General features: G+C 35.0%; 1 protein-coding gene across 1 annotated transcript; it reads right to left on the reverse strand.

Moving 5' to 3' along the window:
- Positions 1 to 39,127: 39,127 nt before the first annotated feature.
- On the reverse strand, positions 39,128 to 109,083 carry LOC131031601 (DNA topoisomerase 1 alpha). The gene is made up of 17 exons (XM_057962757.2): positions 108,679 to 109,083; positions 90,481 to 90,664; positions 89,815 to 89,947; positions 89,411 to 89,605; positions 43,774 to 43,854; positions 43,602 to 43,661; positions 43,354 to 43,448; positions 43,067 to 43,223; positions 42,817 to 42,942; positions 41,905 to 41,985; positions 41,656 to 41,746; positions 41,418 to 41,551; positions 40,701 to 40,766; positions 40,469 to 40,558; positions 39,946 to 40,049; positions 39,678 to 39,846; positions 39,128 to 39,562 (listed from the first exon to the last, which is right to left on the reverse strand). Exons 2-17 carry the CDS (start codon positions 90,558 to 90,560, stop codon positions 39,494 to 39,496), a joined length of 1,731 nt encoding a protein of 576 aa, XP_057818740.2. The 5' UTR covers positions 90,561 to 90,664; positions 108,679 to 109,083; the 3' UTR covers positions 39,128 to 39,493.
- Between the last annotated feature and the right edge of the window lie 35,096 nt (positions 109,084 to 144,179).

Here is a 144,179-nt window from a genome sequence, read left to right on the forward strand (position 1 = left end):
TTGGTTATATTTAAAAAAAAAAAAAAGAGAATTATGTGTGGGAATGTTTTAAAAAGGGGTTAATATTTAAAGTAAAATAAAACCCCCCCCATTCTCTTTAGAATATATATTCATGAGCATAGGTATATGAAATTATAGGTAAGTCTATATGTATGTATGTATATATATATATATATATATATATATATATATATATATATATATATATATATATATATATATATATATATATATATATATATATATATATATATATATATATTTATCAATATAATATATATATATATAAGAAATTTATCTTCTATGAATATTTGAAAAACAAATTAGATAGTGGTAGAACTAAGTTAAGCACGTTAAATTAGAAAATAAATGTAGAAGCATTGTAATGAGAAGATTTTAAATTCTTAGGTAGAATAGACTCTTATAAAAAGAAAAAAAATATAAACACAACGATATTTGTAGGGGCAAGTGGCCCATTTAAGTCTAAATTATAAAGTATTTTAATTTATGGGGATTTTATTTAATAGGGTTGTTAAACTTAATAACTAGGACAATTTATTGAGACCCTAGGCGAATAAAGATCTATAAGAGATGATTGGACAAATAATTTTGGAGATTATTTATTAAGTTTGAGGTTATTGGCTAAGAGGGTTTGATAAATCATTAGTGGGAGATTAGTGATAAATTTTTGGGGAAATATTAGCTCGCTTATAACTTGTATTAATTATCGCTTAATTAATTTAATTGTTTGATTCACTCAAAACTTAGTTAAGACCAAACTAGTTTGCATTATTTTAATAAGGTAGTCGTCCTAAGTTAAGTGTTTAAAAAAAAATTTGTTCCATTTGTGCCCAAAAGTTTGGGCATGACAAGGAGGTGCACCAAACTAAGAAGTTCTTTTTCACTTCTTATGTCATCTAGGTGTCTACCCAAGCAGGTAAGTTCCTAGGCTTACAGGTGGAGGGCGAACTAGGAGATGAGGAAGGCCATAAGAAAGTTTGGGAATATTATTCCCAACTTCCTCTGACTAATGCAAATCTGCATTTCAAAAAAATCAAAGATGTCTTCCTCTTCCCTATGATTATTAAACTAACAGGTGATATAGGGTATACAATAAGCCTTGAAGTTATGGCAATCATCTAGGAATGGGCGTGTTGGTTCATTCAAAACCAACACTCCACATACATAAGGGTTAGTGGGTTTACAGGGAACCCAATGTTGCTGCCAAGATATTGCAACGTCCGCATCATTTTGCTGGAATATATCAAACAACTGCTTGGCCTCGAATCCCTATTATCATCAAAACATGAGATAGGGATACACTTTTCAGTTTCAATTGTATATTTTTCTTTTTCAAAAATCTAGGTAGAAAAGATGGCGGATCAAGAGCTCCAAGATTTAAACTTGAAAGAATTTGATTATGCTAGGGAGTACTATGATCCTTACGGAAAACTCAAACAAGCTATGCCTAATCCATATGAGGGGCACAAGCCCAAACTAGAAGATTTTTGGGCAAACTTGCAGGACAATTTTGAGGTAAGGGAAAAGAATTATTACGGACTGTTGGTGCCTCAAATTAGAGATTTTGAAATAAAAACCAATCTCCCCAAAGACCTGAGGGATGATGTATAATTGTTGGATGCTATGTATAAAGAACAGGGAATTGATAAAAGGGCTCTTTCCCCTATAAGGGGGTCAACACATGAGGATGTAAAGATAGACCAAGTAACCCAAGCATCAATAAATAGAACTAGACACTGGATCAGCTTGAGAGTTAGGTTGAGCGCTTTGAAGGGGAAGAAGAAAGAGTCCACCTCAAGGGTGCCCCAATCAAGGGGTTATAAAGAATATGATTGCAAGACAAGATCGAGCTCAAGGAAAAATATGTCCACTGACCTGGATGAAGCAGTTGGGCTTGAAGAAATCACTAATGAATTAATGGAAAAGCTTCACATGCAAATGACAAAATCTGAATTGTTGAAGAAGGTTGTGAATCTTGGAGTGACAGATGGGTTAGGTGATCTACCACTAACAAAGGTTCTTCCTACAAGAACACCAATTGGGAAAACTCTAGGGGAAGGGGCTTAGGAAAAAGGAGAAAAAAGAGAAATAGATGAAGATGCACCCACTCAGCCTCCCTCAACAGTTGCAGCACAGGTACCGATTACTACTCCTCCCATGCCACCACCAGTTGATACAACTAGAGTGCCTCCCAGGACACAGGCATTTAGGCCTACCACTTTGACTATAATTATCTAAAATATTGACTCTGATCAGGAAGAGGAAAATCCTAGGGAACAACAGTCACTTTGAGGGGAGAAAGATCGAAGTGAGGCGGAAGATTTGTTGAATGAAAGATTATTTTTAATGCCTCAGGACCAAGAAGACCTCCTTAAAGATATAGTTGTTGGGCAAAGTAGGGGAGATACAGATAAGGAGGGAAGGACATTTGGAGAAGAGGTCAGTGATAAGTTGGGAGAGTTGCACAAGCAACAACAGCTGAATGTTAAAATTGCTCTCCAAACTAATCTAGCCCGCCAAGTTGCTTCTCCTCAAGGTCCTAAATATACAGAAGCAGAATAGAAGGATGAAGCAAAAGAACAGGTCAATGTCCATATTGTAATTGCCAACATAGTGTCACATGAAGGTGACAAGGATAAAGATGTACCATAGTAGTTAGAATTCACCTTTAAGAGGAAGAAAATGAAATTAGTGTTACCTAAGGTTACACTACAACAGACAATCACGGAGGAACCAAGGAAGGTTAAGAAACCTAAAATAGTGCATCATCGATCAAGAATAGGTTTCGATGTGCCGATGTGGCAGTTCCACTACAAACAAAAGTTCAAGCCTCCCCAAGTACCAGGTATCTCAGATAAAATTGGGTAAGCAAACAAAGTGAGGGGATTTGGATACTTTGGAACTAGCTACCAGCGTTGTCAGGGAACGAATAGAGAAAGAACATACCTCTCATTCTTAGGTCAAAGCACACCTGGAGCGGTACAAGCAGCTGCTAGTAGAAATGGGTAAGTCATTAGATACTTGCATAAATGATAATCTACCTCCAACCTCATCACTGAAATCGAAATAGATGCTAGAGAATTATGATGATTGCTTATGTGGAATCGAATTTGAATGAATGAGCTATTGAATTATTATTGTCAAATGTATGAGTGTTTGATGTGCAATGAAATCTATGTATTTAATTATGTATAATTGTGATTATTTGGAATTACTAATGTGTTAATTGAGATGCGCAGGAAAATTATCCATGTGACCATGGAATAAATATGGAGAACCAAACCTAGACCAATGTACGTTTGTTAAGCCAAGGGTTGTCTATTTGGAGAGACAACACCCCATTTGTAATATATTTTATTTGTGAAAGTAAATTATGCATGTGTGTTAATTTGATTTTATTTAATTGTGTAAACCTACAAGAGACAAATTCCATGTGTGATTTTTTATATTGTATTTTATTGTGTCACTTGACACATGTGCTGATTAGTGTCATTGATTTTGGACTTGTCTCTTGGAGGGAGTTTTGTTTCTACCAAAGCCATTCAAACAAAAGAGTGTGGTCCCAAAATTGCCTTGGGTAGGGAGTCTTGGGAGTGGTCAACTCAGGTTTGACCCGTAGGTTAACTTCAGTTGGGTTTCTAAGGGGTCAAAAGTACTCCTAGGGCCAGTTTTAGGGCTTTTCCAAAGGTCCAAAGGGTATACCTATGGGTTAGGGGTATTTTGAAACATGTGACTACTCCCATGTGACTATTTAGTCACCTCAAAAAGTGGTTTTTCCAAGGTGAGCGAAAATTCAACTTAGAAGGTTCCTCCTAGGATAGACAACCTTCCCTTTTGATGTCAAACTCTCTTCCCCATCCTCTCTCACCTTTTCCCTTTCCAGTTTTAGTAATATGTAAGAGGTTGGGAAGAGCAACCAATGGGAACTCTCACCTCACCCAAGGGGTTGGGAAGTGTGTGAGAGGCCTTCTTAGGAAAGGATTAGGGACTTAGTGAGTAATCACCCACTCTCCATTGTTGGAGATTAAGCAATTTTTGAAATTTAGTTGCAGAATAGAATTTTGGTGAAGGTGTTGGTGGAAAGTTTGTGTGGATTTGGGCAGCTCATCCCCAACTAAGTCTAACATACCTATTGGCAGATTAAGGTTGGTTTTACTTCCTTTTGTTATGTTGTTTATGTTGTTTTTGAAAGAAAGAAATGCTTGTATGAAGAGATGTGTATGTGTAAATTGTTTGTAGGAGAAAAATGTAAATTGTCATTTCCATGTTCTTTGTTTATGTGTTCTTGTTTTGGGAGTGTCCAAGGCCTCCTACTCTTGGGAGAGTAGGATGGTCTTGGGGTGGAAGAAGTATGACAACCTTGGGTGAGAGGCTCTCCTTATGGAGAGTGATCTCAAGGGTGTCTTTTGTGACCCTTGCTGCATAGCCTTGTGTATGCATTTGGGGGTCATAAGGGGAGAAAATATGGCTTTTATGCCTTTGGGGGGCATAAGGTGTGGAGGTGAATTCTTGTTGTATTTTGTATTGCCATGAGGTGGCTTGAGTTGTATTATGCTTGCAATCTCCCCAATGGTACTTGGTCCACTTCCACCCATGGAAAGATCATCACAAGTTGTGGTGAGAGTGTAGCTTGGGATGGGAATATGCATGTTGAGTGTTTGTTTTTGTTGTTGTGTTATTTGTTTGTTTGTGACCCGTCTAGTACTTGGTTCTCCAAGCTCAGGGGTGGCTTCTAGTAAGCCTAGGCTGGGAGGTGAGCTCTCCATGGTCAAGTTGCATTTTTATTGCAGGTTGCTTGGGATGGAAAAGAAAAGAGGAAGAGCTTTGTTGCTGTTTTGTGTTGTAGAAAAATTTAAAAGAAAATGTATTTAATATTGTAGCTTGTATAAAAAAAAGAGAGCTATTGCTGTATTTAATTTCCAAAAGAAAAGAGGTGTATTTATTTTATCCTTATTCCTATGGAAAGGAAATATTAGTTGGGTTTCAAACCTATTTGTATTCTTATTTACTTTGTATTTGAATTTACTAAAGAAATATATTTTTCCTACTTTGGTTAGTTTTGCAAAAAAAAAGAGATGGAATATATGAACTTGTATTTAAATCTTCATTTTAAAAAAAAAAGGGAAATGATGTTGTTGCATTTATGTTTATTCTGCAAATAAATTAATTTTGTTTCTATATGTTCATTTATGTATATTAATGTTGCTGCAAATAAAAGAAATTTGTCATTTATTTTTCCATTTAATGCAGAAAGTAAATCTTATTGTAGTAGCTTATTTAATAAAAAAAAAATAGCATTTAGTTTTAGTTTTATTTTGTTTACCAAAAAGGATTATGTTTTAAGATTGCTGTTTAGAATGCATTAATAGTACATAATGCTTTAAGCAAATAAACAAAATTAGTTCTCTTCTTTCCTCTAAACTAGGTCTAATATGCTAAAGAAATAAATAGTTGGAGTTTTGCATATAAGAGAGATAAGGGCAAATTTAAAGCCTAAGTATTAAAAAAAATCTCGAAAATGTATATGACATCTATTTTAGACTGCAAACCATTTATTAGTTTTCTGCATGTTATATAAAATATATATATATATATATATATATATACACATAAAATAAAAAAAATATTAATCTGGAAACTTAAATATCTTCTGAGCAAAATGATACAGATATATATATATATATATATATATATATATATATATATATATATATATATATATATATATATATATATATATATATTTATATATACATATATATTTTGATATATATATATATACATATATAAATATATATATATATACATATATAAATATATATATATATATATATAAATTGATAAACACTTTTTTTTAAAAAAAACTTAAAAAAAAAAAAAAACAATGTTTGGAGGGCAAAGGCCGTAGCCGTGGGCAGCACCGTCCACAACCTATGAGAGCCCGCAGCTGTGGGCGGCGATGTCCACAGTTTGCGAAAGCCGCAGCTGTGGGCGGCATCGTCCACAGTCTGCGGAAGCCGCAGCTGTAGGCGGCGACATCCACAGGTTGCGGAGCCCGCGGCCGTGGCGGCGCTGTCCGCAGCTTGCAGTAACCCCCCGCCGCCGTTCTCCAATTCTTCCGCCTTCCTCCCTCCCTTCGCGTCGTCCGCTCGGAATTCCTCCATCATTCTCCCTTCAGCTCTGTCGAGTAATGAAGCTCGGGCCGTTGTGTCTGCACCTGCACACACACACTCACAAAGAAAAAGAAACATACACACACACAACACACACACACAAAAAGAAAAGTATGAATGTTTTTTTAAGACACATGCCCTAACCCTAGTTTTGGGTTACGGCAAACACACATAGATTTTAAATTAAGATATGTGTGTGGAGGGTGTTAATAAAAAAAGAGGTTAAGGTTAGCATGTGGCTTTGTAGGTTTTTTTTTTTTTAAAAAGGGGCAAATTAATAAAGTAAAGGTAAACCCACCCCCACTTCTCTTAGAATATATATATATATATATATATATATATATAAAATTAAATTCTGTAATTATATGGAATCAAAATAGTTAGTTGTAAACTAAGTAATGCACTTTTAAATTATTAATTAACTATAGAAGCTTGTTAATAAGGAGACTTTAAACTCTTTGGAAGGATAAATCCTTGGGGAAAATAAAATGATATATGTAGGGTCAAGTTGGTCCCTTTTAAATTTTAAATTTTAAGGTATTTTAAATTATGAGAATTTTATTTAATAGATTTATTTAATCAAGGAGTTAGGGTAAATTAATTCTTAAACCCTAAGTAGTTAGAGAACTATAGGTGATCATTAATATCCCCTATCAATTAATTTTGAGTTTATATATTAAATTTGAGATTAATTGTTAAGCTTGAGATTTTAATTATTTATTAATGGAAGACAATATTTATTTTGTTAGAGATTTTTAATCCGCTTGTAACTTAGATGTTTTATTTTGCCAATTGGCTTAGTTGCTTGATTCACTTAAAACATAGTTAAGACCGAACTAGTTTGCATTATTTTAATTAAGTAGTCGTTCTAAGTTAAGTATTTTCAAAAAAAAATTATTTCGTTTGTGCCCAAAAGTTTGGGCATGACACATACTATGGTGTGGTCCCTGAATCGACAATACCAGCCAACCCCACTGAACATGAATAAGAGCATGAAACTCTGCAATGGCAACATGAGGCTACACACATGCACCCCTATTGGCCATTTAGTGGAATTGATTATGTGTTGCATTGATGTTTCATCATTGATGTCAACACTAGTTGTTTGGATGCTTTACCGACACCCTTCTAGTCCTGGTAGGTTGAGTGGTTTCTGGTTAACTTGGATCTGGCATGATCCGGTTGAGTTCGGTATAATATAGTGATGGAATTGGCTTGTTCATAATTCTTATACTCATATTTGGTCAGTTGGTTTTGGTCTGGTGATTGGATACTGTTATGCTTACTCAGAAGATTGGTTTCTGGTTCACACGAGGGTTTCACCGGTAGAGCTTTTTGTGGAGATCTTTCATGCATTGCATAATTGGTGTTGGTGCAGCTTCTGATGGAGTTTCAGGATGTTGTTGGTGATCATGTTTGACACTTGGTGTTTGAAGATCATTGTTGAATCGTGTGGACCTATACTTTGTCCCGATTGATCTAGGTTATGGAACCACATTAATATAACTTGTGGATAGGACCTATTGATGTATTTTTGGGATATCTTATGTGTTGATATTATTTGTTTTGGTCTAAGGCCGACATGATTTGTAATTATGTAATTGGTTTATTGTCTGGTGGCTGATCTGATTGTTTATGGTCGAGGGTTTGTATAAATAAGATGTAAGATCTCATTGAAGATCAACATGGTTATTGTAAGAGGTCATGGTCAAGGAATGTAATGTGTGAATAATGTAATATCATTCAAGGAGAGGACTTGATCGATCATTGAAGATCAAATTGAGTTTATGTAAAAGGATTTAGTCCTCTCGTATTGAGCTTAACCAAAACTGTACTCAGGCATAGGAGATGCTATCTTTTGCAGTTCAACACTTTTTTGGATTGTAGTCTGGATTTGTATGTAGTCAGTGAGACTCCTTTTGTGATGAGCAGTGTGCTCTAGGCTATTGGCCTTCCTACAAGTGTAGGGCCCTTAATTGTAAATTCACATACTTCCTACAGAAGTATTATCTGACTGTGGATAGGCTTCTCACCATGGTTTTTCCCTTTATCGGGTTTTCCATGTACAAATATTGGTGTTGTATGTGATGAGGAGGTATAGTAGGAAGGTTAGTCTTCTTTGAGGTTGGTGGGCTTTTGTTCTCAATGTACTTCCCAAATCAATCCCTAGGCACAAATGGGATTCTTCTAAATCTTTCTCCTACCTCCTCCTCTCTATTCAACACTGCTTGCACCCTATTGTATTGGAAATCACTCCTCCTTACCTTCCATGCTAAGGCATTCAAGTCTGAAATGAGGTCCTCTTGAGTGTCACCAAAAATGAACAAGTTTGGTTGTCCAACTGGCTGAATCTCCTCTCTTCCAAGAATGGGCAACTGTTGGAGAACCATGGTTTACCTAATCTTATTTGCTCCTTTAAGGATTTCAATCATATTAATCTATTGATTGAGCATCTGGATAGGTCTATAAGGTAAGATGATTGTCCTTCACTTCTCCAGTATGGAAATTTCTCAATTGGATGCCAAGAACGTAGGGTTACTCAAAGCAACTTTCTAGGTGCAAAAGGTCAATTTGATCAAATGACTCAATACAAGGCTTTGGATATTGTAGTAGGGTGTCTTAGGTCTCTACTCATCAATTTTGATGACTTTAAACAAACAATTGCTTCCCCTTCCTTACCGATTTCATGAATTGGTCAAATTTGCTCCAAAAAGGCTACTAGAATTAGCCCTAGTTTTTAATGAAAATTGTTCACCCTACTCAACCTGCTAAACTTCATGACAAACCCTTGGAGATGTGGTCATTTTATGTTGAAAGCTCAAGGATTTTTTCTATGGTAAGTACTGTACGGACTGTTTTAGTGCTATCCCACAAAATAGGCACTTTTCAAGGGTATTTGAAAGTTTTAGTGAGGGTTTGCAATTTACAAGTTTTCTTCATGATACTAGGCCAACTTAAATGATTCAATCCTTGCTTTAACATATGCCAAATACCTCCAAAGATTCAAAACTTATCTACTAATATTGTCATTATATCAAACAAGTGCCACACTGCTGCCCTTACACAGAAAAACAGTCAAGATGACTGGGACAGCAACGTTTTTAAGATTTTGCATACACTTTGATCATTGATAAACCAAATACAATGAAATTATGTCAATTAGGGATGCAACAATGGTTTGAAATCAGTTGGAACACCATGCACAGCAAATAAGAAAGGATTTTATAACTGCTGTTCATACACAGTCAACACTGCATTTTTGACAGCAATAAGGTGCATTTTTTACAGCAACTTCCTTTCTTTGTTTTGTTTTCTTCTTTACTCTATCCCTAGCCTGCAAGAAGGTGTTAAAGGCATGATATAATAATGCACATAACCCTCTCCAAAGGTTTGTAAGTTTGAACATTCAAAAGGGTGCCACAAGGTATGACAACATTATATGACTGTGACAAAGAGCACATTGTTTTAGGATCTTTATTTAGGTCCTTTACAATCAACTTGTGTAACTTGTCATCTCAATATTGAAACCACTTGAAAATACCTTTTCATGATGCAAGAAAAAGGAATACATCATTCCATACTATCTATTTAGAGAGGTTGGCAATGAGGATCTAACAATGAAACAGTGACTCACTGTTTTGCAGTCCGTTTCTCACCTTTTCCTCTTGCATCCAACCAAGTCATGAGAGAGACAAGGATGGTAAAGTATAATGCTGACTCTTGCCAACTTGATTCTCCTTCAACATTTCAAAGGTACAGTGCTATGAACAGCAAAGTACCATTCAAACAAATTTGAGAATACCCAAGCCAAGTTGCTCACTTCACACACTTGCCATGGGCTTACAAACACTTGTGCATTGCTAGAAAAGAAAAATGGATGTATGGTACAGTATGTACAGATCCAAAAAATTCCCTCAAAGCCATGGAAGAAGAAACTTTGAAGAAATTAGTTGGACCATGAATGATCTTCCATTGGAACCACAAAACAATGCCTTTCTCAAGAGCACTTCAAACAAAACTTGTTCCAAACCCCAAGAAACGATCAAAGATCACTACTCAAACATCAAGAGAGATAAAACCAACCAAAAACAGGAGTATTATGGACTCATGGAGCCATGGTACGGACTGTACTCTCAAAAGTGCAGAAAACTAGTTAAAAACTCACAAAAATGAGAGCAAAATAAGTATTTTTCTTAATTTTCCAAAATGAACAACCCATACAATGATTGGAACATGGTTTATATACATGTGCCAACTTTTTGAAGCCCTTGTACGGATAGGTACAGGCTGGAACTAACCAAAACCACCAAAAACCACTTTTTTGACACTTTTTACAACTTTTTGACAACTTTTGTTGCTCAAAAATTGCATTTTGACTTCCGGTGACTTGGCACTCAAACCAATGACTCAACATCATTTAGAAACACTAAATAAACATGCTCCAATTCCTTTCAAGGCTTTACAACATAAAAAATTCAAAAATGCTCATTTGGACCCAAAATTGACAATTTTTGGCCCACTGAGCAAAAACCAAAAATCTTGGAGACTCTTAAACAAAATGAGTTCCAAACCTCATTACACCACAAAAAAAACCTATTAAACCTACTAGAAGCATAAAATAAACACACATGCTTAATTTTCAACAAAATGCTATACCTGCTGTGATTTGAGCATTCAGGTGCTCAGGTGCTCCTGCACCAGTATGGACGGTTTTTATTCTGTTATTATTGTTTATGCTAAATTAGATTAACTGCTATTCTGGTATTATTATTTTGTGTTTTGGTATTGTTGTTTTAAATTGCTAATACTTCTGGTAATATGTGACAACTGATTCACCCCCCCCCCCCTCGCAGTTGTCTTCTGGTTAGCTAAACTTTCTAACAGCCCCAATCACCGATCTCACAAGTAGTACAAGCAAAACAGCCTATAACATTTGGAACACCCTATATCTCCCCAAACTATCAGAGTACATGGCCAGGAAGATGCATATTGGTAACTCTGTGAGCACCAACATCTTTCCCAATAAGGTATCTCTATTGTCGACAAAAAGGAAGGTGTTGGGTATCATTAGCCCAACCATGGCAAGTAAGATAAGGTCTCCATGAGAAGTACTGTAAACTATCAATATGATGACGCCAGTACAAAGTGTTACCTGAAGCCTTGTGTCTCACTCCAATAGTATATCTATAGGCATATGGCTGCTCTGGTTGTAAATCTACATGTATAATAGGATGAAATATAGCTATGTGCTCCCAAGCCCATATCTGGAGCAAATTAACACCACATCCAATGGATTTCTGCTAAAAATATAAAATCTCATGCATCTGAGATATAAAGTGGCAAAAAGACAGGGACCCCAAGAAAACACTCATCTATCAATAACCATATCATGAATCACTCATCCCCTTCCAACATGGAAACCATGGGTATGTCTATCAGGGATCAATAATCCAACAACTATGCAACAAAGAACAACGGTGAGATCATCATAATCTAAATCACCCCAATGAATCTCATAACGACCCTGCATATGAAGATCATCCTCAGAACACTTAAACAAAGCACATAAGGTAGATACTTCATCACTACGATCAAATGTAACTCGTGCATCATATATAGGAATGTGTAGAATACACCACACATCGACAAGTCTGATGGATGTCTCACCCGTCAGAAGATGCAATGAGCAAGTCTCTGAATGCCACCGCTCAATCAATGCAGGAATCATGGCCCTATTGGTCATAACCTCAGGCAAGTGCACTATATGATATAAGCCAACCTGTCAAAGCAAAGTTGTATCCTCAAGATCTAACTCATGGTGTCAATCAAGACCATCTGGCCTCGGCTGTCTTGCTACGAAGACTAGATAATTCACTTGCATTTAAGACATGAAAAAAAAAGAATAAACTGAATTAGATACATCATTCGCATCAAGAGAAATCACAAAAATATCAAATGCGAACCATTTGTGTCAAATGCGAACCATTTGTGTCAAATGCAAACCATTTGTGTCAAATGCGAATTATTAATTTCAATTGAGAATTAAAATTCTCAATAGCACACTATTGTCGTGCTTTGTGAAGTGTACATGTTCCTGCAACCACAATGCACTCAATAAATCATTACAAGCAATGATTAGTAAATTGAAACAATGAAAAAAAAAACCATAGCTAATCGACTTATTGCCTCCTAGTAAATGTGAGTATGAAAAATGCTCTCAGATTTGATTATGCAAATTCCAGTGACTTGACTACACTTAAATGGAGGATTTAAATGATGAAAATGCATGATCTAGCAATAATAGCATGATTAAGCTATATGAATTCATGATTGATCTAGAAAATAAACTAAGATTAAGATGCAATTAAACTAAAATTGAGCATGATAACTTTGCTAAGAATAATAAACTAGAAGCTAGATGCCTATAGTAACAATGCATGAATGAGAATGAGATGGGATCCAATGATATGCAAAAATGATATGAAATTGGGACCCTTTGAGCTCCAAAATGAGTTATATTTATAGGATTTCCAAAGGCTAGGGGTGATGTGGCAAGAATCAACAATCAAGATTGATCGGAAGATATCAATGGTTAAAATGGAGGAGGTTGGCAAAGGGGTTGGATTAAAGGGAACATCTGTTATCTCTATGGTGACAAGTGTCAAAAGGCTTCTAGAAGAAGTTAGATGAAAGGGAACACTTAATGACAAGTGTCACAAAGGTTCTAGAAGATGTTGGATGAAAGGGGACATGGTGGTAGGTAGAATGGGTTAGGTTTAGGAGTGGTAGAAGTTAGGAGAATTTAAATTTAGAAATTCAAATAATATGGAAAAGGCTAATTAATCTCAACAACTCATGGATTGATTTGTTTTAATTAATTAAGAGATTAGAAGAATGATTTTGGATGGAGGGAATCAATTAATTTGTATTAATTAATCAAAGGGATTATTGAAATGAACCTATTTAATAAATCCTTAGATTTATTAATAAGTAGATGAAAGTGGAGGATTTAATCAAATTGCTTAGTGAATTCAATTAAATTGGGGAGGAGGATTAATTAAATAATTGCTTATTCAATTAATTATCTTCAGACCATTTTTAGGTGTATACATTTTGCCCCTCTTTGAAGCGAGGTGTGATGACGCATTGATTCAAAGATTAATCTCATTTTGATGTTGATATTGATTTGATAGGAAAGAATAATCTCATTTTGATGATGATATTGATTTGATAGGATGCCCCAACTCTTGATTGCTAAATTCTTGTATGATGATACCCCCTTGGGAGATCAATTGAGATAATTGATCTTTGGAGTTTTTTTGAGATTGATATCACGATAGATTTGATTTGATTTTTGTAACTGTAGATGAAAATGCGAGTTCTTTCATTAGCTTGATTGCTTAGATTGATAAATATTGATAGATTAGATTGATAAGATCAAGATTCAGTCTGGTTTCAGGAAGGATTCATCATGTATAAGACAACAATGATCAAAGCATCTGGTTTCAGGAAGGATTCATCCTGTATAAGACATGATCAGAATGTCTGGTTTCAGGAAGGATACATCATGTATAAGACATGATTCAGAATTGATTAGGTTTGATTTATTGATTTGATAAGGTTGATAGATAAAGAACTGATAGTCTGTTGATATCAAGTTGCTTAAATATTTGGATATGTTGATTGTTGATTCTGTTGAGAAATATAGCATAAGATTTGGGCTAGGTCAATAATATCATGAGAGAGATGAGTTCATCATTTTTATTGTGTATACACTTGTGATGATACTTTGATGATTCCTGCAATAGATTTAACCTTGGATAAAAGGAGCTTGTAGGATCCCATGCAAGAATGAAATGCAAGCTAAAATGCAATGAAATGCAAAGCTATGATCAGACCAGTCACTGGATTATTGTGTTTTTGTCATCATTGAGCTTTTGAAATGTGGGAAGTGAGTGCAAACATTGATGGTATAATTAAACCATGATGACCTGAGCATTACTTTCTTGGATTTTGATATAGCAAGTTAACACAAGCATCAAGGTATAATTGAACTGAGATGACCTGAGTGTTGCTTGTGTAAAACAGGCAATATTGATCATTTAAATATGCAAATTGGAAATGTCTTCAATGATATTGTGATGATCATGTCCTGAGACAAATTTGCACATATTAATGATTAATTTTCAGATAGCAAACAAGAAAAATATCATGTTTCTTCCTTGTTCCTCTAGTCAATGACATCCTGGAGTCACTCAGAAATCATGATAGCGAAAAGAAATATAGAAAAGTTGAACAATCATGTTACAATCATTATCCAAAAGATATTATCCACTGTAAAGTGTGTGATGTGCTTAGATTGACTTCATGATAGCTTGATAGTTGATAGTTTGACCTTGTGTTCAATGTTCGATGTGTCTTAGTTTTCGCTTGATAAGAGTTGTCTGATTGTTTGCTCTACCTATTTGGTTAAGCTCAAAATTGATAAAGAAGTTTTGCCCCTAGCTAGGTGTAGGATTTTGCCCCAAGCCTAGAAACAAAGTCGTTATGATATATCCAATGATCCAAACCATGGCAAGAAGCCACCTGGGATGTCTGCGTATGTACAAAGGTTTCGTGATGGATATGGATAGCGTTGATGGAAAATGCATGGATGCAAGCGGAAAAATGCATGAACTAATAGACAGAAGAGCTAGCAGACAGATAGCACCTGTTTGCCAGGTTTTCACCATCTGTTTTTATTGCACTTTTTCTGATATTTTATTTTATTTTATTTTATTTTATTTTATTTTTTTTTGGATTTTCTACTTTTTCACTATTTTTTATTTTTCCTGATTTTTCAGACATTAAACTTTTTCAGATGCATGTTATTGATGGGTTCTTCAAGTTGATCTTTGTCCTGTGTTGATAGTTGATATACTCCTGACCCAAAGACTGTTGTGATCACAAATGGACCTAACCAGTTTGGTTCAAACTTTCCTTTCTTTTCTCGATCTGCTTGGTTGTGTGGATTTTCTTTTAGCACTGGTTCTCCCACTTAAAAGATTTGTGGTTTAACCTTGTGATTATAGCTCCTGCACATTCTTTGTTGATATAACTTTAGAAGATCAAAGGCATTTTGTCTTCATTCATGGATTAGTTCTAACTCTTGTAGTTTAGATACTCTTTGTTCTTCATCTAGGATGAGACCTTTTAGTGATACACGTAGAGAAAGTATCTCTACTTTGATTGACAATATGGCTTCTAATCCATATACAAGAGAGAAAAGTGTGGCACCCGTCGGTGTGTGGATACTGGTGCGCTAGGCCCATAGAGCAGGGTTTAGTTGGATATGCTAATCTCTCCCAGCATCGTTCACTATCTTTTTGAGGATTTTCAGAATAGTTTTGTTAGATGCTCCTGCCTGCCCATTTCCCTGTGGATAATATGGTGTGGAGAATCTATGCTGGATTTTGAACTTCTCACAGAGCTCTTGTACATCTTGGTTCTTGAATGGTTGCCCATTATCAATGATAACGGTCATTGGTATTCCATAGCGATAGATAATATATTTCAAGATAAATGTAGCAATTTTTTTTCCTGTGATATTGATGAGAGGTACTGCCTCAATCCATTTTGTAAAATATTTTATAGCTACCAGGATGAATTTGTGACCATTGGATGAGGAAGGATTTATCTTTCCTACTAGATCAAGACCCCATTGACAAAAAGGCCAAGATGTTGCTAAAGCATGAAGTTCTTGTGTTGGTGCATGAATCAAATTCCCATGGATTTGACATTGTTTGCATGTTCTTGCTATTTTAAAACAATCTTGTTCCATAGTCAGCCAATAGTAGCCCAAGCGTATGAGTTTTTTTGAAAGGGTAAGACCACTTGAATGAGTGCCACAAATGTCATTATGGACTTCATGTAAGGCCTTCTCAGATTACTCTTGTTCGAGACATCATAAGAGAGTACCGTCTAGACCTCGTTTATATAGGGTATCTGTGATAAGAGTAAAATGAGAGGATTGGCGAATAAAGTTTCTATTTTGGTTCTTTGATAAGTCAGGAAGTAGGATGTTATCTTTTAGGTATGTGTAAGTTTGGCCATAGTGGGAGGAATCATGCCCAATAAGTTGACAAATGGTTTGGGAATCTGAACAATTAAAGGCGGGATGAAACAACTCTTTAACCAGAAATTCATAATATTGTTGATTTTCCTGTGTCTGTAGTAGAGAAGCAAGTGTAGCCATGGCATCTGCTACTTTATTGTCATTTCTTGGAATCTGTTCAAAAGTTATTTCTACAAAGTACTTCTTGAAATCATCCACTATCTTTTTATAAGGCATCATTTTTTCGTCCTTTGTTTGATAGTCATCATTGATTTGATTGATGGCGTGTTGAGAGTCTCCAAAGACCTGAAGTTGTTTTATATTCCGTTCTACAACCATTTTGATACCTGTAACCAAAGCTTCATACTCTGCTATATTGTTTTTACACGGAAAGCTTAATTTGTATGCTTTCAGGTTTGTATGCCCTTGTGGTGTGATGAATAGAATTCCTGCTCCTGATCCATGTTGTGTTCCTTTATTGATGCTTGCTCCCGGACTGATATTTGGGTGATGTATTGTAAGATATGGATCAAACCCTGGAATGTCTGTATATGTCCAGGTAAAATTGATTTACCTCCTTTTGAAGGGTTCCAAGTATTTTTGTCTTGCTAGTTCTTATAGAGAAGTTGTTGGATGTACATCAGTTGTGCCAATGATAGTTGCCTTTGCTGGTGCTATTATGATAGATAACTTCTCTTGATAACATTCAGGTAAAGTGTCAAATCTCCCATCTTCCGGTGCCTCAAGGAGGTTTTCACCATTAGATGCATCCTTTATTTTTACTTTTTCCTGATCTAATGTTGCCAATAAATGGTTTTCAGCATTAGACTTGATATTGTTTTCTTGATTTTCACTATTGTGACTAGGAGATTTAACACCCACTTGACTTGAAGATACATTACCGGAATCCCTAGTGAAAGTTGTTGCAAGTTTGATTTCATTAAGATATAAGGATATGGAATGGTCATTAGGTAAGGTATCAATGTCAGTATGTCCTTCATTTTCATAGTCCATAGGTTCAGGATAACTTAAGGATAAAGGATCTTCAGGTTGAATAGTTTCAAAGATATTGGGGGTCATGATAGAGATGTCAGAGCTTTCAGTATGTATTTCCATGTCTAGAATGGTATTCTCATCAGAATGACCTTGTATAAGAAAATCCTGATCGTCCTCAGTTAAGTCCATGTCAGTCAAATGTGATTTTGATTCAAGTAGGCTAGTTCCTGACATTTGTCCTACATACGTGTGAACTATATCGACTTCAACATCTTCTTCTTCCCTTTCAATTTGAAGTTGCTCTTGTTTGTTTTTCCATGATAGCAAATATTCTTCGGTCCCTTGATCTCTTTGCTGCTTTTGTTTTTCCATGTTTGACATAATTGATTCAAATGGTTGTTCCTTGGATTGTGTTCTTGAAGGTGCTACCTCTCTATTATGTGAAACAATGACCTCTTGAGCTGATTTCATATTATTACAACACTGCAATGGATTTGAGTCTATTGATATTGTGATTTCCTATCCATTGTATGGAAATTTTAAGCATTGATGACCTGTTGATGGTATAGCTTGTATGTCTTGAATCCATGGTCTCCCTAAGAGTATGTTGTATGGTAATTCCATGTCTAGAACTTGGCATGGCGTATCTTTATGCAAAGGTCCCACGTTGATGGGTAATATCACCATTCCTTTAGATGAATGCTCTTCTTCATTATGTGGTTTGATTTTTATCCTTTTCCGGGAATCAACTGCATCTTCTACATAACCTAGAGCACGGACAAGACTCAAAGAGCATATGTTCAAGCCTGCTCCCCCATCTATCAGGACACATTTAACAAGCGTTCTATGAATGAGGACTTCAATTTGCAAGGAAGTGTTATGAGGATTTTGCAATGAATTAATGCTTGGATATGAAGGAGATGAGCTTTGAATAGGATCCTCTGAAATAGGTTTGATGGCAATCCTGGATATCGCTCGGGGAACTTTATCTTTGGATGTATTCTTTGGTGATGATGCTATGGAAGATTTTTTCAAGATTTCAAGAGGTGTAGGAATAGATGCCTTTGGAGAGTCAATTTGCTTATGGATGGATGGATCATTGTTAGATATGGGTGCATGATTTTGATCTTCTTTAGCCAAATCCTTTAGGGATCTCTTTAAGAGGTGCATAAAAGAGCCACCCTTCTTTTGAGATGTATTTAAATCCTTGTGAGGTTTTAACATAGTTAGATTTTGATTTTGAACTTGTTTGATTGCTCCGATATGTTGGCTTGTTACTTGTATTTTGCTTTGGTATGTCATGTTGATATGATCTTCAGCTATTTCAAATGTTTTTGTTTCTGTTTCATGGGTTTGATTGTCTAAATGTTGTTTTGATAAGTGATCACCTGTCAAGGTAGATACGCTAGAATGATAGGTCATGCAAAGATAATTCAAGAGTTTAAAAGTTTGCAGGTTTTTCGATCTTCGGTTTAGGAGTGCAATGATGATGATTTGATAAGAACCAAGTCCAGTAGGAATGATATATCCTATGATGTGGGACAAAGTTATCCTAACCAAACGTTCCAGTTTCATGATAAAGGATGATTGATCTTGATGAGAAACTATGTTTGAGTGATCAATTTATCAAAGAGGGTGATAATGCACTTTGAGATGTTTAGATTTTGAACTTGTTGGGGGTGAGCACTTTGAAAATATTAAGGTGTTTATCTTCTAGAGTCTGATTTTGACGGATGATAACTTGACCAAGCAAACCAAGCAGACAATTTAAGCACAAGTGACTAATTAATAGGTGTTTATGTTTATTGTGAATTGATCAGGAAGAAATGATAAATCTGAAATAGGTAGGTAAGACATAGTTCTAGACTGATAAATGCAGAGTTTCGTATGATAGAATATGCAGTTTAGAACGACACAAGATATGAGTGTGTATGACAAAGTAGAAGTTTTCAAGTAAAAAACAAAGGCTCGTACAACACACTTTTATGAACCATACGACAAAACAACTGACTTGTACGACACAGAATGTTGTGTAGCATGACACAAGATTTTATGCAAACAAATTCGTACAATAGAGATCCTAACTCGTACGACAGATAACCAGACAAAGATAAAAAAATGTTTGTTTGTTTGAATTTTTTATCACTGAAGTTTAATGTTTTGCTTGTCTTCCAATTTTTGGATGTCTGATTTGTCGATTTAGGGATGAATAGATAGCAAACACATAATGTGATAAATGACTCCAAGCATGTTAAACCCTAAGGAAGTTGGCTGAGAATGAAAACCTTTTCTTTTTGACCTAGGTACACACCCAATAGCTAATCAGAATACGACCGTTGAGTCTCACGGAATTGATTCTCAACGTCGTATTATCCGACTCCAAACGCTAATGGGGGCATGATATGGCAAGTGTCTTGGGAGAGTTACTATCTCTCTTGCACAAAGATTATCACCCTTTCGGAGGTGAATCAGGTAGCTTCTATTTTAACCGACACTAGTAAGGGATTTGTTCGATGCGTCGGGGTATAAACTCAATTAAGAGGTCTCCCAGCCTTGAAAACCAAGGTTTGATATACCCGAAGGTACAGAGGAGAGCTATTCCCGAGTACTACCATTGCTTTGATTTTCATCAAAAGCACATTTATTTTATAGTGAGTTGGATTACTTGGCGTTATCCATTCCCACTTAGGTTGTTCCCCTCTCACCGGCCTTAAGGGCTAAGAGTTATTACTCCTCGGGAGGGCAGGCTTGCTAAAGAAATGCACTATTGAAAGCAGAAGATGAGTCTAGCTTTCTGATCACGTAAGAAAGGTGATAGCATACTCGCCTATCATCAAAGACATGAAATACATGATTGTTCATTTCCGTTAGCAAAATTTAAGTGTGCCTAGAAAAACTTTTTTGAATACACAAAGTTTAGTCTGATTCATAGGAAACCTACAAAATAGACTCATTAGTAGTCATGATTGTGTTTTTGAATTATATCTTTGACAAGCGTATCTTCATCAATCATCCTATAGGAAAGAGTTAGGCTACCTAAATATCACAAACCAGTCAGGGTTAGTATTAGTGAAGTTCGGATTAAAATCAGAAAACCCTAACATGCAGTTTATCAAAAAATCACAGATGCAGAAACTCGTATGATATAAATTTCTAGTTATTATGACACAAATTTAGATTTCACGCAGGAATAAAAACAGACTCGTATGACAGAATTTAACAGACATAAATTTGTATGAAATGAATTCAGCTATCGTACGATACAAGATTTACTAACAAATGAGCTCATACGACATGCCTTTATACCTCATATGACAGAAGAAATGGGTGCGTACGACATAGGAGGAGGTTTTGCACAAGACTAAAAGGTAGTTTGTATGAGTTGGAAAATCAACTCGTACAAAATTTTGATTCTGATCCGACAGAGATGAATGTTTGTTGAAGCTTGAGAGGCCGAAAATGATGATTTCTGCAACACGGTGGGTGCCAAAATGTCGTGCTCTATGAAGTGTACTTGTTCCTGCAACCACAATGCACTCAATAAATCATTACAAGCAATGATTAGTAAATTGAAACAATGAAAAACAAAACCATAGATAATCGACTTATTGCCTCCTAGTAAATGCGATTATGAAAAATGCTCTCAGATCTGATTATGCAAATTCCTGTGACTTGACTACACCTAAATGGAGGATTTAAATGATGAAAATGCATGATCTAGAAAGAATAGCATGATTAAGCTCTATGAATTCATGATTGATCTAGAAAATGAACTAAGATTAAGATGTTATTAAGCTAAAATTGAGCATGATAACTTTGCTAAGAATGATAAACTAGAACCTAGATGCCTATAGTAACAATGCATGGATGAGAATGAGATGGGATCAAATGATATGCAAAAATGATATGAAATTGGGATCCTTTGAGCTCCAAAATGAGGTATATTTATAGGATTTCCCAAGGCTAGGGGTGATGTGGCAAGAATCAATGGTCAAAATTGATCTGAAGATATCAAAGGTTAAATTGGAGGAGGTTGGCAAAGGGGTTGGCTTAAAGGGAACATCTGTCATCTCTATGGTGACAAGTGCCCAAAGGATTCTAGAAGAAGTTAGATGAAAGGGAACACTTAGTGACAAGTGTCACAAAGGTTCTAGAAGATGTTGGATGAAAGGGGACATGGTGGTAGGTAGAATGGGTTAGGTTTAGGAGTGATAGAAGTTAGGAGAATTTGAATTTAGAAATTCAAATAATATGGAAAAGGCTAATTAATCTCAACAACTCATTGATTTGATTTGTTTTAATTAATTAAGGGATTAGAAGAATGATTTTGGATGGAGGGAATTAATTAATCAAAGGGATTGTTGAAATGAACCTATTTAATAAATCCTTAGATTTATTAATAAGTAGATGAAAGTGGAGGATTTAATCAAATTGCTTAGTGAATTCAATTAAATTGGGGAGGAGGATTAATTAAATAATTGCTTATTCAATTAATTATCTTCAGACCATTTTTAGGTGTATACAACTACCTATATCAATTGCAAATTAAACATTTCAAATGCGATACAAATATTCAATTGTCAACAAGTAAAGTCAATTGCACATTTTTATTGTCAATTGCGAACAAATCGATTGGAAATTGCAAATTAGAATATTTTTGCACTTACAGACATCAAAGAAAAAATTGGAAAAGACAAACAAAAATGTGCATAATTTTTTAAAGACTCACCATGCCACCAGAATCGGGAGGTCTCTGATATGATTGCACTGGCTCAAACAAGTACAGTCTTGCTTTGTGACCTACCATCTCTAATATGATTTTTAATTTATAATTAATATAGTTAATTTTTGCTCAAACAAAAACATACAATTCATTATGTGAGCAATATGTCCAAAGTTCTCTATGAAATAAATCTAAATGACAACAAACAAGCTTTTATACTTGTAATAAAACAACCTTCGACAAATAATCATTAAAATTTGTCTCTACCTAAAATTGTAGTTGCAAGCTAGATATTGCCAAAACAGTGGCTTGCTAATCTTTTATTGCAGCTAAACAAATGCATTTTGTTGAATTCTACCCCACATAAAAGACTCAAAAAATTGCCATCAAGAAATATAAAGCATTGCAACTGTCGAATATGATTTGATAAGCTTTCTCAAATATTGAACTACCACTAGAAAACTCCTTGCCTCAATCACAATGAAAGTCTTCAATCACTTCAAAATGACTTTCACTTTTACTAAATTCCTAACAATGGTTGGATCCCTGTCTGATAAATTTTGATCTCAGTGTAGACACCTAAAAATGTCTCATTGATCCTACACTAATTATTCATTTATTTAATCAAGTAATTCTTTAATTATTTGATTAAATTAATTATTTCTTCTAATCATCACCTTCATCACTTCTGATTATTCTATTTCTATTCTCAAATCATTTAATCAGTTAACCCTCTTCTAAATATTAATTAAATATTATTTATTTAATTAATTATGACTTATTCCTTAGTTAAATAATCTTTATCATTTAAATAAACTCATTTCTAATGTTTAAATAATTTCATCTAAATTATTTAAACATCTAAATTAACCCTCTTCTAAATATTAATTAAATATTATTTATTTAATTAATTATGACTTATTCCTTAGTTAAATAATCTTTATCATTTAAAAAATCTCAGTTCTAATGTTTAAATAATTTAAAATGGTAATATCTCCTTGGTTTTGTTGAAACTCTCAAAAGGCTTCAAAAGATAGGTCCATGTTGTTGCATGAAAAATTAAAATGGTAAGGTTGTGTTTTGTACGTGGCATGTAGCATCAACATTATTCTTGAGAGAGCTTGAGTTCTTTTTGTTTTCTTTCTACAAGCTTTCTTGCTGTAACAGATTCATCTTGGTAGCCAACATTATTCCAAGTCTTCATCGAGGATTCTGATGGAGAAAATCTTGCAATTATTTCATTGCTTCACCAGTACTTCACATATTGTTCATCTGAGATAATATGCACTTTCAGTGATTCTTTAGTTTTCAAGAGTTGGGAAGCCATTCAGGGTTTCTCACATGAAGAAGTCTCAATCAAAGCCACGCATTAGTCTATGCCTTGCATGCGTGCAGTTTGGAAAATAGAGAAGGGGGGTGTTGATGAGTTTGGAGTTGTTCTCTCATGGGTAAAAGAAGAAAAACTTTTATTCCAATTTTGTATTTTTCAAAGTTTGTTTTGTTTTGAAATAGAATTCTTTCTTAAAATAATACAAAGCACCCACAAAAGACTTTCATGAAGAGAGTAGAAGTCATAGTCACATCATATAACAGTCTTATTAGGCATACCGCATATGTAAAACATAAGAAAGATCCATCACTAAGAGCTATGAATGTGGTTCTGTAGCGAAACCTAAGAGTAGTCATCAGCAAGGATACAACAAATACCAGTATGGACGGTTAAGGAGTTAAAGATACTAAGGCAGTCTGTAAAAGAAAAATCTATCAATGGGTATAATGAAGAGATAGGTTCCATATTCATGAATGATGATTAGGAGCTTGTCTTAGCCATTAGACAAGGGTTTTAATAGTGAGAAGATTGTGGGGCTGAGTTCGTAACAGTCATATGTTTTAGCAGTCAAAAGCCTCATGACATGGATTAAGATCAAAATGTTGTGGGCAGCGAATGCAAAGTTATGGCGACGAGATCAAAGACATGGATCTCAATGCAAGGAATGGTATTAGAATTGTGTGTTCAATTCATTTATAGTCATAATGAAGAAAATACATTGAGCAAAAGAGAGAGAACAGAGGCAACAAGGTGTGCCATTGAATCACAGCCACAACATGAATTGCCATTAGCACTCCAAGGAGTAGCATAGAGAGACATTAATGTAGCTATAGTGAGCAACATTCCTAAAGGAAAGACAATGCTACAAGCTTAAATGCAGTCTCAGCCCTATAACAGTCACCATGCAAGTCTGATTCGGATCGAATGTTGGTTGAAGCTTGAGAGGTTGAAAATGATGATTTCTGCCCCACGATGGGCACCAAAATGTCATGCTCTGTGAAGTATACTTGTTCTTGCAACCACAATGCACTCAATAAATCATTACAAGCAATGATTAGTAAATTGAAACAATAAAAAACAAAACCATAGATAATCGACTTATTGCCTCCTAGTAAATACGATTATGAAAAATGCTCTCAGATCTGATTATGCAAATTCTAGTGACTTGACTACACTTAAATGGAGGATTTAAATGATGAAAATGCATGATCTAGCAAGATTAGCATGATTAAGCTATATGAATTCATGATTGATCTAGAAAATGAACTAAGATTAAGATGTTATTAAGCTAAAATTGAGCATGATAACTTTGCTAAGAATGATAAACTAGAACCTAGATGCCTATAGTAACAATGCATGGATGAGAATGAGATGGGATCAAATGATATGCAAAAATGATATGAAATTGGGACCCTTTCAGCTCCAAAATGAGGTATATTTATAGGATTTCCCAAGGCTAGGGGTGATGTGGCAAGAATCAATGGTCAAAATTGATCTGAAGATATCAAAGGTTAAATTGGAGGAGGTTGGCAAAGGGGTTGGATTAAAGGGAACATCTGTCATCTCTATGGTGACAAGTACCACAAGGCTTCTAGAAGAAGTTAGATGAAAGGGAACATTTAGTGACAAGTGTCACAAAGGTTCTAAAAGATGTTGGATGAAAGGGGACATGGTGGTAGGTAGAATGGGTTAGGTTTAGGAGTGGTAGAAGTTAGGAGAATTTGAATTTAGAAATTCAAATAATATGGAAAAGGCTAATTAATCTCAACAACTCATTGATTTGATTTGTTTTAATTAATTAAGGGATTAGAAGAATGATTTTGGACAGAGGGAATTAATTAATCAAAATGATTATTGAAATGAACCTATTTAATAAATCCTTAGATTTATTAATAAGTAGATGAAAGTGGAGGATTTAATCAAATTGCTTAGTGAATTCAATTAAATTGGGGAGGAGGATTAATTAAATAATTGCTTATTTAATTAATTATCTTCACACCATTTTTAGGTGTATACAACTACTTATATCAATTGCAAATTAAACATTTCAAATGCAATACGAATATTCAATTGCGAACAAGTAAAGTCAATTGCACATTTTTATTGTCAATTGCGAACAAATCGATTGGCAATTGCAAATTAGAAATTTTTTGCACTTAGAGACATCAAAGAAAAAATTGGAAAAAACAAACAAAAATGTGGATAATTTTTTAAAGACTCACCATGCCACTAGAATCGGGAGGTCTCTGATATAATTGCACTCGCTAAAACAAGTACAGCCTTGCTTTGTGACCTGCCATCTCTAATATGATTTTTTATTTAAAATAAATATAGTTAATTTTTGCTCAAACAAAAACAAACAATTCATTATGTGAACAATATGTCCAAAGTTCTCTATGAAATAAATCTGAATGACAACAAAAAAGTTTTTATACTTGTAATAAAACAGCCTTCAACACATAATCATTAAAATTTGTCTCTACCTAAAATAGTAGTTGCAAGCTAGATATTGTCAAAACCAGTGGCTTGCTAATCTTTTATTGCAGCTAAACAAATGCATTTTGTTGAATTCTACCCCACATAAAAGACTCAAAAAATTGCCATCAAGAAATATAAAGCATTGCAACTGTCGAATATGATTTGATAAGCTTTCTCAAATATTGAACTACCCCTAGAAAACTTCTTGCCTCAATCACAATGAAAGTCTTCAATCACTTCAAAATGACTTTCACTTTTACTAAATTCCTAACAATGGTTGGATCCCTGTCTGATAAATTTTGATCTCAGTGTAGACACCTAAAAATGTCTCATTGATCCTACACTAATTATTCGTCTATTTAATCAAGTAATTCTTTAATTATTTGATTAAATTAATTATTTCTTCTAATCATCACCCTTCATCACTTCCGATTATTCTATTTCTATTCTCAAATCATTTAATCAGTTAACCCTCTTCTAAATATTAATTAAATATTATTTATTTAATTAATTATGACTTATTTCTTAGTTAAATAATCTTTATCATTTAAATAAACTCATTTCTAATGTTTAAATAATTTCATCTAAATTATTTAAACATCTAAATTAACCCTCTTCTAAATATTAATTAAATATTATTTATTTAATTAATTATGACTTATTCCTTAGTTAAATAATCTTTACCATTTAAATAAACTCATTTCTAATGTTTAAATAATTTCATCTAAATTATTTTAATTAATTAATTAATCCTCCAATTCCCCAAATTCTAATTCCAATTAATTTCATCTAATTTCATTTCATCTTTTTCCCAAATTCAAATGTCACCTAATTCCAATTAATTTCATTTCTTCCAAATTAACATTTCACCAAATGTGAATTTCAATTAATTTCATGTGCATTTCAGCACTCAAAAGTCCAAATTCAAATCCAAATTGAAAATGAAAATCAAATTTAACTTCAAAATCGTACAACACATGTTAAAAATCAAACTCATTGGTCAAATTAGTTAACTAATCAATCCTTTTTTAACTCTCAATCAACTTTTTTTGACTAATCAAGCAATTAAGTCTTCTAATCCATCTAATCAGTCATCTCTCAATCAATTTAGTCAACTGATTAATCTATTCAATCCACTATCCAATCAATCTAGTTAACTCCCAAATCAAATGAGTTAACAAATCAACCAATTATGTTACCAGATCAATCTATTGAATTCACCGATCAATCAATTTTAGTTATCTATCAATCAACACTTGAGTTCAAATCCTCACCCCTTCTGTGTTGAAAATTTATAAATTTAACATCATTTCTCATTTCAAGCTAGAATCACAGTCTTCAAAATAGTTGTCTAATCTATGCAGAAAATCAATGCAAGACCTAAGAGCCAATTCAACAACTAAGGAGAAGAGCACTAGAAGCCCTTTTGAATCAATTGAGGGAGTCTTAAATTAGATTTCAATTCATTTCATAATTCAATTGATGTTAGCATTATTTCATTGTAATTTAGGAGTAATTTGATTAGATTAAAGTTGGTGATTCGCTCTGATAATCTAATTATATTATTTACGCTTAATTTACCCATGAATACACTCAGCTATTTCACAGACTTAACTAATCTTTGATCTCAAACTTAGACAACTATTTGGTGTATTTGGTAACTGCCCTTCTAAAAAGTTAACTGAATACTTGCCTATGGAAACAACAAGATGAATATAAACAACAAAAATCTATTTTCTACAATTTATGGGTTAGACTCTATTTTTATTTATACTCTATATCCCTATGCTATGGAAGTGCTCTTAAATTTTTTTTAAAAATAGTTTGTGATTTTTTTACAATTTTCTTCGAATTTCTTAAAATCTAATTTTTTACCCATTTTTGGAATGGAATATGATTTGATAAGTTTTTCTAAAATATTGAATTAATGCTACAAAACTCCTTCAATCAATCACAATGAAATTCACGGATCACTTTAAAATGGCAAACACATAATGTGATAAATGACTCCAAGCATGTTAAACCCTAAGGAAGTTGGCTGAGAATGAAAACCATTTCTTTTTAACTTAGGTACACACCCAATAGCTAATCAGAATACGACCGTTGAGTCTCACGCAATGGATTCTCAACGTCATATTATCCGACTCCAAATGCTAATGGGAGCACGATATGGAAAGTGTCTTGGGAGAGTTACTATCTCTCTTGCAAAAAGATTATCACCCTTTCCAAGGTGAATCAGGTAGCTTCTATTTTAACTGACACTAGTAAGGGATCTGTTCGATGCATCGGGGTATAAACTCAATTAAGAGGTCTCCCAGCCTTGAAAACCAAGGTTTGATATACCCAAAGGTACAGAGGAGAGCTATTCCCGAGTACTACCATTGCTTTGATTTTCATCAAAAGCACACATATTTTATAGTGAGTTGGATTACTTGGCGTTATTCGTTCCCACTTAGGTTGTTCCCCTCTCACCGGCCTTAAGGGCTAAGAGTTATTACTCCTCGGGAGGGCAGGCTTGCTAAAGAAATGCACTATTGAAAGCAAAAGATGAGTCTAGCTTTCTGATCACCTAAGAAAGGTGATAGCATACTCGCCTATCATCAAAGACATGAAATACATGATTGTTCATTTCCGTTAGCAAAATTTAAGTGTGCCTAGAAAAACTTTTTTGAATACACAAAGTTTAGTCGGATTCATAGGAAACCTGCAAAATAGACTCATTAGTAGTCATGATTATGTTTTTGAATTATATCTTTGACAAGTGTATCTTCATCAATCATCCTACACGAAAGAGTTAGGTTGCGTAAATCTCACAAACCAGTCAGGGTTAGCATTAGTGAAGTTCGGATTAAAATCAAAAAACCCTAACATGCAGTTTATCAAAAAATCACAGATGCAGAAACTCGTATGATATAAATTTCTAGTTAGTACGACACAAATTTAGATTTCGCATAGGAATAAAAAAAGACTCGTACGACAAAATTTAACAGACATAAATTTGTACGAAATGAATTCAGCTATCGTACGACAATGAAAATTAACTCGTACGATACAAGATTTACTAACAAATGAGCTCATACAACATGCCTTTATACCTCATACGACAGAAGAAATGGGTGCGTATGACATAGGATGAGGTTTTGCACAAGACTAAAAGGTAGTTTGTATGAGTTGGAAAATCAACTCGTACAAAATTCTGATTCTAATCCGACAGAGATGAATGTTTGTTGAAGCTTGAGAGGCCGAAAATGATGATTTCTACACCACGGTGGGCGCCAAAACGTCGTGCTCTGTGAAGTGTACTTGTTCCTACAACCACAATGCACTCAATAAATCATTACAAGGAATGATTAGTAAATTGAAAAAATGAAAAACAAAACCATAGATAATTGACTTATTGCCTCCTAGTAAATGCGATTATGAAAAATGCTCTGAGATCTGATTATGCAAATTCCTGTGACTTGACTACACCTAAATGGAGGATTTAAATAATGAAAATGCATGATCTAGAAAGAATAGCATGATTAAGCTATATGAATTCATGATTGATCTAGAAAATGAACTAAGATTAAGATGTTATTAAGCTAAAATTGAGCATGGTAACTTTGCTAAGAACGATAAACTAGAACCTAGATGCCTATAGTAACAATGCATGGATGAGAATGAGATGGGATCAAATGATATGCAAAAATGATATGAAATTGGGACCCTTTCAGCTCCAAAATGAGGTATATTTATAGGATTTCCCAAGGCTAGGGGTGATGTGGGAAGAATCAATGGTCAAAATTGATCTGAAGATATCAAAGGTTAAATTGGAGGAGGTTGGCAAAGGGGTTGGCTTAAAGGGAACATCTGTCATCTCTATGGTGACAAGTGCCAAAAGGATTCTAGAAGAAGTTAGATGAAAGGGAACACTTAGTGACAAGTGTCACAAAGGTTCTAGAAGATGTTGGATGAAAGGGGACATGGTGGTAGGTAGAATGGGTTAGGTTTAGGAGTGGTAGAAGTTAGGAGAATTTGAATTTAGAAATTCAAATAATATGGAAAAGGCTAATTAATCTCAACAACTCATTGATTTGATTTGTTTTAATTAATTAAGGGATTAGAAGAATGATTTTGGATGGAGGGAATTAATTAATTTGAATTAATTAATCAAAGGGATTATTGAAATGAACCTATTTAATAAATCCTTAGATTTATTAATAAGTAGATGAAAGTGGAGGATTTAATCAAATTGCTTAGTGAATTCAATTAAATTAGGGAGGAGGATTAATTAAATAATTTCTTATTCAATTAATTATCTTCAGGCCATTTTTAGGTGTATACAACTACTTATATCAATTGCAAATTAAACATTTCAAATGTGATACAAATATTCAATTGTGAACAAGTAAAATCAATTGCACATTTTTATTGTCAATTGCGAACAAATCGATTGGCAATTGCAAATTAGAAATTTTTCGCACTTCCAGACATCAAAGAAAAAATTGGAAAAGACCAACAAGAATGTGCATAATTTTTTAAAGACTCACCATGCCACCAGAATCAGGAGGTCTCTGATATGATTGCACTCACTAAAACAAGTACAGTCTTGCTTTGTGACCTGCCATCTCTAATATGATTTTTAATTTATAATTAATATAGTTAATTTTTGCTCAAACAAAAACATACAATTCATTATGTGAGCAATATGTCCAAAGTTCTCTATGAAATAAATCTAAATGACAACAAACAAGCTTTTATACTTGCAATAAAACAACCTTCGACACATAATCATTAAAATTTGTCTCTACCTAAAATTGTAGTTGTAAGCTAGATATTGCCAAAACAGTGGCTTGCTAATCTTTTATTGCAGCTAAACAAATGCATTTTGTTGAATTCTACCCCACATAAAAGACTCAAAAAATTGCCATCAAGAAATATAAAGCATTGCAACTGTCGAATATGATTTGATAAGCTTTCTCAAATATTGAACTACCACTAGAAAACTCCTTGCCTCAATCACAATGAAAGTCTTCAATCACTTCAAAATGACTTTCACTTTTACTAAATTCCTAACAATGGTTGGATCCCTGTCTGATAAATTTTGATCTCAGTGTAGACACCTAAAAATGTCTCATTGATCCTACACTAATTATTCATTTATTTAATCAAGTAATTCTTTAATTATTTGATTAAATTAATTATTTCTTCTAATCATCACCCTTCATCACTTCTGATTATTCTATTTCTATTCTCAAATCATTTAATCAGTTAACCCTCTTCTAAATATTAATTAAATATTATTTATTTAATTAATTATGACTTATTCCTTAGTTAAATAATCTTTATCATTTAAATAAACTCATTTCAAATGTTTAAATAATTTCATCTAAATTATTTAAACATCTAAATTAACCCTCTTCTAAATATTAATTAAATATTATTTATTTATTTAATTAATTATGACTTATTCCTTAGTTAAATAATCTTTATCATTTAAAAAAACTCATTTCTAATGTTTAAATAATTTAAAATGGTAATATCTCCTTGGTTTTGTTGAAACTCTCAAAAGGCTTCAAAAGATAGGTCCATGTTGTTGCATGAAAAATTAAAATGGTAAGGTTGTGTTTTGTACGTGGCATGTAGCATCAACATTATTCTTGAGAGAGCTTGAGTTCTTTTTGTTTTCTTTCTACAAGCTTTCTTGCTGTAACAGATTCATCTTGGCAGCCAACATTATTCCAAGTCTTCATCGAGGATTCTGATGGAGAAAATCTTGCAATTATTTCATTGCTTCACCAGTACTTCACATATTGTTCATCTGAGATAATATGCACTTTCAGTGATTCTTCAGTTTTCAAGAGTTGGTAAGCCATTCAGGGTTTCTCACATGAAGAAGTCTCAGTCAAAGCCACGCATTAGTCTATGCCTTGCATGCGTGCATTTTAGAAAATAGAGAAAGGGGGTCTTGATGAGTTTGGAGTTGTTCTCTCATGGGTAAAAGAAGAAAAACTTTTATTCCAATTTTGTATTTTTCAAAGTTTGTTTTGTTTTCAAATAGCATTCATTCTGGAATAATACAAAGCACCCACAAAAGACTTTCATGAAGAGAGTAGAAGTCATAGTCACATCATATAACAGTCTTATTAGGCATACCGCATATGTAAAACATAAGAAAGATCCATCACTAAGAGCTATGAATGTTGTTCTGTAGCGAAACCTAAGAGTAGTCATCAGCAAGGATACAACAAATACCAGTATGGACAGTTAAGGAGTCAAAGATACTAAGGCAGTCTGTAAAAGAAAAATCTATGAATGGGTATAATGAAGAGATAGGTGCCATATTCATGAATGATGATTAGGAGCTTGTCTTAGCCATTAGACAAGGGTTTTAATAGTGAGAAGATTGTGGGGCTGAGTTCATAACAATCATATGTTTTAGCAGTCAAAAGCCTCATGACATGGATTAAGATCAAAATGTTGTGGGCAGGGAATGCAAAGTTATGGCAAGGAGATCAAAGACATGGATCTCAATGCAAGGAATGGTATTAGAATTGTGTGTTCAGTTCATTTATAGTCATAATGAAGAAAATAGAGTGAGCAAAAGAGAGAGAATAGAGGCAACAAACTGTGACATTGAATCACAGCCACAACATGAATCAGCATGAGCACTCCAAGGAGTAGCATAGAAAGACCTTAATGCAGCTACAGTGAGCAGCATTCCTAAAGGAAAGATAGTGCTACAAGCTTAAATGCAGTCTCGGCCCTATAACAGTCACCATGCAAGTCACAAAAGATACAGATCAAAGAGCATATAGAGGTGAGCTACATTGACAATAGTAGTAATGAACAATGACTTTTTCACAGTGAAATGACAGATAAAGATGAAAGAAAGCAATAACATCTAGCATGAAAAGGTAAAAAAAATATGGAGGACAATGATAAATGCAATGACAATCACAAGTAATAATAGAATCAGGCATCTTGAACAGAGCAGCAGTCAAAGGAGCAAAATTAGTGGCAAAGATAAGAGGAATCGATGAGGATTTTTTAGAGAGACATTAATAATATCAGCACCAACCATCCTTGATCAAGAATGACAATGAGTCTACCAAAAGCAGTTTCATTGTCAATACAACAAGACACAAATCTCTGTCAAAACAAGGAAAACAGTGAAAACAGAGAAAAAGACAGAAATCATAAATAGACTTTGCCACTATAGACATAGTGGAAGGCTACAATCACAACATTTACAACATGGGCCAAAGAACAGTGACAAAACCTTGGGGAATTTCTTCGCAAGCTCAAATCCAAATTCAGTGGTGATCATTCAAAGAGGGCACTATTGAGAATCCATCACAGTCATCATACAAGCCCAGATAATAAGTTGCATTCAAATCTATTGTTGAGTTGTTGTTAAAGTCTGGTAATAAGAAAAGACATAGGCCTGTGAACATAGTTTGATTAGTAAAATAGTGCAACGATTGTAAACCCCATGATAAAGAGAAGACCTATGACAGAGAAATAACAATGGGCATAGAGATAGCCTGATAGAGAGATAAATGTAGTCTCAAAAGAAATAGTGTAGAGAAGATGCAATGAATCTTCATAATACAGTTTCATGACAATCAGGGACAGTAAGACAAAGGAAAGGTCACTAATATAAATACTGATTGCAAATCATAGTGAATGGAAAAAGGGACATTCCTAGAAGACAAGAACTTGTATCCACAAGATTACAAGTCATCCAAAGAACATCATGAATAGTCACCATCAAATACAAGGAAGGAGAATGTGCAGGCATCAATGAAAGACCAGATTGCATCCATTTACGAGGATAGTCAGAACAACTTATATGCCCAAGAAAGTCTGCTACAATGAACAGAGGAAAGGACAGTCAAAAGCTTTATGTTCACAGTCATCTTTGAAAAGTTAAATCAAATAGTGAAATAACAGAGCAAAGGCCAAGATGTAGTTAAATACAGTATTTTGCAATCCAATAATGATTTTAAATAAGAGCCACAGAGGTTATAATGGAAAGAAGACAGTCACGGAAGAGTCATTGACAAAAGAAATCAGTGAGCAGGTCCTTTGCTCCAAGCAATGACTTAAGAGCAGTATACAGATTAAAAACCAGAGGTCTCTGTCGACAAACGAAGGGCAAGATGAGAGAGTTCATTGCCTCAATATTATTCTCAAAGATAAGGGTGTGAGCTAATGTAATAATGATAGCCTAACGAAAGTGCAGAGGTATAGGACCTAATTAATACATTAGATTGTTCCTTTGTTTTTGAGATCGTGTAGAACTTTTTAGACTCATCAATGCGTTGAAAAGAAAGATCATCAATCAAACTGTTATAAGAATCAGTTCAGAATCAGTTGAGAGAGAAAAGGTGAAGTTAGAAGATCATGTGCAGGTGTGACCCTAAAATTAAGGAGTTTTGAAGTAGTTTCCAGTAGTTCAAGGCCAGCTAAGATCCCACATGGATGCATCATTAGTCAAGAGGCATTTTGGACCCACCTACACTCAATTTTCAGCAGTTATAGGAACTTTCTTGCATGCTTCTTTGTCAAATTCGACCTAGGAGGCTAATCACATGCAATTTGGAGATAGAAACAAGGTGGAAGCAACTAGTTCATCTTCAGTTCTACAAGGCACAGCAGCTCAGCTTCAAGTTTTTCTCAAGACTTCTTCTATAAGTCTTTTTCTTCTCTTCATTTTTGAGTTCTTTTTTTTTCGTGCTTACACAATAGAGAAAGAATTGTGGCTCATTTTCATTTCAGTATTCAAACAACGTAACAACAAATCTTTATCCAGTATTCAATAAAGATAGCAGATTCTATCTCAACATATCTTGTTTCTATATTGTCAGATGAATGATTTGATTAAAATATTGTGATTTGTCATTAAAAGCCTTTATTTTATGTCTCATCTTTGCTTTGTGAAACAAGAATTTCATAGCAAGTTCAGGTCATGTGTTGTGCTTATCTGATTTTCAATAAATTGTATGTTGTAAAAACTTATTTTCCTTCAGAAAAACATTGAAATATTCAAACCTTCACATGAAACATTGTTAAATTTCATGATCTTGAATTGTGAGTCAGATTTTAAGTCTTCTGAAGCTAATAGAAGGTTTAGGACAGCAAGTGCTATAAATCCATTTTGGTGCAATCACCTCATGTTAACTATAGGATTTCATTTTCACTATTCTCTCAACTAATAGTTTTAGGAAGTTTTATAAAGGACATCAGCCCTTCATCTGGAGGATGATTTTTTATTATAGGCAACCCACAGGCCTGGTAATCATCCCATGTTTCACAGGATTGTTGAATTTCATACTTAGCATTCAAGGTCCAAAAGCTTTTACAAAAACTCCCAAAAACTTCCTCGTTTCTCCCATAAATGCTCCACAGAAAAAAAAATAAAAAGTACACACCAAAAATGGGCAAACCCCACATAGCCAATTCACAAATCAAAGAAGAACTGGAAATTATTTTAGACACATTATGGAGGCAACACAATTTTTCCACATTCAAAATTCAGGTTACAGGTCACCTTATAGGAAGCTAATCTAGTAACAAGGACCTATATATCAATCTTCATACATAGTGAAAGTATCCCTCCAGATAACGCAATAACATTTAGACTAATTCCTAGTTTAGAGTTGAGAAAGAGCTCAAATTGAAATGACCATATTCAAAACAGTGCTCAAAAATGTCAACAAGTGAGTTTGTATTTCCCAATATTTTTAATAAATAAGAAGTCAACAACCACAAGTATATATTAGATGGACCCATCAATAGTTATTGATTGATTACACATTAAAGTAGTAAAACTTAGACCTACACTCAAATTCACAAACTCAAATTGTATTACATTAAATAGTCCCTTAGGCAACACTCTGATATTAAGATTTCATCACCAAGTGTAACAGTTAAAACTCGCAGAAATGGTGCCTACTCCCTATTTCAAGCTATAATAAAGCATTACTTATAGTAGAACAAAACAAAACAATAGAAATAGAACCCAGTTTAGGACTTCCACTTTATTGTGGAAAACTTGAGACTTCTCTAATTCACTTTTTAAGACTCGTGCTTTATGAAAAATTATAAAGAACTCCAGATAAATTCCCCCAGAGAATTTCATTGCCTCTTTTTGGTAGTCTATCAAAATAACGATGTGGACTTGAAATAATGTTCTGGAAATAATAAGTGGACTAAAAGATTTGGCAAAGTTCAAGAAACCATTGTTTTCAACACACTCTAGTCTCTCCATAAACACGCCGTAAATGACAATATCAAGATTTCAAACCATACTTTAACAACAAACATTAGTGAACATGTGAAAATTGATATAAGGGCATTGAATTGTAAAACCTAAGGCCAAACCTCAGTCCAATCAACTCAGTTAAGATGCTTCTTAAGGTGTGCTTGTGTCGTAACCAAGCATTATCTGCTATCCTCTCAATGGATATGCAATCAAATGAGGACTCACAAATCATTTGTTCCTACAAGAGAAAAAATCCTTGAGTGGGCTAAGCCTCAACGGTTTTTTTTGACAAAATATTGTAATTAGCCTCAAATTATCTAGAGTCGTTGAAATTTAAAGTTACCCTAATCATCTGTGAAACAAACAACCACCCAATTAAAGTATTTGAGAAGGATTTGAGCCCTGTGAGAGGAGAGATTTAGTACCGAGCCCCAATTCAAATCCAAAGCAATGCATTGGTTGCTCTAGAAGAAATTGGTACCAGTGTTGTAGAGGAGATCATGGCCAATGGCTGCATCACTGGTGATTGAATCAATGGCCTTGTCAATTGCCTCACTGGTATCTTCTTCCCAATCTTAAGAAGAGATGACAATACAGATTGAAGAAGTGGAGCATGGAGCTTTGTAGGTATGTTGTCCTATTCTACTCTTCATCACAGTAATATAATTACATTGTGATTCATGGAAGAAAACTAATATCTTTGAGTTGCTAATTAGTTTTAAGCCTTCTCTTTCTAAATATTTACCCCATTTCCACCTACCAAAATTCATTTCTCATACTCAAGATATGATATAAAAAAAATGAAGCTGTTTTGGCATTTTGAAACTACAAATACCCTCAAGTTCTTACAAGTTTTGTTTCTAATCTCTATATCTCATATTGGTTGTGATTCCATTTGATTCAGTCTCCCTCAAGGGGCATGCCAGCTAGAGATCAACAACCACAACAATGTTGAAGACCATTATATTTTTAGGCTTTGCAAGTTTGAAGTGATTAAAACGAAAATTTTACATTTTGAGATCTTGTGCAATTGTGAGATAAAATTTGATAGATATCGTTGCACGTTCAAAGGCTTTGGAACTTATCATATTCTTTCAGCAATTATTATTACTAGTTAAGTGTTGCATGATTGTGTGATCCTTGCAAGGAAGAAACTAACGTGAGTGTCTGCGAGGTCAAACCTGGTTGGTATTTTGTATAAGAAACCCATCTCACAAGCATTTTTCACAGTAGCTTGTTATCTTTTTTAAGCATCTTAAATTCTGAAAGCTTTCTCGAAATCCCCATAGATTTCTAGAGGAATTATTACTCTGTTTTTAGACTTTAGAACTATCTCATTGAGATTTGGATACAAATGATTCATTCTCAAAACTGCTTTTGTTAGATGGTCCCCAAGATTGGGTTATTATCAATGCCAATTGCTTTGTTGCTAAACTAGGGTACTGGCATAGTAGGTTAGGGAGTTGGACATGGTTCAATTGATACTTGATGACATTCTGGTGGAAAGGGAGTGAGAAAGATGTACAAAGATAGAGTAAACAGAACCAAGGAGTGTTTCATGTGTAAAAATATAGTCATGTCACCATTTCCAGAGGAGAGGATTATTTTACTTAAAGGAACCCACATGATAAGGCCTCTTGGACTAATCTTAGCCACAAACACAACCACAAACGAGAAGTTATTCAAAATTCTCCAAAAATTGTCTTGTCAGTTCGGCATGATTACTAATGTAAAAGGCTTTTAGGATTCAAAAACTACCAAATTGTAGTAATCATCTAGGCTTTTAGTTCTTCCAGATTTTCTCTTACATTTTCTTTCCCTCGCTTCACTCTTCCAAACATTTACTGAGCCCTACCTTTGTGAAATTTTCACTGTAGAAATGTACAATAGAAAGCAAGGGAAGCATGAAAATGTAATATGCACCCCAGTTTGCTACCAATCTTTTTTTCCAAATTTTGCACAGTTTTTACCATAGGCAATTTGACAAACAATTCGGTAACATCCCTCAGCAAGTTTCTAATGTTTTTTCACTATTTTCCCTTGCAGTGAAAATATATTTGGTTGTTTTGTGTGCATGAACTGATGATGTTTGTATTGCAATGGCTTTAAGATTACACAAAACTTGCACCTGAAATTCAAATCATTGCAATAATACTAATAACTGACATTACAATGGTGAGATTCATGCAAGAATAGCACTAGGAAATCACTAAGATGGTCAATGAGTTTTTTACCTCATCTCTTTTAATAGCAATTAACATTAGATTTCAAAGATTTGTAACAAACTTAGTGTATTGTATAATGCAGTCTTCCTTCCAAAAAGAAAAACAAATAGGTATCCTCATTTTCTTATTTCCTCTTTCATTCATAGACTAAAAGATTGTAGCTTACAATATTGGGCAAAGCATTCATAGAAAATACTACTACCATACACTGAAGCTTAATACAGCCTTTTTCCTATGTCAAACCTCTGCAAGGTTCCATGCCACTATTTAGTTTATTCTCACATGTTCTACAACCTCCACGTTTTGACTTGGAGTCTAATTAACCCCTCCGCACAAGAGTAAATACACAAAATAGGGCATCTCTGCAAGGCACAAAGTCCCTCCTAGAAAAAAGCCCTTATCATGCATAGATTATTGCAAATAAAATCCATGCCTTACCATCTATATCCCACAAACTTCTCCAGAATTACAAGCCTAGCAAGTATTGATTTTTCTATTTCAACCAATGAACGCATGGTAGGTGAAATATTGAATGTAAGATGAACATTATAGTTCTCTGAAATTTGTTTTCCTCTGGCATGAGATTGGAAAGTTTTTTTTATGGTGTGAGACATTATTTGTATGTGGGAGGTTTCCCCCAAATAATAGCCTATCGGCTAATAAAGAAATAATACCAAATGCCCACACCCTAAAAAATAGTTATATAGAACAATAGAATTATTAACATAAACAACCAATAAATCTAGTCAAATTTGAGTGAACATTTCCACCTGAGAACTAACTTATTGCCAAACTCCAGACCAAACATTGGTCTCATTCTCACAACAGAAAAGGCCAACCCTCTCAAACCATAAAATAAAAACATGTTTGCTTACTCTTTAACAATGCTGAAAATGCATAGAAAGGCACATGAGACCAGAATAGAATAGTGGGATCTAAAGCAGTAAATATATAGATCATGTACTTCCATTTGGGAGGAAAATAATCACATAGCTTTCGTAAAAGATGGGGTTGTTGAGTCCCAACACTTCATCTGGGCTAAAGCCATGAAATAAAATCTACAAGACTCGAGAAAAGCATTTTACGCCATCCCCCCAAAAAGAGGGAATAAACCAGATGGGTATAGTTTGCTTAATCTCATTAAAGATGTCTTACAAACTACACCTTTAGGCACTTAACATGACTACAAATCAAAAGAAACATCAAAATTTGTACTCTTTCTCTACGCCCATTGCCCATTCAAATTTGGCCAACAACGATTTACTAAATATCTGGCAGCAAGAAAAAAGAAGAGGAATTAATACCAATCCACCTAGATGGAAACCAACCAAACATTTGGCAATAGCTTCTAAAGATAAAGAGAAAAAATATGAATAAAACAACTACCTTTTTTATGTGAACGTCATGACGCTTGCACCAGGCAACTGTGATTCTTGGGTCCAAGTAATTTTTCTTAGATGTTTCCAATGCTAGAGTCCTAAAATCATCCTTTCTTCTCATTCTTAGCTTCATTTTAACAATTTTAGCCTTGGTCTGTGCAATTTTTTTTTTTATTCTGCAACATGAGAAGGATAAACATTCTCATACCAAATATTCAAGCATAGACAAAAAGGAATTCATAAGTAAAAACATGATTCCATATAAAGGGCCATACCTGATAAAATTTAAGTTTCTCTTTGGCTTCCCTTCTGCATAATTTAGTGGTTGTTTCCCTTTTTTTGCGCTGATCAAATCTGTTTCAAGCTCCTTTACAAGATCCTATTTTCAATAAACCAAAATGTTAAAGATCTAAACTAAGAATGAACAAACTCTAACAATAAGATCTAAGACTCACTATCTCAAGTCTTTATATGGAAGTAAACCTAACTGATCTTCATAAATCCATACATTTTTAATAAAAGAATGAAAAAATGCAAACTCAATGCAACATCATTGTGACAGTTATAAGCACAACTGTTTGTTTGAAAGGTATTGTTCTAAAACTTGAAGTATAAAATGTGTGTTTCTAAAACTTGAAAAATACAATGTGTCAATAAATCCATACATTTTTAGTACAAGCACATCTGCTTGTTTAAGAGGTCATGTTTTAAAACTCAAAATCTACAAGGTACATTTCAAAAAATTGAAAAATACATTGTGCATGCCTTTAATATGATGCAATAAAAACAAAGACATACCACAAATGTTGTCATTTTTTCCAATATCTTGTCCATTTGAGCATTGTGTGACTTTGACTCAGAGCGCTGATGGTTACAGAGAATTGCAACCTAAACAAGAACTCGAACATTTAAGAACCATCAGACCTAAGGCTTCTCATAAAACAAAACATATAAGTAGTCAACTATGAATATTCAAAGAAACAGTCAACAACACGAATCTAGAAATTGTGAATTGTGAATGTGCACTTGCTTGTTTGTTTGCTTGCTGGTAGCCAACAATCTTTTCTAGTGCACCACTACTAGTTGTCTCTTGCAGCTGTTTAAGGACAAGAAAACAAAAGACAAAACAATCATGAGAATCATTACATTGTGCTTAGAATTAAATCACTCCACAAGGTGTACATTAAATTGAAGGATATTTTGCAAATGAAGCCCATAAGAAAGAAATCAAAGCAATCCTAAGCCATATGATGAGTATAAATATAGAAAAGATGAACACTGAGAATCAAGGCACTTCAAAAGGGAATAGATTCAAGTTTTGTGATTTTGCAAGAATTTGCAAACAATTCTATAAAGGCTTGATGCTATGATCTCAAAAATTTAAATAGCATGTAGTGCAAGAGTGATTCTATTTTGTGAAAATATATAGTCCATATCCATAATATACGAAACAATGAACTTCATTAGTGCATTTAATCGACGAATGGTGAAGCATTTGTAGACCAAAAAATACCTTTAGCATATGCCAAACCATTCATCAGGCTATGACATGTGACCTAGTGATTGAAACATGGGGAAGCAGCCATGCAAAATACTAGGGTTCAAACGTTAGAGGCCATAGGACTCTTTTTTGACTCTAGGAGCTTTGGGAATCTTAATGTAATTAAATCTGATATTCATGTACATAATTAAATCTGATCTATGTGTGTATTGGGGAGAACCATCTTTTAAGGAATGCAACACATACCAATTTCTCGAATGTGATGGAGGCATTATATGTTCTGAAGACTTTTGCTGTGAGGCCGGGCATTATTTTCTTGAGATGAGCATTGAGTATATTTGGATCCAGCTCGTCAAACAAAAAATCGCCATCCTGTTTACCTTAAGCATACAAGTACAATTTATAAGAAACATAAAAAAATTGGTTTAGCTCATATAAAAGGCATTGTACAATGCAATTTAGCATTCAACTAAAGCATGAATACCTTTTCTAAAATGATCGATAGCAATATAGACCTGTTCATCAACCTCAACCTTATTTAAGTATCGGATAGAATCTTTCCCTAGAAAGTCAAGCTGAAAGAGAAGGCCTCATCCATCAGAAGCTTTAGAAAAGCAACAACTCATGCATTTCATTAGAAAAGCAACAACTCATGCATTTCATTTGTTGTTTGTGAGATTGTTCGTAACCAATCTTAAAGCATAAGATATAAAAATTACAGTTATCATCTCACCTGTAGGATATTTGGAGGAAGTAATTTCACATTTTTCACTTTCAATGTACAACAACCAACTATATCAGCCTCATCATCATCCTATAATTCAAGAAAATAATAGAAATGTTATTCCAAAATAGTTAAATCAATTAGAGAGAACATCTACCTTTCACTTTTTATGAAAAGTTGCATAATGCTAGATTAATAATTAATCTGTACGTCTAATTATGTTCATTCACTAAATTTGACAACAAATTGCATACAGGCATACAAGTTTACTTTCTCGATTTGCTGAACCGGTGAATTTTTCTAGTATCTACATGCCAAAACTTTTCCACAAGAAAGAAAGAAAAAGCCTAAAAATAAATCAATAAAGAGTTTTTGTAGTCTTATCTAGGAATTCTTGCATGCAAAAATTTCTTCAATTGACTAATTTTTACTATGTTTACTAATTGAAACTTTGTCCAACAATTAGCCAACTCTTTAAATGAAATACAAAAATCAGATCAAATCAATCAAAATAACAAGTGGAAGAAAGAATAGGGAATAGTCTAAAGCTATGTCACATGGGGCAGTGAAATAAAAAGTGTATTAATAGAAAGAGAGAGACAACCCTAATTGTCATCTATACATCATAAGTCAAATGAGTTACTAACTTGTTGTCTACAAATTAGCACACATACATAATTGCTAAAAATTAACATCATTCTAATAAGACACACAATACTTGTTTAGAATAGAATTCTATTCATATTTGGACCAATTTACAAATAGAGAAAAAAAATTGTAGCTAACTACCCTATTAAATTCCAATGATGCAGCAACAACATTTCTTAAATGTTAATGAAAGCACACACAACAATATCAATTCAAAAATGTTCATGTATATACAAATCTATTGTGCAAAATAAGCATCCTATATTAGATCACCTTCTGATTGCCAGCCCTTAGAGAAAGCCTATCAATAAGATAAGTGGCAACAGCAATTTTTCTTTCAATCATATTTTGTGATTTGAAGTTTTGTTTGTATGAATCTCGAATATTACCTATGTAATCCTGCACAAACACATAAAAAGATTCTTTACATCATAGCATTTATTGGATACAAACCAACAAATGTCAATTTAATTATTTCAAAAATGATGACCAAAATTCAACAAGCATGAGAGAAGAAAATTACCTTGAGCATTCTTGCCTTCTCATACTTCTCCAAGTCACTCTGACCTTTTCGAGAACTGCTAGCATCCAAAATTACATACTTGAATTCCTTGAGATTGATTGAATCATACCAAAAAGCCAACCATGTGACAGTTCTATCATGTCTGACCTCCTTCCACCTGTAAGGAGGAAATAGCCCCAAAAACATACTTAGAACCAAGAAAAAAACTTCACATGTTTAGCAGTGAACACCAAAACTAGATATCATTGATAATGACAATTAGCAATAGATAACACATATTGTATAACCTGTGGCCTGGAATTGGGCATTCTGGAATAGGGGCATCCTTCCCAATGTTAATAGTAATATCCTCTGGGTTAATATACTTCTTCAATTTACCCATCTAAGAATAGGTACAAAAAAAATTTATTGTTGTGGTACTAACAAAAGATTTAGAAAGAAATGATAACCACCAGCAAAAAAATTCCAGCCCTAAAAATCCAAAAGCTTTTCAACATTTAGCATATCAATTTTTTGAAGTATATAAAAATCAAACCTTTGGATGCTCTCCCCGACCACAGAACAACCCAGGGGGTTCAACTCTGAAATTGCCAACCTACGACAATCCAAATGAAAAATCTTCTTCACTAGAAAGGCAAATGAAAAGAAATGTAAAAATAAGATTCTGTAGTAATTCTACTTATCACTAATAAGAATGAATTGTAGACCTTTTGTTTCACTCCATCCACAATAGCCCACATGTATTTTTCCTCTTCTTTTAGCTTTTCTTCTTTCAATTGCTTCTTTTCCTGTATTAACACCACAATTTTATAAATATATGCTAAATATTCAAAACATAAAAATGTAACAATAAAATGTTTCAGATTTTGATGGATAAGGTGTATCTAAGCTGCATATAAATTCTCCCACATGATACACAATGCTAATAGCAGTTACATCTAAATCCATAAATAATCGTCCAGTAATACCAACAATAAGTAGAGAATTGATTGCAACTAAACAATATATTTACACAAACTTGCAATCCAAACCAATGGATTGGACAAAAAGAATATTAAATATAAAGAGTAATGATAAAGGATGATTGAAGACAATATATATTGAACATGATGTTCGAACAAATAAAAAATATTGTATAAAATGGAATGTAATGTCCCCACTTTGAACTATAATACGATAATAAATAATAATAATAATAAAATTAAAATACAAAAGAATAAAAATAAAAATTTAATTAAAATGTAAAAGAATATAATTAAAATTTGATTAGAGTTAATGAAGGGTCAAAAGGCATGAAGTGATAAGTTGCGACTCCCCCAAATATGAGGTATAAAAGGGAGAAGAGAACTCATTTGAAGAGGGGATAATTGGGTAATCAAAAGTGCAGATCTGATTTAAATAAGAGGAGTAGATATGATTGTGAAAGGTTGTGTCCCTTTCAAAGGGCAGAAATAATGAAGAGTTGCACTCATTCAAAGAGTGTTAAGGGTGTGTCTCTTGCCAAAGGGCATACGTGATGAAGAGGTATGACCTCTCCCTAACATGGAGAGATATAAAGGAAAAAATTCAAAAGCACCGAAGGACAACACCATCGATCCAGATAGGAGGAAATAATTTGCATAGGCCAGCAAGTTCGGGTTTTAGACAAAGCAATACTCTAGCGACTCTTGTCATGGCAACATCATTTTGATTACTTACTAGAATCGTATCTATATGCTTTTATGATCCACAATCATAGAATTACAGCCATAAAGGAACAATATTAAATAGCTTCATAAATCATAAGACAATTGGCACAAATAGCAGAAGCAGGGTAATATGATGAATATTGATTTACAATTAATGGTAACTTACACAATCAAAATAATACTATCTCAGCAATTAATAATAATTTCACACAATGAATACAAGTTGTGTATAGTAATATGAGAGGCTATGTAATGAATCATGGATTCTCAAATCATTAAGAACATACTGATAAAAATATATAGTATTTAAATCAGAATTACAATGCTCACTTGTGAAAAAGGGAATGAAGGTGTGGTGGAGAGATGTTAGGAGAGACTTGTAAGTTGGCTGTCCTAGAAAGACTCTACAGGAATCTAGGACCTTGAGGATTCAAGCAATCTGGTTACAGCCTCATCCCTAACCCACAAGGTAATCTAGCCATGAAGAAGGTTGATATACGAGGAGAACCGTAGAGTCACCAAGTGGAGCAAGAAAGTTGAAAGAAACAACCTCTCTCGGGCTTGGGTAGAGAGACTCTACAGCAGGCCTCATAGTATCCTCCCCTACTTCATGTTTACATAAATTAGAATTCATGTCATGATGTAAAACCTTCATGCTTATTCATCAAAGGAATGTATCTATTTGTATATAGTTTTATTATCATGTGTGGGAATCTATATTTAATCTTTTGTTTCTAAGTTGACAAGGTATAATCTCTAACCCTAACTTTATAATTTTCTGATTCATAGGACAAAATTTAGAAAGGGACATTACAAGTGGTATCAAAATTTTGATCCTACCATCCTATAGGTTAAAGATAAATCAATGAATCATTCTACTCAATGAGAAGGAATCTAACAATACATTTATGCTCCGTATTTACATATATTCATGTGTATGTTTTTTTTTATGTGTATGCTTTGTGTTTGTGTAAATCTATATGTATGCTTTGAGTATGGTTCATACTTGATGTGTTCACAACATATCTACTCCGTGTATGCCTATGATTACTTGTGCTTAAAAATTCTAAAAATGGTCAGTATAAGACCCCTTGATGCTTACAAAAATGTATGATTGTAGAAGTCATGCAAGGAAAATCAAGTCACAACTAGCAAAGAATTATTTCATCAAATGGTTAAGTCGCTTCTTCGGTGTAAAGTTTCGGCAATGATATATTAGAAGAAAATGGTGACCGACATCATAGAAGTGCACTCAACGATTCTGAAATATATGCTTAAATACACAAATAGAATTCATGTATAGTCAACTACAAACTTGGTTGCCAAAGCAAACACATGGCAACATAAATTAAATGATTAAAGACAGTCTTTGAGCAAACGAGGAAATCAAGAAATACACAACTGAGAAAGTTCAATTGTCATGCAACCTTTCCAAATCAAAAAGAAAATATTATGGGTTTGTTCATTCCCCTTCTCATGAGGAAGCCTTGACATGTGTTGAAGGTGTAAATAATGATGATTGTTGGAATGAGATCTGATCATACTAAATCGATTGAAGGCAACATTGTTAATTAAAAATTTGCTTGTTAAATAATATAAATATACATTGATTCACATTAAGGTGGTCCTCAAAGCATAAAAATTTGTTTATTAGTTATTCACTATAAATAATAGAAAAGTGACTTATAAAATGACAACACTTTGTTCGAAGCAAGCATCGGTTAAGACAAAGACAAAAGGTGGCAATTTGTTTAAGGAGTTATTACAAAAATGGCAATGATTAACATCAAGTATAGAAATTAATAAGTAAAGAATACAATTGTTCACAAAGGGCTGCGATCAATGAGTAGAAAGATGCCTCTCTTAGAAAGAATGCATCCATTGTGAAAAGGTTTTGCCCTTTAGTTTTATATGAAAGATTTAAAAGGGATATATATATATATATATATATATATATATATATATATATATATATATATATATATATATATATATATATTTGAAAGGTGTAAGAAGTATTGTATGGTGTGTTTGAATTGTTGTCATATCTAGATGTTGTCATTGATGGCAAATAAGAGACTTGATTGCACACAAGATATCAGGATCCAAATGTTGATGATATAGCGTTAGTCGGTCTCCTTCAAGCCAACTAAGAAAATCCAAATGTGTGAATGGCCTATCAGCCTTACACATTTTGTGTTACGCTTATCTATTTAATTATGCCTTATACCTTATTCGATATGCATGATTAATAAGCTTGCTAATAATATTCGATATGTGTATAAACTGATTGGTCATTTGTTTTTTAATAAGGAAAATCAGGTTTTAAGGGACCCAAAACCTACTTACATAACGAGAAGATAAGCATAAAATAAACTAGAGAGAATAGGACATAGAAAGAAAAGCTGCAAAAGACCTGCAGAGAAAACAACAACTAAGGAAAAGGACAACAAAAAGCCAACGAGAGACTGGCAACCAAAGACCAGATTACGTATTAGATAAAAAACTTTATAGACTCTTCCGCGTCCTTAACCAGCATCATCATATCCTTAGCAGCTTCTCTCAGGTCTTTGTTATCCTGCTTCTGATGGGTGTCTTTAGCCTTCATCTCCAGATCGCTAGTAGTCTTCCTTGTTCTTGGTCTGGAGGATTGAGGAGCAGAACTGGTGGCTGACACATCGTCAATGATCACCATCTCTTTGTTCTGCTTGTTCTTCTCCAGACAATCAACTAGGGCATTCATATTTTGAGACGACACCTTCAAAACCTCCAGGCTATGCTCCATAAACTTCTTCAGGGCCTTCTCAATTTTAGTAATCCAGTTGATAATAATTTCATTATCAACCTCTCCCTTATCTTTGTTGGTTCTGATCACATCTTCAAGATGCTTCAAATATCCCTTAATCATTTCTTTTTCCGGCCAATCCTGCATTTCTTTTTCATCATCTGCCTCACTGGTGTCCACCTCTACATCCTCTTTACCTGTATTGGTATCCTCAATCAAATTCTGAATCTTACAATCCAAATCTCTCTGTTTATTCTGAATACTGGAGATATTTTCAATCACCCATTTCTAGCAGTGTTCAAAATGGAATCCGTCATTTCCATACCCTGAGTAGAGCTCATAGACCTAGGGTTAACTTCCCCCGTAGTGTGCTGAGCTTCATTCTTGCTATTCGAGACAAGAGGGTTTGATTCAGGCTCTTCAAAATACTCTTTACTCTGCACCTTCTCCTCATCTCCCGCAACCTCTTTCTTCTCACTCTCCACCTCATCATCAACTGCCTTCCCCTGTTCCTCCTCTGAACCAGCATTCACATCCATGTCATATTTAGCTCCATCACCAACCCTTCCTTTCTTATGAAGTGGAATGTTAGATGAATTTTCGTCAGTCTCAGAACCATCATGACCTTCTTAAATGTGGGCATTTGCCACCAAAGGATCTTCCCTATTAACCGTAGCTCATAAATAAGCAGTATGAGACCTTGGTGAGCTATAGGATAGGATTTGGGTTTTTTGGTATGGTCGGCCAAGTTATCATTCAAGGAAGAAGATAAATAGAAAGGCACAGAGATCTTAAAACCATGGTGGAAATGGTTTAGGATAACAAAATGATAATTATAAATCTTCGAAAACCTTCCATCAACTGTTAAGTATTCCATTAAAACCCTTAACATCTTTTGCTAGAAGGATTTTACCTGATGAGGGAGATAATTAAAGATACATTATCCTTCTTGGTGAGCCGAACCCTCTCTTCATCACTTTTAGGGAAGTTCTTGATATTTGTTAATATTTGTTAAGTAGTTGACTTATATTGAAAGTCGCCACCCTTCATTGGGTCATGATTCTTTGTAGGGTGTAGACCCTTGGGGAAGGGTCACCCTTGATGGATATAAAGGAGATTATATTTATCCTCCTTGGTATCAGATAATACAACAAGCAGATCGATATTCTACAGCAAACAATCAACGAACACATATAGAAAGTTTGATAGCTACAACAATTCGATATCATAGTCATTTGATATCCATTCATTGCAATCGACATTCATTTGTGGCAGAGTAAATTTCTAGTGGCAGTCCATATTCATTCGTGGCAGATCATATTCATTATGTGAAAAAGTGAAGTCATCTTTAGGTAGATTGAATATCCACATCAGATCGAGTTATTACATCAGTGCAGTTCAGATTTCATGTATTGTTGTATATGGTGATTTATTGATATCATCCATTGATATCAGATTGTGATCAAAGTACAAATAAAATTTTAAAATTACCTGCTTATTCAAATCTGATTGAAATTTAACATGATATCAGAGCAAGCTTCAGAAAAGATCAGATCAGATTCATAGAAGCAGGGTTATCCTCCATTATTTCCTTCAAGTTTGATTACATCTATCAACGTTACAATGGTGAACGGACTTAAAGTTGAAGATAGACTTGCGGGTGCATCAAACTTCATCTCTTGGAAATTTAGAGTTATGCTTTCCCTAGAGGAAAATGAATTAGCCGAATTCATGAAGAAAGCGATACTGGAACCAACCGAAGAGGATGAGAAACTTCAATGGAAGAGAAAGAACACCAAAGCAAAGAAAATGTTGGTTGACTCTGTAAAAGATCACATTGTGCCAATTATCTCCAAGTTGACAACAACATATGACATGTTCAAGACATTAGAGGAGATGTATAAGATCAACAACATGAGTTGATCTCTTGCATTGAAGCAACAACTTCACTATATCAAGATGACGAAAGGAGAATCCATCATCTCATACTTTGTGAGGATTACTGAATTGAGAGATCAACTCTCTACCATTGGACACACTATAGATAACAAAGAATTAACCATGTTGGCACTTAATGGTCTCCCTTCATCATGGGAGTCATTTATACAAGGGAAAAGTGCAAGATAAAAACTCCCTAAGTTTGATCGCAAAAGAGAGACTACATTCAAGAAGAGTCAAGATTGGCTATGAGAGGCATTGGCCAAAGCTCTACAAATGAAGATATTCCTATTCTTGTCTCTCACTCCTCAAAGAAGGGTAAGAAAGGACATTTCAAAACGAAGAAAGATAAGGAATCCAATGGTGCTCCTACATTCAAAAGAAGGAAGAATATTTCAAAAGTTCAATGCTTTAGATGTGACAAATATGGTCAGAATGCAAAAGAATGTCCAACTAGGCCTATGCCTCAAACTTCCATTGTGGGTGTTGGTGAGACTCTTCCACAAAAGGATTTAGATGGATTCATATTATATTCAGTCCTTTCAAGTAATGTGCCTACCAACCACAATACTTGGTTAATTGACAATGGTGTATCTCACCACATTATCGGATTTAGAGGACATCTAAATGATTTGGTGGATAGAAATTCAAATGAACAAGTGATCATTGGAGATGATACTAGTTACTCCGTGAAAGGAGTTGGGAATTCCTCTCTTCGCTTAAATTTAGGCATTTCCTTGCAATTGAATGATGTACTATTCTTTCTGGGGATTAAGTGAAATCTTGTCTCCATATCAGCCTTGGAAGACAAAGGATATTGAATTGCATTCATAGATGGCAAAGTCCTTGCATGGCCAAAGAAATCAAACATCAAGACAACTCAAGTCATTGGAGTTTATCATGGATATCTTTATAGACTTTGCGCTCATCCTCCTCAAGCCTTGCTTCATGACTCATCAAGTAGTTGTGAGATTTGGCATAGAAGATTGGGTCTCCTTCACTTTCATGCACTACCTACAATGGAGAAGATGGTTATAGGCCTTCCAAAACTCAACCAAGAGCATGAAGGCACTTGCAAAAGGTTGCGCATTGGGTAAAAATACTAAAAGCACATTTCATAGTAGTGAAAGTATATCCAAATATATTTTGGAACTCATTCATTTAGATTTATGTGGTCATGCGTCTATTGCATCCTTGAGTGGATTCTTGTATTATGTTATTTTTATTGATGACTACTCGAGAAAGACTTGGATCTATTTCTTGAAGAGTAAAGAATCTAAAGAGGTACTTATGAGATTTAAGGAATTCAAAGCTCAAGTAGAAAACATATACAGGAAGAGGATCAAAGTCTTGAGATCCGATAATGGAGGAGAGTACACCTCTAGTAACTTCTATAATTTTTGCATTGAAGCTGGTGTTGTGACCTAATCACACATCACCTCATCCTAGATAGGGACCCCCTAACTTTTAGGCCCTTTTGGTCATTTGGTCTTGGTTTTTTGTGGGTTTCGATGGCAATCTCATCAGTCTCTCCACTTTGCAGGTGTTCGAGGGTCATTTTGATTTAATTTGCTTTTCGTTTGAATGAGTTTGGTGAAGTGTAGGGCCTATTTTGTCTTTTTTTTAGCGTTTCTGCCTTTTGTCCTAAATTTTAGGGGTTTTTGTTAGGGTTTTGGAAAAACTGAACATACGACTGGAATCAAAACCCTTCAAGGAACCTCCCATTAAAATTTGAGCCAAAACGGAGCAACTTTCTATTTTTTAGAAAGTTACTATTTTTTAGGGATTTTATTGAGTCCCAGAATTTCATCATTTTGCCAAAAATCAAACTTACTGTTTTTAGTAATTTCTATTTTTAGAAAGTTTCTATTTATAGTAAGTCATTCTTGTTTCCTTTCTAGGGATCTAACACTGACATTTTAAAAGTTTCTATTTTTGGAAGGTTTGTTCTAACAGGAGCATTCGAGCAAGGTGACAAAGGTCAAGCATTTGCGACTACTTCTAATTCTGGAAAGTCAAAAAGCAGACAGTGAGAGCCAGAAAATATTTGAGTGCTGGAAGCCCATTCCTGAAATGGAAAGCTCAGGAAATTTGTCTCTGTTTGGAAAATCATCCCAAATCCTTATATGGTGGTCTGATTCAGAAGAAACTTAAAAAACTTCATCCAAGTTCAGAAGAGGCATGAAATGTTGAAATTCCTCCCCTAAGGCAAAATTCTGCCCCAAGCCAAGGACAAGCGCCAAAATGAAGAGGTCATGGAGGATTCCACATTCAGTGAAATTCCCCCACAAGTAGAAATTTCGCCCTAGAAGGCACCAAGGCCCCAAAACCACCCTGCCATGGAAATCATGAAAAATGTTGAAATCCTTGCCTTGTGAGATTGTGCCCTAGGAGAAGGGAGGGAGACTTGTATGAAATTGTTGTGATAAGTTTTGAGATAATAATAGTGAAAAATTGTTCTCTGATGGTGTCCACTTAAGTTATTTTTTCAAAACTTGCATGGTTTCACCTTCCTCACTTAGAGTAGAATTTTATTTTCTCAGTTGTTAGATAAAATGCTTTGATTTCAATGGATAATGTAATGGTGTATGATGAATTTCCATGGTTCATACTTTTTGCATCTTGTTGATTGTAAGATGCAGTGTAAAGTTAGCCTGGACCCCCAAATTTATGCTAAATTTGATTGTGAATAGTCATTTGGATTGCGCCGTGTTGAGTATTCAAATGCACTTTCTCAATGTGAAAATCCTTCAACATCATCAGAAGATTGCACCGGTTCTTGCGGAGTTGTAGTTGATCTTGGCAAAAGATAGCTTGGTTTATTTGGAATTTGTCCACCAAAGAATTAACTATTGATATCACTGCCCTTAGGAGTAGATTTAGATCCTTCTAAACCATTTCCCCTTTAAATTCCTGTTCATTCCAGTTGAGTTTGTTCAAATCAAAAGCATCACCAAATTGCTATATCTGATGACGAAGTTCCACACCACAACAAAGAAGTGAAAGAATGATGCAAACATAAGGCCCCTTGGGTAAACAACAAACCCATCAATCAACTCAGTTACGTCCACGCACTAGAGGAACCTTAGAGTTAGCCATTTGAACTTTTTGTGCAATCTTAGCATATGGACTAATTTTGATCAAGAGAAAGTAAGGTGAGCGTTGGTAACTTTATTTTGTGTTCGACATTGTCATAAAATATACGTCAATAGAATTGGTGCTAGAAGGAGGGAACAATTTCATTAAAGGAGAAACTTTATTACTCAAGGAAGAAGCTATGACTCAAGATGGTGTTGCCTGGCACTAGAAGTTCACCTCCTGTTTTGCAGCCTGGTTTGGGATTCTGCGATCATCAGGAAGATATCATTGCTGACATAGCAGATTTTGCTCAAAGAATAAGCACAAGCGAAAAACAATACAACGAAATTTGACTGGTGTTATGAGAAGAACGAGAGAAGGCCGTTGAGATTGCTGTTGAAATTGAAAGAGATTTGCTCAACCAAAGGTTTCCACGTGCTCCGCACCTCCGGTGAACCAAGAAGCTGGAGCATATTAATACATTCTCACCAGAAAGACATCAAAGGATTCTACGATCTACTCCAGGAGCGAAGGAATTCCAAGAGCTTATATTCAAGCCAAAACATGGGAAGAAAGAAACCGCCTCCACAAGTCAAGGTTCACCAAGTGTTGAAGATCTTACTTGTTTGTTTCAGACTCCACCACCGCAACGGCTGATACCAAGAGTAGCTAGTGCAAGTATTCAGCAAGGACCCATTCAAGCACCAACACCACCAGCAGTTCAACAACAACTGGCACCTGTAATGGCACACCAACAACAACAACAACAACAATAGCAAGAAGCCCCGAGAGTGGCTTGGCATCCCGTAAATGCTTTAGCGCTTGCATCTTTTACCACGTATCATGACATGCCAAATAATCCAGATCATTTTTTCACCAAAATAGAGATATCCAGCATGAGAATGTCACTTGTCAGCTATTTCCATATTAATTGGGCGAAGAGGCATTCTATTGGTACATTTATCTGCTTGTGGACTCCATTGGAACTTGGCAATAGATGAAAGATGCATTCTTGGCAAAATTCAAGTTGCTTGTTTCCCCAACAGAAGTGTATCGCCAATTCATTGAAGTAAGAAGACAACAACAGGAGCCGATTGGCGCCTTTAACAACAGATTCTCGAGAGCTTATTCTAGGCTATGCTCGCCATACAATGTGAATGATGAAGCAACTATAAATATATACTATGCAGCCTTGGACTGTTTCACCTCTATGTTGTCCAGCAAACCAACCCAAATGATCTGAAGACGGCCTATGATGAAGCTTTCAAGATTAGCCTGCAATCACCTGCGACTGCTGCAAGAACAATGCCTTATAATCCACAAGTTGGCATAACAAATTATCTCCCTACTATGAATCCAGCTCCTGCTCCGGTGAATCAATTAGTGCCTCATCTAGGGGCCCCAATGTCACAAGCTCCGCCATCGCAACCAGTCTATCTACAAAACACAACCACTCCATCCTGAACTCAAAAGAAAGGGACGAGATGAAGGAGCTAATAGAACAAGTGAAAAGGTTGTCTACTGAGGTGACTTACCTTAGAAATCAAAATGACCAGATGCAAAGCATGCAGAGAAAATATCAATTATACCAAGGAGGCAATAGAGGGTATCAGAATAACCCTCCAAATCGACATGAAAACCATCAAGGACATGGCACCAGGCATCAAAATAAAAATCATAGTTTTCAAAATAACAATAATAACCAAGGGTTCCATAAGAAAGCATGGAACACAACACCAAATAATGGGGGTGTGCCTTCACCGCTAGACAATCCGCCACCCTTTGACAACAGGCCGACAAATAGAGTATTCCTTGCAGAGGCTGCCCTGTCAACTTGGTGCAAGCTTCACAATACAAGTCAACATTCTGAGCTACAATGTCATGAATTCCTAGTAGCTGTTGATATTTTTAAGCAGGAAATGAAGAATTCTGAGGGTCCTTAAAATCCTCCTCTGACGGGATACGAGATAGCCCTGACACAAAGATATGACCAGGCCTTGATTCTGGAGGATTTTAAATTCCCGCCTAAATTTGAGGAGTATATGCTGCCATGAGGATCTTACAAAATCCCACCCACATCAGTGAATGGCGTTGTGGAGGCAACAATATATCAAGAATCATCAAAAGTTTCACCTGACAAACCTTTGGTCAAAGATGGATACATTTTCCCTCCGCTGAATAATAGTGTTCTAGTGGAAGCGATTGGCGAGGTCCAAGCATTTCAAAAATCAAATGGAAATGCCGCTCCAAGGGCGTATCAAAGAAATTATCGGAACCATAAGCCACTAACATCATCTATCCCTCCGAATAATTTCTCAACTCCTCCAAATCCCAATGCCAGTAATGTTCCTAGTCCTTTGAGGGATTCACCAGAGTACAGGCAAGCAACTACTCCTCAGAGTGAACGAGTCCAACCATCCGTACAACTTGAAGAAAGGAGACAACAAGATAATCCTCCCAGGGAGGAGTTGAAATGATTGAGCTCTTATGTTCTGGAAGAATTCAAGAAAATCAAGATAACCTTGCCTCTGTTTGAACTAACAAAAATTCTTGAAGTAAGAGATTCTCCGTTGGAAGCCTAAGCAATGCTCTTGTATCAAGAAATGCCCCGCAAGCCATGGCAAATGTTCAAAGGAATGCTCCCAACAAACTGAACCTGGCATCAAACACAAACGTTGTTCAAGACGTGCCACAAATCTTTTCCGATGCATTTGATGCTCTGCAGCAGCCCTCAAGCTTTATCGGAATGGTGCAGAATTATCCCTATGCTCCACAACAGCAAAATCTTACAACAATTCAACAGGCTCTACAAAGTACCCCTGTAGTAAAGAAAGAAGAAAAAATTCAAGAGGTTAGTGAACCTATGAAGCCAACTTTTACTAAAACCATTCAAGCACTGGCTACGGGTCAAGGTTTACACTAGGAAGTGATGAGTCAGGAATTTAACAATAGTGGTGAGAAGAGAAGGAGGCCCACAATTTGTTATTCGGGAAGGGACGAACTCGCTCCTTTCTTTGTCTCTGTCAATATTTTTGGCAAGCTCTTACACAATTGCTTGATAGACTCTAGCGCTTCAAGAAATGTAATGCCATTGGCAGTGTGTCAGAAACTAGGATTAATGCCTCTACATACATACAAGGTCACCCAACTTGACAAGAATGAAGTACCCATTGTCAGAGAACTCAATAACATTCACATGCAATTGGTTGCCAACCCAAGGGTGCAGAGTTGTATTGATATTTCGGTTGTGGATATTACAGACGAGTATGGCATGTTTATGAGATTGGTCAAGGAAGTTGAATGGATATATCTCTACTAACTTTTCCCACATGTGGCTTCCATGGAAAGGTGTTCCCAATCAGATCAAAATTGATAGCACACCCAAATTGTGCCTGAAAATCACTGAATATGGAGAAGACAATGAGATCCTATTTCTAGAGATTGATTTGGGTACCTATAGGCCCAAGGTTGAGGAAGTTTTGATGTTGCATGGCTCAACAAAGATTGAGCAGAGGGAAGAGATGCCTAACTCCATAGAGATTCTTATTGAAGATGATCCTAAAGAACACCTGAGTGGAGGCAAGGATATGTTTGATAGCTTTAGAGATTTTGTCCTAAGGAGTGTAGAGCAAGAGACTTAGTTAGGTAGATGCATTGGCACTCGTGATCTGTTGCTACCCATTTGGTGCAGAATTCATAATGCTTTTCACTCAGAGCTTACCTGTGAAATGTGCAAACTTGCTATTGAGCAAGTAATGAAGGTGGTCCTGCAAAACCCACCAATGGAAAGTATTGCAAAAACCAGTAATGTTGGAGCCTATCCCTAGGTAGTTCTGGGACTTGAGGATGAAAAAACAAAAATTTCTCAAGAAGAAGAAAAGAAGAAAGAGGTCATTCAGTCGCCCCAAGTTCAAAATGCTGATCAAATATGGACCTTAAGGTTCGATGGATCCAAATCCAAGAATGGGAGTAGTGCTAGAATTGAACTGATTATCCCAACTGGAGAGGCTTATCTGGCTACATACAAACTACAATTTCCCTACCCTAACAATGTGGTCGAATACGAATCATTGGTCCATGGATTGCTCCTTGCAATCCAGAAGGGTGAAAAGACCTTGCATGTGCTAGGAGATTCACAAATTGTGGTGTGGCAAATAAGGAAATTATATGCTTGTAATGACAAAAGGTTGTGTCGCTACCTTAACAGAGTATGGGACTTGATTGAGAGTTTTGATGCATTCATCATCAAGACGATACACAGAGGTGATAATGAGGCCCTAAATGCATTAGCTCAAGCAACCAGTTCGTTGGAGCCCCTTGCCATGGAAGGCTTGAAGAAATTTATAGTTGAGTTAACTTCAGTTCACTTCGTGCCAGACAATGTTACAAATTTCCAAGTGTTCGAAGATGATAAACACATTTTAGACTTTCTTGCAAACTCAGATGTGTTTACGACACAAATAATTGATGAAGAGTAACTTGAAGAAGCAGAGTTTGATGCTGACGGGATAATGAACTTGAAAACAAATGCTATCCCTCATGGAATTATTGAGTTGGAAAGACTCTTTGATCCTAATAGGTTGATCAGGAATCAAACTACGGAAGGTAGTGAGTATGAAGCTGTGAACCCAAGAAAAGATGGACAAACAAAGAACATGTTCAATGGGAAAGTTTGTACCCCATAATAAAAGGAAGGAATTTTGAAAAACCTGAAAGAATTCTCTGATGTTATCGCATGGGGATACAAGGATTTGAAAACCTTGGATACTTCTCTTTTCACCCACACAATTCCACTGAAGCCAAGAAGAAAGCCTTTCCGACAGAGATAGAGGCCTGTGAATCCATTGCTAGAACCACTCAGTTATCAAGAAGTTAAGAAACTACTCTCAGCAAGGATAATATTTCCAGTCAGGCACTCAACGTGGGTTGCCAGTTTGTTTCCAATAAGGAAGAAAAATAGAGAAATAAGGTTATGCATAGGCTTCCAAAATTTGAATTGGGCTTCTAAGAAGAATAATACTCACTTCCATCTTTGGACGAGGTGTTGCAAATTGTTAATGGCTCTCTAATGATGTCCTTCTTGGACGGATACTCTGGATATAACCAAGTTTTGGTGGAGGAAGAAGACAGTTTGAAGACAACTTTTACCACCAAGTGGGGCACCTTCTCCTACAAGAGAATGCCATTCAGCTTGATCAATGCAGGAGCCACCTTCCAGAGCGTGATGGACATTGCATTTCGTGATTTAGTGGGAAAATGCATAATAATTTATATGGATGATCTCACAGTGTTTTCCAAAAGAAGGGAAGATCATGTTGATGATCTGAGGAAAATATTCCAATGATGTAGAAGGTATGAGATATCTTCGAATCCCAAGAAATGCATGTTTGGCGTAATTGAGAGGAAGCTTCTAGGACACATTATTTCGTAGAAAGGAATTTCTATTTATCCAGAGCGCATCGAGGTTATTTCAAGGATTGGCCTGCCTGCCAATCAAAGAGAATTGAAATCATTCTTTGGTAAGATTAACTTCGTCAAGAAGTTTATTACTGGATTCACTGAGATCATGAAGCCACCGAATGACATGTTGAGGAAAGGAGGAAAGATAGAATGGACAGCTCCGACAAAGTAAGCAATTATTAATGCTCCAATCCTTGTCATCCCTGATTATACCAAGTCTTTCTATTTGTATTCCTTTGCTTCAGAGCATACTTGCGCAATAGTTCTCACTCAGAGAATTGAAGAGAAAGATGAACATCCAATTACTTTCATGAGTGCTTTGTTAAAGGATGTAGAGCTAAGGTACCTGAACATGGAGAAACAAGCCTATGCATTGGTCAAGGGTGTTAATAAATTCAGGCATTATTTATTAAGAAGCAAGGTGTTTGCCATTGTTCCTAACACGGTAGTGAAGACTTTATTCATGCAAAATGAATTGGGTGAAAGAAGAGGCAAGTGGGTCACCACGATCCAAGAATATGACATTGAAATACAGCCAATGAAGATAGTCCAAGTTCAAGCATTAGCAAAGACAATTGCCACAACAAGACCTGGACTAGTGCAACAGACATATGTTCTTGAGGAGGTATCTCCTAGAGAATGGTATGACGAAGTTGTTTACTATTTACTGAACCACAGATTCCCTTCGCATTTGAATCCTATCTAGAAGAGGGTGTTAAGGATGAAGAGCTAGAGATACATGTTACAAGGAGTTGTGTTGTGCTATACAAGAAAAATCATGAGGGGATATACTTAAGATGTGTAGGAAAAGAAGAAGCCAAACAAATTATGGAGTATTTTCATGGTAGATTTGAGACCAATCACGGAGGTGGTTTGGCTACAACACATCAGATTGCTAGAGCAGGATATTATTGGCCCACAATGTTTAAAGATGCATACAAACATGTGAAAGCATGTCACATGTGTCAGGTGACCGTTGTTCGAGAAAAGAACCCTGCTATGCCACTTTAGCCAACTGTTGAAGTGAGGCCATTTGCTCAATGGGGATTGGATTTTATTGGAGCAATCAATCACCCTTTTTCAGCTTAGCATAAATACATCCTTATTGCATAAATACATCCTTATTGCTATAGACTATTGCACAAGGTGGTCTGAAGCCCAAGCCCAAAAACTATGCACTTGTGATGTAGTAATCAAATTTCTCGAGGAGATCATTATTACAAGATTTGGATGTCTGCACGCCTTGGTGTGTGAAAATGGCCCTGCATTCTCATCATTGAAGTTTTCTAATTGTGCCTTTGAGTATGGAATCATATTGAAATTCTCTTCTAATTACTATCCCCAGGGAAATGGGTTGGTGTAGTCAACAAATAAGAATTTGTTGAGTGCTATCAAGAAGTTGTTGGATAAAAATCCCAAGGATTGGCATACACAGCTACATTTTTCTCTTTGGGTAGATAGGACATGGATGAAGAACTCTTTGGGAACATCTCCCTATCATCTAGTCTACGGACAGTATCCAATGTTCCCCATCCAGCTGAGAATCCCAACTCCACAGTTCCTGCAAGAATATTTGGATGGTGAAGATGCGGTTTAGACATGTCTTTCACAACTGCTACACCTTGAAGAGAAAAGGGATCAAGCATTGGATAACTTTGCAAAGCATCAAGGAGTGGTCAAATGGTGGTTCGACAAACAGGCCAAAGTCAAGTGTTTTAGGATTTCTGACTTGGTTTTGTATTGGGATAAGGCCCACGAAAGAAGAGGTGATCATGACAAGTTTGATAAGTTATGGATGGGTCCTTATCAAATTTCCGAAATCCTCAGAGATAATGCATTTCAAATTAAAGGCATTGATGGGGGAGGATGTTCCATTGCCCGTCAATGCGCAATTCCTTAAGCATTATTTCCAATCATAGGTCTCCCTTTGAGGCCTACTTTGTACTATATTAGATTAAGTTTTCTTTCCCCCCTGTGGGTTTTGGGTTTCTTCATTTTGGTTTGTTGTGCTTCATTTGCTTTGGGTTTTGCTTTGGTTTTCATTTGCAGCTTTCAGTGCCGGTTCCCTCGAGCTTGTTCGCTCATGTGGTTTTGCTTAGGTCTAGGGTTTTTGGGTGGCCTTAAAGTGTTCAAAGTCTCTATTTGTTGGTGGGGTGGTGATGTTGTTTTGCCTATCTTTTCCATGATACCCGGACCTTTGCTCTGAGCCATTCAGATCTTTTAGGAGAAGTTATGGTTGGTGAAAACTATACATCTTGCTTCAATGCCACTTGAATCTCCAAACCCATAGTAGGCTTCATTGCTTATGAGCCAAAGGAATTGACGAAAATAAAATGAAATATCAAAAGAAAAAAGAAAAGAAAGATAAAAAATGAAAAAATTATCAAAGTATTAGCTTTGGGAATGTGCAGATAACTCCACCAGGGCTATGGAATCCAAGTCATTTTTATTTTTAGTAAGTCGTTCATGTGTCCTGTTTAGGAATCCAACGTTGTGACTTTAAAGGTTTCTATTTTTGGAAGGTTTGTTCTGATAGGACCATTGGAGCAAGGTGACAAAGGTCAAGCATTTGTGACTACTTCTAATTCTGGAAAGTCAGAAAGTAGACAAAGAGAGCCAGAAAATAGTTGAGTGCTGGAAGCCCATTCTTGAAATGGAAAGCTTGGGAAATTTGTCTAAGTCTGGAAAATCATCCCAAATCCTTATATATTGGCCTGATCTGGAAGAAACTTAAAAATCTCCATCCAAGTTCAGAAGAGGCATGAAATGTTGAAATTCCTCCTCTAAGGCAAAATTCCTTCCCAGGCCAAGGACAGGCACAAAAATGAAGAGGTCATGGAGGATTCCACATTCAATGAAATTCGCCCACAAGCGAGAATTCCGCCCTAGAAGGTACCAAGGCGCTAAAACCACCTTGCCATGGAATTCATGAAAAATGTTAAAATATTACCTTAGGTGAGATTGTGTCTTAGGAGAAGGGAGAGAGACTTGTATGAAATTGTTGCGATAAGTTTTGAGATGATAACAGTGAAACATTGTCTCTGATGGTGTCCACTAAGTTATTTTTTCAGTTGTTAGATAAAGTGCTTTAATTTCAATGGAGAATGTAATGGTGTCTGATGAATTTCCATGGTTCATACTTTTTGCATCTTGCTGATTGTAAGTTGCAGTGTAAAGTTAGCCTGAACCCCCAAATTTAGGCTAAGTTCGATTGTGAATAGTCGTTTGGATTGTGCCATGTTGGGTATTCAAATGCACTTTCTTAGTGTGAAAATCCTTCAACATCCTCAGAAGATTGCACCGGTTCTTGCAGAGTTGTAGTTGATCTTGATGAAGCAAAGCTTGGTTTATTTGGAATTTGTCCACCAAAGCATTAACTGTAGATAGCACTACCCTTAGGAGTAGATTTAGATCCTTCTAAACCCTTTCCCCTTTAAATTCCTGTTCATTCCAGTTGAGTTTGTTCAAAGCAAAAGCATCACCAAATTGCTATATCTGATGATGAAGTTCCATGCCACAACAAAGAAGTGAAAGAATGATGCAAACATAAAGCCCCTTGGGTTAACAGCAAACCCATCAATCAATCAAGTCATGTCCACGCACTAGAGGAACCTTGGAGGTAACCGTTTGAACTTTTTGTGCAATCTTAGCATACAGACTAATTTTGAGCAAGAGAGAGTAAGGTGACCATTGCTAACTTTATTCTATGTTCGACATTGTCATAAAAAACACGTCAAAAACTGGGATCAAGAGGGAGTTTTGTGCTCCCTATAATCCTCAATAGAATGGCGTAGCAAAAAGGGAAAATAGAACCATTGTGGAAGCAACCAAAGCCATGATACATGATCAAAATCTTCAAACTTCTTTTTGGGCTGAGGCTTCTAGAACTGCTGTCTATGTTCAAAATAGATGCCCTCACCGTATTTTGGAGAATAAGACACCTAATGAAGCATTGACAGGGGTGAAGCTGGAATATAAGTCATTTAAGAAGCTTTGGTTGTCTAGTGTATATACATATACCCAAAGATAAAAGGACAAAGTCAGAACCTTCTGGCAAGAAGGGAATATTCGTTGGCTATAGTGAAACATCAAAAGCCTACATTATCTATATTCCAGGGCAAAAATTGATTGATTTAAGTAGGGATGTGGCATTTGAAGAGAATGTTGCATTTAGAAAAATCCAAGGGCATCTCATGGATAGTGAATATCAAGAGCCTCCTCAAAATATGGAAGATGACCATACTCCTGAGATTTAGAGGGAGACTCATGAACCTAAAGAAGATGATGATCCAAATGAGCCCTTGAAACCTACTGATGGGCCTGCTGACATTGTGATTGGTAAGAAAAGACCTCTTTGGGTGAGGAAAATGATGAAAGAGGCTGAAAGTTTTGCAACCCCAAGAGGAACATGTAGAGAAAGTAAGAGACCTCATAAGTTCTCTGGCTATGTTGCATTGATGAGTCAAATCATTGAATCGGAACCTACCAGTGTTGAGGAATCTACTCATCAACAAGTTTGGAAAGATACCATGGCATAAGATTATCAAACAATTCTAAAGAATGATGTTTCAGACATTGTACCTAGACCAGAAGGTAAGTTTGTTGTTTCTTCTAAATGACTCTTTAAGATCAATCATGTTGCTAATGGTAGGAGTGAGAAATACAAGGCTAGGTTTGTGGCTAGATGATTATCTTAGAAGGAGTGAATTGACTATGAGGAAACCTTTGCTCCAGTTGCTCAATATACTTCAATCAAGACCATCATTGCTACTGCAACATCTAAAGGATGGAAGATTCACCAAATGGATGTAAAGATGGCTTTTCTAAATGGTGTAATTGAGGAACAAGCATATACTGAACAACCTAAAGGATTTGCACTACATGGGAAGGAGTCTCATGTTTGCAAGATAAAGAAGGCATTGTATGGCCTTAAGCAAGCTCCATGTGCTTGGTACGAAAGGATTGATCATTACCTGATGGGCTTGGGTTTCTCCAAGAATGATGCAGATTCAAACTTGTACTTCAAGGTAAATGGGGAAGAATTTATCCTAATTCTTTATGTTGATGACTTACTTATCACTGAAGAAGATCATCTTATTATCAAATGCAAGGAGTTAGCTTTTGAATTTGAGATGAAGAATCTTGGTTTATTGCACTACTTCCTTGGGTTAAAAGTTTGGCAGAAATCTGATGGGATAATTATGAGTCAAGGGAAATACACCATTGACATTCTAAAGAGATTTGGTATGATGGATTGTAAATCCATGTCCACACCTATGGAGACCAACTTGCATAAGTTAAGAGAGGTTGCAACTATTTTGGATATGGTGGATTCTACACTATACAAATAGATGATTGGGTGCTTGATGTACCTAGTCAATACTAGACCAAATATTTGCTACATAGTGAGTGCACTTAGCTAGTTCATGTGTGAATCAAAGCAAATAAATCTAGTTGCAACAAAACATATTATGAGATACTTGCACGACACAATTGGATATGGCCTGAGATATTCTTCTGATGTGGACTTGAAGCTGCATGGATATACTAATTCTGATTGGGCAGGGTGTGTCACTAATTGGAAGAGCACCTCTGGTTATTGTTTTAGTTTGGGTTCTGCCATGGTTTCTTGGTGCAACAGGAAATAGTCTTTAGTGACACTAAGCTGTACAGAGGCCGAGTATATTGTAGCATGTTTAGGAGCACGAGAAGTAGTGTGGCTTCAGAAGCTTCTTGCAGGATTGTTTGGGAAATCCTTAGAGCATACAATTATCCATTGTGATAATCAAAGTTGTGTAAAGCTTTATGTCAATCTCATGCTTCATGATACAAGAAAGCATGTGGATATCAAGTATCACTATGTTAGAGACATGGTGGAAAGAAATGCTATTAGGTTGAGATAAATTAGTACTAATGAGCAGAAGACAGACATTCTCACCAAGCCTCTCTCTAGGATAAAGTTTGTGTACTTTCAAAATAAGCTTGGTATGATAGAGAATGAAGCCCTAGCTGAGATTGAGTCTCAACATCATTGATCTATTTATATTTTATACTAATGCATTCTTCTCTTTGAGAGAGAAGTTTAAAGTGTAAGCTCTTGTTAATGAATTTCTCTTTGAGAAGAGACTTGAGGTGAAAGCCCTTATTTCCACCCTCTGGGATCAGCCATGGTGAATCCACCCTCTGAAATGAGTTATGGTTGATTTCATGTGTGTGACACCATGAAAAAATCATGTAAGAGAGTTCGTGATGATTTTCTTGTACTTGTGTGTTAACCCTTCAGGATGAGCCATGGTGAATATCATTGTGAGGTGGCGATCTCACAATGATGAACACTTGTGCATTTTACCATCATTGTCAGGCGATGATCTCACAATAAAGGTTGATATCATGGTGAGGTAATATTTATTCTTACACCATCCATGGGAGAAGCCATGATGGTTGATATCACGATGAGGTGATATCTTTCCTTTCCACATATGGGAGTAGCCATTGTGGTCAAATATCACGATGAGGTGATAAGCTTCCCTCATACATATGAGTGTAGTCATTGTGTTAGTCATCACAATGAGGTGATGTGACTTGTAGAGATCAAGAAGGATTCCTCCCTAGCTAAGAGGGAGTGTTGATGATATAGAAAGAGTTGATATCCTTCAAGCCAACTAATATAATCCAAGGAGAAGTCACTCTCACTTTATTATTCCCCATATCTGTGTCCATCTATGGGTTTTGGACAACCTCATGTGGGTTTTGGACAACCTCTCTTATTATTTCTTCAATCAAAGGAGAAGTCACTCTCACTTTATTATTCCCCATATCTGTGTCCATCTCTTTCTCTTCAACTGCATTCTGGTCAAGCACGACAGATGCGACACTCGGAATGGAATGATCTTTGTTGGATTCATGTCTCTCCCCAACAACTTTCTTTCCCTTGGCCTTTCCAAATCTTTCCAACCGGTTCTTTTCTTTTTCTGGACCCAACACTCTCTGGATTCCGAGCATTGCCTGTAGAGATACAAGGGTTGGAAGACATAAAGTCATCCATTCCCATTAAATCATAAGTCAGGGCAACACCTTTGGACTTCAGTTGCTTTGTTTTCTGAGATGCCCACCAATTGGAGTATTCAACCACTGATCTCATAAGGTCTGCCAAATCTGACTTTTCTCCTTCTGACCATTCAACTAAGGCTAGTGGCTCATTTCTTATCTTCTCAAAGCCCGACTGCTGAAGCTTAGGACTGTCTTCTATTTGATTAGCAACTTTGAATACTTTTGTTACTCTCACCATTATCAAGGGTGTTGGCTTATGCACACTCCAATGAGACATTATATGTGATTGAAGGTTTTGTCATTGATGGAAACCTTGCAATCTTATGGTACCAGCAAAGGTATTATACCGGCATCAGCTGATCACACTCTACACCAGCACTCAGGACACCGACACCGACACAGAAGAAAGGAAGTATACCGTCACAGAGGCCGACAGGATTTTGTTATATTATATTTTGTTTATTATTGTAAAAATGTGTAAGCCGACTTGGCAAATTGTAAAATGACTCTTATATATAAAAGAGATCATTGTAGACATTTGATAGAGAAAATATAAGAAGAAAAGAAAAATATTAGGCAGACCTATTATGCGAAATATAGGTTAAGGGGTATATGTAAATAACAAAGCAGGAACCCGTACTGAATCTATCATTGAAGATGCTATTGTAAAGCAGTACAAGATATTGGATTTGTATAATCCTCATTGCAAGTCATTGAGACTTCCCATTGAGCAGTGAGCTCTAGGCAGTTGGCCTTCCTGCATGTGCAGGCCCCTATTGTAGGTAATATTCTCTTATTGGCCAGTGAGTGAATATTGTGGGTCACAAATCCCATCGAGGTTTTTCCCACATCGGGTTTCCTCGTTAAAATCTTGTGTTATGGTGTGCTTTTCATGTGGATGATCTTGATTTTGTTTATTACATTATTTCTTGCATATCAGTACACTGTTATATTATGTTCTACATGTTTTAAGTTAAGAAATTCTATATACCGGTCAGATACTGATTCACCCCCCCCCTCTCAGTATCTGTGAGATTCCTAACAATTGGTATCAGAGCTTGGTCCTCTATTTTCAGAAGCCTAACAGCTTGAGGAAGATCTTGACACCGGTAAAGATGGAAAATCTGATGAAGCAATTGGAAGGAGCTCTTACAGACTATGATGCAGAAAAATTGAAAAATATCAAACTAGAAGATGATTTAAGGGCAGCTCAAGATATCATTCAGGCACTTCAAGAAAATTTTACTGTTGCAAGAAATAAGAGGAGAACTTTGTGAAAAATTGCAAAATGAGAATGATGAAAAGGAATCACTTAATGATATGATAAGCAAGTTGAAACAAGAGATCCTGACAACAAAGAATGAGATGTAGGATATGACTATGAGATTTTGCAAAGAGATTGAGGATAGGAAGAAGAATGAAGAAGAATTGACCAGAAGACTAAGTGATGCATCAAATGAGAACACAAGACTTAGCTATGAAAATGACATGTTGAAGACAGATCTGATGCATACTCAGAATGACTCAAATGAATTCATGAGACAAAAAGAAGTCTTAGAAAGAGAACTAGAAACTGCAAATCAACATAAAGAAAAATTCAAGAAAAGTTCAAAGGAACTTGGCACCTTGCTAAAGAATCAAAAACCTAAAGGTGACACTTCTGGAATTGGCTTTGAAGTTGGTGAAAGCTCCGGTACTGCAAATACTCAGGATCACAACAAACTGGTAAGACAACCTAATGCTTATAAATTCAATGGAAAATGATTTAACTGTAATAAGTATGGTCATAGAGAAAATGAATGTAGATCTAGAAATTATCAAAATATCAACACACCCACCGGTCAATGTTCTAAATGCAATGAAGTAGGTCACAATTTTGAAAACTGTAGAATGAATGTGAGATGTTATGTTTGTGGAAGATTTGGACATTTATCTAATCAATGCAGAACACAAACCGACATAGGTTATGGAAAAGCTATTCAAAAGAATAATGTAACTTGCTATGCATGTAACAAGATTGGGCAGAATGCTAAATTTTGTAGAAGTAAAGGAGCACCAGTAGACAACAAAAGTTCTAGCTTGAAAGGTAAAGAAAAAGTTGAAGAGGTTAAGCAAGAATTCTCAAAACAATGGATTAGAAAAGCTGATCTAAATATTGGAAATACTCCTCCACCGGTAGAACCAACCAATGCTTCACCAGTAGAACAGAGTGATGCTCCACCAGAAGGACAGAGTAGTTCTCCACCTATAGGAAGTTCTTCATCAAATTGAAGAAAATTTCCTTGAGGGTTTGGCAATCTATTGACACATGTTCTATTATTCCCTTGGTTAGAGATAAGAAGTTGGAAATTACTTATTACCGGCAAATAATGTTAAGTTAATACTTAACCGACATGCAATTAATATGGTAGATGGAAAATAGACACTATTAAATTAAGGTTTTGGCTCCATTTCATTTCACCGAGATTTCAAACTTACAAAGAGCGCGAAGATTCCGAGATAAGGCATTTCGAGCAAGAAGCAAGAACACTCCAAGCAATCATCCATCCTAAGGCAATAAAAGGTATTTAATCATGGCATCCACCTCTGCAATTGAATATATAGCAAACCCTACTGTTGTTGAAGTGATAAAAAGACCTAGGCCTGTATTTTAGTTAGTTCCTGAGGTAGCAAAGAAAGATGATACCTTAGGTGCTTTTTCTCAAATTCCTAAGGGATTTGTTTATGTTGAAGACCCCAGAATGTACATCCACTGCAACATTGAGGAACTAGGAGATGAAGAAATTAAAACCATGTTTAAAACTGTGATATGTGATAAAACCGACAATGTAAAATATGAACACAAGATCATTGAGACCCTAGGATTTACAGAGATCCTTAGCATTCCTGAATTTCCCAAGGATGTGATTAGGATAGTCTTAAGCAGGGTACATGGTGAATTTTTCTGGTTGGATGCAGTCCACAAAATCACCAAAGAAGCTGTGAAAATTGTCACAGGGTTACCGACCACTGGTAAAAGACCAAATAAAACCAAGAAGGTTTCCAATGACCTAGTTACAAACCTAACTAGTGCAACATTTGACAAGAGGTCCCTAAGAGTTAATGGTGTAACAGACATTAATGTGAGATTTATCAGAATGATATTAGGATATAAAGCTACTCATGCAAATAGACTCAATTCAGTTTCAAGTTTATGCATTAAGAGTGCTTATGATATGGTCACAGATAATGCAAAAATTGATGTATGTGAGTGGTTAAAAGATGAATTAATTGACAACCTTGGAAAGGTCAAGAAGGACAAGAAAGGAACTTTCAGGTTTGGAAATCTGTTAGTATGTCTGATGCTACATATAACAAAATAGGTTCCCGGTATAGGTTACAAAGAACTTGGATATGATATACTGGTAGGCAAACAATTAACAAAACTATTCAATAATATGGGTGAAAAAAAGGAAAACAATATTCATGACTTCTTTCAAGCATTAAAGGCCAAAATGAAGAAAAGAATAAGGTTATCACAAAAGATTGTCAACAAATACAAAGATGAAATATGCTTTGTCATCAACAAAGATGAAATCTGGATGGAAGCAGTCATCCCTAGGACAGTTTGGGTAACCGAGATGGGCTATGAAACAGATGATCATATAGTTGAAACATATGCTAAAGCACTTCTGGAAGCCCCCAGAGAACCTAACGAAGAAGTATTTGGTAGTGCAAAAACCATTGAAAGCCAAATACAATCAAAGAAAAGAGTGAAAAATGTTGAGGCAGTTGTAAGGAAAGGTTCCAGACAAGCAAAAGCCATCAAAGAAGATGTACTGAAGAAAACTGGTATAACAAAGGATGAGTTAGCAGCTCCACAATCTGAAACTCACCCATCACCGATAGGTACTTCTTCAGGGAGTGACATGCCTACAACTTTCAAAAGAGTAGTAAGGAAAAGAGATCCCTCACCGGCAACCACACCCTCACCCAGGAGGACAAGACAAAAGAAACAAGCAGTGAGATCTCCCGTAAGAAAGGCTACACCAAAGAAGAAACTAACACCCAAGAAGAAGAAGAAGACAAACAAAGACTTGGCCCCTCTTGATATACTACTGAATGAAATCACAAAGGAAGGTAAATTGAAAAATATAGAGAAAATATATGACACTCTAACAGCTGATGAAAAAGAGCAAGTTGAAAATTGTGTTATATTACATATGGATATGTATAAGAAATTTTTGATGGAAGTAGTCAATGAAATTCCAGATGAGCTATTTAAAAGACTAGAAGCAAGAAGACAAGCAGTAATAGAACTAGATAAGAAAATAAAGATTGAAAAGATACTTGTTGTATATCTGGTAAACTCTCCCCAAGAAATTGATGACCTAATTGCTCAAGCCAACCAGACAGTATTTTCTACTACACACCGGCACGTTGCTTTAATGGTAGGAAGAGTTAATGAGGTAAAAGAGGAGACAGAAAATGGATGGGATATATTCCTAGTTGAGAAAGAAAAACAAGAAGAGTACAGGAACCCCAAACCCATAAAAGTTTATTAGAAAGATAGAGACAAGGGGAAAGGAAAATTTGGTGGACCACCTAGTATCAAGGTTAGAGACAACTTACCCCCACCTCCTTTAATTACTCCACCGGTAAAAACAACAACTATAGAAGATCAACTAGTAGCTGAGAGTATGGATGCAAAGGATGATAATCCAAATCCTGAAGTTTTATATATTATGAATGTTGATACTCAAAAGATCAACATAGTGGTAGACAAAGATACAACTGATAAGACTGATATGGCTAGTGAGCCTTCGGTAGCTGAGGAAACTGATAACACACAGGAGAAACTGGCACAAGACAAAGAGCAAAAGGTAGAGACTCAGACTCAGACTGAGGCAATGCAACAAACAGAGGAACAAACAGAGCAAAAGGCTCCAGAATAGGAACAACAACAATAGGAACAGGTACATAACGAAATAGTACCACCGGCAACTAGTGAAGTAGAAAAACCATTGCTTAAAGAAATGCAGACACAAACAGACCTACCAGAGGTCAATACAAGCTTGGTTACTTCCACCGGTACTCAGATTGTTGATTCATCATCAGGCTACAAATCAACTAATGTGACTGAGGTACTATTAGACTCAATCAAAAAAATAACCGACTGCAGCTCACAAGCTTACAAAGCAATTGATGATACCATACCAATTTTGAAGGTAATAAATACCAACTGTAATATAGACAATAAAGATTCTTTAGGATAACTTGATACACTATGTAAATACATCTTAGAAAACATTGAGAAAATAAAAGAAGAGTCATTGAAGGATAAAGTAGAAGTTGAAAAACAGAAATTCTTTTGATGAGCAAATAAAGAAGTGTAACAGAGATTTTGACACACTTCTACCAGAATTATGTAATTTATTGAAAGAGTACAAAAATCTGTACAAAGATACCTGTAAAACAAACTTTTTGACTGTAGATATAGACAAGAAAATGAGCAAGGTACAGGATGAGATCAATAAACTTGCAGATAGTTTTGTCAACTCACCTGATACACTATCAGTCTTTGAGGAGAAGATAACAAATTTTGAGGAAGAACTACTTAAATTGGAAAAAGAGAAAGAAAGAATAGTAAATAAGGCAAAGCATTTGAGATCAAAACTAAGTCCAAGATTGGACTATCTAGCATCTCTACAGAAGGAAGTATCTGAGGCACTAATACAGGGAAAGAAAACACCGACAGAGCATTTGCAGCATCTCACCGGTACAGTGAAGAGAACAGAGGCAACAATAAAGGATAGCAAAAAGTTTATAGACAGTATAAACTTGATTTTGGGAGATCTTTTTCAAATTGTAACCACCTAGTTACAAGGTTGAAACTACAAACTCTACTAACATCTTGACAACCTTTGTCATTGATGCCAAAGGGGGAGTAGTAGGATGAGAAAATTCAAATCACAGGAATCATATGCTCAGGGGCAGCTCACACATTTTTGGTAACATTTTTTTAGACTTCACATTTATGGATCATTTTTTAAATTTCTCATGAGTGTTGCCATCAATCCCAAAGGGGGAGATTGTTGGTATATGCACACTCCAATGAGACATTATATGTGATTGAAGGTTGTGTCATTGATGGAAACCTCGCAATCTTATGGCACCGGCAAAGGCATTATACCGGCATTAGCAGATCACACTATACACTGGCACTCAGGACACCGACACCAGCACAGAAGAAAGGACGTATACCGGCACAGAGGCTGACAAGATTTTGTTATATTATATTTTGTTTATTATTGTAAAAATGTGTAAGCTGACTTGGCAAATTGTAAAATGACTCTTATATATAAAAGAGATGATTGTAGAAATTTGATAGAGAAAATATAAGAAGAAAAGAAAAATATTAGGCAGACCTATTATGCGAAATATAGGTTAAGGGGTATATGTAAAGAACAGAGCAGGAACCGGTACGGAATCTGGCATTGAAGATGCTATTGTAAAGCAGTACAAGATATTGGATTTGTATAATCCTCATTGCAAGTCAGTGAGACTTCCCATTGAGCAGTGAGCTTTAGGCAGTTGGCCTTACTGCATGTGCAGACCCCTATTGTAAGTAATATTTTGTTATTGGCCAGTGAGTGAATATTGTGGGTCACAAATCCCACCAAGGTTTTTCCCACATTGGGTTTCCTCGTTAAAATCTTGTGTTATGGTGTGCTTTTCATGTGGATGATCTTGATTTTGTTTATTACATTATTTCTTGCATACTGGTACACTGTTATATTATGTTCTGCATGTTTTAAGTTAAGAAATTCTATATACCAGTCAAATATTGATTCACCCCCCCCCTCTCAGTATTTGTGGGATTCCTAACAAAGGGAATCCTTGACCAAATTCTTCTTCTAATTTCAAAACTATCGGCTGCATTAGCCCAATAATCTTCCAAATCAGCTTTGTGCTCGAACACCATTCCTTCTACATTTTTAATCTTATGAAATGGATCAAAGTTCCATCTTTCCTTGTATTGGTAGAAAGGGTACCAAGTCAACTCTTTCTCTGCAGTGGCAATGGCTTGCGATGATGGGCATGTCTCTAGTCCATTTCCAATTGTGAGAGAGAATGTTCCTGCCTTCTTTTTCTTATCTCTCTGAACTATCATATAGTCCTCTAGTTTCCTCACAACTTCCAGTAGCACAACCTAGCTGGTAGGGTAGACTGGAAGCTTATAGGGAGATCCGGAAAATCCCTAAATTCTGATATAGGTGAATTTTGGGTGAATATACCAATACCCGAATCTGCTTATGAAGTCCATAGACTCTTGAGAGATTTTTTGATGTAATCCCCCTTGCAATGTTTGTGTGATATGCATAGAAAATGTATCATTTACCCTCTTGAAATGTATCTTTTCTTCCTTGTGCAGTTGGGGATAACAATTGTAGATAGGGAATTGATTCTCTTTATTTCCCACTTCCCATCTACAGGTGAGGCCACTGTATCTATAGGTTCTAGCAAGGGAATAGAACAAGTATGAGCTCATGTAAAATGTCCTATTTGCCTCCATATTTTTCAGCTGGCTCTCCAAGTTATTGCTTATCATCTGAGCCTAGTCAATCATCTTGACTCCATTCATTATCTCGTTTATGAAATAATACATCCAAGGCTCGAATGGAGTGCCTTGAGGATTACCCATTATTTTGTTCAACAAGACAATCATATCTCCAATGTCTTCTTTAAAATACACCCTCACCAAGCTCTTTATTGACAACTTGGAGGCACCCTTTCTTGGCTTGTCCAGCCAGGAATGATTGATGATGGCCTCGTACTCTTCCATATGGTCGTGATACATTCGATCAGCCTCATCCTTGGTCACATATACATCATTATGATATTCTGGAATTCTGAAAGCTTCCCTTATGGCCTCACCACTAACGTTGGCCAACACTCTTCCATCTAGTGCCACAATATCCCTATTGATAGGGTTATAGTTCCTAGCACACTCAACTACCAACTCTATGCACTGCATGGTAGGGAAAAACCCAACAACATGCACGATACCACTCTTCATCTTTTTCGCGCAGTTATGGTAGGCACAAGGTTATCTAAGCCGAACATCTACTTCTTAAACTCCCTCAGATTGATATGCCCGAGGTTAGTATCACTGATACTCTTCCATTTTGAGTTCATTCTTGATTCAGGAGGAGCATCCTTGTCTACTTGGTTAAGATAAATGATTGAATGAGAGATCACCCTGCAACACCTCCAATCTGCAAAATCTTCTTCAAAATAACTCTCAATATTGTTAATGCATGATAGCTTGGTTAAGATAAATGATTGAATGAGAGATAAATGAAGTCTCTCATTCAATCATTTATCCTATCAATAAACTATCAGGAAAACTTCAAGCTATTTCATTTGATGATAATTCTTCACTTGTATATATCCAATCTACTTAGTTGATCACTATTCAAACTGTCGATAATCATATCATAGCATAGTATACCGATTAATATCGGTTTGCATTACAACTGTGATCACCGATTATTATCGGGTTAACCATGTATCCTGATTTATATCGGTTGATTTCTCAACAGTAAACAAATGATGATTATCGGATTGTTATCGGGTAGCAAAGCATACACCACTTGGTATCTAACTATTAGTTAAGTGATTGGTATCAGTTAGCAAGTCACTTAGACACCGATTGGCATCGGTTAACATGTCACATGAATACCAATTGGCATTGGATACTAAGTTACGTAGACCCCGATTAGTATCGGGTTGTTGATTAGAATAAACACCAATTGGTAATCAAAGGGTGTGATCAAGTAACGTCTTGATCGGTCATGTCCCTAAGACATGACCGGTCAAGGCATTGCTTGATCCTCCCCTCTTGCATATATATATCAATCGATATTTGTGAGGACATCGAAATCCATAAATGCTCCTCTCACCTGCCATACAAAAGAAGATAATCAAATTTATAATATAAATAGATAATACATAGATAGAGAGAATATAAACTAGAATACATCTTGCATATTGAATTGAGAATTGAACATCATTTAAAATTATTACTCTTAACTTGCTCAGAAAGTTCAAACCTTATGTGTGAGAATGAAGAAGTGAAGTAGGTATTTGTAATAAAGTTTGAATTTGCAATTAGAAACACACAGATCTTTTCCCATTCATGTTTCTAATTCGATTTCCACCTTGAGAAAGTTTCCAATTTGATTTTGAGTTGCAATGTCATCTTCCTTAAGTTTGAATTCTTCATTTTACAACTTTCTAATTTGATTTTTCACTTCATATTGAAACTAGACCTGTAGATTGGCATCTTCCAAAAAGTTTCTACTTTGGAACTCAATCCAAAATTGCCTCAATCTGCAAATATCATCTTTCTAATTTAGATTCATGGTTTGAATCTCTCACAAAATCAAGTTTCTATTTTGATTTTCCAGCTCATATTCGAACTTGATCTTCAAATATCTCTTTTTAAAACTTTTTAATTTGGAACTTAGTTCGAATTTCATGAAGATTTAGATGACATCACCAAGGAATATTTTCCTTTCCTCAATACTTAGCAAGTATTTTTGGCTTCACCTTAGACTTAGGAAAACTTCATGAAGTTTGTTTCTCATTGTGTTGCAAGGCAAAGTCAGACTTTTATAGAGTGGGAACTTTCCTTATGTTTATGTGCACTTCATGAATTAACTTTATCACATTTCCCTCAAGACGGACTTTATTGGTCATGTTTCTAACTTGTTGCAATGTGTTGATGTGTCTTTTGTACACGACCAAACATAGAATAAAATACCTAGAGGTATCTTATCCTCTCTTGAATAAAACTCCCGAATGCTTAAGATATCGCAGAAGGATCAATCAAGAAGCTTCAAGTTTCTATTATGTAGGATCTCTACTCATGGATAAACACCACTGGTCATTGTGTTTGCTGTTTTACAAGGGGCCTTACGTACTTTCAAGGAAAGCTTGTTCGTGCAACTAGTTTTCGATGAGGAAAATGGATTCTCCTAATACTAATGGATGTTTCAAAAAAAGATCAAAAGATAAAGGTTTTAAGGAGGTGATACTTAAACTAATCCTAAGAATGACTTAATGAGGACTGGTCTTGATAAAACTCTACCAAATTTAGTATTGCCAAAAGATTACAACTCCGCTGGAATTGGTGTGATCTTCTAAGGGGATTCAATGATTTTCAAATCATCCATGGGATAGATACTATCAGTAAGATACATATCAAGGCCTCCAACAATGATTGAACTTTTAAACAATCTCAATGTCTCTAGTTGACCATACAGGGCGTACTTACAATTAGTAAGGAGCTAGTGGTTTGGAATATGAGTCTTATCAAAGATCAAGCACAACATTCATCTTTAAAATCTTAAATCTTAAATGTTATCTCTACTAAGAGTGATTCAAGAAGATAAACAACCATGAAAATAGCCACAAGGATTGCAATAAAACACCATAACTTCAATATTTCATTGATCTCATAGCCAAATAAAACAATAATTGTTCAACTTTCTCTCTTCACTACTTATTTCTCTGCTGCTAACAATATTAAACTTATTTCTCTTTTTTCTGATTCTAACTCTCTTCTGGGAGGCAAACATAGACCATTCTCCTTGCATCTCCACCAAGGTCTTGACTTTGGCTGAGGGGAAAATGAGTGTTTTCAAGAATTTCGCTCTGGACCCTTTGAAAGGGTTAGGAGCGAAATTCAATTTTTAGGCGAGAATCCTTCATCTCCTCCACCTTTAGTCATTTCCTTAAGGAAAAAAAACATATCTAACACTTACATACATGCCTTAGAAACTAGGAATTTGGCCTTGACAAGTGAGAAATTGAGGTTTAAGGGGATTTTCGCTCTGGACCCTTTGGAAGGGTCAGGAGAGAAATCCTTATTCTTGGCTAGTTTCTCACCAAGGTTCATTTCATTCTCCTTTAAACTTGATCAATTCAACATATTCCTATTGCAATCAAGACAATCCACCATCCAACTAGCTCCAGGCAAGGTCAAACTAGGTCTTTAAGGCCAAAAAGAAGGCTAAATGGAGGATTTCGCTTTGGACCCTTTGGAAGGGTCAGGAGCGAAATTCTCCTCCTAGGTTGATTCTCATCATCTCAAGGTCTTAAACCTCCTCTCTAAGGAAAACATGCATCCAACCTTCTCAATTATGCCTCAAAAGTCAACAATTTTGGTTAGATCAAAGAGCAAAGTGGAGGAAAAGTGGATTTCTCTCTGGAATTTTTGGAAGGGTCAGGAGCGAAATCCATGCCTTAGGCAAAATCCATACTTTCAAACCTCTTCAATCACTTCCTAGGGCTATAATATGTCAATTCTCCCTTACCATGTCCAAGGACTCAAGGTTTCTAGTGCAAACAAGGAGAGAAAGGTGACCTCAAAGAATTTCGCTCTGGACCCTTTGGAAGGGTCAGGAGCGAAATTCATCCAATCAAGTTGATTTCACACCTCTTTCTTTCTCAACTTACTTCAAAAATGGTCAACTTCACCTCTCCTTAGTACCATCATGTTTACTTGCCATCCACTTGGCTCAAAAAAATATCTTCATCTTCAATGCCTTGACCATAATTGAGGGTCAAATGAGGATTTCGCTTTGGACCCTTTGGAAGGGTCAGGAGCGAATTTCCTCCTCCAGGCTAATTTCCATCATTATTTCATTTCAAACCTTCTTCCTAAGGAAAATATGTATCCAAGTCCTCCATACGATGCACCAGAGGTTTCAAACTTGGTCAAGACAAGGAGTAGGGCAGAGGAATATGAATTTCGCCCTGGACCCTTTGGAAGGGTCAGGAGTGAAATTCATGGTTTTGACTCATTTTATATCTCAAAACTCCTTTCCTTACCTTGGATATAACTTTTCAAAACTCCTTCAATCATCATCAAGTGCATTTGCTCATCAATTCCTAAAATTGCCTCCCGAATCTCCCCTTGGCCACTGACTCTACTTAATCGACTCTGACCTGGAGGAAAATAGGACTTTGACATGAAGACCAACACTCCTGACCTACCCTGACCTGAGACCTTTCATCTCTTTAGCACAATCTATCCATATTCAATCTCCTAAAAGGTAAAACTCCCTAAGACGACCCTAGGATTCAAGGCAGACAACAAATGACCTCCCAAAACCAGGCTAGACTCAGCTTTGAAAGAAACCCTAATCTACCCAACCCAGGCAACCACTCACTCACTCAAAACACCAAGCAAGAAGAGAAAACCTAACTAAGGGAAAGAAAAACCCAAGAAAAAGAGGGGGTCCCCATTCTAATGGGGCGATGTGTGAAATGGTCACAACACAATGTTGGGCAAACTTCCATCAATATGAAGGATAAGAGCCATGTAGCATACGATGGACTTTATGCATCATACTTTACGAGGCAGACTTTTGAAGTATCACCAAGGGTGAAGTTTAAGTGTTGCTTTGAAACCATCTTCTAGGTGGAGTTTGGAGAGATAGGCATCTTCCTTTATCACCTTAGGTGGACTTTTGAGAGGCTTGCACACCACTCACCATCATCTCATAGGGCGGACCTTTTCTTGTTTGCAAGAACTACCAAGGTTGACTTTGTAGGCTTGGCATCATGGGCGGACTTTTCTTCACTTTGAAATCATCTTGTATGTCCAAGTAGGGTGGACTTTGTAGACTTTAGGAACCATCTTGCATGTCTTTCAATGCAGACTTTGAGACTTATAACACTTTCTTGGGCAGAGTTCTTCTTACACTTCATATGCCTTCGTCTAAGGGCAGACTTTTTAGGCATCTCCATCATCATGCTTGGGCGGACTTCATTTAGATTGTGCACTTCAAAAATCCTTCATAGGGCAGACTTTATGCACTTAACTTCAGGGCGGACTTTGTAGGCTTTAGGAACCATCTTGCATGTCTTTCAAGGCAAACTTTGTTGGCTTCCTTGCACCATGACCTTTCAAACACTTGGAACAACCAAAGAGGTGGACTTGCTACAATCAATACAAAGGCGGACTTGGAGATATTTGTAACCTTGGGCAGACTTTTAGAAGACCATCTAAGGACGGACTTATGAGTGACTTGTGCTCCAATGTTAGGGTGGACTTTTAGCTAGCCATGCTACCTTGGTTAGGAGGACTTTGGAGAAACCAAGAAGGCAGAGTTTTGGAAGCTCAAGAACATCACTCAAGCGAACTTTGGAGAGATGAAGGGCGAACTTCTTTGATGACCACTTACCACTTACCAATCCCCTAGGGTGGACTTTGAGACTTTTGAACATTTTTCACTTCATAGGGCGGAGTTTAAGTCTTAGGCTCCACTACTTTGCTTGGAGGGTAGAGTTTTGAGCTTCCTTCTTCATGGCGGAAATTGGAGTTGCATGACCCTTTAGAGGGCAGAGTTTCAAGAGTTTATCACCTTGGGTGGACTTATTTGATCCTTCTTCATGCCAAACTTTTCTGATCTTGAGCACCTTTCACTTCATCCATAGGGTGGACTTTTGAAGACCACAACTTGGGCAGACTTTTTAGGCATCTGCATAGGGCGGATTTTTCATCTCTCTCCATAGGGAAAAATTTCTCATGACCATCACTAAGGTGGACTTTGTGGGCATCTCCATCATCATGCTTGGGCATAATTTTTTGAAGACTTGGAACTCAACCATGAAGAGGGCAAACTTTTCACCTCTTAGGAAGCTTGGAAGGTGGAGTTTAAGCTGGTTCAAGAAGGCAGAATTTTGCTTGCCTTAGACTTGCTCTGATGTCACCACGGATAGGGTGGAGTTTTGAGCTGGCCATAACTATTCACCTTCATCCCATAGGGCAGACTTTTTAGAACTTCTTTGACATAGGTATCACCTCAATTCTTCATAAAAGACTTTTTAATTCTCTCCATAGGATGGACTTTCAGCTTCCTCCCATAACACTCACCATCAATCCATGATTAGCCAGACTTAGAAAATATTTAGAAAGCTTCAAAATTTCACAGTTTCTTTAATTTTAACCAGATTGAATTGAAATTTGAAATCCATACTCAAACAGACCATCTGAAGACTCATGACCCCTAAAATGTGGGAACTTAGCTTTTAGGTCAAAACTTGGAAATTTTCGATCGTGATCGAAGCAGGTCAATGATACCAGTGCAAACCCTAGGTCCCCATTCCAAAAAGCAAAAAGAAGGCATCCCTAAAAAATAGGGAAAACTTTATAAAAATAGCCATACCAAGGATTGGGCTAAAAATGCCAAAACGAAACTTCCTAAAAAATAGGAAAAAGCAAAAAAAAAACTTTCTAAAAATAGAAAGTTGTTCAAATTCGTTCAAATCAATTGTGTTCTTCGTCCTTTGGCCTTTCTAGGCACTTTGACGGTATCCGAACTCTGTTATCACTTGGCTTGCACACACTGGCTTTCAATCTCTAGGACTCAAACCATTCAAAACTTGACAGAACCGAGCAGGACTGAAGCAGAAGGCCAAGAGCACTAACAAAAACCCTATAAAGCAGGAAAGGAGAGGGTCCCCATCTTCAATGGGGCGATGTGTGAAAAAGGTCACAACAGGTCTCTTGAGGTATTTTCTAGGCATAGAAGTAAAACAAATGCATGATGGTATATTTATCTCTCAAGAAAAGTATGCTATTGAGATCTTGAAGAGATTTAGAATGCATGGTAGCAAGCCTGCACCAACACCAACAACCATAGGTTTTAAGTTGAGCAAGGAAGATTGCAGCAACAGTGTTGATCTCACCAAGTTTAAGAGTTTGGTTGGAAATTTGATGTATTTGACAACAACTAGGCTTGATATAATGCATGCAATGAGTTTGATTTCTAGATTTATGGAGATTCCAAAGGACAACCATTGGCAAGTGGGTAAGAGAATCCTGAGGTATGTGAATAGCACCAAGGGATATGGAATTTTGTATAATGTTGTAAATGATTTTAGGCTTGTTGGTTACAAAGATAGTGATTGGCCAGGATGTGTACATGATAGGAAGAGCACATCGAGCTATGTGTTTCATTTGGGTTCGGGTGTAATCTCATGGGCTTCTAACTAAAACCCATTATTGTCTTATCAACAATTGAGGCTGAGCATATAGTAGTGAATGCAGCAGCTTGTTAAGCTATTTGGGTGAGAAGAATCTTGGCAAATTTGAAGGAACAACAAGAGGATGGAACAACAATCTTTTGTGACAATATTTCATCAATCACATTGAGCAAAAACCATGTGTTTCATGGAAGAAGCAAGCACATTGAAATCAAGTATTACTTCATTAGAAGTTTAGTTGATAATGGTAAAATAAGAATGTAGTTTTGCACATCTGAGCAGCAGCTAACAAACATTTTCACCAAGTCATTGAGTAGAGACGGCTTCGAGCACCTAAAGAGAAATTTGGGCATAGTTAATTTGGATCATATTAATTTTTTTGTTGGCTCGGGACAAAGGGGGAGTGTTGGAATTTATAACTTTCCCTGAGCCCATATTTCAGCGCCCACATAAATTCCACCTACCTGTCAGGAGTGCAATAGCAGCAACAGTCTGGAAGAAGATTGCATTGGGATCTTCATCTCATTTGCTCCTGACATTAACAACAAGATTGCAAAGGAGTTAATGAAGGTAGTTGAGTTTTTTGAATTTGAATTTGAGGGGGAATTTTTGTGTGGACAACCCCAAGACAAAAGAGAGAAAGTTCCCCAAACAAGTTAAGGAGTAGCACAAAGAGAATGTGTAGAAGCTAGACAACAGTCTAAGTAGAAAAGAAGAATTTTGTAAATAGCAACAGCCTGTAGATGTGCGTGTGGTTTATCAATTGAGTAGAGATCGTTCTTGATTGCTACTGACAGTATGCAGCTCCAAGTGAGCATTTGTTTGTAGTGATCTCTAAGAAGCTATGTTTTGTGTGGTTGAATGCAGCTCCTAATCACTACCTGTAGATTAAAAATCAGTAGTTATTTTTGAGTTTGTAGTTGTAGTTTTGTATTTTGTAATAGTTTCATTTTCGGTCTTTTAATAGAAAGCAAAAGAAATTGCATGTCTCCTAGTTTTATTGTTGGACTTTGTTGATTTGCATTCTCGGCTGATTGGGAAACAGAGTTGCAGTCTCTGTAGTTTGGCTCCTGAGCTTGAATGCTCATGGCCCTTTATATGTTTTTTTTGTCACAATGTGCAGCGATTAAAAGAAGTCATTTAATTATGGAGTGGTTAAGATAAGAAGGAACAACAATCCATAAACAACATGCGATTTACAATCTAGGCTAGATAATAGGCAATCAGACAAAGGAGCAATTGCTTAAAAAGCAATCAGACAAAGGAGCAATTGCTTAAAAAGCAATCAGACAAAGGAGTGCGTTAAGACAGAGTGATTCACTAATTATATTAAGCAGCTGACTTCACATATTATAAAGGATAGTAATTATATGTCAGTGATACAAATGATAATGATAATTAAAGATATCGATTTGGTTGATACAATTTGTTAAAGACAAAACTGATTCATTAAGGGATATGTTTGTGCTAAAGGAAAAAGATTAACATTCAGCAGTGTTTCAAACATCGGCATTTATAATGCAGCAATCTGCAGCGACTGTGCATTGGGCAAACAATTTATTATTGAAGAGATGCGATTAAAATTCTTCAAGAGATTCATTTACCAAGGAGTGCAATTAGTCTTGAGTCAAAAGGTGTGACTTGAAAATAAAATGACGTGGGTTCCAATAAAATAAACTCACTTGGAAAAAGCAGTGTGTATGGTGTGTGTGGAATACTAAGACATATTTGGAGGCAGATTTGTAAAAGAAGAATAAATGCTAGATAAATGAGAAGTCATGAATATAAATGAAGTATGCAGTATGTTAAGGTTATTGAGTGCATAGCTGAAAGGATGTGTTGTTTGATATGAACTTCTCATTTGAAGATTATATATAATTGCATTTGAGAGATGCGAGAGTATGATGTAGAAAGAAGATCTTCAGGAGTGTGTGAAGTATGTGAGTGAAAACAAGACAAACCAAGAACATACACCAGTTTAAAAGCGAGAAAGTTATATGAAGTTAATTACAGACTTGAGGAGAAGTAGAAAAGGATTTTATTGTAGATTTTTGAAAGAGAAGATAATGGTCCTCTAGTGATTGATTCATGATTAGATTTTGGAATACATCATAGCAATTTGTGAAGATTATTATGGCATACTTGCGATTAGTTGAGAAGGTAACTATAACAAGTTCCATGATTATTGCTTGAGGACAAACAATATTAGGTGGCACAGACTGTAATGTCCCCACTTTGAACTATAATATAATAATAAATAATAATAATAATAATAAAATTAAAATACAAAAGAATAAAAATAAAAATTTGATTAAAATATAAGTTAAATATAATTAAAATTTGATTAGAGTTAATGAATGGCAAAAGGCATGAAATGATAAGTTGTGACTCCCCCAAATATGAGGTATATAAAGGAGAAGAGAACTCATTTGAAGAGGGGATCATTGGGGAATCAAAAATGCAGATCTGATTTGAATAAGAAGCAGAGATCTAATTGTGAAAGTTTGTGTCCTGTTGACGTGGCTTTTATGACTATTTCTAACACAAAATAAAGTTGCTCAAGGGTTACTTTACTCTCTCTTGATCAAAGATTAATCGTATTCTAGGATTGTAGTAGGTTCAAAGGATTGACTCCAAGGTTCCAGTTATGTAGTGGACGTGACTCAATTGGCTTGATGTGATATGTGTTGGTTAAAAATTTTGTACACCTGGGAAATGTACAAATTTGTGGTTTTAGTCACAGTGTGTGAGTAAAAACTCTCCTAGTTCTAAGGGAAGGCTTCCCCTTTTCTTTCTACTTCAACAATTCAAAAATAAACTCTAACTCTAAATCTATTGTAAATTTGGGTGAAACTTTGTCTTGTTCTCTTTTTTAGAAAAAAAACACTTACTCTTTTCTCTTCTTTCAGAAAAGAATTACAGCTGAAAGCACAAATGATTAATGAAGTAAACTAAATAAAGAAGAAAAGTTTCCATAAAGGCCCAAAGTCCTCCGTTGCTTCTCCGAGACAGAAAAACAGAAAGAAAGCTCAAAGTCTTCAACTATCTACTCTCCTATCAACCTTTTTAGATGATTTTATGGTAACCAAGCAGAGTATGTAGTAGCTCAAAGTCTAACCGCATGATGCACCTCTTATGCACAAACATAGAAAATAAAAGCAACACAAAGTCTACAAGTTACCTTCTTACTTGGGCTCTTTACATTGGCTTCAAACATGACAAGCAGCTCAAAGTCTACAATATCAAATTTTTAAAACCAATCTAAAACTCCAAACGCAATAAGCAACTCAAAGTCTGCAAGATTGAGCTTGAATCCCTCTTGTATAACACCTCAAAACTCACAATCAATCTCTAGAAAATGTCATCACATAACACCTTGAATTAACAAAAAGTTTGAAAGCAATTTGCCTCTTTAATTGATTGCAATCTTATTTACAACTAAGCTCAAAGTCTTAGAGTTCACATACAAACTGACAGAATTTTGTTGCATTGCCAAAAGATAAAGATTACACTAGACCTCCTCAAGTATTTATAGGAGAGGAGCCTCGAGAAAAAGATGGGAGGATCCCAACTAACTTGAGAAATTATTTCAACCACCATGACTTATTCCAACTACAGTCCTAATCTAACTCAACTTGTAGTTGCTTTACATGTAATTACATTTTCCAAGCTTGCAAGTGAAAGAGACACTTGCAATTACAAAATTTGTCTTTACATGTAACTTGTCAAAACAAAATTACAAATGCATAATTGAAACTATTCTGTGTCCGAAGACATGACTCTAACTACATCCTTTGGTTTTGATGATCTTCATGCTGCTTCATGATGCTAGAACTTGAAGTATTCAGGATTAGTGAAGACATCTCGAACGGGAACGAGAATTTGTATCCTTAATGATCTTTGTGTCCTCGGCCAACGAACTTCAATTTATCTTCTTGATTCAGGTAGTACTAGCTTTTAAGGAGGAAAGTTTTTTGCAAGGCTGAAGTAAGAAGCCTATCTTTGTCTTGAAGGCATTCTATAATTTGCCTCCATGAATTGCTATTGTATCTCTTCTTCTTTTGTTCACTGATGAAGAACCCATAACACCTTATTCAAGATGAAATTGTTATAAAACAATGCCCATGCCTTGATTTGTTGGGTTGATAGATCGTGTGTGCAAACAAGACTGACAAGAGAAGAGATAAATTGCTACAAAAATGGGCTCACAAGTGAATTTCGGGTTTTAGGAGGCTCATTACAAGTGCAATGTAGGGAAAGACTTTTGCACTTTTACTTGTAATCGGGGCTTGAAGACCCGATTGCATGTAACCTGATTTCAAGTAAACCTTTCTTGCATGTTTGGGAAATAACATGTGGATAAACCACTTGAAGTCAGGTCTTGAAGACCCGACTAAAGGTGTTCAAAGAGCACTTGCACATAGGAAGGAAAAACCCGATTGTAGGTTGTGCAATATGAGGGAGAAAAATCTGCTTGAAAAGCAAGCTATAACATGATTTGTATTGACATTGCTAAAACCCGCAATTACATTACGCAATTTTTCTTTGAAAGATCTTGCAATCGAGTAAAAAAAACCCGATTGCAAGTGAAATGCAAATTTCTATTTAAAACAATAAACTTGCATTAAAATGACCCCATGCACTTGTAGTCGGGTCTTAAAGGCCCAACTACAAGTGATGGTTTCACTTGCAATGTAACATAAAAGTCCCCCAACTTGCAAATAGGTGCTCAAGACCCGACTAGAGCTTTAGGAATCAAAACAAGGCCTTTTTACTTATAATCGGGTTATTTTTGGTCCATTACAAGTTGCTTTTTGAAAACAACTTGTAATGAAAGTTTTGAAATAACTTGACAAGTTCAAATATGACTTAAAGTCAATTTCGAGTTTCTAGGGACACATTGCAAGTTAATTTTTTGACTTGTAATTTCATTTACTTGCAATCACCTCAAAAAGTTCCTACCTACAGTGACTTAACTTGTAACGACATCTAAAATTTCCCCAACTTGGAATGAGTTAACTTGCAATGACTGCTATGAAACCCGAAATTGCACAAAAGATGTCCAAAATGAAGGCCAAAAGTAACCAAAATTTGCACAGAGATGGAAGATAAGCTCATGGTTGATTTACCATCAAGAAATATAGACTTTTCACCTTGAAAAGTGTGCCTTAGAGCCTTAAAAATGCAAATTTTGTATTAAAATCTCCAACTTGCAGTGATTGCTCTCAAACCCGAAATTGAAGAGAAACCCAACTTTAAGACAATGAAAATTGATAAAAACAGAGGTAAAGGATTTGGATTCATCGTTGGATTCCGAGGTGATGGAAAAATGCCTTGGACAATGTGTCTAGAGCCTTAAAATCTTAAATTTCAAGCAAAAATATTCTACTTGCAATGACTGCTCTAAAACCCGAAATTGAAGAAAAAGCTAGGAAAATGAAGGCCAAAACTTAAACAATGATGGAAAAGACACCCCTTGATTATTTGACACTAACAAATGTGAGTTTTGCATCTCGTAAAATGTGCCTTGAGACAAAAATGACACATTTTGAGCAAAAAATTGTAGGGGTTGTCACTTTTTTGAAAATTCAAAAATGACGACAACAATTTTGAAAATTCAAAAATGACGACAACAATATGTCGATAATCCAAGGGGAGTTACATTTGAATTATTCTTTCACTTCTTTGTTGTGCCTGAAACCTCATCATCGGATATGGCAATTCTGCAATGCTTTTGCTTCAAATAAAGTGAAATTAAAGGGGAAAACAGTTAAAGAATCTAAATCTCCTCCTAAGGGCAGTGATATCAATAGATAGTGCTCTAATGGACGAATTCCAAATAAACCAAATTTGGCTTCGCCAAGATTAACTACAACGCAATCTTCCAAGGATGTTGAAGGATTTTCAAATCGAGAAAGTGCATTTGAATACCCTAAACAACGCAATCCAAATGACTATCCACAATTGAACTAAGCACTAATTTAGTGGCTCAGGCTAACTTTACACTGCAACTTATAATCAACAAGATGCAAAAAGTATGAGCCATGGAAAGTCATCAAACACCATTACATTCTCCATTGAAATCAAAGCACTACTCTACTTCTACTCTAAGTGAGGAAGGCGAAACCATGCAAGTTTTGGAAAATAACTTAAGTGAAGACCATCAGAGAACAATGTTTCACTGTTATTATCTCAAAAAAATTATCGCAATAATTTCATACAAATCTCCCTCCTTTACAAATGAAGGGGTCACCCCCTTATATAGGCTTCAAGCCTTGACTACATGCAAAACCCTAAGTAGGGTTTACCCTAAAAGATTCCACAAACATGATGCAACAAGATGGGAATAAACATTAATGACCCATTATGCCCATTACAATTGGTATCCAAAATGCATTAAATGCACCACTCTTCACTAAATTTGCTCAACATGCATTGAATATTCCTCCATGCAAAAATCGCCCCATTTTGTCATAAATGCACCATCATCCCCACATACGACAACAACATGCAATAATCAACCATGATGCCATAAGTGTGATGGCTACATACAAAAAGATGCTCCACTACCTCAACATGCGTTGACCCGGCTGCCATTTGGTCAAATATTCTGACAATTAATGCATCACCATGCTGACATGCATTCAATAGATTCTTGCCAAGCAAATGGACCCTGCCGTCATTTATAATTTTCCTAGTTGTGCTTCATTAATGTAGAATATCTTCTTTTCATGTTGCCAACTCATCCTTTACAAGAATCTTTCCATTTCAGCCTCACAAAAGACATTTTGGAAGATTTTCCTACCTTGGAAGAATTTTAACAATATTTTCCACTTTTGAAGGATTCCTGTACGCTAGGATTTTGGAGAGAGAAAATTCTTGGATAGAGAAAAAATTTGTACTGGAAGATTTTTTCATGCTATTTGTGTTCATCTAGTCTTGAAGGAGATTTTTGGTCAATTTGTCACTTTTCCTATTGTTTAGGAATTTTTTCAAATTTGAGTTTTGAGGTCTACGAGGGAGAAAATTCTCTTCCCTATCCAATTTTGCCATTGCCTCAAAACTTCTTCAACATTTGGGCAAATTTTCATGCCTAAGAAGGATTTTTGATTGTCTTTCCATTTTTGGAATGATTTCCACACTTAGCCATTGTTCACTCAAAAGCCTGCTTTTTCAAACTTTCCAAATTTAGAAATATTCAAGAATGCTCAGTCTTCAGTGCTAGAACCCCTACCTAATGATGAACCTACCAAGAATAGACTTACTATAAATAGTAAGTACTTCAAAATATTAAAACTAGGGCAACACAAGGCGAGATGATGCTTTCTAAAAATAGAAACTTACTATAAATAGAAACTGCTAAAATAGTAAGTTTGATTTTCGGTGAAATAAAGACAATATGGGAGGCAATGAAATCCCTAAAAATAGAAACTTTCTAAAATTAGAAAGTTCCTCAAAATTCACTCAAATTTCACTAGTAGGTTCCTTGAAGGGTCCTGATTCCAATGCAATGTTCAATTTTTTCAAACCCTAAGGAAAAGGCCTCAAATCTAGTCTAAAGGGCAAAACCCTAAAATGGACCAAACGAGTTCTAGACTTGCCCAAGTTTACTCAAACAACTTGCAAACTTGATCAAATTGACCCCCAAAAACTGAGGACACTGACAAGACTACCACGAAAAGACGCAACAAACAAAAGCCAAGAAACCAAGAGGGCATAAAAAGTAGGGGGTCCCCATTTGCAATGGGGCGATATGTGAAAACGTCACATGTCCCTTTCAAATGGCAGAAATAATGAAGAGTTGCACTCTTTCAAAGGGTGCTAAGGGTGTGTCTCTTGCCAAAGGCCATACATGATAAAGATGTGTCACCTCTCCCTAACATGGAGAGATAAAAATGAAAGGAATCAAAAGCACCCAAGGACAACACCATCGGTCCAGATAGGAAGAAATAATTTGCACAAGCCAACAAGTTCAAGTTTTAGACAAAGCAATACTCAAGGTAACATCATTTTGATTACTTACTAGAATCTTATTTGTATGTTGTTATGATCTACAGTCACAAACTTATAGTCATAAAATAACAATATTAAATAGCTTCATCAATCATAAGACAATGGGCACAAATCACATAAGTAGGGTAATATATTGAATACTGATTTCCAACTACTAGTAACTTACACAATCAAATTAATACTATCTCAACAATTAATAGTAATTTCACACAATGAATTCAAGCTATGTACAGTAATATGAAAGGCTATGTAATGAATCATGGATTCTCAAATCATTAAGAACATACTGATAAAAATATAAAGTATTTAAATCAGAATTACAATGCTTACTTGTGAGAAAGGGAATGAAGGTGTAATGGAGAGGTTAGGAGAGACTTGTAAGTTGGTTGTTCTAGGACGACCCAAAGGCATCTAGTACCTTGAGAGCGCTTACCTTGAGGAGTCTAGCAACTTGGCTCCAACCTCATCCCTAACCCACAAGGTAAGCCAACCATGAAGAAGGTTGATATATGAGGAGAATCGTACAGTCACCAAGTGGAGCAAGAAGGTTGAAGGAAACAACCTCTCTTGGGCTTGGGTAGAGAGACTACACAACAGGCCTCATAGTATCCTCCTTCCCCACTTCATGTTTACATAAATTAGAATTCATATCATAATGTAAAAACTTTATGCTTATTCATCAAAGGAATGTATCTATTTGTATATGGTTTTATTATTATGTGTAGGAATCTATATTTAATCTTTTGTTTCTAAGCTGACAAGGTATAATCTCTAACCCTAACTTTATAATTTTTAGATTCATAGGACAAAATTTAGAAGGGGACACTACATGGAAAGAGGTTTCATAAATTAGCAATTATAGCCCTTGCCTATTTGCATAAATTTGTGAAATGCAATGTTGCAAAAGAATTCTACATTCATTTGAAAAAATCCTATTTCTAACATAAACAATTGCAACAAAATTAACTAAAACTGCATTTAAATTGTAAAGATTTCTTAGTGATTTTACATTGTTTATATCCTTAGCTATGAAATTACTAAAAATGCACTAAGCTATACTAAAGTAGAAACTTACATCTAAATAAGAGATAGAAAAAAAGGTAAGAGAATGCAAATTTCCAACCGATATAGGCACAAGTGATAAACTAAATGAATACATCCTAAAACACAACAATATCATTAAAAATTTCTCATAACATACTTGAGAAAAAAATATTCATACATTGACTTGTCTAATTCTGACAAAATGATTATCTACCTTAACAATATTCATGTAGCATATTAACTCACCTTTGTGCTCATTTGTTTCTTCTTTTCTTCTTCTTTGAGATGCCATTGACAAATTGGGGTAAAGTCACAAAGTTCAAACTTTTGGATGACATGTTTCTTCCCCAGAACTTGCTTCCAATCACTCCAAAAGTTTTCTATAAAAATTATTTTTGTAGCATAAGCTGTACTTTTCATCTTTGCAAATAAAGTGGCAACCTACAAAATCAAAACATAGAAGAATCTGCATATTCTTAGAATATTGAAAAATATTATGCATAACAATGTAAATAAATATACCAAAAAACAAAAAAGCTCAATAAACAAGTGAATCACACTTACAAAAATTCTGAAAAAAGTAGTAACATTGTAGCATGTTACATAGAAAAACACAAAAAGGACAAAAATCAAAACCAACAATATCTTACCTCCTCTTCATCAGGAGAAAGATCAACTGGCTTCCCATCATAAAGCATTTTAACTCCATGTGGCTTATAAGGTGAAGGGAAAATTACTCCATTGTGCTCCAGAGTTGTCCACTTCTGATTGTCCACTTTTGACCTTCACCAAGTATAGAAGGTAAATTTTGTGGACAAAAAAATAAGTTTTATTTATTTTATGTCAATAAAGGATGTAAAAGTTAACTTAAAACATTGTCAAGGTGAAGTGTTATCGATCAACATGACTGAGAAAATGGAGCACATGAGAGTTCACTCACCCATAAAAATAAGAAAAAGAAACTATTTTTTACTAAAGGCATACAAATATCTTGCTTAAAGTTCCACTTCTAATATTAGTTATTATAATGAATCCTAAAGAGGCAAAAATCATTTGGGGAAAAATTCAGCAAACCAAAAGTATTTAAACATTATGGACACATTGTGAGCTTAAAATGTGAAAAAACAAGAAGATAATTTTTAATGAATGTGATGATCAATGAAAAAAAAAATTTAGCTAAAAGCTGCATGTTTCAAATGTAAGAAAGCTGACTAGAAATAGAAAGAATTCTTAAAAAAGGCAACAATAAAACCTACAAAATTAAAAAGAAAATCAAATGGTGTCAATGCACACAAAGATCAAGTGAAGCAACATACTCGTGGAGTGTAACATCTCTGTAGTGAGTTCTCATCTCTCTGGAATCATAAAAATAGCTTTGTAATTCTTTGGGATTCATGTATCTAAAGAAAAATGCCTAATTTATCTCTACAAAGTGAGGAGCCTATGGTACTTATCATGCACGATCCAATACACGCTCTCCAAGCAACTCTTGCTCAAAGGCTGAAAAACACCAAAAGAAATAAACTACAAGTTAACTCTACGATTCGATAGATATATTAAATTCAAAATAAACAAAGGAATTGAAATAAAAGCAAGATGACAGACAATAACTTGAACATAAAAGAAAAGTATAACGAAAAGAAAATCCAATTTTCTCCTCTTACAAAAATAAAAATAGCAGCAAACAATTTTTCATATCAAATAACTCTAAATAACCCAATTCAAATGAAATAAATATTAGTTAATCTATGGTTCTAAGAAAACCAAAGAAGTCTTTGCAACTACAAGCTATACAACACCATCTTACAAGGGCTTCCAGACAAAGTTGAAACTAGGTTCACAAATTGGCGTTCAAACAAAGAATCTGTTATACTTTTCCATAAAATATGGCAGTGTTGCAAAGATTCAGAATTAGTTAGAAGATTATACAAGGTCGACACCAACAAGCATTATTTAGAAGGTTTTGGTGCAGATTCAGTAAAACATGGCCCTTACACAATTTCATATCAGTTCTATGCTATTTTCGGCAATAATATGCCCCTTGTTGCTTTTAAAGATTGCTATTGCAGGGATTCCAACATATTTTGACAAAATGGGGAGCATAAATGTTTTATTGTAGTCACTTAAGGTTTTTCATTCATTGTCCTTAAAAGAAACAACTGAAATCCACATTAGTGTACTTAAAAGACATTCTCACTTCAAGAATAATGAAGGCATAGATCATAATCATTATCTATAAACAAATCTGAAACCATCTAATCCTATCAATGAAAACTATGTGTCATATTGACACATTAGGTTAGACAAAAAAATTCTATTTACAACTATTTTTAAGCATTCCAAATCTTTGACAAAATTTTTGTTCAAGTCCTTAAAAGATGCACTTTGACATGCAAAGTAGAAATGTTGGTAAATTTTGAGATGAGAATTCATTGATTTCAATGAAAAAAACAAAGAGCATGGATGATCATACTGCTTCTTCAAGGTTATTTACTCATTCTAAAAATAATTGAGATAGAATGGGTTCTTCATTAGTTTAGACAAACTTGCTACATTAAGAACACGATCTTATGCACACATCAAATATGGAGAAAGTTATCATTGGTGCATACATCATCTTTACCTCGATGATATTGAACAAAATGATTTGGAATAATGAGCATGTTGACGTGATGAGAACTTTTGATAAATTTAGGATTTAGTTTTCTTCTAATTCAGTGCTAAATTTTGTGTGTGATCTTTTGTGGTTGTAATTTGTGGGATCATTATGCCTTGAGTTTGAGTGTGTCTAATGTTTTCATTTAATTCATATACATGATGTTTAATTTTCATGTGTATTTTCTTTTAGGTAGTTTGATGGGTGTATTCTATTGTTTATCAGTGCTTATGGTCAATGATTTTACATGCTTATAAAAGTAATAGTTTTTTTTTAAAGAGAGCACACTTCTTAAATAAATAAATAAGAGACTTACTCCATGTGATCTTTAAACAAGGTTTGCTTTAAAACTAGTAGTTTTTTTAAAAGAAATTCAAATAAACTCCTCTTGTCCACGTAAGAAAATCATGCAAGGGTAGATATTAAAATACCCTACAAAAAGCTTTCCCATCGAATTTAAAAAGGAAAGCATGAAAATTTAATAAAGAGAAAGTTAAGTTAGAAGAAAATTTCATACCATGCAAAGTTGAGTGCAAAAACTAAATACAACTCATTTGAAACTCAGGTGGGCGGCGATAAATTTAGAAGAGATGATCATGGAAATTAATAAAAAAAGGAAATGACTTCCCTTCGTACTTGTTCCATAGACATAAATGGGGTTGGATATGTTGTCCTCATTTTTGAAATTTTGGATTTTCAAAAATGTGACAATTCTTATAAATTTTTTCTTAAAATACGTCATTTTTGTTTCCAAGACATGATTCCCAAAGCAATTTTTTTGTTTTTTGTTGAACTAGACTAATCTTCGGTTCATCCTTGTTTCAAATTTTATTGTGAATTCGTTTTCTATGTCTTTCCTTCAAAATCGAGTTTTATTCTCTTGGACTATAAGTGAAAATTTTTCTTTCCTTTGCAAGTTTAGAGTTTCCTTTATGTTTTAGTGTTGTAGGGGTTTTTTATAGCAGTTACATGTGAACTTTTTAAAAGACTTGTAACTTGTAACTTGCTTTTTATTTCCTCTTTCCCCTTTTTGTCTTTTAAGTTGTTTGTAGGAACTTTTTAGACAAATTACAAGTTAAATTAAAAATACAAGTTTAATGAGAACTTGTAAGTTCTCATTAAAGTTCCTACTTTGTGTCTTTAAGTTTTAATAGGGATTTTACTTCCCTATTACAAGTCTTTTTAAGTTTTCAAAGTGTTTTTATGTTTTATGTCTTTTAGTTGTAATGGAAATTTTATTTCCCTATTACAAGTTTTTACGTTTTTATTTGTTTTAGTTGTAATGGGGGTTATCGTTTTGCTCTTTATTTTTGTGCTTTTGTTCCCTAGAAACCTGAATTTGCTCAAGTGAAGGAAAAAGTGATGCAATTTAAAACTTGCAAAGGGGTTTTAGAAACCTGATTGCATCTTTGGAGGGCACATTTTTCTTGAAGTTGGAGAGGAAGAAACTGATCTGCATTCTTGCTCACACAAATCTGATTTTTTTGACATTATTCTTGTGAACCCATCCCAAATTCTTGCTATGCTGCTGGAGATCGATGGTTGGTGCCACGTTTTTGAGATTCAACGTTTTTGGCAAACACATTGTGCACACATGTGAGGCATTTTGATTTTGTTTTCTATTGAGTTTGTTCCACATTTTGAGAGTATATATTTCGCTATTGTTTCCACGTTTGTAACACATTTTGCATCTTGCATTCAATGAATATTGTTTGGCGTCAAATGTGACTCTCCTTCCAAGCCGGTTTTTGTGTTCCAAGTTGAATACAAAACCAATTTATTGCTGCATGTGATACCAACATGGTGGCTTCTTCATCTATTTATAAAGCATTTTAGTTATTCCCAAGCTCATTTATTTTGGTATAGGGCATTCTTCAAGCAAGGTTCATTGAATGCAAGTTCTAAATGTGCAAGATTTTCCCTTCTTTCATTTTTCCTATTTACTTGTATTCGGGTCTTCAAAACTTGATTACAAGTAACTGTGGTAATGTTGACCTTCCCCCTTTGGTAAAAGAGTTAATCTTCTTTTTACAAAATTTATAAATGTTGAAGAATCGCTATAAGACTCATTCATTTGATTTCATGTTTTAAAAATCTGATTACAAGTTGAAGTTTTTCCCTTTTCCCAAGTTGTCAAGCTGAAAATATTCCTTCCCAAACATGTACATGGTCATTCCTTCCATCTTCTCCTTCATGTCAAAATCCCTTTCTCACCATTTCATCCATTTTTCCCATTTAAAGTCTACTTGCAATCAGAATTTTAAAACCCGATTGCAATTATATATTCACTTGTAGTCAACCTTCCAGAACCTGAAATTTGTCCAAAATGCACTCAAAAACACTTGAAAATGAGTCTCTAGGGTCTAATTACAAGTGCAAACTTGTATTTTCCCATTAAACATATGAAGTTGCATATTTATCCTCCATAATCACAAGTTAATGCTCTTGTTTTTCCACACATGTTATGAAGTCCCCAAAACCCAAAATTCGCTTGTGAGCCCATTTTTGAATCAATTTATCCCTACCCATATCAGTCTTGTTTGCACACACGACCTAAAAAATCAATAAATTAAGGCATGAGCCTTATTTTGCAAGCAGATTCTAAGATTGGAGAAAGAACAACAAGATGATGAAACCACACAAGGAGATGGCTAAGAGCATAGAATGCTTTCAAGACAGAGATAGGCTTCTTACTTCAACCTTGCAAATAACTTCTCTCCTGAAAAGTCAATACTTCCCCAACCATGTGAAAGGTTGGAGTTTGTTGGTTAAAGACACAAATACTATCAAAGGTGCAAGTTCTTGTTCCAGTTCAAGATATCATTTACCTCGATCACAATATCTTATAGCAGCATGAAGATTTTCAAAACAGAGGATGATGTAATTAAAATAGTGTCTTCGAACACATAGAATAGTTCTAGAATTGTAATTTTCCTTTCAACAAAGTTTACTTGTTAAAAAAAAACACAATTTTGTAATTGCAAGTTTATCACTTGCACTTTTGTAATTACAAGTAAGTTGATTACAAGCCAATTTGGAATACGACTTGTAATTTTAAATGTCTTAGTTAGTAGTTGGAATAAGTCACGGTGGTTGAGAGAATTTCTCAAGTTAGTTGGGATCCTCCCACCTTTTTCTCAAGACCCCTCTCCTATAAATACTTGAAGGGGTCTATTGTAATTGATATATTTTGACAATGCAACAAAATTATGTCAGTTTGTATGTGCACTCTAAGACTTTGAGCTTATATGTAAATCAAATTGCTTTCAATAAAAGAGGCAAGTTGTGTTGAAACTTTGTGCCAATTCAAGTTGTTATGTGACGACATTTTTTGGAGTTGATTGTGATTTTTGTTCTATTGTTCAAGAGGCATTTAAATTCAATCTTGCAAACTTTGAGCTGCTAATTGCATCTGGAGATATAGGTTTGGTTTTCAGACTTGGTCTTGCAAACTTTGAGTTGTTTATCACATTTGAAGCTAGTGTAGAGAGCTCAAGTAAGAAGATAACTTGTAGACTTTGTGCTACTTTTATTTTTAAGACTTGTACATGTAAGGTGAAGTGAATTATATAGACAAACTTTGAGTTGTTTTGTGTTGTACATTGTTACCATTTTGAGAAGGTTGATAGGACAATAGAAGTGCTGAAGATTTTGTGCTTTCATTTCTATTTTCTCGTCCTAGGGAAGTGACGAAGGTCTTTGTGCTTTCATGGAAACTTTGCTTCCCTTTATGTTCCAAAAATCCTACAAAAAAGTCTATTTTCTATATTTGTTGTTATCTATTTCCAATTGCTATTACTTTTCTGTGAAGAGAAAATAGTATAGTTTTTTCTTGAAAGAAGAAAGATTGTTGTCTCGCCCATATTAGATTAGTTTAGTTTGTAGATAGGGGGAGTCTTCCCTAAATTAGGAGGGTATCATACTCACACACTATGGCTGAAACCATAATTTTGCACATTCCCCAGGTGTACAAAATTTTCAACCAACAGGATACTGGCAACAACAACAAAAAGATTATGCTTGCAGTTTTGTGGGGTAAGGACTCAAAAACTTGCAACTGAGGAGATAAATCACCCTATCATGATTGGAGAAAGAGGTAAGTCTACTCTTTTGTAATATAGATTGATTCCTATTTCAAAATCCTTTGTTCACATATGTGCATGGAATAAAGAAAGTGTAGCTTTTGCTATCCTAATCATTCCTTACCCTCTCAATAAGACTCAACATATAGATAGAAAGCCACTTGATGACAAATTTGCCTTACCTAGTGCCATTCTTGACGTGTATGTACATACACAAATGGTGCATTCAACCACTAATATACTCGCTAATTAATTGGATCACCATCTTTGTTGTCAGTAATTACTTCCACGGTTTGTATCAAGCAAACCCCTTCCATTGTAAATACTTGCTTTCCATGAAGTTGTGAAAGGCTTGTGCTTGGGTGAATATTTGTATTTAACACTTGAGCCCATACCATAGCACTTACCCTAATATATTCCATATCCAAAGGCCTTCATAAATAGCCCATGACGCGGTCTACTTGAACTAACCCAATCCTCACAGAGAGCCCGTGTTCATGAATAGGAATAATTCGCTATTTTCTAATCTAACCAGGTAAATTAAGCACTGACATCCTTAGAATTCAGTCGTTAATGATTTAATTGTTAGTTTATGTTTTTTAGTATCTGATACGTTGGTTCTATTAATAGTTTATATTTGAAAACTACTTATAATGTTCTCTGTCATATCACAGTTAATAGTACAAGATAATAGTCCTTTCAGCAATATATATTTTGTTAAATAAACCTTTTATGATAAGAAATTGATGTATTTTGTATTGGTGAGCTCTTAATGGTATCTGTTTCAAGGCTTGTCTTTGTTTCGGCAACAACTTCATCAATACTTCTAAATATAGATTTTATAGTCTAGTTGTGCTATAGATTTAGAGGAAATTATCAGTAATATAGTGAGCAAAATATATTGATCAAAACTGTGTAAACCCTATTCAACATAGATGTATGGGTGCAAGGGGTTATTCACTTAAGTTATTTACAATATCTTAAATTTAGTATGTAATAGAATCAAAAAAAGAGAGAAGTCTTTCAAATGAGGTTTTAAAATCTTTATGATCATAAAACTTCAATGTTTTATTTAGTTATAATAATGTCATAATGAAAAAGATATCTCAAGGGTAATAAAATTTGTGTAGGAAAGAAATGTTTACTTTCAATCATAAACAAACAAAACTTACTATCAAAATGAAGCTTATGTTCACCGATGATAAGGGAACATGTATTATAGTAATATGACTAGTTAGTTTAGGACAAGATGAATCCTTTATCTTTAAAATTGATATTTCCATAATTATTAAACATGATTTTGTACAATAAGGGATGATCCTCTCATGTCTCCATACATAGATATGTCCCCTTGCCATCCCCAAACTTAGGCCCTTTGTCCCCCATCACCCCATCCCCAACGGTCGTGGAACACTGCATGCTAATATTCAGACATTGTCTAAAATGTTGCAATCATAATTAATATCATCTAATTTTTCATAACTTGTGGTAGGGTTCTAGTTTTGGTTTTTTGATTGTTTTGGCTGGCCTGCTTATGGCAGTGGAAGTGCATTGGGAAGTGGTTTATCGTTTCCTAAAGATGGTCCTATATTAGAAACCGGGCCTAGTTTTGACCCAAGGGTGTGCAAGGGAGTGTAGGTTTTGTCTAGTTTAATGAAGATTTACCTAATTGCAAATTTTGTCTGCAAAGTTCTATAATGTTCCTATGACTTCTACTTTAAGATTTCAAAATTTAGATGTTTGTTGCATCTAAACAGTACCATTCTCTCACCATAACATGGTAAACCCTTGTAATATGTATAGTTAACCATTAAATGATGTCATATTACTAATGAATTGGATTATGGATTCTTTCTTATAAGATTTTTTCTTGAATTTTACAGTTGCTACAAATCAGTGGGCAGATGTCTAGGAACTTATTCTACATTGTTCACTTTTCAAAAGTAAATACATTTGCAAAAGAAAACAAATAATTGTGTTTAATATTACAAGCTTTCTTAGGGTGAGAGTAATATTCATTTGAAATGCGTATAAACATATTTCTTAGCATGAAACATTGCACTACAAAATAAACCAAAATTTATTGTGTAATATAACCTTAAAAAAAACTTTTTTACATGAACTTTGAGCTTAGGAACACTTGTTATCAATGGGTCATAAACAAGTACATAAGTTCATATCTAACTCAGACAACCAAGGAGAAGGAAAGCTACAAAAAATATCAACATGTTAGGCACTGAATGTGTCAATGTGCCTAGCGAATGAGATGCTCGAATATAATGAATTCAATACTAGGCTGGCCATGATTAAGTTCATATTGTCTAAATTGCATCTCTGGGATCTTACAAATCAATATACAGTGCAAAAAATATACATCTTTCACAAAGTGAACAAAAGAAAGAATGGAAAGCACCATCCTATGATCATTGATCACACTCAAAGAAATATTTATGAATGAAATTCAACATATATTAAGGTTCACTGGCATTATGTAATGGCTCATTAAAGTCAAAAGAACATTATGGTAAGATACAACAACATTATCTAATGGCATTTACAAGTCAAATAGTTTAATGTTTGTATGTCATAGTAAGAAACATAGAAATTTTGAGTGATTACCCAATAAGGAAACACAAAATTTAAGTTTTGAAGTGAGTGTATAGTCCTATCAAATCTCTTTTAAGAGATGAAACCTCAAGAAAATAGATAGTCAATATGCAAATGATTAATCTAAGATATAGGGTTGAAATATATGGGATAATGATAGTTACTAGCACTCGCACTAAACAAGGTGCAATGGTTACGTCGATAGTAAGATATACTTTATACTTCAGATATTAATTAAAGCACACAAGAATTGGAGGAAATGAATATAAGATAATTTAACAACCACTAATTATACTTTTAGATATTAAATGTAACATTTCTATTATTGTTTTAAGATATTATACTACTATAAATCATTTTTAAAAAAATCAAACTTACATATCCAACTTCTATTAAACACTAAAACATTAACTTTATATTTACTAAAATGTGTTTCTCTTTGTTTATTTTCAAAATCATTTTGTTTTGTTTTGCTGAAATAAGATATTGATGCATATTGTAATTTGTTTTCTACTTAACTTTGTTATTTCAAAGGGTTAAATTACATATTAATTTTTTTCTTAGGTGATTATGTTTGGCCCATATTAATATTTTTGCTTAGGTGATTATGTTTATGGGTGAATAGATAAAGAAAAGGTTGCTATAGAGACACCACATAAGCAAGTTTGATTGAAGTATTCAACATATTCTGATATAAGTTGTCTTAACTCCATTAGATCAAATCTCCAATGTCATCTACAATGCACATGGTTGCTAGACTCAAAAAGATCTCTCAGAGGGAATTTTGATACTAACAAGATTTCTTGGGAATTTTGATACTAACAAGATTTCTTGGAGAGGTTTTCATTGAAGAACATTCTACATTTGTTTTTTTGTTTTATGTTTATTTTGTTTAAACAAAATACAAACATTCCCGAACAAATTTGAAATGAAATTCTCCTTTCATTATATTTTCTATTTTATCAGTATATATACATTTTGAGAAAAGAATGAAGGCATATAACATGACATTTTGAACTAAAATACATTTTACTCTCCACTAAAATGTAAAAACAATTACAAATTATTTCTCTTAACTTCATGGTAAACAACATAAAAATCCCTTTTTTCTTGTTAAATAGAAATGATTTCATTTCCCGTAATAATAGCCTAGTTTCAACGAGACATCTGACAGAAAAACTAGTGAGCATGGGAGAGTTAGGTCATTGAGGTTATTATGAAAGAAGTGCCACTGAAAGAGATTGCTTGAGTGGCCTTGTGATTGGATCCTAAATTTTTCCAAGTGATTTTTCCTAATGGCTGAAGACTTGTATGGATTATTAATCAAATAATTAATGTTTTAAAAAATGAGTTTGTAAGTATAATAATAATTTTAACTCGTAAGTTTTGATGGATTAGAATAAATGTTAGAACGTTCTTGTTTGATTTGATCTTAACCATCATAAAAGATTTTTTCTCTGATTCATTCAACTACCTGATTAACTTTTTGTAAGATACATCTCCTATTTTTTCAAGATTCACACATACATAGTCATTTTAGTCTATCCTAGTTTCAATTTGTAAATTAATTGCCCTAGTGAGCCAATAGAATAAATCAACTAACTTAAGTGAAATACTAGTAGTTATTTTTTTTAAGGTTTTATAGTTCTAAGCACAAGAGAAAGAGATGACCATAGTTAAGAAGTATAATTATCATAGATAGAGAAGTTCATGCAAATATTCTTACCAAAGACATTGATGACTTATACATCTAGGGATTGAATTGGAGAAGGGACAAAGAATATCTAAAAAAATCTATTTATGCCCAAGCCATTCAAGTGAATGAAGAGAATAAGAATCTAGTAGCCAACCTATATCTTCAATAGGTAAATAATAACAATTGAATTGATTACACACATTTGATAAATTATACCATTTTATAAAAAATAAAAAATAAAAAAGCTTTTAATTTAATGAATCTAATGGCAAGATTCTTATTGATAGAAATTTTTAAATGCTCTTAGATTAGAGTATGAAATACATTGCATATATAATGCAAATTTCCTTAGGCCAAGAATTTACATGCAATTCAACCATTGGATTAAGGGTAAACTTTTAACCTATCCTTAGATAACTCTAATTAGATTGAAGAAGATATATATAGTGAAACATGATAAAAATAAAAAAATATAAAGTAAACTACAAAAAGAAAAAAAATAAAAAAGTCTATAAAAGACATACATCCACCATTTCACTAAAGTTCAAAAACACACATTGCACTGGATAATAAAATAACTTTCAACAACACAAGAATGTATAAGATTCATGACCAAAAACATATGTAACAAGGAGTCATGAATACTCGGGGTAAGAGCTTGATACATTGCGCAGTGGAACACATTTTGAAAATAAATAAATAATGAATGATCAACACTAGAAAAATATAGATTAAGGATTCCTAGATCAAAACAATAGAGGGGTGAAGAAAAGGAAAGGGGAATACTTCTATACAATTTGATGAACAAAGAAAATAATAACGTGTCGATCACCAAAGCGAACATAATTAATAGCGATATAAATGGTAAAGAAAAATAGATCTTTTAATGTATTCCCATGTTGTGTTGGATAAAAGGGCATATAACTGCCCTATGCATCAAAGCTACACAAAATGACAAGAACTCCAATAATTTTTTTGTAAGTTTTTTCTCAAAGATAAGAAAATCACAACAACATAAACCTATCATAATAATCTAGCATAATATTATATTTTATAAAATAGATATCTACTATTTATAAGAGGAGAGAGAAAATAGGGGTAAAAAAAGAAAAGAAAAGAAGGGGAAAAATAATCTTATAGTAGATTTGTGTATAGCCTTCATTCTTTTGTGTTGAATTTACTCAGTAATAGACAAAGTGCATGAGGTAAGTAATAATCTAGATATTTCCCCTTGTCCTTTTAAGGATAATTCATAGTATAAAGAGGTGGCCCATTCTACCTAAATAATAGGAATACTTAAGTATTAGTCACAAAAATATATGTTATTTCAAGGTGAATTATTGTGGTGAAACTGCGATAGGATGCTTATCAAGTTTTTTTTGTTTTTTTTTGGTGTCGAAGTGTATCCCCATGACCAAGCCTAGCGTCCATTTTTTAGGCGAGCTAAGGTGAGACTAATCCCTTGGGTGTGGGTAAGGACCTACACATTACACACACCATATAAACACCAAGTTCAAAGATCCAAACTTGAGACCAATGGGGAGAAAACCCATAATGTTCTATGAATTCTAATAAACTATAGCTTGAAAATCATTTGGACCTCAAGCCTTAATGGACCCATTGATTTTCTCCATTTAGTGAATTTTTTTAAATTAGCTCATCATTTTTATTCTACTTGATTGGTTATGGTATATTGCAAAGAAAGATGGTTTGGGCATCTTGGTTTTTCTCTAGTTCTTTTTCCCAACAACTCCTTAATGCACTGCACTCCTCCCATCCACATGGTTGCTATGTTAATCGCCTTACTTTTAAAGGGGGGAACCATTCCCTCAATTCCGTTGACTTAACTTTTGATGTTTGTGGAGAGATGAAAATATTTGGTGTTTGGATAACCCTCCTTCAACTATTTCACCCTATACTTTTGTATCCAATATATGTCTTCCATATTGATAATCTAGTGTTCAGTTCTAGCATCAAGCTACTCTTCTTATGCCTACTTTCAATTCTGAGGTCGCTCAACATCTTCTCAGAGTTTTCAAGTTTCCCTTCCACCTTCTACTCTGAAAAATGTTAACTAATATAATTTTATTGCAAAGTGCCACCTTGTCTTTGATATCTCCTAACATTTTTAAACAATGCCTATAACACCCTTTAAACTTGGCCTTCCATGAATCTTTTAGCATGGAAGGAAACTCTAAATGTTTAAAACAAAGAAATTGAATCTGATAGTAACATTTTTAATAATTTCTAACCAGATTAACTAGTGATTTGAACTAGCATAGTGAATCACCCTAGAAAAGAAATAGATTCACTCAAAATTCTACTCTAAATCCAAAAACAACCTATCCAAATGGATGTAAGCTTTGCATATCCTCATGTTACTTTACAAAAACCACCCATCTTTAAGTTTCTTACATATTAATAATAGGTGACAGTTTAGTACCCTAGATACCTTAGAGCCTAATGTAAAAGGAGTATTACCACCTATTTTATCCCTTAAGTCTAAAATAGTATTGAAATATATTTTAATGATCTCAATTTCATTTGGTATTCTCGATTCTAAGATCTTTGAAATTTTGGCAACACTTTTAGCCTCTCACTTTCCATATTCAAACCATATATGTTCAAAATAATAATCTTGAAGTTCACCTAAACTTCAATAGTCAAAACAATTTAATATAATATGTATTAAATAATTAAACTATATTAAAGTTATAAAAAGTTATTTAAAATAATCTCAATCTACGTTAAACAATTTATAGACTAACTATAGTATATTTAATCATTTATACGAAACATTTTTAAAAGATAATTTTTTTAAATTAAAAAAAAAAAAATTAAATATTTATATACAACATATACAAACATTTACAAACAATTTGAGATTATATAATTTTTAAAATTTTAAAATATTAATAAAAAAAATACAAAATCAATTGAAGATGTATTGTTATGGTACATCAGCCTCAGCAGTTTTCAACCATCTAGTTTTGAAAGCTACATTATAATAACAAAACTGAATTTTAGGTTTTCTTTTTTTGGATGTTTTTTTCCTTAAATCTTACCTTATTGAAAGGAAGAAAGATTTTTGGTGCAAGCTTCCCATGGTATTATTTACGGGATTCCCAGATATTATTCTGACTTATAGTCAAGTTACTGCAGATCAATCCTGGTTGAGTGCAAACTTTATTGACCAAAATCTCTGAACTTTTTAGCTAAGGATTTAGTAGCTGAGTATTATTTAGCTTAATTTTCACCTGTTAGGCTCTACTTTGATAGTCAGGGAGTCGTCATCAATGCACATCTTCACGTCCTCCTTGGATAATCTCTCTTCCCTCACGGACATGGAATTTATAGGGCGATGAGTTTATTTTATTAAAGGATCGAGTGATTGGACAATAGGCAGAAAATGGAGTCAAAATATATCAAATTTGGTGTATGACTATGACTGCTGGTTGGGTCGGAGACAGATTTTTGAAAATGTCAATGCTTCACGCAACAATGGTAACTATTACAATTTGCAGTGACATGGAGAAAACCAAAACGGAAATAGAACTTTTGAACGGAGTTGGGGGCCAGCTTAGTCTGTGCTCTTTAAGGGTGGCCCTAAAAATAAAGTGCCTTTCCTTTCTTGAGTATTTATGTTCCCTATTCACACTCGTTATCACAGATTTAATCTTAGAGGACTTAGGGTATTACTAATACGCTAAGTTTTATGACTATACAATAGATTAAAAATTGACAGAGCAACATAACCAAAGAAATCGGGCAGTCACAGCCAAGAGGAAAAAGAAGAAAACATGAGTACTCACCTTGGCTTCACGGGTCCAATAGGAGTTAGTATTGCTCACTAACAAGAAGCAGAGTTTGATCTGGGCGGTAACGCAACCTGTGCTCCTCTCTCTCATTAATTTGGTTGTGTGTGAGCAAGTAGTTGACAGATCACTCTACGGGCAAGGTTGCAGAGCCATTGATGTCGAAATGACATTTAACTAATGCCACAACACTGTGTAATTTAATACGGAGTGCTTCTGCCGTCCTGCCTTTCACCTTAAATTTAATATGTATTTAGATTATTAAATTGTATAGCCTTTCACCCTAAATTTAATATGTATTTAGATTATTAAATTGTATATTTTGTTAATGTTTAATTTATTTATTTTTAATTTCTATTTTAAGAATATATATAATGAACTTTTAGATGCATAAGCTCAAAGAAATAAAATAAAATTTAATATGTATCTTTGGTATGAAGTGAGTAGCAAATATTTTGTTTACTTTCTTGATAGATGGGTCTAGTTTGAAGCTTGCAACTTATTTGAAATAAATTTGTTACATAACTATGGATCCATTCTGTAGTGAGCATAATAATCAATAAGTAAAATCAAATTAAATAAAAAATTATCATTACCAACATAATGAAGGCATACATTATCATTCATGGGTAAGCATTGGATAACATCCTTAACTTACAAAGGTTCATGATAAGTAGTATTCAGAGTTTTGTTGAGTAAGAGAAAATGGTGTCGCGGAAGATGTAATAATTTGACCATCAATGGCTTCAATAATATCCTCAAATGATCCAAATGGAAATTGAAAGAGATCACAACAAAATTCTTTTCATCAAATTTTGTGCTACCTACTTGTTTATGTTGGAGAATACAATGTGATTATGAAATAACATAATAATCATACATACATTGTGTTCTTCAAAAGTTGATGCATCATGAAAATGTATAAAATTATCCATAACAAAGTCATTATGGATATCTAACAACATTATATCACTAGAAGGACTAGATGGATCTTGAACATCCTTTAAGTAATGATCATTAGAGGTTAATATATTAGAATTACCATGCAACCACACTAGAGGGAAAGGAGTAAAGTACTCAACCAAGGAACAGATGTGCGAGAGTAATGAATTAAGTATAATAAGTACGAGACATATCAAAGCATTGTAAAGTCTCATTAGTTAAGGTTTCTATAAATGCATTCATTAAGAAAGTACCATCATGCATATGCTTATAATATGAAAAACTATTATCATGTAATATAGTACCATCATGCATATGCTTATAATATGAAAAACTATTATCATGTAATATATAATTTATTTCCACTAAATCCATCAATCATTAGGTCTCTAATAATATGTGTCATTATAAAGAGCATTAACCAATTTATCACAAAATGTTGAAAAAACACCCATAGTCACTTGAGAAATAGAAGTGTCATTAATAATAGCAACATAAAAGGGGAAGACAAAGAAAATCCAATAGACCTTAGAATCCATTAGTAAACATATGATGAAAAGAATAAAAAATTACAAAATTTTGAGAATGAACATTATTAGAAGATGTATCATATCTTAGTACCGTAGTGAGCAATACACTGACAGAATACAGATTGTTCCCTTGTTTGCAATTTGCAAACATGTACAGGACGGTGTACATGTATTCCCAGCTCTGTGGAACGAATCTGTTCACCTCAAATCTTATTCAAGATTAGGAGCTTAGTGAAAGTTTGAGTGAATGATTATTAGTGTCATAATATACATAAGGATAGGTTATAAAGAAAGATAATAGTTGTATTTTTAGTTTTGAACAGTTTTCTTGATAGTTATGGCTGGCTGTTTGTATTACTTGCTGTATTTTTTTTTTTGGTAAAACTGTAGTTAATTCTTTATTGACAATCTATTAACTATGCTGATAGAATAGTTAATTTTTTTGGTAAAACTGTAGTTAATTTTTTTTGGTAAAACTGTAGTTAATTCTTTATTGACAATCTATTAACTATGCTGATAGAATAGTTAATTTTTTTGGTAAAACTGTAGTTAATTTTTTTTGGTAAAACTGTAGTTAATTTTTTTTGGTAAAATTGTAGTTTCCTAACCCATAACTTTTTAAGGAAGTTTTGCATGATGTCAAGGAAAGAATGTGAAAAAAACATTGAAATTTTAATTACAAAAGATTGGCTCAAAGAAAATAACATTAATAAAATTATCATCATTCATTTAACAAATTTGAAAAACTAATAGATGACTGACAGATAATGGTTAACCATTTAGAGAGAGAGAGGGAGATGAGTAGAATAAAAAGAATTATTTGCTAGTAATCATCTAATATCAGATTTCAACAAATTCTGCACCGTTAGATGCGATATGCAAAATTACTACAGCTATTTAATCTAGAGTTTTTGTTACTTCGAACAGAAAATAACTATGGCTGTCATGAACATTTTTTATTTCAGAAAAAAATTTCTTACCTGATTGAATCATGCTGTGACCTGTCCATGAATGCTTTGATCAAGATGGACGAAATCCCAAAATCCCAGTCTTTGTTGAGCAGGAGAAGTTCTTTGTTGAGCGGGAGAAGGAAAATGGTAAAGAGTAAATGGCACAGACAATAAAAATAGGAGAAGGACAACGGTAAACAACAAATGAACGCTGCAGAGACGCTAAAAAGCCTACGCTTTTGTGAATGCTAAAAAGCCTAAGCATTCAGTACCTCCATTTAATGGAGAAGATTTGTGATGATTTTGGCAATACAAATGGTCCCCATCAGATTGGGGCTTTGTACTCCAGGAAAGATTTTGGTACTTGCTCACAGATTTTTTTAACTCCATTTATTGTTGGATGGGATTTCTTTACTCCATGTATTATCTGATGGGATTTCCAACTGCCTTTGTAATAAATGTTGTAATAAATTTAATGCCCTGCACTTCATTCAGTCTATTAATGCCTTTCATAAATTAGGAAAGGCTATCGATGCTTGATTGAAATCCAAAGATATGCTTAGCAAAAATGACTAATAATTGAATAAAAAATGAAAAACGTTGGCAGAAATGACAGTCCGTCAGGAGTTTTTAATCCGATAGCTTACATCTCATCAATTTTACCTTTATTTTTCTCTCACACAAACTAGTTTTATTTGGATAGATAGATCGGTAGAAGGGCAGAGTAATTAATCTATTGCATGTCAAAATTTCATCAACCAGAAACTCTGAATTTTTCTCATCCTGTCAGATGGCAGATGGTTGAAAGGATTTTGTTCGGAGTTTGAAAGGAGATTTTTCCAAATATGATTTTGACCCGACATATGTAAGGGTGGATAAGCTAATTTAGCTAGTGCTTGCAAGGTTACTCCTCCAAAGTGTTCATATAAAATGCAAATAGAGTTTTAGGGCCTATTCAGAGAGACTTGAGATGGAGTGATACTAATATTTCTTCTTTAATGCAACTAATGTTTTGTACAAGTATGGACATAAGTTTCATAATTTCTAACAATTGAATGATGAACAGAGGCCCAAGACCTGACAATTATAGGTTGTGTAGGTTCCAAAATATGGAAGACAAGAAAGTAAAAATGCCAAAAAAAAAAAAAAAAAGAAATTACTGAGTTCGTTACTTCTCCATTAGAGCTCATCATTCAAGATAAGACTGGAGAATTTAGGACTTGCAAACATTACCTGCCATAAATGACACCAAGAAAAAACAACGTTGTTGACCTTTCTGTAGTGAAAAGCAACTAAAACCTTTCATAGGTGCATAAAAAGCAGATTATAGGAGACTCTTTGTGCCTTGCAATGGAAAACAACACTATGAGAAGAAATCTGGCTGATTGAAGGTCACAAGAGACAAATGACAAACTGTGCTGTTTTTTCACATACAAAAGAGTTGAATCAAATGAGATTTTTTCTTTGCAGTTACAGAAACCTAATACTTTAAGAATAAACCTATCAGACACAATCATTTCTAGCATTGCTTCTAAAAGGATGTTGAATCTCTATTTGTATATGGAAAGATGATCTCTCAAATATAACTCCCCTGTTTTTGTGTTTTTGTGTTTTTGTTGGTTTCAGAAAAGAATGTGATAATATGAAAAGCATGTTGGTACATAAGTGTATCATTGAGTCCTAACCAAGTAACCAACCATGTGAGAGAATATAAACATCTGAAAAACCAAGCTAAGTGTCACTTATCAACGCATTCTTTTAAAAATTTAGTCATTTTGTGTCACTTCAGTCGCCAGTCTTGTGACATTTGATTTTTAAAGTACAAGAGCCAATATAATAGCATAAAACTATGAAGAAATATGTTGTACATTGTACAAGGTTTGTGCAAATAATGTAATAAGTTCTAACATATGAAGATGGTCCGATTTCTTCCTGAACATGGTTGTGACAACCATTGCTTTTACAACATCAGCAGTCGCTGATATCAATTCAATAGTAAATAATTCTGTCAGGAAAAATGTCACAATATCTATACGTGAAGAAACAAATAGGGTTCTAACACTAGGTAGTAAAGTAATTTAATATATGAAAACATACATAAAATCACAGAAAGGATATCTTCATTTGACAAATAATAACAGAATTATTTACAATGAAATTAAACACAACAGAAAATGATCCTGCCGCTTACAGATTCCAAAAAGAACACTCACTGAAACCATGACAAAAGACTTACCTCAAGATTCTGCACAGATTGTACCGTGCTGTCAACGATGCCGATGAAGAAAAATGGACAAAGCTTGCGGTTAAAATCAAACTTGATAGCAAATTCCATACCCTCGATGTCCAACACATCTTCCACACTCTTGTTATCCAAGACCACAGTTTTTTAAGAGATTTTCCTCCATCTTCTTATATGCCTCTGCTCTCAATATGGAAAAACATTTTTATTTCTTCCTTGCAACCTGTCTGACCTTGCTTCTTCTGTCCTCATAATCAGATTTCAGTTTAAGAAAGTTGAAATATTTCCTCACACATGAAAATTCTGAGTAACATCCCAATTTGCAGACATTTTCATGTCTTCTTCTTCTTCATCTGTGCTCCAGGTATAATACCCATTATTGTCATTACAGAGATTGAGGTAGTAATCGTACCACAACATTCTGCACAAAATGTGGAAGCATTTACCAGGCACGTCAACTATCCCAGAACATGCCACGCACCACAAGTATAACCCACGTGCCATGCCTTCAACCAAAGGCACAGAAAAATTCATTAATGCAACGCAGATGAGTAGAACTTTTTATTTCGAAAGTCATTTCCTTCAAAAAAAAATTAATATATTTATAATTTTTTATATCTAAAACAATATTGTTTGAAGGTCAATAGTACAATTTATCATAAGATGATAGATAACACAATAATATTATAATTTAATATTTTCTATTAAGAAATTTAAATTATTTTATAGATACATAAACTATTTGATTTGGTAAACCTCATAGTAATAGGTATGCTCGCACTAAGTGGTCTTAATCTGAATTTGCTGTTAAAGGATGCGGTTTTCATTGTAAAGAAATAGTGGCTGTCTTGTTAGTATTAGATCTTCTTTAAAGGGGTCTTGTTTATTACGTTAACTGAAATTCTATTTTATTTCTGAAGCACATATTACAAACATTCGCAGCAATTTATGAACTCTATAATTAAAGAACCATTGCAATTGTTTAGGGAATAGTTATGTCTATAATAAAACAAAAAGAAATGGCATATAGTATCAAGTAGACAAAGGGTCAAGTGTATACACAACTTATACATGCACCAAAATTTTAAACCACATCTCATTTTTCTAAAATATCATAAAGTTAATACCATTGCAATCCTCCATAATTTTTTACAATTCAGCAAAAAAAATCATTAAAGGATCCTAACTATATCAATAATTAGTGGTGATTAAATTAAAGTAAATTACAAATTAACAATAAATATTATTTTATTCTATTTAATATTATATAATAATTTATAAATAATTAACATTATTTTATAATATTATAGAAATAAATTTAAGTTATTAATTGAATATTATATGATAAATAATAAATTAATTTAATATTATTTTGTAATTAATTATTTATAAATTTAATAATATGATATAAATATAATAATAATAATAGTTATTTTTATTAACAATTTAATTTGTATAATATAGAGATATGATAAAATAAAATTTAATATGATAATTGAATAGATTATAGAAATAAATTTAAGTTATTAAATTTAATATTATATAATAAATAATAAATTGATTTAATATTATTTTGTAATTATTTATTTATAAATTTAATAATATGTTATGAATATAAAAATAAGAGTTTCTTAGTTAATAATTAAATTTGTATAATATAGAGACACAATAAAATAAATTAGATTAAATTGCATTCAATATAATTTTTGAATAGAGAATAAAAAATAATTTTAATTTATTTTAAAATTTGATTAGCAACACATAAAAGTCATTAGAACAATACAAGGTTGTATGGGTCTTAAGAGGACTTGAACTCATAATGTATCAATATTCAAGAACACCTCTAATGGTATCTTCATAGTAATAAAGCTTACATCATCAAAATAGTATCTTCATACTCACAAGGTTGTATGTGAAAGTAAAGCAAAACATTTACAAAAATACCTTTCTATTTCTCTATATTTATTGTTTCCCTCTCTCTTGATCTCTCTCTCTCCATCTCTATTTATATCTTCCTCTATATCTATATCTCCTTACCCCCCTCGCCCCCCCCCCCCTCTCTCTCTCTCTCTCTCTCTCTCTCTCTCTCTCTCTCTCTCTCTCTCTCTCTCTCTCTCTCTATTCCAAACATAACATCGGGTTATTAGTAATGGACCCTTATTGTCTCCTTGATTCAAATATTTTGTTGTAGTCTTGTTTAAATCCTTATAAATAGATGCATAGTTTATTTAACCCTATTAATTCTCCATTAAGAACTTTTATATCTCTCTCTATATCCCTCTATATATCACCCCCTCTCTTCTTCTTTATTCATTGAGGTCCCTCTCTCTCTATCTATATATCTCCATCTCCCTTTCCCACTCCCTCCCTATATATTTATCTATCTCTCCCTATATCCACCCTCCTTTTCTTCTCCTCCTCTCTCTCTACAAGTGTCTCTATCCCTTTCTCACCCATGTATTCTCTCTCCTTCCTCTACTTGTTTCTCTCTCCCTCTCCAAGCCTCTTCTATCTCCCCTCATATCTTTATCACTCTATCTCATCATCTATGTCTATCTCTCCCTCTCCCTCTCCCTCTCCCTCTCCCTCTATATCTCTCTATCTCTCCCTCTCTATCTCCCTACATCAATCTACCTTACCTCTCCCTCTATCTCCCTCTCTACCACTCTATTTCTAGATGTCTCCCTCTCTCCCTCTTCATATACCTATATACCTACATGTTTTTTGCCTATCTATCTTTATCTCTCCATATCCCTCTACCCCTATATTATTCCTCTTTCTACTCCTCTATTTATATCACTTCCTAGCATGATGAACATCTCTTTCCATCTCTCCCTCTCTCTCCTTCTCATTACACTTGTCTCTTTGACCTCTGTGTCTCTTTGTCTTATCTCTCTCTTTATCTCTCCCTCTCATTCTCTCTATATCCCTCTTTGCCCCTCTATCTCTCCCTCATTCCTCCTCCCTCCTTTTTGCAAACATAAAATGATCTTGTTGGTATTTGGGCTTGATTATATTCCTACTTCAAAGGTTTTTTTCAATTGTGTTTAGATCCTTGTAAGTGGTTGCATAATTGAAGTACTATAGGAATATGGGAATATTTAATTTTTATTATCATGGCTTTAGTGGGAGCTGAATATTTGTAACTGTATTTTATGATTTGTGTAATATAATTATTAATGTTAGATATATTATATGTTTGTTATTTTTTCAGTTTAGTGTTTTAGTTGTTTGTTTTTCTTTTCTTTTTTTTCATCGTGGTCATTTATTCTCATTTTTTTTTTTTCTTTATTGGAGATTATTTTTATTATGCTTTGGTTAAGTTTCATAATATCTATGTGTAGAATACAACATACATTTTTTTGAATGGTGTACAACACAAACCAATGAATGGCCCTCATGTCTCCATCCAATGGAAAAAATCTCACTCTTAGTTCTAATTCGACAACTACAAATGAGACACTATGCATGATCAAGTAAATGAAGTATGTAAGGAAACCCATTGATAATATTCTGGGTTGCTTTTATAATATTTATTATTTTCCAATCATTTATTTTAATAATTATTATGTATATTTAAGTTAAATTAAAACAATCATAAAATTAAGAATTTATTTTTTATCTTTTTAATATGTTTCATTTTAATTTAATTTAAGTTTTATTTTTTTTAATTATGTATGTTTTTATGAAATTACCAATAATAATTAAAAGTAATAAGAAATATACAAGTTGAATTAAATAAATCATAAAATTAGGAATTGATTTTTTATCTTTTTAATAGGTTTTGACTTTAATTTATATTTAAGTTTGAAACTCATTTTAATTATTTATATCTTTTTATGGAATTGCAAATAATAATTAGAAGTGATTAGGATTAATTTAATTTATAACTATTTGTCTCATTATCTCTACTTCTATCTTATTCACTCATCTCTCCCACTCTTTTTTCTCTATCTCTCTACTTCTCTCTCCCCTCTAACTCCCTCTTTCTCCTTCCCTTATTATCTCTCTCTATCTAGGCCTCTCTTTGTCCTCTTCGTATCTTTTTGTACATCTATCTCTCCATCTCTCTCCCTATCTCTTTCCCTGTCCCTCTATCTATATCTCTCCCTCTTACCTTGTCCCTCTCCCCCTTTTCTTATCTCTCTTCCTCTCTCCTACTGATATTTTTTATGTCTACATATCTCTCCCTTTCTCTTCCTATATAGCTATATTCATCTATTTTTTCCCCATATATATCCATCTCTTCCACTTTCTCTCCCTTTCTCTTTTTCTCACTCCCTCTCTATCTCCCCTTATCTCTCTCCCTCTTTCCATCTCGTGTTTCAATCATGTGTGTATCCCTATAAGTGGATGCATAGGATTTATAGCTATCACTTTTCATTGAGACATTTGTTGTACAAACATCATTTTCTATATAGCCTACCAATTAACCTTTTTTTTTTTTCTATTGAATCAAACAATTCACTTCAAGTATTGCACAATATATGCAAGAAATAGACCAAAAAAAATTGCTAATTGAACTTTTTGGCGGATCGTTGGCGTGCTCATGGGGAAATGCACAACATTCACTGTTTTAAATAATCCCATACATTTATTGCCTTTTTCAAATCTAATTTATATTTTGGCATAAGAAATCCCAGATTTCACAAATGTCAGACCAAATTCGATTTGATGTCTAAAAATTCATATATGCCATTGTATAGGTATTGCTTAATATATTACAAAATTATAGCATGGGACATCACATACCTATCTTAATCATGTTATGAAAGTACCTTTTCAATCTTTCAACACAAGTGATAACATTTCAATTTTTTTTTTATTATTAGGATTACAAGTTTGGTAGACTCCGAAATTTCCTTCCACACAACATTACACCAGCCTTAAATATGCCTAAAAAGATGTCCATTTTAATTTTAAGTAAATAGATTTAATTATAATTATATAGATATATAATATATTAATATGTATTGTAAAATTAATATTAAATTAAAGAATTAAAAAAAGTTATTTGTACAATATTTATTTAATTTTATTATTAAATATTAAACATTGTTGTGATAAACACTTGTTCTTTTAAAATATTTATTTAGTTTTAATTTTATATATTAAATATATGTTGATATTAAATACATATAAATATTATATAATGGATATATAATTAAATTTATTTTTTTATCTAATATATAATAAATATTACATGTATATTAATATGTCATATTAAATGTTAAATGCATACATATATTAATATGTATTAATATATAATATATAAAATATTGTTTTGGCAAACACCTTTCAACTAGTCTATCCCTCATTACAACAAAGTGAACAAATTATAATCATGAACAAGAAAATAATAGTGAATTGTTAAAATTAAGGTTGTTTACATGTAAGTCAAGCATAGAAGATTGTTGGACACCCATAAATAATTTACCCATATGAAAAAAGAAGAATGTGATCACATCTCATGGAGTACGATTATCGTAGTGTAATGTATACAATATATGGAGTCATTGTTTCTAAGACTCGTGATAAGTGCTAGTGAATTTGGTTAATTAAAAACATATAAAATTTGGAAAGTTAATTTATTAAAATTCATACTATTGTGAAATTTTATATTATAGAATAAATTATATCCCTTTCTTCGTCTCTCACTTCCCCCAGCCCCCCCCTCTCTCTCTCTCTCTCTCTCTCTCTTTGTGTGTGTTTAAATCTTTCTCCATTTCTCCTTCTCCCTCTTCCTTTATATCTCTCTACATCTTCTTCTCTGGCTCCCTATCTCTTGTTGTCTTTATTTCCCCCTCTACCCCTCTCTATCTCTATTTATTTATCTCAATCTTCCTGTCTTTCTCTATCTTCATCTCTACCTCTATCGTCCTCTCTCCCCCTCTATATCTAGACATGTTCCCTCTCTGTAACCATCCATATCCCTCTCTCTATACCTTTCTATCAATATCTCTTTGCCTCTCTCTCTCTCTCTCTCTCTCTCTCTCTCTCTCTCTCTCTCTCTCTCTCTCTCTCTCTCTCTCTCTCTCTCTCTCTCTCTCTCTCTCAAACATAATATGAGATTGTTGATAATGGATCCTGATTATCTTCCTAATTTAGAGGATTTTCTCTCATATTTAGAACCCTATAAATGGATGAATAATTATTTTCAAGTTATCATTTCTTCATTAAGACATTATTTGAACAAACAACATCATTTGTTAGATGGGCTACAAATTGATCCCATGAATTATAATTATACACTAAATAAACTATTTATATTAATATTGCTCTTGCATATATATATATATATATATATATATATATATATCTTATTTTTTATTTTTAAGGTTTTACTCATTATTATATTATAATAGATAATTTATAATAAACATCATTAAAATTTTATTTAATATTACATCATAATTTATAGATTAATTTAATATTATTTTCTAAGTAGAGAAATAATCTTTATTATAGTTAAAGTGATCCAATTATGTGGGAGAAAATTGCTTAGTAGAATTTCTTATAGACATCTTGTCATGGATTTCTATGATCGTAAAATATGCACAAAATATATATGCAATTGTCCTTGGAATCTATCAAGTTAATGAAAAATTAACATGTAGATAGAGTTGATACTAAAAATCCTTGTGCATCTCTCTCTCTCTCTCTCTCTCTCTCTCTCTCTCTCTCTCTCTCTCTGTGAGAGCTTATTGGTAATGGAGCCTAATTAACTTTCTCATTCAGAGGTTTTGCTTCAATTGCATTTCAGTCCTTGTAAGAGGATGCATAGTTGATTTGAAGTTATCACTTCTCCATTGATACCTTTTTCACAAACAAACATCATTTGTTAAATGGCCTACCAATTGATGCCATGTATTGCATAAATGTATGCAAGAAATGGAACCTTTTTTTCTAATTGACCCTCCACACTTATTCGGCGTACCCATTGCACACCAAAGTGCAATTGCTAGTAATTATTTAATTTTAAAATTATAGATGTATTCCTTTTATCTTGTATTGATTTGTGATATGTATTCAGATTATTAAACTGTATATTTTGTTAATGTTTGATTTATTTATTTTTAATTTCTATTTTAAGAATATATATATAAGTTAATGCATAAATAGTGATTTGATCATCTATTCATGATACCTTTTAAAATATGTATATTTAAAGTAAAGCTTTTTATTAATACTTTACAAATGTTATTATGTGAATTGTAATTTGTTTGATTTTCAATTTTGATTTTATTTTGTTTTGTATGTTTTCAAATAAAAATATGTAAGATGCTATGTTTACATTTTCAAACATATGTAATATATATTGTTATTATGAAATGTGAAGTCTACTCCCTTGAGGCTTGATTGCAGCAGCTCTGTCTCTAAAAAATTAAGGTACACAACTCTTCATCCTTTCTACCTCGGCACTCTTTTTATTTTCCATGGATGCTCGATCCCACTATTACACATTTCTCTTCTCTAGAATTCTCTTCAATGCACTCACAAATAATTACACAATTCAAGCCTCAAATTATGCATCTTACTTATTTACTAAAACTACGTATTTTTATTCTTGTATACAACACCTTGACCTACACATCTAATCATCTCGTTTCTTTTGTTCTATAGGTCCCCAAGATACATGGCATATATCAAAGAATGTGATCTTATTGAAAACTCAAATATGGAGAAAGTTATCATTGATGCATACATCATCTTTACCTCGATGATATTGAACAAAATGAATTGGAATAATGAGCATGTTGATGTGATGAGAACTTTTGATAAATTCAGGATTTAGTTTTCTTTTGATTTAGTGCTAAATTTTGTGTGTGAGCTTTTGTGGTTGTGATTTGTGGGATCACTGTGCCTTGAGTTTGAGTGTGTCTGATGTTTTCATTTAATTCATATACATGATGTTTAATTGTCATGTATTTTCTTTTAGGTAGTTTGTTGGGTGTATTCTATTGTTTATTAGTGCTTATGGCCAATGCTTCTAAATGCTAATATTCAGATATTATCTAATATGTTATGTTCATAATTAATATCATCTATTTTTTCATAACTTGTGATAGGGTTCTAGTTTTAGTTGTTTAATTGTTTTGGTAAGCATGATTATGGCAGTGGAAGTGCATTGGGAAGTGGTTTATCTTTTGTTGGAGATGGTACTATATTAGAAACCAAACTTGTTTTTGACCCAAGGGTGTGAAAGGGAGTGTAGGTTTTATCTAGTTTAACAAAGAGTTCCCTAAATGTAAATTTTGTCAACATAGTTCTATAATATTCCTATGATTTCTACTTTAAGATTTCATAATTTAGATGTTTGTTTCATATAAACAAATACCATTCTCTCACCATAACATGGTATACCCATGTAATATGTATAGTTAATCATTAAATGATGTCATATTACTAATGAATTGGATTATGGATTCTTTCTTACAAAATTTTTGTTTGAATTGTACGATTACTGCAAATAAGTGGGCAGATGTCTAGGAACAATTATTCTGTATTGTTCACTTTTCAAAAGTAAATGCATGTGCAAAAGAAAACAAATAATTGCAAACAGAAAAAATATGTTCAATATTACAAGCTTTCTTAGGGTGAGAGTAATATCCATCTAAAATACATAAAAACATATTTCTTAGCATAAAATATTTCACTACAAAATAAACTAAAATTTACTGTGCAATATAACCTTAGAAATAACTTTGTTACATGAACTTTGAGCTTAGGAACACCTGTTATCTGTGGGTCATAAGCAAGTACATAAGTTCATATCTAACTCAGACAACCAAGGAGAAGGAAAACTACAAAAATATCAGCATGCTAGGCACAAAAAAGGTGGCGGGCCCCAAAGGTAAGCAGATCATGTGGTTAAAGACTGATCATCTCGAAGTTGATTGGGTGGTCAGTGTTGTTTCGCTTGGTGAAGATGTCCGAAGTTTACCTTTCGCGAAGTGGCAAAAAGGTAGTGAGCCCAGTGGAAGGATTACTTATAAGGTAAAGGGAGTGCATCTTGAGGTAGATCCAATAGCCTACGTTATTTCGCTTGGCCAATTAGCATGTGTTTTATCCTTCACAAAGTAGTGAAAGGATGGTGGACCCGGCAGGCAGATAGTTCGCAGTTTTAAAGACCGATCAACTTGGAGTTGATCAGATAGCTCACGTTGATTTGCAGCCTTAAGAAAAACAAAGTTTACTCTTAGCGAAGTGGCAAAAATGAGCTGGCGACTACATGGTGGATGATGTGGTAGAACAATTGGGTGCTTGGCTAGGGAAAAAGGTAACCTATCAGACAGACACATGGCACCAAAGGATTGTGAAAGGCCCACACTGATTGAGCAACGACGGTGATGAAATTCATGGTTAAGTCAAACATGTGGCAGTTCAGACGTGGGGTCTGATGGAGTTCTTGAATGAATGAATGACTGCCACGTAAGAGTTATTTGCTGAAATCAATAGGGCAAGTGGATTCCGTGCAGAGGGCCCACTCGGAAGGGTAAAGATTGTTAAAGGTTGCTCATCTCGAAAGTGATCCAATGATGAGCGTTGTTTTGCAGCCCAAAGGTGCAAGATTTTTAACCTTTGTGAAAGAGCAAAAATAGTGGTGACGGCTTCATGCGGTTAAATAAAAAGACTAGGGGTTACCATGGATAGTAAAGATCGAGCGGATGGTAGAAGATCTAACTGCCAACATTGTTTCGCATGGAAAAGATGCATGAGGTTTATGTTTCACGAAAGAGCGAAAGGAAGGTGGGGCTCATTTTTTAAGCAGGATGACTCAAGTAAGGTAAAGAGCATGCATGTTCTTCAGGAATCAATGGATGACATTGTTTTGCATGGCAAAGATGCAAGGTTTTTAACCTTCACAAAACAGTGAAAAGCTAGGACACTGGGAATTTCTTTATGGTCTGTTGGAGCCTTTTTTCAAATTCAATTGTGAATTGATTGCCGAAGCATGTGGATTAATGTTTCAATTCAATGCTATGTTGTTGTATTAAGCTTCACATCAACTAAACTTTAGTGTCATTTCAAAGAGTTTTGCAGAGGAAACATTGCGCAGAGCGAATTTCTTCAGGCGACAAGTAAGTTATGCACTTTGTTTAACAGTTACAGTTCCAATTGATATCATTAGGTGCTTAAATTCTCAGAGGTTTGCTTTATTCTTAATTGAGATAGTTGTATTTCAAAATGGCACCACGAAGAGATTTCACAGGGAAAGTTAATTACCAAGAGAGAGCTATATGTGATGATTTTCTAGAACAGTTAACCATGTCTACTAATGCAACTGCCAAAATGAAAGAATTAGTGCCCAAGGCCCCCCGTTTAAGGATTGGAGATGGTTTGTATGACAAAGGGAACTGGTTAAGGGATGCATAGATAGGGATATCACGTCTCAGACTCTTCAAAGTAGGTTTTAACCAGAGACATTCCCCTACTCCAATGAATAGTATTTGGGAGTTAGATGTGGGAAAGCTCATAGTCCCTGGGGTGTTCATGGATGTGGAATTATTAACCAAGATTGCAAATAACTATGACCCTATTGCTAAATGTGTGACAAATGTGAATGGGGGCGCCTTGATTCAGATCAACGATGATGAGTTTAGGAAGGTATTTAAACTCAGTGAGGTGTCTAATTATTTAGAGCCCATAAATTTTGATACACTTGCACAGGTCTTTAATGTGCAGAGAGATCACCTCAGGAGTGGCCCTTTGAAATAATTTTTTGTGAAAATAGGAGGAGTGACTGTTGTAGGCCTTAGTACTATGGAGCCCTTCTCTTTGAATTTGTTTACTCTGAGGGCTAAAGGGATGTATTGGTCACTTTGTCAAATTTTTGGGGAAGATGCTGAAAAGACCATGCCAACTCACTATATCCTAATGATAGCACAAATTTTGAACCCCTCTCTGGCAGTAACTTTTGATTTTGCACCTTATCTCACTGATGCAATTCATGTAGGGCTGATAGGGATAAAAAAGGTAAGGTAGACAGACCTTTTGGGTGGTACCCTCTTCTTATGCACATGTTTTTATTCAAAGGTCCTGATTATTTTGCCAAGGAAATGGACCTAGTTAAGGAGAAGGATGGTGAAGAGATTCTTGTGCAATTGTGGAGCATAATTTGGTCTTGGGACAAAGAGGATGCTTGTTACTTGAAATTTGATAGATGTTTTGCACCTAGGCTTAAGATCCTCTTGTGCCCACAGAACCCTAGGATCCCTAAATTCCTTAGGCCTAAAGAATTTGCTGAAGGTATCAAGATTGTTCACAATCGGGGTGACATATTTATACCCTGTCTCTACTGTGTTTAGAGTTTATGGTTTTAGAGGCACCCCATACTTGCACCCCTATCAAGTCCCTTTGAAGATAGGAATTGCAGAGGTCTTGAGGCAAATCAAGGGTGTGCAAGAGGCAGAGTTAACAAATAGGGGAATAGAGACCATTTTCCCAACTGTCACCATGGCTCATCAATTTGTAATCACCAAGGGTGGTTGTAAACACTTTGATGATTTCTTTCGGCCCTATAGGTTGTCTATTGTAGTATCAAGGTTTCTGACCCTGAAGATTTCTTCAATAGCATGTTCAGAAAGAGAGCAGTATATAAAGGCAGAGCTCACCAGTTCCATTTTCCGGAGGATTTGATTAGAAATGAATTTAATTTAGATGAGCAGGAGTTGAGAAAAGAAATATAGATAGCATACAAGAAGGCTCTTGATTTTATCCACCAATTTGATAGTGGTTATGATCCTTTGTCTAGTTTTAATCTCTTTGAGGAGAAAATTAAATTCTTAATTCTTTATTTTGATGACCTAATGCAAACCCTAAAGGAGAAGAGGGAATCTATAATAAGAAATGATCCTGAAAAGGCTAAGCTGGTTCTAGCCAAGCCTGCCTTTGCTAAGGCCATCCCTCGGGGTGATTATGTGATGCACAAGAAGCCAAGGTACAATGTGCTAGTACTGGTAACTGGTCAGCCCTATACTTCAAAAGGGAAGAGAGCAATAGAATATGTCATTGACATCCAAGACTCCCCTAAAAGGCAAAGGGTGTGAAAAGAGGTGCAAACAGGTGAACCTCTATACTCTCTATCTTAATCCCCAATCAATGTTGGAGACGAATAGGCAGTAGCCGAACAATTATTGTAGTTATGGACTCTCAGGGAGATTGCCTACACATATCAGGAAACACAAGAAGGGATGGTTGAAGAGCCACTGAGTGCTGAGATGAACTTGACTGCAGTTGAGTTCAAAGGAAAAGAGCTAGACCTTGCTATCAAACAAGCCAGTGAGGAGTTCCTGGCTAATAATAATTTTGTTATAAGATTGTCCTTTATGCAATTTGTTTGGAAATAAAACATTGAACAATTTAAAGCAAGATGTGAGAAGAAAAAGAGTGAGCAACCCCACAAAGATGCAACTGCATTGGAGGAAGAGGTGAAGCAAGAAATGATGGTAGAGTTCAAGACCATTACTCCTGAAAAGGGGAGAGAAATGGTATCAAAGGTTGGTGTGCTAATTCTTCCTGAATGGGACATAGCAAATGCCTTAGTGATTGAAGCAGTCAGGAAAGAAACTAATCCCATGGAAGGAGTGACATTCAGCAAGGACAATATTGCTTTGGTCATGTGGTCCTTAAAGAGGGATGAGATCAGAAGAAGAAAGGACACCTAAGAATCCAACTACCTTGGAGGTATGATTGTCAAGAGAGTGCAGGACATAGGCATGGTAGAAGCTGCCAGCACAGTTCTAGAAACTACAAACTTCAGTGTGGCAGTAGCTGAGAAAGAAGCTAAGGAGAAGCCTAATCTCCAGGTAAAACTAGAGAAAATTTTAAAGGCTTATAATGAGGCCAAAGGGGAGATAGCCAACAGGGATACCATCATTGCCAAATTAAAGAGTCAATTGACAGGGCAGTACCATTAGGGTGAGTCCTCTACTCTAATGATTGCCTCCTCTCTAGAAAGACCTTGACCCACTTGTCCCATCATTGAATTTCCCTCTTCTCCTATGACCTTTGGTTTTCAACTAGCTGAGACCATTCAAGATGAATTGGAAAAGCTGAAGCAGGCTCAAGCCCTGTTTGCAAGCAAATATAAGGAGAAGGTCAGGTCTACAATTTTGAGTTTTGCTAAAACATTAGGAGTCTCCATTGTGCATAATAACATGAAAATAATTTTGGATATTTTGATTGAGCTGAATGGAGACAAGGCTACTCTGGAGCCAATTTTGAATAAGTGGATGCCTAGAGAGGTGGATTTGGAACTTATGTGTACATCCTATGACGAGGCAGGGTCTGATGCCAATATCAAATCCACTTGTGAGTTAGTCAAAGGCACGACTAGGCTAGCAGAAGGAAGAGGTGGTATAGAGAGGAAGGCCAACCTATATAGGAAGGAATATACTGAACATAAGTTTGAACTATTTCCTAGGGGTTTTGTTAGTCCAAATCAGTTCAAAGACAAACAGGTGTGGCTTGATGAGCTAGGAGCTAATTTGTCCCAAAGGGTAAATGAGGTCATCAATACAGATGACACATCTTTGTTTATCCAAACAATTGAAGAAATAGAGAAGATAAAGTCACATTATGGTTTTTTGGAATTAGAGGTTAAGAAAATGAGAAACTCTTGGAAAAGGTTAGCTAAGTTGAAAGAGAAAATTGTTAGCTTCTCTTAGCCTACCAATGATGTTTTCCAAGAGTGGACAAGTAAATACACGGTGCAAGAAGAAGAGGTTCAAGAAGATGTTGCAGCGGAATAACAAACTTAAAAGCCGCTAGGAGTGAAAATGACTTGTAACTTCTTTTTGAAGAAAATTGCAGTTGTAACAAACTATTCTTAGGAAAGTCCAAAGTTTGTTTTGCATCCATATTATTATAAATGGATACTAGGACTAAAGGATAGGGGATCACAAGAATTTTGTAAAGATACTCTGCTGAAATTTATCTAGGGTTTTCTGGTTCTTTCAAAAATTACCTTGAGTTATGTAAGATTTTTTCAAAAATGAATATCAATATACAAATCAAAGCTTTTCAGACCTAAATCTTCGTTGTCTTCTGGTGTGCATTCATTAGTTTGTTGGTTTCATTTGAATAATTTAGGGTTATTCGATTGAACATGGATTGTAAGGCAATCTTATAGATATATTTCTGGCTTTTCTCTTTAGGAGAGGAATTAAATATGCGTGAAATATTTCTGTCAGTAAATCAATTTGTTTGTTGCTTTGAATTTGATAAACGGTTTTAGTGTAAAGGATATATATATATATATATATATATATATATATATATATATATATATATATATATATATATATATATATATATATATATATATATATATATATATATATATATATATATATATATATATATATGTCAGGCATATATAGGGTTAATGAAAGCCGAAGTGATGAAATGTATGAGGATGTTCAGATTTGGAACTGTTGTTTGATTTAGGTGACTCTGTAGCCTAGATAAGGCACTGATATAAGTTGTGGAATTCTTTCTATTTTCTTGGGATCAATACTGAAAATGAGCATAAGTTTTCTTTAATGTTTCAGTTTTATTGAAGGTGATGAAGTCCATAGGTTTTAAGCATTGGTTTACAGTGGATCTCAATTTAAAAGTGTGAAATTATTCACAAAAAGGTATACCCACCTAAGCTTTGGATAAGTTCAAAGTGTAGAAGGTTTTGTTGAAACCTTGTTATATGTTATTCTGGAATTCTATTTTCTTGGTGTCCTCTTCACATGCAAACTGAGTTATCAAATTTTCTTACAGAGAGGATAGAGGGGAATCAAAATTTGATAATAACAAAAGTGGCAACTCTACTGGGGAGAGTCATAGTATAAAATCTATATTGCTGATTTAATGTTTGTATTGCCTGAAAGTTAGTTCGAATTGGTGTCTATTTGTTCCCTGTAGTAGGTCGTTGTATTGCTTAAGATATTTTTTATTCTATATTCTGCAAATGATTTGTCAAGCTTGTTTTCTTATTTTCCCATAATTCTTGGGTGATGACTCTGACATAATATAGCCAATGCTCTTGAATAAGCATAATTCATTTTAAGGAAAACAAGTGTAATGCAGAGAGCAAGGAATACCAGATCATTCATGAGGAAAAATCCTCAAGAGATGTTGCAGGAAGGATTACCTAAGTAGGCACGAAGAGGCCAGGAAAGATCAGTTACACATGAGCCATCTGGTGTTGCCTAGGTACAAAAGGGCATTCATACCGGTAAGTCATCTGATAGACCCATATATGCAAATTCAAATTCTTCCTCCCGTGAATCTAAGAAAGACATTTCGGGTTTCCATTCTAGTTTGTTTATAGGAATAGTTCAAATGCTAAGATGGATTCTGTAACTAGAACAGTAGATGGGAATAATAGTTTGATAGATATTGATCAAGTTAATGTATCAGATTTTGAAGAGATGTTCCCTAATGAGGATAAAGTGTCCCAAGAAATTGAGACTCTTAATAGAAGAGTTCATCAATTGATCTCTTTAAGGACACAAAAGGAAGCTAATAAGGAAAAGGAAGTTAAGGCTAAATTGATTGAGAGAGATAGGATTTTAAGGCAGATTGCTGATCTTGAATTATTCACCCAAGAGAAAGCTAAGAGTGAGGATGAAGGTCTAGTCATCAGAGAAAATCTGACCACCAAGATCAACCCCACATACAATTTTATTGTGCAGCCAAATAGGGAGGTTCTTAGTGACCCACAACCTGCTAGAAATAATGCTGACAAGGGAAAACATAAGTGCATGGAAGATGGGTTTGGGTCTAAGACTACAACAAAAATTTCTCATATGTTGTCTACACATGAGAGAGATATAGGATGAGGAAAGAGAAAGAATACCTACAAAGGGAATTGGAAAAGGCTGAATTAGAAGCAGCCAATCAAGAGGTTAAATGAAAAATAAATTATTTAAAAGCCCCTCCCATAATTTTCCCTTCAACTGACAAAAATAAATCTTTACTTCAACATGGTTCACTCCCTCCAGTCAAAATTCAATCAACCTTGCCTATGAGCACTATTCCTGCTAATCAAGTCCCTATTACTAATCAAGGTAGCCAAATCCCTTTGACTCATGGTCCTAATATGGAACCAGGTCCAGAGAAGACACATTAATCTAGAGTTATATAGACAACTCTTCTTTGAGGGAATTCCAGGGTACCCTAATCATGTTCCTACTGAATTAAGGGATAGGCTTCACAAGTTTGCTGGCAATAATGCTATAAGCGCAGAAGAACATTTAAAACATTTTGGTGACATAATAAATGATTATGAGATTGTAGATGAAGATGTAATCATGAAATTATTTGTACAGTCCTTGGTGGATGATGCAAGGAATTGGTATAGAAGTATGCCTATGAATAGCATTGGCTCTTGGGAGGATTTTAAGAATTGCTTTCAAGAACAATATGGTGATAAAACAAATTTGAGCTTCATGCTCAATGAGTTCAATAACATTAGGAAGTCTGATAATGAAATTGTTATAGATTTCAATGCTAGCTTTCAGAAAGCAATGCATAGGCTTTACCAAGTGATGAGACTAGATGATAACATGTGTCTGAACACCTATTATAATGCTTTTGATTCTAAAATGGCCTACATTCTGAGGGATAAGAACCTGCATAGTTTGAGAGATGCCTTTAGAATTGCCATCAATGTGGAAAGTAATAGGAAAGCATCTGGAAAAGTGGGAAGGAGGACCGATGGTAGGTTGTGGCAAGAACCAAAGTAGCAGCCTAATAAAGTTGTCAAAGAAGAGGACAAAATAGAAAAGTTAATGACTGCTATGAAAGATCTTACTACTAAGGTAAGTAAGAATGACAAACCTAATTATAACTGGCAAGATAGACCTCCTAAGCTACATGATATGCCTTACAACACTACTTGGAAGGATGACAAGCATCAGAATGATAAGTTAAAAAACACTCAAAGCCAAGACACCCCATATCCTTTGAAAGGAGGAAATGTACACAATATGGAAAATACTCCTTGGTGCATGGCCTGTGATGGACCACATTCTCCTCATCAGTGTGTTGTAGCTCAAGCCCTTGAAGAATCCATGAGAAAAGAGGGTGAGCCTAATATTAACATGTTTGACACTGTTATTGAAAGTTATAATGGGTCTTCACAAAGTTAATCTAGTGAGTGTGATGTACTAAATTATAATAAATGTTACCAAGGGCAGCTGACACTTGACTGGAATCCCACTTTAAATGTGGTAACCATTGAAGATGAAGAAGTTCATCTCAGAAGACCCAGTGATGAAGAGGTAAAAACTCTACCAAGGTTGCCATAGCCAAAGACAAACATAACTACAATTTGAGAAGTAGTAGAAAGGATGGAGATCGAGGTGAACCTAGCTCCTTGTTTATGAAAGAAGTATCTCAAAAAGGGATAGCAAGTAGTAGCACCTTGCCTCAAGATGGTCAAGCAAAAGGTGACCAATCCAAAGATGTAGCCAAGAGTGCGGATAATAATACTACTGGTGGTTTACAAGGGACTGCTACAACTAAGAAGGCAAGTCAGCCTAAAGCAGAAAAGGCCAAAATTAATACTGAGTTAATTAACAGTTCCACTTTTGATATGACTGAGGCTATGACCCAAATGAAGGTTATAGTCCCATTGGTAGAACTACTAGAAATAAAAGAACATAGAGAAGCCACTCTCTCTTTATTTTCTAAAATATATGATAATAGTGCAGTTTTGCCTACTACTACCATGAAGGATGAAAAGGATCATGAGTTGCAAACTCCAGAGATATATGTGGGAACAGCTATTACCCAAGAACCCTCACAGGTTGATCCTTTCTATGTAACTATGTTAGTCAATAACAGATTAATCGAGAACTATATGATAGACTCCGGTGCTGCTACAAATGTGATGCCATATGGTGTCATGAAGGAGTTGGGATTATTAGTAAGTACTATTTATGGGAAGTGTTATGCTATGGATAACAAAGAAGTACCTGTAATAGGTATGATGAAGGATGTGGAGGTAAAAATAGCAGCATTTCCTGAAGCAACATATAAGATGGATGTCATAGTAACTGATGCAAAACCTCATTATGGCATGTTATTATCTAGACAATGGGTTGCATCAGTGGGGGGAAATGTTCAGTTAGATCTTTCATATGCTACAATCCCAATAAATGGAAGTTAGGTTAAGTTGTATAGAGAACCACGTGTGCCTAGGGTAATTGAGGAGATAGACCCTAATGTGCTGAATTGCATGATTGATGTGGATTTTGATAACTTCAGAATACAACCAATTTTACCTCAGTTGAAAAATATTGATCCTATTATTGGTGAATTGGAATCTTAGCAATGAGGTCTATGGCACATGTATTTTGATGGAGCTTTCTCTAAGGAAGGGTCTGGAGTAGGAGTTCTATTTGCGTCACCATCGGGTATGACTTTCAAATATTCTTTTCTGTTAACTTTCTAGTGTACAAATAACACTACTAAATATGAAGCCTTGTTATTGGGGCTTGAAGTTGCAAAGAAGCATGGGATTCAGTTGTTAAGAGTATTAGGGGATTTAGAGTTGGTTGTTTCTCAGGTTAGATCTAAGTATGCATCCAAAAATGATCACTTGAAAAGATATAAACATGCAGTTTGGGATGTGATTGAGTATTTTTTTGCGTTTTCAATTAACTGGATAGAAAGATCAAAGAACATCATGGCTGACTTCTTAGCTAATGTTGCTTTAAAAAATGATGATGTAACACTAACCGGTGTATCTATAGTTGAGATAAAAGCTAGGCCTGCTATTCCTGATAACATATATAACTGGCAAGTATTTGCGGATGATGAAGATATTCTCAAATTCATATAGTGCATTGATGACTATGATGGACAGAAAATTGATTGTAATGCATTAGTAGAAGTGGTAGAAGATAGAGAAACGATGTTTGGGAATGACATGCTCCAGCTGGAAACCAATGAGATCCCCAAAGGATTAGTAGAATTTGAAGGTATGTTCTGTCACAGTGACAGTCATTTGCATCAGCAGACAACTACCAAATTAGAATAATTAGAGGAAGTGAACTTAGGGACAAAATTACCCCCTAAATTGGTGTATATTGGGAAGAGCTTGGCTCTCCACATTAAAGCCAACCTTATTAAATTATTGAGTAAGTATAAACATGTTTTTGCTTGGTCTTATGAAGACCTGAAGGCATATAGACAAGATCTATTTCAACACGAAGTCCCTCTGCATCCAGATGCTAAGCCTTTTCGACAGAAGCAAAGACCTATTAACCCCCTTTTGGAAACCAAAATGCAACAAGAGTTAACCAAGTTAAGGGAAGGGGGGATCATTAAGCCCACAAGGCATTCATCTTGGGTGTCTAATTTAGTTCTAGTTAGAAAGAAGAATAGGGATATAAAGCTTTGTGTTGATTTCAGGAATTTGAATGTTGCTTCTTTAAAAGACAACTATTCTTCCCCTAATATGGAGGCCATGTTGCAAAGAGTAACTAGGTGTGACTTATTGTCCATGATGGACGGGTTCTCAGGAGACAATCAGGTATTAGTGAAAGAATCTGAATAGTTCAATATTGCTTTTACTACCCCTTGGGGGACATATGTGTATGTAAGGGTGCCATTTGGTTTTAAAAATGTTGGAGCTACTTTTCAGAGAGAAATGGATGTAGCTTTCAAGGAATTTATCAACATTATCATGGTTGTATACTAGGATGATTTAACATGTTTCTCCAAAAGGGCAGATGACCACTGTGGGCACCTGGAAAAGGTTTTCAACAAAGCTCTAGAGTTTGGTGTTTCTTTAAATCCAAAAAAGTGTCATTTTGCTGTCACTAAAGGAAAGTTTTTGGGGCATATTGTCTCCAAGGAAGGGGTTAAAATAAACCATGAAAGGATTGAAGCCATAAACAATGTACCTGAACCAAAGAGTGTGAAAGGTATCCAATCTTTCTTGGGTAAAGTAAATTATTTTAGAAGGTTCATTGCTAACTTTGCCGAGGTAGTCAAACCTATTGTTAAGTTGCTCAAGAAAGATGCAAAGTTTTATTGGGATGGGGAATTTGCAAAGGCTTTTGGTGAAATTAAAAAGGCTATTCAGGAGGCACAAGTGTTGAGGTCCCCTGATTACAGTAAGCCCTTTTCTTTGTTTTCTTTTGCTTCTTATCATACAGTGGCTACAGTCCTTCTTCAAAAGGATAATGAAGGGTATGAACACCCTATTGTTTTTTATAATAAATCTCTACAAGCTGCAGAGGTGAAGTATGAAATCATGGAGAAGCAAGCATATGCCTTGGTTAAAGCTACAAAAGCATTTAGGCCGTATCTTGTGAATGCACACATAATTGCTTATTTCCCTCATGTGGTTGTTAAGGACATCTTATCTCAATCCGAGGTCATTGGTAAAAGGTGCAAATGGATAACCAGAATTCAAGAGTTTGATTTGGAGATTAAGATCACTAAATGGGTAAGAGGTTTAGGTCTTACTAAGCTAATGGCTGAATCAAATCTCCTTGATGTTGAAGTGAATAATGTTGAAATTCAGAATATATTGGTCACAAGTATTGAGACACAGCCCAGGTACTCAGAGATAGTACATTTCTCAAGGGATGCAACATACTCAGAGGGAATGACTCCAAACCAGAGAAGGACATTAAAACTGAAGTCTCAAAAGTATTTCCTTATTCAGGGTGATATATATTGGTGAAATAGAGATGGGGCATTGTTGATGTACTTACATAAATCCCAAGCTAAAAGGATGCTAACTGAAATGCATAATGGAGTATGTGGAGGCCACTACTCTGCTAAGACCACAGCTGGCAAGATAGTCAGGGCTGGGTACTATTGGCCTACTTTGTTCAAAGATTCTCATGAGCATGTCCAGAGGTGTGACCCATACCAAAAAATTTCTTCCAAGTTTTTGTACGAAGGTGCTTTGCCTCTTAATCCAGTTACAGTGGAAGCCCCTTTTGTCCAATGGGGGATTGATTTTGTTGGGGAAATTATTGAAAAGTCAGGAAGAGGTCACAGATGGATCATAGTGGCCACTGATTACTTCACTAAGTGGATTGAAGCTATACCTACTAAAAGAGCCACTAGTAAAGTTGTCATTGAATTTTTGATAGATAACATTATAACAAGATTTGGTGTTCTTGTGAAATGATAATGGATAATGCTATGTGTTTTAGATCATAAGAGTTCACTGAATTCTGTACCAGTCATGGAATAATCATGTTTTATTCTTCACCATACCATCCACAAGGTAATGTACAAGTAGAATCCAGCAACAAAATCCTTTTTGAACATTATCAAGAAGATCCTTGAGGAGAATAAAAGGTCTTGGGATCAGAACTTAAAATTGGCCCTATGGGTAGATAGGATTACTGTTAAGAAAGCAATTGGTGTTTCACCATTTGAGTTGGTTTATGGTACACAATATAGGGTGCCAGTCAATAACCTTCTTCCTATATACAAGTTCCTATAAGCTGAGGAGATGGAGTTGTCAGAACCCATGTAAGACAAAATGATTCAATTGGTGGAAGTGGAAGAAATTAGGACTTTGGCTCACAAAAGAAATTTGAAAATTCTGTTGTAGTCTAAGTATCTCCTTGACAAAAGAACCACATCGAGGAAGTTTCAAATTGGTGACCTGGTTCTTCAATGGAACACAAAAGGATAGGATAAAGGAAAGCACAAAAAATTTGAATCATTATGGGTGGGCCCTTCTATTGTTTGTGATCTTAATGGAAAAGATTTATATTTTTTGCAGACAATAGATGGCGAGGTACAAGAACTCCCAGTGCATAGACAATTCCTGATGCATTACTTCTCTTAAGTCCATGCACAATAGGTTTTTAATATGTATATAATTAGGTTTATTTATGTTGGTTGCTTTTGGGCTTGTTTTTGGTCTGTTCTCTGGAGTTTTCAGTGTTCTTGGGTTAATCTTGCAATCAACCATCCCCAATCAGACCCGTTGTTGTCACTATTTTGGCTATCAGGTGATTTTGTTCTTTACTCCATTATGATCTGCAAAAAAACATTTGTGCTTAGTTCTTCATTTCTACCTTTGAGGGTTTTTGGTCTAAGGGTTTAAGGTTCTACAATTTACCCCTTTTTATCTTGAAGTCAATGCATTCTTTTTCCATGTTACTTTTTCCACTTATGTGGAACCGTTGCTCCATCATGAAAAGAGGTCCCCCCTTTTACATTTGCCTTAGGTGGGTCCTTAAATATGTTTTATTTTTTACACCTTCCCCTAAGTTTTCATTTCCTTATCGGGCTCTGTAAAGATTGTGCAAGTTCCAACAGATCTAATGGTGCGCGTGATCTCACAAAGGAAAGATGTGTGAGACTTACCTTTCATGAAGTGGCGAAAAGGTGGTGGGCCCAGGTAAAGCGGTCACAAGGAAAGATAAAGGACGAGCATATTCCTTGAGATCTAACGGTTCGCGTTGATTTGCGAAGAAAAGATGCCAGAGGTTTATGCTTCATGAAACAATGAAAAGATGGCGGGCCCCAAAAGGTAAATGAGCCCTTCGTTTAAAAACTGAACAGGTGTCTCAAGATCCAACGGTTCGTGTTGATTCGCGAAGCAAAGTTGCTAGAGATTTATCTTTCGCAAAGTGGCGAAAAAGTGGCGGGCCCCAAAGGTAAACAGATCCTGTGGTTAAAGACCGATCATCTCGAAGTTGATCGGGTGGTCTGCATTGTTTTGCTTGGCGAAGATGTCTAAAGTTTACCTTTCACGAAGTGGCGAAAAGGTAGTGGGCCCAATGAAAGGATTGCTTATAAGGTAAAGGGAGTGCATCTTGAGGTAGATCCAATGGCCTGCGTTATTTCGCTTGGCCAATTAATATGTGTTTTATCCTTCACAAAGTAGTGAAAGGATGGTGGACCCGACAGGTAGACATTTCCCAGTTTTAAAGACCAATCAACTTGGAGTTGATCAGACAGCCCGCGTTGATTTGCAGCCTGAAGAAAAACAAAGTTTACTCTTTGAGAAGTGGCGAAAATGAGTTGGCGACTACGTGGTGGATGATGTGGCAGAATAGTTGGGCGCCTGGCTAGGGCAAAAGGTAACCTGTCAGATAGACACGTGGCACCAAAGGATTGTGAAGGGCTCGCTCTGATTGAGCGGCGATGGTGATGAAATTCATGGTTAAGTCAAACACGTGGTAGTTCAAACGTGGGGTCCGATGGACTTGAATGAATGAATGAATCCAAAGTAAGAGTTATTTGCCAAAATAAATAGGGCAAGTCGATTCCATGTAGAGGGCCCACTCGGAAGGGTAAAGATTGTTAAAGGCCACTCATCTCGAAAGTGATCCAATGATGAGCATTTTTTCGCAGCCCAAAGGTGCAAGATCTTAACCTTTGTGAAACAATGAAAACTATTAGTGGTGACGGCTTCATGCGGTAAGTTAAAAAGACTAGCAGTCACCATGGATAGTAAAGATCGAGCGGATGGTAGAAGATCTAATGGCTAGCATTGTTTCACATGGAAAAGATGCATGAGGTTTATGTTTCGCAAAACAAGAAAAGGAAGGTGGGGCCCATTTTTTAAGCAGGATGACTCAAGTAAGGTAAAGAGCGTGCATGTTCTTCGGGATCCGATGGACGGTGTTGTTTTGCATGGCAAATATGTGAGGTTTTTAACCTTCCTGAAATAGCGAAAAGCTAGGACACTAGGAATTTCTTTGTGGTCTATTGGAGCCTTTTTTCAAATTCAATTGCGAATTGATTGCCGAAGCATGTGGATTAATGTTTCAATTTAATGCTCTGTTCCCATGTTAAGCTTCACATCAACTAAACTTTAGTGTCATTTCAAAGAGTTTTGCAGAGGAACCATTGCGCAAAGCAAATTTCTTTAGGCGATAAGTAAGTTCTGCACTTTGTTTAATAGTTACAGTTCCAATTGATATCATTAGGTGCTTAAATTCTCAGAGGTTTGCTTAAATCTTAATTGAGATAGCTGTAATTTCAAAATGGCACCATGAAGAGATTTCATAGGGAAAGTTAATTACCAAGAGAGATCTATATGTGATGATTTTCTAGAACAGTTAACCATGTCTACTAATGTCACTGCCAAAATGAAAGAATTAGTGCCCAAGGCCCCCCATTTAAGAATTGGAGACAATTTGTATGACAAAGGGAACTGGTTGAGGGATGCACAAATAGGGATATCAGGTCTCGGACTCTTCAAAGTAGGATTTAGCCAGAGACATTCCCCTGCTCCAATGAACAGTATTTGGGAGTTAGATGTGGGAAAGCTCATAGTCCCTGCAGTGTTCATGGATGTGGACTTGTTAACCTAGATCGTAAATAACTAGGACCCTGTTGCTAAATGTGTGAGAAATGTGAATGGGGGAGCCTTGAATGAGATCAACGATGATGAGTTTAGGAAGGTGTTTAAACTCAGTGAGGTGTCTAATTATTTAGAGACCATAAATTTTGATACACTTGCACAGGTCTATAATGTGAAAAGAGATCACCTCAGGAGTGGCCCTTTGAAAGAATTTTTTTGTCAAAATAGGAGGACTGACTATTGTAGGCCCTAGTACTATGGAGCCCTTCTCTCTGAATTTGTTTACTTTGAGGGCTAAAGGGATTTATTGGTCACTTTGTTAGATTTTTGGGGAAGATGCTGAAACAACCATGCCAACTCACTATATGCTAATGGTAACACAAATTTTGAACCCCTCTCTGGTAGTAACTTTTGATTTTGTACCATATCTCACTAATACAATTCATGCAGGGTTGATAGGGATAAAAAATGGTAAGGTAGACAGACCTTTTGGGTGGTACCCTCTTCTTATGCACATGTTTTTATTCAAAGGTGCTAATTATTTTGCCAAGGAAATGGACCTATTTAAGGAGAAGGATGGTGAAGAGATGCTTGTGAAATTGTGGAGCACAATTTTGTCTTGGGATAGAGAGGATGCCAGTTACTTGAAATTTGATAGATGTTTTGCATCTAGGCTTAGGATCCTCTTGTGCCCACAAAACCCTAGGATCTCTAAGGCTCTCTTATAATTCCTTAGGCCTAAAGAATTTGCTGAAGGTATCATGATTGTTCACAATTGGGGTGACATATATTTATACCCTATCTCTACTATGTTCAAAGTTAATGGTTTAAGAGGCACCCCATACTTGCTCCCCTATCAAGTCCCTTTGAAGATAGGAATTGCAGAGGTCCTGAGGCAAATTGGGGGTGTGCAAGAGGTAGAGTTAACAAATAGGGGAAAAGGGACCATTTTCCCAACCATCACCATGGCTCATCAATTTGTAATCACCAAGGGTGGTTGGAAACACTATGATGAATTCTTTCATCCCTATAGGTTGTCTACTACAGCATCAAAGTTTGCTGACCCGAAAGATTTCTTCAATAGCATGTTCAGAAAGAGAGCAGTATATAAAGGCATAGCTCACCAATTTCATTTTCTTGAGGATTTGATTAGAAATGAATTCAATTTAGATGAGCAAAAGTTGAGAAAAGAAAAATGGATAACATACAAGAAGACTCTAGATTTGATCCTCCAATTTGATAGTGGTTATGATCCTTTATCTAGTTTTACTCCCTTTGAGGAGAAAATTAAATTTTGAATTCTTTATTTTGAAGACCTAATGAAAACCTTGAAGGAGAAGAGGGAAGATATGGTAGGAAATGATCCTGAAAAGGCTAAGTTGGTTCTAGCCAAGCCTGCGTTTACTAAGGGCATCCCTCTGGGTGATTATGTGATGCACAAGAAGCCAAGGTATAGTGTGCTAGTACCGGTAATTGGTTAGCCCTCTACTTCAAAAGGGAAGAGAGCAATAGAAGATGTCATTGACATCCAAGACTCCCCTAAAAGGCAAAGGGTGGGTAAAGAGGTGCAAACAGGTGAACCTCTATACTCTCCATCTCAATCCCCAATCCACATGGGAGATGAAGAGGTAGTGTCCGAACAATTGTTGCAGTTAGGGAGTCTCAGGGAGATTGCCTACACATATCAGGAAACACAAGAAGGGATGCCTGAAGAGCCACCAAGTGCCAAGATGAACTTGACTGCAGATGAGTTCAAAGGAAAGGAGCTAGACCCTGCTATCAAACAAGCCAGTGAGGAGTTCTCGGCTGATAATAATTTTGTTACAATAGGGTCCTTTATGCAATTTGTTTGGAAACAAAACATTGAACAATTTAAACCAAGATGTGAGAAGAAAAAGAGTGAGCAGCCCCACAAAGATGTAACAAAAGTAGAGGAAAAGGTGAAGCAAGAAATATTGACAGAGGTCAAGACCATTACTCCTAAAAAGTGGAGAGAAATGGTATCAAAGGCTGGTGTGCTAATTCTTTCTGAATGGGACATATCAGATGCCTTAGTGCTTAAAGCAGTCAGGAAAGAAACTAAGCCCATGGAAGGAGTGACATTCAGCAAGGACAATACTTCTTTGGTCATGTGGTCCTTAAAGAGGGATGAGAGCAGAAGAAAAAGGACACGTTAGAATCCAGCTACCTTGGATGTATGATTGTCAAGAGATTGCAAGACATAGGGGTGGTAGAAGCTGCCAACACAGTTCTAGAAACTACAAAATTTAGCGTGGCAGTAGCTGAGAAAGAAGCTAAGGAGAAGGCTAATCTCTAGGTAAAACTAGAGAAAATTTTAAAGGCTTATAATGAGACCAAAGGGGAGATATCCAACAAGGATGCCATCATTGCCAAGTTAAAGAGTCAATTGGCAGGGCAGTACCATTAGGGTGAGTCCTCCACTCTAATGATTGCCTCCTCTTCAACAAGACCTCCACCCACTAGTCCCATCATTGAATTTCCCCCTTCTCCTATGAACTCTGGTTTTCAACCAGCTGAGACCATTCAAGATGAATTGGAAAAGCTGAAGGAGGCTCAAGCCTTATTTGCAAGCAAATATGAGGAGAAGGTCAAGGCCACAATTTTGAGTATTGCTGACACAGTAGGAGCCTCCATTGTGCATATTAACATGAAAATAATTTTGGATATTTTGATTGAGTTGAATGGGGACAAGGCTACTCTGGAGCCAATTTTGAATAAGTGGATGCCTAGAGAGGTGGATTTGGAACTTATGTGTACATCCTATGATGAGGTAGGGTCTGATGCCAATATCAAATCCACTTGTGAGTTAGTCAAAGACATGACTAAGCTAGCAGAAGGAAGAGTTGGTATAGAGAGGAAGGCCAACCTATACAAGAAGGAATATACTGAACATAAGTTTGAACTGTTTCCTAGGGGTTTTGTTAGTCCAAATCAGTTGAAGGACAAACAAGTGCAGCTTGATGAGCTAGGAGCTAATTTGTCCCAAAGGGTAAATGAGGTCATAATATAGATCACACATCTTTGTTTATCAAGACAATTGAAGAAATAGAGAAGATAAACTCACATTATGGTTTTTTGGAATCAGAGGTTAAGAAAATGAGAAACTCTTGGAAACGGTTAGCTAAGTTGAAAGAGAAAATTTTTAGCTTCTCCTGGCCTATCGATGATGTTTTCCAAGAGTGGATAAGCAAATACATGGTGGAAGAAGCAGAGGTTCAAGAAGATGTTGTATCAGAATAACAAACTTAAAAGCCGCTAGGAGTGAAAATGACTTGTAACTTCTTTTTGAAGAAAATTGCATTTGTAACAAACTATTCTTAGGAAAGTCTGAAGCTTGTTTTGCATCCATATTATTTTAAATGGATACCAGGACTTAAGGATAGGGGATCACAAGAATTTTGTAAAGATACTCTGCTGAAATTTATCTAGGGTTTTCTGGTTCTTTCAGAAATTACCTTGAGTTATGTAAGATTTTTTCAAAAATGAATATCAATATACAAATCAAAGCTTTTCAGGCCTAAATCTTTGTTGTCTTCTGGTGTGCATTCATTAGTTTGCTGGTTTCATTTGAATAATTTAGGGTTATTCGATAGAACATGGATTGTAAGGAAATCTTATAGATACGTTTCTGGCTTTTCTCTTCATGAGAGGAATTAAATATGCGTGAAATATTTCTGTCAGTAAATCAATTTGTTTGCTGCTTTGAATTTGATAAACGGTTTTAGTGTAAAGGGAAAGAACTTATATATATATATATATATATATATATATATATATATATATATATATATATATATATATATATATATATATATATATATATATATATATATATATATATATATATATATATATATATATATCAGGCATATATAGGGTTAATGAAAGCCGAAGTGATGAAATGTATGAGGATGTTTAGATTTGGAACTCTTGTTTGATTTAGGTGACTCTGTAGCCTGGATAAGGCACAGATATAAGTTGTGGAATTCTTTCTATTTTCTTGGGATCAATACTGAAAATGAGCATAAGTTTTCTTTAATGTTTCAGTTTTATTGAAGGTGATGAAGTCCATAGGTTTTTAGCATTGGTTTACTATGGATCTCAATTTAAATGTGTGAAAGTATTCACAAAAAGGTATACCCACCTGAGCTTTGGATAAGTTCAAAGTGTAGAAGGTTTTGTTGAAACCTTGTTATATGTTATTCTGGAATTCTATTTTCTTGGTGTCCTCTTCACATGCAAACATAAATATTAAATTTTCTTATAGAGAGGATAGAGGGGAATCAGAATTTAAGAACAACACAACTCTCAAAAAATCATTCCCCTATCCTTCATTCATGCAAAGTTGTTAACACAACTCAAGCAATTTTTCTACTTATTGTCCACTACCTTAATTTGCCATAAACGTTGATGCAGGAAATTTAGTTCAAGAAATCACCAAAAAAAATTGGGTGAATGTTCAAGAGCAGCTTGGCAATCTAATGTCCATGGCTTTATATCTCCTTTGAGATGAAACCATTAAATTCTAATCATGGAAGGCATCTGTAACCAAAAGTCATCTATAAAATTATTGCCTGAAACTGACAAGAGGAAAAATTGATAGAAAATAATGAAAATTAACTAGAAACATTGAAAAGTCAATATTCATCTTTTGTTGAGAGCTTGCCTAGCCTGTCATTCTCGCACACATCTCGATACTCAACATCTGCTCACCATTTTATCATATTTAAAAAAAAAATTGACGCTTGGAAATCTTTTAGGCTAGCAAATCATTTTTTCGTACAAGGAACCATTGCATATTTTTACATTGCTCTATTATCGTCAAAGTTTTTGTGCTTTTCTCTATTGTATATGGAAATTAATTTATATTTTAAATACATTTTTGTGCTTTGGCAGTTAGATATGAGTCTTCATTACCTCATATCCCATTCAAATTCTAGTTTAGGAATTTTGAGCACAACTTGTGGGTATGATTCTTCAAGTACAAGAATTTGACCTTTATTCCTTATTGGTATTGCTTTGAAATCATATTTTGGGTATTTCATTTGTCACTTTTAAATTTATTTGCATCTGCATTCCAAGTAGAAATTTTTGCCACAAAGATTCATGTTTAAGGTGCACCAAAGCATTGCATGCTATATGCACATACCACACACTATTTGTTCTAGGTCTAACATATTTAAGGGACTTTATATTACATGTAAAATAGAGTACAATATCAAGGCTATAGTTCTAATTGTAAGATTGAATTGGTTACACATTATTATTATATGAGTTTGGGCCCAATAAGAAATATTTAGTAGCCTTTAAGATTAAAATGAAGAAATTTATGATGTTTAATTAATTAGTAGTATTTAAGATTATAATAAAAAATTAAAATTAAATTAAAAATAAGTAATATAAAGAAAATCAAAGTTTACAATTATAATCTTAATTTTAAATATCATCCAATTATGGAGACAAATACCGTTGCACATCTGTTGGACTTTATGGAGAGAGAGAAACAATAGAATCTTCAGAGATACTGAAACCCCTCTTGATTGTGTCTCTCACATTTGCTTTAAGATGATATCTGAAAACATAACAGTGACAAAGTGGAACCCCCCCAATCCTCCTAATTGGATAGAGAAAAGAATTGCTGAAAGTTGGAAACTCCCCCCAGAGTTTGAAATCTTCAACAACAGTGCCAAAAACAAAAGGAGATTGACTAAATGGTCAACCCCAAAATTACACTGGTATAAACCGAACTTTGATGGTTCCGCCCAAAATACTTGCCAAGTGGGGGGTGGAATCATCCGCGGCCACTTGGGGAACACTGTGGCAGCCTACGCAGACAATCTAAAGAACAATACTGTCACTCAAGCTGAGGGAATGGCCCTCCTATGGGGTCTGAAATTTACCAATTCCATAGGAATTAAACAACTAGAAATTGAAGGAGACTCACAGATTATTGTGGAAATGGTGAAAGGAAGATCTACAACTAGTTGGAGGGTGGAGTATATGTTGAGGGATGCCAGGATCCTCCTAGCCAATTTGGATGGATTAACCATCTGACATGTCTTTAGAGAAGGGAATGAGGTTGTCGACTCCATGGCGGTGGTGGGAAGGCTGCAGAATGGCTTACAATATTGGAGGGACCCCAGTCTATTGCTGATAACCACCAAGGTGATCTTGGAGAGGGGAAAAACCTATGTCCAAGGTGGAATCTATTTATCCGTCCTCAGATGAAGAAAACCAACTTTCAAATTTTAAGTTAGGATGGGAATCTTGCCCATTATGAACCTAGGCTACCATGTAGCCACAATAGGCCTTGTCACCACCCTCACAAGGGATGTATTTATGATGATAGTACATATATAGGGAATGATTATTCCCTAATTATTATTTGGATGGAGCCAACTGGTGGCGATAAAGGCAATAGAAGGGAAAGGTCAAATCACACTAGCTCGATTGAAGGTCCGCACATTCCTAGTAGATTTACTAATTTTGATATCTACTCAAACATAAGAGATAATAATTACCCCGATTATTACATTCTCTTATCTAAAGTTTGACGCAGATTTTATATCAACTTTGCCTTAGCCCTGCCTCAGCTCTGCATTTTTGCTAGAAGATCTCACATTTACTCTGTTAAGCTGGAGGATTCAAAAATGGGGGGGGGCAGGCTTAGACTAGAACCCAATAAAGTTGATGAGTTAAGAGATAAACCAGCAATGTGGTTCATCTGCTCAGAGGGCGGCATTGATAAATTTATGGAAAGTATGAAGGGGAATGATGAAAGACTTTCCAATCAATTTGTGAATTCTTGGGAAGACAAAAGAGTTACCATGGGGGTATCTCATTTGAAATTAATGAAGAGGTCATAGCTCAGGCGATGTGTGTTTCTATGGAGGGGAGGAAATGGAAAAAGTAGAGTCGTATTGTTGATACCACCAGCTTGAACCAGTTCTTCTGTGAGGGCAAAAACCCAATTAAGAGGGCAAGCCGATTCAACCGGGAGGAGCTCCCTTACCCATGGGATGAGTTCTATTACATTTTGATGAAGTAATCATGCTAGAGGGAAGGTATGGTATCTTCTATTACTACCATCTCCCTTTCCTTAACCATTTGAGAAACAAGGACTATATTTCCATTCCATTTTTATTGCTGCATTCTCTAGATGTTAATGTTAAAGATATTTCCAAGGCTAAGAAAAAGGGTAAATATTTCCCTATCCTCCACTAGGGCCTCATCCTTCGCCTGTACAACTTCCACCTCGCTCTCTATCCACCCCACTCTATCTCCATCCAGAATGTGGCTAATACCAGTCCTTCGACCTACCCTACTGCTAATAATGATGCTAGCCCCCCTCAGTTCCTGAAAATTGGCTCTTGTAGCAAGAAAAATAAAAAAAACACTCCCCTGAAGAGGTCAGAACTCCCAAGAAAGTCATAATCCAAGAGATTGACTCTGACATGGATATCACCAATGAAGCCAATACCCCCCGCCGCTCTAGCAGACTTGCCTCTAAACCCTCGAAAAAATCCCTGCAAGACCCCTCCTCTTTGCATGACACTAGAAATTCTAACCCAACTGATAATATGGTTTTGCTCCACCATAACCCGACCCCTCACTCTATCAGTTCCACCTAGGATTCTGAAAGCCCCATTTCTTCAAAGAGTTTGAGCCTGCAAATTCCCCCACCCTGACTTTCAGACTGGAAAAAGTGATGGTTGTGGAGGAGACGAGTAGCATAAAAGAGGAGGAGGATAAAAACTTGGCAGAGCTAGAGAAAAAAGTGGTGGCCCTATCTGATAATGTGCAGGATATCACTAGCAGACTGGAGGCGACGAAATCCAAAATGCATGATGTTTCTAAATTTGTGTTGAATGTGATGCACTGCTCGGCTACCACTCTGTGCCTCATGCAGGAAAGTGTGTCCAAGGGTAAAGGCAAGGACGATGAGGAATACAAGGCTCTGTTTAAATTCCTCACCAAGGAATGGGCAAGAAAGCTCCTCCTCGAGAGGAGCCATGGGAAAAAGAAGTAATTTCTCTGAATTGGATTTCTTGTGTTTGTAAGTCAAGTCAAGATCTCATCCATTGAAATACAAAAAACATTAAAAACTCAAACTTCAAATTGTCAAATTCACAAGTTTCACAGCAGATTAGCTCTTTCAGTCCAAATAGTCGCACCTACGGTCCAAATAGTCGCATTCACAGTCCAAACATTAGCTCTGTCAATCCAAACATTAGCTCTTTTGGTCCAAACATTAGCTCGGTCAGTCCAAATGGTAGCTCTTTTAGTCCAAAGAGTCGCACCTACGGTCCAAATAGTCGCATTTTCAGTCCAAACGTCAGCTCTCTTGGTGTGAGTGTTAACTTTCTCATATTTCAACATTAACTCTTCAAGGTTGAGCACAACAGAGTTCCTGGTCTAAACAATAGAGTTTTTGGTCTAAACATCTGAGTTCTTATTCTAAATAATAGCTCTCTTGGTCTAAAGGTCAGCTCCTTTGGTCTAATCAACAACTCTTGTGAGTTGAATGTCAAATTGCTCATATTGCAGCATTAGATCTCCTAGTTTGTACTCGTTAGGTCTAAATATCAGTTCTTTGAGTCTAAAAATCACAAAGTTGGATTAAAATTGCAATCTCCTAAGTTCAAACACCTAATTTGCTAATTCTACACATTATTATTTGAACTTTAGAGTCATTGTATTGTAGAATAGAGTTCCCGATCATTTTGTCAACATTTTTGGTCTATCTATTAGAGTTCCTAGTCATTTTGTCAGCGTTTTTGGTCATTCTAGCAACATTTCTGGTCACTATAGCAGCATTTCTGGTCATTATAGCAGCGTTTTTTGTCATTATAGCAGTGTTTCTGGTAAGTTTGTCTGTGTTTCTGGTCAGTATAGCAGAGTTCCTGGTCATTTTGTCAGCATTTCTGGTAAAATACATCAAAATCAAAAAACAAAAACAACCCATTTCTCAAACAACCAAACATAGAGACTAGATCATCTTCTTGGGTCCTTCAATCAGGTTATCTTCTATCAAAACAAATTCAAGAGCTAGACATGCTAAAGGTCTCAAGTATTCACCTCAAATAAGCTTAAAGATCTAACACCTTAAAGTGCAACATCACATTTTCTTTGATAAACTGATCATTCAAACATAGTTTCTCATCAAGATCTATCATCATTTATCAGGAAACTACAACGCTTGATCAAAATAACCTTGTTCTCTATCATAGGATATATTGTTCCTATTGAGCTTGGTCATATCAAAACTCACATAATTTGCACTCCAAAACTAAGATCGAAAAACTTGTAAACAAGAAAATACTTGAAAAGATCATTTCGTGTCTATCCATCTATAAATTTTAGCTCAATAATTGATCACTTATTACGACACATTAAGAAAGATTTAAACCTTGAAAAACATTCAAAACATATGTATGCCTATTCTAACCAGGGCTCAGAGATGAAAGATTGTAGAAACAGAAATAGAAACGTTTGAAATAACTGAAGACTATAGAAACATGGAACACGAAGATGAAATACAAGTTGAAGAGGAAATAATAGAACAACATGTCAAAGACATCAAAAAAGATCCTCAATTCGATAAATTTATGCAGAGAATATTGGAGGGAGAAAAAGAAAAATATTTCCTAATGTTAGCAAAATCTGGTGCTAAACTCCCCCAAGATTTTGATATGAACAAATTAACACAAAAGAGAAGTGAGACCCCCTTAATATCGAAAAATACGAGGATATTTTTGGTCTCAAACTCAATGACATGTCAATTCCTAGTAACACTAGAACCAATGACTAAACTTACATTCCCACAAGCGATAAAGTATTTTAAATAATGCTCAATCAAATGAGGATACAAGAATGGGTAGAGATGATACAAGAAGAGATCAATATCCTCTTAGAATACAAAACCATGGTTATACAAGAACAAATCATGTTGATAATCCTATCACAACTCTCGCACAACAAATACAAATACTGCAAACACAAATTCAAGATATGCAGAGAGGAAATGTTAGAAGATACTCACTTCAAGAAATTTGTCCTTATCCATTCAACAAGAATATAAGCATGAGACCATTTCTTATAGGTTTTGAAACTCTTATATATGAAAAATATGATGGAAGCACTGACCCCCAAGATCATATATGAGAATTTTGCACAATGAGTATGGAATTTTCACATGAGGATACCTATTTGATGAGATTATTTCCAAAAAGCTTAACTAGACTAGCTATGGAATGGTTCTCCAAACTTACACCTGGAATCAGATCATTCTCAGAATTGGTGGATAAGTTTGTTTCACAATACTCTTACAACATACAACATGAAGTAACAATGCTAGACCTATGTAATGCCAAACAAAAGAGTGGAGAACCTTTCATGACATTTTTACAGAGATGGAGACAGTTAGCTTCACGGTATCCTTGTACAGTGCCAAAACACGAAAAAATGGACATATTCATCGACAACTTAAATGATCAAATAAGTTATTACTTAAAAATGAAAGGAAATCAAAGTTTCAGATAAATGATTGATAATGGAATCAGAATGGAGGAAGCCATGATAAAGAAAGGTGAATTGAAAATATTTAAAGGAGGAGTTCACCCTCCTAACAACACTAACAACAACAATCACAATCATAAGCCAAAGTTTTGGAATAGAAATCGTAATGTCGCCAATGATGGGATAGTGGATAACAACAATGTGAAACCAAAACAACTAGTTTTTAATTTATCCACCCACTCAACAGCAGCTCAACAAAACAACAATCACCAAAAAGCAACTATAAAAAATTTCTTTCGAAGACAATTTACAAACATTGGTGAACCTCTTGGATCCGTATTAAAAACACTTATCGCAAACAAATTGATTACTTTACCAAAAGAAAGAAACTTTGAACCCAAGGTAAAACCTGCTTGGTGGAATGACAACCATTATTGTGATTTCCATCGAAACAAAGGACACAAAACATATGCTTGTCAATGATTAAAACATGTCATCCAAGATTTGATTGATAATGGAATAACTGTGGATGGACATACAACAAACGAATCTCACATAGCTTTCAAAACTCCACTTCCTAACTATGAGAAGGGTGAATCATCAACAGGGCAGAATGGTAAAGGTAAAGCAAGGGTAAACTATGCTCATACATATG

Source organism: Cryptomeria japonica, chromosome 2 (assembly GCF_030272615.1).
Source record: "Cryptomeria japonica chromosome 2, Sugi_1.0, whole genome shotgun sequence".
Classification (NCBI taxonomy): Eukaryota; Viridiplantae; Streptophyta; class Pinopsida; order Cupressales; family Cupressaceae; genus Cryptomeria; species Cryptomeria japonica.

Bases quoted from the DNA above. Each gene is read 5' to 3' on its own strand.
- LOC131031601 (XM_057962757.2), bottom strand. From the start codon at position 90,560: ATGAATCCCAAAGAATTACAAAGCTATTTTTATGATTCCAGAGAGATG. The intron at 89,948-90,480 runs GTATGTTGCTTC...TACTTGGTGAAG, and splicing joins AGAGATGTTACACTCCACGA to GTCAAAAGTGGACAATCAGA. The intron at 89,606-89,814 runs GTAAGATATTGT...TTGATTTTGTAG, and splicing joins TTTCTCCTGATGAAGAGGAG to GTTGCCACTTTATTTGCAAA.